Source organism: Diuraphis noxia, unplaced genomic scaffold (assembly GCF_037042655.1).
Source record: "Diuraphis noxia isolate RWA-SAM2 unplaced genomic scaffold, SU_Dnox_SAM2 contig0001, whole genome shotgun sequence".
Classification (NCBI taxonomy): Eukaryota; Metazoa; Arthropoda; class Insecta; order Hemiptera; family Aphididae; genus Diuraphis; species Diuraphis noxia.
The window spans coordinates 79436937-79581115 of record NW_028301711.1 but is presented as its reverse complement, the minus strand read 5'-3'; the positions used below and the strand labels follow the sequence as shown (position 1 = coordinate 79581115).

Genomic DNA, 144179 nt, shown 5'->3' with positions numbered 1-144179 from the left:
AACACATAATATTATACTAATAATATATACTTAATAGTGAAATGTTCAAGCCTACGATCAATAATTTTTGATTACAACAAAGAACCTGAATTTTCTAGAGGAAAATATCGCTATTAATGTATAAATAAGTATTCAATCTTGCTGTCAAAATGTAAACTTATATGACCATATGAGATAAGTTATGACTACATATTCGATAATCTTAAATTTATATTTAAACCACTCGAAATTAAGTTTTTAATTTATTTCAAATCCTTAAATATTAAAATTGATTATCTTATGAATTTTAAACTATAAAACAATTTTCTAAACTTTTGTTATTTTAGAAATGCTGTTACAATTTTTTTAATAAAGCCTTCTGACATTAGCTAGGTTACCTTTTATGTAACTTACTTTGTACTATATTTGTAGTTTTATACCCTACGAAAAACATAAATAATTTGTTTAAATCCGAATTAGTTAAATTTTTATCTTATCAAAGACTATAGATTTTTTTGACCACACGTGCAACGAAGACGATCACAAAATATGTACCTTCTACTACACCTATACATCTGCATCTGCAGGAAAATCTCAACAATATATTATTACTGATTTCTTGCGTTATAATATTTGTTGGTTGACACTATTTGGTGGTTGACATGTCCGATGATACCTAAACGGTAAATTCGTAAAAACACGAAAAAAAATCTAATGTAATTTCGGAAAGTAACCGAAGAGGGCGTTTATCGCATAACCACAGCCGCCGGCCGAACGTTTCAGGTTTGTGTATGATATTTGAGTGGGTGTGCACTACTCGCTTTTATTTATATATATATATATATATATATTTTTCGCCCGTATCGGAGAAATAACGTCAGGTTTTTTATGCCATTTAAACTGCTACAGTCCTTAAAGTCCATAAATAAAATTAATGACCGTCCTCCACTCTGCAGCTGCTGCAACAGCCGTATAGTTTGCCTCCAATAGCCGTACAAAGAAAATGGCCAATATTCCGTGAAAGCTTCGTGCGCGCGCGGCCATTGCCTTTTATATTCTGTTTTAACCTGCTGGTATAAATTTCAAGGATTTAACCCCGGATGTGGTAGTCGTGTTGTTGCCGGCGGGAGAGGCGCAGTGGGGTTTTCAGATACGGGTGCGTGTGAAATATAACGTTCGGAGCTTTTGTTGCTATTCTAACACAATGGCCCTTCTTCTCACCTACACGCACTACACACACACACATCCATCCTTATATATATATAAATTCATACGTATAAGATCGAAACGCACATTTGGAAAATAGAAAATGGTTTTTTTCTTTTTATCCTTTAGCACTTTTTTCTCGACATATATTATCCTTTATAGGATATCACTTATCATCAATAAAATGTATTCTTTTTAATCCGCCGCCGATAACGTATAAAAAAAATAAAATGTTTAATTTTCAGACACGACTGTGTTAAACGAACCGGATAATAAATACATTTGCAACGATAACGCTCTACTATACCTACATATTATATTACACGCACATAGGTATATCTATATATATATATATATATATTGCTAAAGGTACCTATTTATTAATATTATCGTATCGGCTCTAAATCGATAAATTCTAATGAATAATTTAAAGGGAAAAAACGAATTTTTGTTTTTTTTAATAATAAAAAGAAAAGGAAACACGCAGCAGCGTAGAAAAATCTTACAGCGTTATAATACAAACTTAACGTCGCTTTGTTTCGTTATTATTAACAATGTATAAATAATTATGAATAATTTATAGGCATAAATACTTACATAATTTTTATAATTCAATTTATTTTCTACGTTCTGCACATTAATGTCTTATTAAAAATTTTTTACGACGAAAGCATTATAATTTATAATATGTAGGTAAATGCGTTTGTGACATTTGTTTAAATTTGTAATTGCAGAGTATTGATGAATACAAACACATGACAACATGACAGTTAAAATAAAATCGACAATAATATGGAGTGCAATAAATTTGTAGTTTTGTGTGATTCTATATTTCTAACGAAATTCACTAAATAAATTATTATCCGTGCCTATATCACATTACATTATAGGTACAATGCAGGTTGCAACACAAACAATATTGACAACTATTTATAAATGCATTACTGTGTAATAACTTATAATTTTTGTTCTAATTAATTTAGTTAGTTAAATTTAAAATGATAAACCGTGTATCTGCTAATACTTAATTAAAAATTATTAAAGTTAAAACTCAAAGGCATTGCTATAACAATTTAAAAAAAGAGTGCTTAACTAATTGTTTTTAAGCTTCTAACTAAACTACTTCGTTAATATTTTACCAAACTTAATAATCAATAAATTAGTGAAAATATCCATTTTAATAACTTCGCTTTTTTCAGTTATACCTACCTTTAAAAATAATATGCTATAAATCTTTTAATACATTTGTTATTTATATACATGGTGTCCCGCGAGGATTCTAAGATTTTTGAAATCTCCTGAAATAATATATTTATCATATTTATTTTTTTTTATTAGACTCACATAAACAAGGGATACATACTCGTATATTTTTCTAATTGAATTAGATTTTTTGTTAAAAAGTTTTAAAAAATATTTTTAATATTTTTAATTTTTGAAAAAAATAAAGATACCTACCTTTTTTATAGAGTTTATTTTGCTGAAAATTTTGACCTTCCAACATTTTATTTTCATTATCTCATGTTTTGTAATGATTTTTGTAATTTATAGATAAAACGGCGAAAAATGGGATTTTGTCCGGAAGGCGAGTCCCCCTCTACGGCTAATGGGTAATCCTCACGGGACACTGTATAGCTAAATATAGGTAACATCTATTCTAATTTATGAACTTTTGTTATATTTAATAACGCCGTTACAATGATTTTAAATAAAAATAAACAATCATAAAAATGCCTTGATTTTATAATCTAATTGACTCTGCCGTGCAATCTTCTAAATAATCATAAATAATCTACAGTTGTAAGAAAACATATGCATAGGTACCACATATATACGATGCATTTTTAACAAAATATTTAGACATTATTTAAAACTATTGACAGTTAAACTATCACTATATATATATATATATATATATGTATTATATAAGTTTTAAAAGTTAATTAACTTGTTTTAACTGAGTTAGGTGTATAAAATTGTTTTCTATATCAACTTAAAACTTTCAGAGTTATGTATTTATTGTACGTTTGTTACAATATTATTCACTTATAACTTAAAGTTATTAACGTTGAATTTTAAAATGAAATAATTAAAATGCTTATTTTTTCATCAACTTATACTCAACTATTTGGGCACTATAACTAAATACATTTGCATTAATTATTCCTGTTATGCACCTCATAATATATAATAATTATATGCGTTGTAGCTAGGTGTTAGATAATGAAAATTCGTGTAGAATGCGCAAATTATAATATATATGTTACCTATATATAGGTTGCGAAAATATAGCATAATAATTTCTATACTCTTGGTTATATAGTTCTCTTTCGTATTTTATTTTCCGACAATATAAAAACTAACTTTTATCATAATACAATGTTATTTATACTAAACATCAAAAATAAATAAATTGTCGCCAGATTTTAAATTTAAAATCGCATTATTATTGATAATACAGAAAAGTGGATTTTATTCAATTATTTATTTTTTTTATGAAAATTATTTCCATAATGAAACGTCTGTTATATATAATTGAAAAAAAAACTTTCTCTGAATTCAATTTTACACGTGACATAACGCCGTCCATGTATATGAATAATAAATACCATGATTTCGAATTATTTGCATGAGGGGAGAATCGCATGTTTGTCGCAACATATATTATACGGCACACAACAATGGCAGATTCGATTTTATTTTTTATACTTTTATGAATGTCACTCATGATCAGAATAATGATGCTTTCGAGTTGATAACTACAATGTCATTTATATTTTATGGCAATATTGTAATTTACGTGGGTATAAAAGTGTACACATTATAATATAATGTCTATATAGCTGGTGATTTATATACAATATACATATATATATATATATATATATAACAGAAACTAGGCAAGGTATTAAGCAGCAAAGAAAAAACAAATAATAATCAAAATAAAACTACTGAATATAAAAAAAAAAATGCAATTATTAGGGATGAATGTCATTATTGTTGTTCAAAAAATAACCAGAAAAAATTAAAATCCGAATAAGAATAAAATAAACTAACTTGATTGCTTTTGTTGTTGCTACAGCGACGGTGCCACAGCGAAGGAAAAATACGACCCGGCGGGAGTAAATTTTCTTTTGTTTTCATTTTAAAAGGCCCACGGAAGGAATTAGTTATGAGGAGAAATAATGGGATTTTTTTATTAACGTCTTTGTCATTGTACTTTATCCGTGTTGTTATTTTTGTTGCTGTTCATGCCAGTGCTGCTTCTGCTATTGCGGTGGGTATTATTTTTAAATAAATGTTAAATTACAAGTGGAAATTTCCGAGATTCTATCGTCTCGAAGGCGTGGCGAGGCGGGAGCGATAGGGGGGAGGTGGAGTGAGTACCGTGGTGGAAGAATGGGTGAGGGTGGAAAGGAGCTAAAAACACAATAAGGCGAAAGAGAAATAATGAAATCCCTATAGACGCTTAACTTACTTTTTTAAATTTCCTTATTTAATATGGAAATTATAAACGAACAGAAAATGTATACGCCATTCCTCGCCGCGGTGGAACTGCAGCTACGACAGCACCGGGGAGGGTTATTTTTTCTTTCTTTTTATTGTTCTTATTATATATTATTCGACTCGCATTTTTCTTTCTTTAATTAAAACTAATTTATTAAAAAAAAATTTTAAAATGTAGTTTATCATTATATCATTATTTAATATTATAATATATAGATAGATATGTTTATTGTACGCCAGGGGTGGGTTCATAAACTCACCAAGGAAAGGGGTGGGGTTAATTGAGGCTTAAGAATTTACTAAGCTGTATTTTAAATATTTATACAATTTGTATTTCACATAGTATGTTTTTACTCGTATAATGTAAATCATCAATGTTACAATATATATAATATTCATAAATTAATAGTTTATTCTGTAACCGCGCTTACAGTAGCAATATAATATTATATATTTTGTTGGTTGTTCGATGTTTCGAAGCGAACAATAGATTCTTGATTAATTCCATAAAGTTTTTATAATAATTTTTTTATCAACATTCATTTTAACTGAAAAATTCCTGTAAACATTTTTTTTTTTTTTTTTTTTTTTTGATATTTCTTCACTGTAATTTCTATTAGTAATCTAATCGGATTTCCATCAAACACACTGCACCACACGGTGAACATTTACAGAACCTGGTCTTCATTTACATCCATCAATTTCAGTACAACAGCTGCACTACCACTCATGTCACACAGTTAAACATTTATCATCGGAGTATACTATTCGTTATCTCATCCATTTCAGTGCTGTTTTTGACTTACAATTTTTCAACTGTTGGATCAATACGCGGTCACCCTATACCATGTTTTATTTATCTTGGTGATATTTTCTGCAAGCCATTTCCGAAATATTTGAATTTTATCTTGCGCTCAGTAATAACGATGCATTTATCGTCATTGTGGCTTTAGTGACAATATATATTATTTTATAAAAGTTATAAAAATAACAATATGTTTCTTGGTACAAAAAATACAATATTAATAATGAATATTAAAAGAATATAATATATATGTATATTGTTATAAAAACTGAAGTAAGACTAATAAAACTTTACCTTTATCTGAAAGATAAGTAAAACGTATTTATAAATTAAGTTATATCACTTAGGTATATTACATCGGTATAATTATTTTTTCTGCATTACCTGTTACTTCTGTAACAGTAGTTTATAGTTTCTTAAAGATTAAAGGTTAAAGTTAAAACCTATTTCAAATACAAAATAGTAAAAATAAACATTGTTATATTTATCTGCTGTAGATGCTTATAGGCGTATCTTATAATGAAGGTATATGCACGCACTTGAACTCGCAATTCATTTTACGCGTAAAACTGAAAAGTTATGGATGGTATTTATTTAATTTTTTTTATTTAAATAAATAAGCCTCGGCGTCTATAGCCATTGGCATATAAGTAGTTCAAGGTTAATAATTTTTAAGGATACAGTATTTACAGACTATATAAACAAGAACATATTATAAACTATTTATAAGATTGGTTTTAATTAAAAAGATCATCATGTGACTTACGTGCGGTATCTGGATGGAGAGTTTCCGACATGATATTTGATACCCCAGCTTCTCGTTTGTTCGTTTCATAGAAACGGCTTTCGGATACAATGTGTTTGATTGATAGAAGTGTATCGGACAATATTTAATAAAGATTCTGTTTTTGTAATATTTAAGTAGAAGAATTTATGTTTTACTTAGTCATACTTTATATATAAAGGATATCGATATGACTGTAAAATTTTTAAATTTAAAAAAGCAATATGGATGTTTTTTTAAAAGCTTTTATCGTGAGTTCTCATAAATAATGAGAACTTTCTTTTATATAATTCTATCTATATATATATATATATATACTATACAGGAATCTAGAAATATATAATATAATGTTTAAGACATTAAGTAGGTACAGTGGATATCTTATCACCACTTGATGAATCCAATTTAAAATTGTTAGGTTAGGTACACAATATCATCGTTATTCGTTACTCTTACTCATTTACAGCCTGCAGTCCACGAAGTATAGTATAGTAAACGTAACCCCATGACTATGGTTTACTTATCAGTTATCAGCCAATAGCTACTCTAAATCAAATTGACAGTAATAGACGGTTCTATTAAGTATGAACTGAGTTATGTGAAAAGGTGACTGACACAACTTAAATGCTAACTAAATACAATGTGGCAGAGGTTAGTCCCCTTCCTCATCAACCGCGAACTGTGTTTAACAATTTAAAAATCCTTAATGATATATCTTGCTTTTCCATAGAACTTGGTTAATTTATTACCCTCTACACATAATACATTTCATTTTCACTCCAATGAAAATTTGCATCATGTTATCATTTTCTTAACTTATTTTATATGTATATATTCAACGGTAATATATTGTTTCATAGTTCAAGAACCTATGGTGATAAATGGTTTTAGTTATTTTATTTAGTAACATACGTATTGATGTATAAAAATCAACGAGGAAAATATTTATTCTAAACAGGATATAATCTACATTAATCTTTAAATATTCATTATGGATCACATTCCAAAAAATAATAATACCCACAAATAATACTATAGTTTATTCAAAAGAATTATTTGAATATTTTATTATATGCTGTTTAATATTTAGAGGGGTGACTTCAACTCAATTATAGTTTATTGTATACAATATTTTTGGATTATAGTCAGAATAGTATCGCAGTGAATTCGGTTGCACCCAGCGGTTCTTCAATAGCACCTTGCTTGGTGAGGAAAGCGATGGTACAGTCTCGTACCTCGTTATGATTAAATATTTTAATATAGATGTATTTCGCATTTTAATACTTCCTAATTTCAAACAATTATTTATAGCGTTTAAAATAGTCTATATTTATTGTGTTTTTTTTTTCAATTATTGGTGTAATCTTAAATAATTGTATGGACCCAACGTTCATATCCTAAGTTCTCTCGAATAAAGTAAAATATAGCCAATCTCAGTTGATCTATAAAAACATATATTTAAGTTACTGAGGTATTACATCAAGTAAACTGTACGACGTATTATTACTGTATTACTGTTACATCTAATGAAACGGTTAATCTATGATATGTTTCAATTCAATAATTTGTATCACGTTGTTGATTAGCACACATAGATCATTCTCAATGTAATTTTATAGCAATGTGATTTGTCAATGGCGAAAAAAATCTCTTTGAAGTCAGCCAGTAAAAGCCAGAAGAAGAAGAATGCGTTTTGTCAACTTTACCAGTTTTAGGTTCACCAGAGTTCCTATTATTATCTTACGATCGACATCATAAGCTTGAGTTTAATTATTACCTCCTATGCACTACGTCATGTAGTTACCTATAGCTGATAGTTATTATTACAATTTAACCTATTTTCTAATAAAATATAATTATTATTGTTTATAGCAACGACTATGGTTGCGGCAACAGGTGCATTCAATATAATATGATGCGATTATACAGCACAAAAACACAACAACGCTCTGGTTATTTTATTATAATACGATGATGGTCGTGACCGTGGTTGTATAGTTATGGAGAAAAAAATATTATTAACGACGAGAGTTCGCGGGGTGCGTGTGCAAAACAATAATATATTTAGGGCGGGCCAGTGCCACCGACGACGATGTTGTCTGTCGAGTGACTCGGGCTAAAAGGGCGGAAAGACGGCGGCGTTGCGGCGGTGTAGGTCGTGGGTGACGGGTGAGTGAGTATAAGAATCCGATGTTATTAATATACGGGTAACGAACAATTTGTACGCGTTAAAGGATTGGTTGGCTGGTTCTAACTACTTCGTCGTTTGCAGGGTACTATATAATCTGCTGAAACAAGGAAAACGGCGGAGGCGGTGGCTGGTCGCGCCGGCCGTCGATGCGCGTGCGCGCGCGTTTTCCGAGAGAACGTCCGTCCGTCCACCGCCAACAGAATTACATTATTAAAACGGCAACCGTTTGTCTGGCGAGGTGGCGGCGGCGGCGATCCGCGGTGATGGTATATAGGTGTACCGTGTGGCGGGGAGTGCAGAAGCTCGAAGGCGGTTGCGGCTGCAGTTCCGGGGTGGCCAGGCGTGAAAGGGTAGTCGGGGTGACTATGTTAGAGTGTGGGGGGGGGGGTATAAGCGCAGGGGAAAACGACCGACGAGGCGGTGGGTCGCAGGATGCGGCGGGCTATACATAGCGGTCTCGTTAACCGAACTAAGTCGTATATTCAATCAAGTAACGTCGTGCGCACAATGTTCAAAGACTACAAGCGATGGGTTGGGTGGCGGCGAGTGGGTAGGTAGAACACACACACACACACACACAAACACACTGCACTTACGTGACTAACGGTGGCAATATAATATATATATATATATATATGTGTGCGTGTGTGTGCGTGCGCGCGTGGTAGCGGTGCAGCGAGCAGTAAGTTTGTGGTCAGTTTTAATAGCGTTCATTATGTCTTGTATACGTGTGTGTGGGTGGTTGTGGTTGTGTGGGTGTGTGTGTGTGCTCGCGTTATAAATTTACTGGCGTAATTCCAAACGATCGTAGAACGGCGGCACGGGTTATTTTCCAGCGGAAAGGGACCGCGTGGACGGCGGAAGACGCGGCGGCGCCGGTCATCGGGTCGGCCGGTCGGCTGCTGCTGATGTTCCGTGGACCAAACCAAACGTGCATGTGTGTGTATATATTATGCTATATAACCGGTGGCCGTCGTGCGAGCGTGACAGGAAATGACGGAACGCCGCGCGAGACCAGTCTCTGTAGCGATGTGATGATAATAATGAGAATAATAATAATAATTTATCGTCGTTCATCCTTTTCTTCGTCGCGTACTTAACGCGGCAGCGCCCGAGCGTCTGCGCACGCGCGTAAACTCGGCCGTCGGTTTGTTTTTGGCGAAAAGTTCCTCTCCGAAAACGTGTGCTCTCATAAAATAATATGTACGTATAGATAGGTTTATGTATATACAACATATACCATATACGCGGTTCTCGGGTGGCGGTGTTTGGTGATGATGGTCATCCTTTTTAAACCCCTTGTGCTGGACTGCACGCACGCACACGAGTCGCCCTGTTCGCACACACGCGCAGAATATTCTACTCTGAAAATTAATCATCCCATTAATCCACAACCATCCCTGTTTCCATTAAGTTTAATGATGCTGTGCGCTACATCAGGCCGGCTTAAATGCGTGTAGTTTATGTGACGTGTATTTTATTTGTGTGTCGTGTGTCGTGTGTGTGTGTGTGTGTGTAGTCCGCGCCCGCACATAGTTGTCGTATATTATATTATTATTTATTAATACCTTCAATTATATTATTAATCTATTGAAATAGTAAAACTATTATTTTTAATAATTTCCACATACATTTTCGTAGGTAGGTACCTATAGTGTTACGATGTTTTCGAAATCAAAAATAATATTATTTTAAATATAATTAATATTATGGTGCATGTATAATAGTTGTTACCTAATCGTAAAATATTTTGTTTGGGATACAACAATTCTATAATATTATACGCATATTTATTAGTAAGCCTTTTAAGTGGAATCATTAACTTCAAAATACAACGATACTACCCAGTTTAGCAAATGTCACTGTTTTATATTATGTTGTTTACCACCACGGACTAATATAAACGTCGAGTTTATAATTTTATTAGGAACGCCGCGCCGCCGAACAGGACAGGTAGACACGTGTAATTGACAGAAATAATATAGCGCATGAGATTACGTTCTTTAAGGTCGGATTGATATTTTCATCAGATAAATGAAATCCCGAAACGTGAATTGGCTCATGTGGGTTTGGCAGTTAAATTTAACCTTTGTACATATAAAAAAAAAACATTTGTGGACGATTTACCTTTGATGTTCTCCCCCTTTTCCTTTTTTTTTTTTTTAGACAGCGGGTAGCTTTAACTCGGCTTCCGTTTCGGACAGGTAACTCGAGCATGTAATACAATCAGTTTAACAGTATTTGCGTTGCAAGTCTTATTACAAAAACACGAAACTATAATATAAAACTATACACGTTGGGTTCGCTGTGTATAGTAGAATTATGTTTTTAATTAATAAAACCGTGGTAAGTATACCTACCTCAAGTACTTATTAAAATACCTTAACAAGGCTAACAAAAGAAAAACAACTATTTAAATTTTAAACGTAGTTGTTATATAAAAATAATGATAATAATATAATTAGAAATATAGGACGTAAATATATACAATAATATGGAATTAGAGGATTATATTATTATTTATATTAAATCAAATCGTTTGGTTTTACGCGATTTCCGTGTCCGAGTGTCGTGGTTGGGAGACGAAGTGTTTTCCTTTTTCATTAGGCGCTGGTTCCCAATAATTGTTGAACTTTTAATCGCAATGAAAAATTGTATGATAAATTCATTGAAATTATTATATATTTGTTGCTATGCTATATTATTGTCTACTGCAATATTATGTATAGATACTCGTACAAAAAGTTCTCTGTGTAAACCGAGTAAAATTAATATTAATGATGTATTATATTCTTATTATGTTTTTATTAAAAGTTGTAAATAAAGGATACACTTTATTGGAGTAAAAGAAAATATATTTGTTTATTTCGTATTTCACGCTGTGAAAACTTCCCATTATATAGGTATAGGTAGGTGCTAAGGTACATATATACACAAAGCTATATAACTCTATATGCTATAAACGGTGTCCACCGTGTTTGCCATTGCACATATATACCAGACAGCCGCAAACAATTTATTTGATACATGATATATACTAAACAACTTCTCTACTCACCTCATAAACCTTTTTAATACTTATATCTTATATGTTAATATTTAAATACATACATAATAAAAATCAATAAATCAACTTTTTTTAATATTAACGTAAATTAGATGTGTTCATTAGGTATCTAAATATTGCCTGTCTCAGACTTGTAATAAACACAACGGTTTTATGAATACAAGTTTAATTAAACCAGAAAGTTTTATCATTGTGCAAAGTGACCAATACTATCACATTCACATTTTTCTATATATACAGTGATAAAAATAGTAAAAACTACCTATATCAATGCGTGAACTGCAAGCGACAAATATACCGAGCCGAGAAGCATCTTAATTTAATTTATAATAATCATAATACTAAAATAATTATAAACCACTATTATTTGCGTTTTACAGATAAATCATTATGACGACAATATAAAACGTCATACACATAGCCATATTATTATTACTCGGCCGGTCGAAAAACTCGTCGTAAAGTCTTCGCGGTTTACGCTTGTGCGGGTTCGTCGAGTTTGATTTTATCTGCAGAAGGAGTATTATATAGTATAGTGTGTGCGTATATACGTATGTGTATAATATAATATATATAGTGCATTGGAAGCAGAAGAAGTATATATGGGGAAAAAAAGAAATAGAAATACGCATTATTGCACGTACAAGGGTAGCTAAAACGGATTATTGTGTTGGGGGCGACAAAGGCCGATGGCCGGGAACTGCCGCCGCCGTCGCTGACCACATCTTTGTCCAGTGGGCTTTATCGATCGGGCAAGAAAAAGCTTCCTGCCCGCGCTGCGATACACATTTACAAGATGAACCTCTTGGCGTGGAGGACGCGGGTCGGCGGTAGCGGCGGCGGGTTTTGCGAGGAGTGCAGCGGGGGTGGTAGACCGGCGGGTGAAAAGGTCTCTCGCCGTGTTCCGCTCCGCATTACTATATATATATGTATACATTCCATCTCGCTTCTATATACTTCGTCCTCCTCTCGCCTACACCATACATATTATATATATGTGTATATGTGTATGTGTGTGTGTGTGTGTGTCCGTGTGTATTATACACATCGCCGCTGCCACCGTCCGCCACACAACCCGTGGGCTAGCTGCCGCGCGTACGTGCGCTGGACCTTGTCCATCAGCTGCAGGCCAAACAAAGGATTATTTCCATCGGTCCGCCACTGCCACCGCCGTTCTCACTTTATATTGTTGTACAATATATATATGTTGTGTCTTATTCTTTTTTCTTCTTTCTTTTTCCATTTCTATTTCTATTTTTTTTGCTCTTCCCCTGCAGTCTCTACTTATTCTTTTCTCTCTACAACAACATCTCGACCCGGAGGCCGAAAAGTGTTAAAGATGACTCTCCGTCTCCGTCTCTCTCTCTCTCTCTCTCTCTCTATCTCAATCACTCCATCACCCGGCGTACTCGGTTGCAGTATACCTATATGTATGTATACGTATGTGTTCAAGTGTGCAAGACTAGTAAATGAAAAAAAAATAATAATAATGGGAAAACTATGAGGGCGAAACGATAAAACACTCTTTCGCCAGTATATAATTTTCCTCGCGCGTTTATACATCATAATATTATACTCATCTGCAATAGATATATTAGGTATATGAAGTCGGTGTTGATCGTGGCCGGTTTGACTTGCGCAAATGACCGTATCTAATAATGTATTAATCATATAGAAATAGGTAATAATATTTTAGCCATCGCATCAATCGCATCTGTAATATTATATTTTTCCTAAACCAATATTTTATCGAGGCGAGCACTTGACGATATAGCCATATAGGTAGGTATACGATGTATGGGTAGACACATTGTTCGAGAATCTGTTCAGGACGGACTAAGTGTTTAAATTTGTGAAAAAAACTTTTTCTTAGATTCACCAAGAAGTTTCTTTTGTTTCGCGGAAAGTTTAATTTAAAGACGATTATGTTTCCATATATAGTAATATACCTGTAGATGACTCAATAGAAATAATAAGTGTGAAAAGTGTGTGTAGTGAATCACAATGACAAGATAATATTTAATGATAGCAATTAAAATCTTATAAATATGCGTGTCTGATATCTAAAATGACCAGAATTTAACATAACTACAATAATTTATTATACGCAGAAGCATAATACGTATAATACAATAAAAACTTCATATCGTCAAAAAATGAGCTAAATATTTAGAGAAAAAATAGCTTCTATTCTCGTATACCAGAAAAAATATGCAAATACAACAACTACCGGTGCATAAGTATAACGCGAGTATATACATGCGATATGTGCCCTCCCGCACACACGGAATATATATTCCGTATAGAAATGCATAATATATAAATTATATTATTGTATAAAACATCTCTTATATAATGTGTGTGTGTGCGTGCATGCGTACGTGTATAATAAAAAGAAGGAAAAAAGATGGGCGGCCGCGCACAGCTTTACACAATTTATCGTATATTGTAAAAGTTTCGTATTTCCGGGCTTCCCCCCTATCCGCTCGCATCGCCACCACTGTAGCAGAGGCGGAATTCATACCCACACACCCACACGGGTATATATAATATATAACACACACATGCACACAATACATATATTATATATATATATATATATATACTGAGGTCGTTTCACTCTCGGTTTTTGTTTGTATATATTTAAACGTTATCTCCGCTGTGTTGAATATGCGTCTTTACCGCGCAGCTTCATCTTTCGCACAGCACGCGCGCGCGCGCGCTGTACACCCTCCGCTCGGCCGTCACCGTTTTTCTTCTTTAACGCCTTATTGCACCCCTCCGTATACATAATAGGTGTGTGTGTGTGTGTGTGTGTGTGTGTGTGTGTGTACGTATACGACTTGCGATATACGTAAATATATTTTATACGCGCAAATATATATATATACGTTATATATAGCGTTTTCGCCACTGCCGGCGGAGGAAAAGAAGCTATTAAAGAATATACGATTTTCTCCCCGGCCGTCTGTTTACCGTTTTCTTTTCTTTTTTACAATAACAATATAATATATTATTCAACCGTGCGACGGTTTCGTAAGTCGCCCGCGAGTTCGTCGTATAATATATTATTATTACAAGGTGTGCGTATATATACCTATATCTGCGTGTGTGCTTATATATATATATAATATTTATCTGTATATATAAATTTCTATATAGGCACTGATGTGCAGGCGTTTTATATTATATGATATGTACCTATTTGTTGCATTGAGCGCCGCGATGAGTGCAGTGATGCTCGCCGGATACCGCGTAGCTGACTGGTTTAGAGATCAGTATAGATCTTATATACATGCGCTGCAGTAACAGCATCAGGTGCACACATAGTTAAAGTATAAAGCATAAAATCATGTGTCCTTTGAAAACGTCATCGATGGAAATGTGTAATTATATTATGTTCTATAGCGTCAGTCAAAAACTGCGGGATCCGCGGCGGTCGATTGAAGTCTGATACAAAATTAATAAACAAAAATTAAACCATATAGGTACTCATAACGTCATATTGTATAGACGCATATAGCATAGTGAGGAAACATTACAATGTTTGTATGTAAATTGCACGCTAATAAGATGCGTGAAAAATCGTAGGTACATAATTTAATTATTATCTGGTTAGACACTATTATGGATTGAGCCATTTATAGGCGATTGAGATGTAATAAGCCATCAAATAAGTTATTAAGTACAACCGTGTAACTTTTGGATAATTCCTTTTAAATAATTAATAATTACCTAATACTATAATATGCATATATTAGTATGACCCTTTTTTATTATTATTCAAATATACTAAATTTGCAGTTTACAACAAAAACAATAAGAAATAAATATGAAAAGATAATGAATAATATTTATTGTAAAAAAAAAATATGAACGTACCTACATCAGTAGATTATAAGGCATAGGTACATATGTATATTATATTGGAATATTACAATATAGCTACACCCATATTATAATGTAGTATGTACCTATACCTGCAGCAATAATACCAGCTGTACCTATATCTATATATTGTTTATATATTATACATATACTAAATGCAGAGTCACAAAGATTATAAAATGCACACAAAACGTATATATATATATATATAAGTTTATTTGTTTACTTATTGGCATATATATATATATATATATATATATATATACACACATTATACAGTCGTCAATCGATAGGGCGTTAAATAACATGATAAAACGTTCACGCGGTGTCGGTTCACGTGGTGTATTTTAATTTCCCTCGCGCCATTAATAATATATACAAGACTTAGTAAAAATACCAGCAACAGGAATTATACTCGACATTACGGACAAAAGGAAATCGGCGAGATCAATGCAAACAGACGATGATTCTAAAGGACGCGCTTTACCATACAAAAAAAAAAAAATGGAAATGCTTTTCATTTTCGTTACGCTATTGAGTGTCGTTTTTAACGTTGTTGAATATTTTATAAGTGACTTTTGTCGTCGATACTTCCCCGTTTTTACGGTTTTTTTTTGAAAATCAAACCCTTCTACTGGACGGAAATGCAGAAATATACTACGTTAATATTATTCTCACGCAAAAGTTCGACCGTTCTATTGAAATAAAAATAAACGACTTTCTTTTTTTCTCTTCTTATTCTTTCTTTTTATATAAACACGTCTTTCACTTGAGCCTTTGCTTATTGTGAGAATTGTCCCTAAAGGTTTAACATGTTTACACGACGTTGACCGCTTTATTTAAAGTAAGTTCTTATCATTTGTTTTAAAACATTAATGAAAAACTTCGCAAAATAAGTATGTTTAAACAGAAGGGCACACAGAAAAAGGAATACACTGCAGAGTATATGAATTTCATTAAATAATACTGACATTTCTTTTCTTGTACCTATCTATCTTATCTGTAAATAAAATAGTATTAAATTCTATTGTGTATAATTTATTGTTTCTCATTTGTTCAAATTTAGACTTTTCAGTTTATTTTTTATGGCTCCATCGGTATAACCTACATTAAATTATACTTTATTTAGTTTATTATTACATTTTATAATATATAAATATTATATATTATATAATTTGAATTGTAATCTATGCGTTTGACTTAATGATCGATATATTATTAAATGATAATATAGCTAGGTAATAATAAAAAGAACCTTATTCTGGTATAAATAAATATAGGTATCTTTAATAATATATTATATCAAATAAATAATAAATAAGTTATCTATTATTAATTTTTAAGTTAAACGTTTAAACGTTCTTGCAAAATTAAAATAGAGATAAATATTTAAAATGCTCGAGTTGTATATATATACACGTAGAATGTAAATAATATATACCTATATGTAAGTATAATAGGCTGCAGGTTATCTAGGTATATAAATCCTAAATGTAATAGGTATCATGTGAAAATAAGCATTACATTTTATGTGAGTATAATACATTTTAATATATTTTTGCGATGTAGAACTTGAAATAATTTTATACTCATATATCAATACATGATGGTACATATTATACAGTATATTCTTGTATATATTAATGTTTCGTAAAGTTGTAGAGATTGTAATAAATGATTCACGACAACGAACATAGGTTTAGTTTGAATTAAATGAAAATTATAAATTAATATTAATATAGGTCATACGATTCGCTGTTCTTCCGAACTTATAAAACTACGAGTCTATACCATACATTATGTACCTAGATATACATATTATATTGTATATATAGTATATACACGATACACACGTGTACCTACTGCAACTGCAGTAGAAATGCATACGACCGCGAGCAGAGCAAACATGAAACAAATCAAAACTTACTCGTCCACTTAAAACTTCATATAGATATGTGTGTGTGTACGTAATATATACATTATACATTAAACCTGCAACTAAACTAAAACTATTATACATGAAGTTGGACGATAAACTATACATATATAATATATATATTATATTATGTAGAGGAGTTTTCGCGTTTGATTTCAATTACGTATCAAAGTGATCGAACCGACATAATAGAAATAATAAACAGTATATTATTTACAATCTGTCTATCGTTTCCGGTTTAACGTTGCAATAGTGCTATACGCCATTAATGATACACACAAATGCGTGTTGCTGCGAAAATTGAAGAATAACACGACAAATAACGTATCATTTTCACAAGGCTTTGTTAAAATAGGTATACTAATAGGTAGGTATACATATATATTATAATAAGTTTGTTAAGCTTGAAACATAACATAAACATCGGATTTTAAACGATCGGTTAATTTGATTATTTATTATAATTTATAAGTAATAATAAGTATACACTTTTATGCGAATGCCGCATATACGAAACGGACAAACGGGAAGCAGGTGAATCAAACATTTTATCAGAAGCCCCACACCCAGCCAATACTAGTAATATGATAACATTTATAATTAAGTCCAAGCTTATATGTATATGTAACCTATTGTAAACCACGCCAATGGCCTTTGACGCCGAGGCTTAATAGAAATAAATAAAAAAAGTATACACTTTTGAAGTTTAGATGCGGGTAGAGTGAAGTTATTGCACTCAAAGGTAAATACTTAATTCGACAATCAAAACTTTAAAGCCGTAATATTTCAGAACAATATTTTTGAAAAAGAAAATATCTTTTAGGTACTATATTCTCTAAGTTTCTTGAATTGCGTATTGGCAGCATATAAAAAATATCTAGGCATAGATAAAAATCAAATTTCTAACGCGCTTATGATAAATTACAGTTATATATAGCGTTATATATGTATATTCTATTAAATATTTCAAAATCGTTTTCAGTATTAACATTTAAACATTTTGTGTACATACTATTTACACTGCATGCAGCTTATTTGGTATGTATACAATAGGTACTTATAGTAAGTATTCACTATTTAAACATAATATAAACTTATAGTATTCTCAGTATTGTGAGAAAATAATTATGGTATTATATCCGCCCTCCCTGTAAATGTCTAATAAAATCCCTAACTTGTATTCATGAATAAGTGCATTTTAGACGCAATGCAAAACCCTATATACGTAGGTATATATAGATTATAATGATTTGAAATTTAAACATATAATTGTGTGCGTATACTAAAAATCCCACGTATTTTTAAGTCACAGCTTAATCATTTAGGTATTAGGTATATAGTATATTTATACTGTATATTCACCAATAAACGCTGCAAACAATGTAATCCATTATTATTGCAAAATATAAAAACAACGATATAAGCATTTTGATTATAAAACTTATACATACATTTTAGTTTCAGTGGGAAGTGATGCATAATATATACACTCCCAACACTTTTTTTCATTGTCCTATTTCATCCCTCCATAGTTCCATACACTCGAGTCTCATTGACAATGCCACCCCAACAACCCCCACAATCAATTTCAATAACTCTTCTAATCATGATTATAGATTTGTACTTAAAATAATACCATCATGTATACTTTTTAGCTTATTGATGTCTATTTTTTTTGTATACTTCATAAAGTTAGATTATCTTACATTATGATGGTGTACAGAATATTAAAGAATCCAATATTTTTTCAATATGATTTAAGTGCAGTTCTCGATATATATAAATATTTTAAATTATAGTCTCTTCCAATTTTATAATCGAGGCATATAAATAATGATTAAAATCGTTTAAAAATGTAATGACTTAATCTATAAATGATAATAATAATAAAATATATAAACTAAAAAAGTTTATTATACATAGGTATATACATTTTATTATAATATAATAATAAACTATAATTATACGCATGTATATTGATTTTGTACTTTCTAATAAATGTAAGAAATAATAAATAATATAAATATAGAATTTATATAATGAATAATAAATTATAATTATATATAAATTTAGTATTTACTTATTGGAATGATGACAGGGGAAAATATTACAAATATATAAAATACATTCTGGTACAGTGGTAGATAAGTCATTTATTGATCATATTATGATAGATGTAAAGTTATATACACATCTACTCGCCTTACATCCGTATATATTGGTATAAGTACATCTATATTTGATTCTAATCGATTGATTCGACTCACCCGCCACGTTTGTGGCCTAACCTAACCTAACTTTATGGACACGTCTGCGGTATCTCAATATACTATCATTTAATAACATGATAATATTATATTTAATAAAATATATCCATATATAGGACATAATATTATATAGGAACCTCCTACCTATACGCGTGAGTGCCCCGCTGCGTCGCTGCTGCGTCGCCGCCGCCGAGCCGCCGCGCCGCCACCGATGAGTGTATAATATAATATAATATATGAACGGCGACGGCGGCGAAAATATTTATGACGAATATTGCAGTTATTATATTTTCGGGTCGGCCCCCTTCTCGCCGCCGTGGATTGGATCCAGTTTTTATATATTATGTAATAACGACACGCCCCCTCGGCGGTGCAACATCTCTTCACCACGCACGCCGCCCGTCCGTACCATAATAATAATAATAATAATAATAATAATAATAATATAATAACTTCACGTCATAAGTGCGCGCGCGCGAGTTATGTAATATCTGACGCGGGGGCGGCAAAAGGACCGGCGCGGTGGCATCGGCTTCGGCGGCGGCTGTTATATAATAACATATAACGCGCGCAATAACGAGAAGGGACGCCATTGGCCGAGAGCCGCGTTCGGCCGGTCGCGCGAGCGGAGTATGACGCCACCGCCGCAGCACAGTGCTTATATATATGTATATATACACATTATATACACATACATACATATACGCCGCCCGCACCCCCACCGCCGAGTGTTTTCATACACGCACGTCGCCACCGCCACCACCACCACCGCACCGGTCACCCCTTTTCTTCCGCCTTGTCATCAAAATCGATAATTTTTCCCATTTACCCTACCGCCCGCCGACCCACGCGTATCCGCCACCCCTGACCCGCCCCTCCGCAAACCATCCCTTCTCTCAGCCGCCGCCACCCGTCCCGGTTATTCCTAGGCAGCCCCGCCGACGACGAGTCTCTCCTGCTTATTCACTCTCTCTTCCGTGTACCTATAAATATATATGTATATATATGGCCTCTCTTTTCATCTTTTCTCTCTCCGCTCATATCTCTCTGTCTCTCCGCCTCTCTCTGTCTCACTCTCTTTCCCTTACAGGGCGTTATTATATGTGCGGTATATATATAATATATGTGTGTGTGTGTGCGTGTGATGGCAGTGCGCGAGGAGGAAAAAAGGACAACCCTATACTCGCGGGCTGCAGCAAAAGGGATTTTCTGACCAGCGGCGTCCGGCATCCGTGCGTGTAATAAGTCATCGATCCCTTCGCCGGGTGCGGATACGAAATAACGACCGACACGACTGCACAACGCGCCCCACTCACATATTATATTATTATATACCCACATGCACGCACGCACGCACTACCCCAAATACTTCACCCATATAATATATGTATTTATAATAATATAACAGTATTATATATTAAACTTTCACGGTGTATAATATGGACCACATCGCATTTTCCTGCAATCGTCCAGCATTTTCCAGAGAACTTGAACCGTATTAGCTGCTCAGATTATATATATATATATTATATATAATTAAAAAGCTGCGGGCCGCAATGTAATTGTTATGCGATATTGATGGTTACATTTACGCATCATATTAAGTGTTAGGCCATTTGCGATCCACCGCGGATATAATATCATGATGGTATATATATATAGGTACATCAGCATCAATTCGATATTAATTGTTCTCAACGCTACATAATGCATGGTGATTCACAAAGCATGATCATCCCCTTTTTTTCTTTCATAAAGAAGTTACTCAAAAACTGATTCTTTAAATATACTCAAAGACCGTGTTTTCAAATTTTTGAGATATTTTTTGTACCACCACACAGGAGTGTCATTGTAGCGCAACAAACTTTTGTTTTTCAAATTAGACCCCCCCCCCCCCAACTTTTACTGTATATTATAATTTAGCAGATAATTTTTCTAAGAATTTTTATGTATCAAAATGAAAATTCAAACGAATGGTTTCCTAGTTACTATACGTTTTGTGCTATGGATAATAATTTATAAACTATAAGAAGGAATAAAAATACAGTTGTTAAACACATAACATAAATATTATATAATTTAATATTAAACACTTAGGTTCACTACTTACAATCATTTTAAAATTAATTAAACAGCAATTAATATCCTTTTTGATTTGTTGAGTTATCTTCTTATATTGCTAAATCGATTGATTAAAATAGATAATAAAAAATAGGTATCCGCGCGTGGTCATTAGTCATCATTAATTACTAATTCATATATAAAAATAGTTTAAGAAGAAATACTATTTTCTATTGTCTATAGTACTTACCTAGACACCTAGTTTCGTCTTAGTCATTACAGTGACCAAAAATCAAAATTGTGGATAACTTCATAAAGCTAACTTCAATTACATATTGTGAATGTTATGAACAACTAATTTATGGTTTATTTATTGTTTAGTTTATTAAATAATAATCATTTTTGATAATATTATATATTATATATAAATAATAATATTATTATAATACATTTCAAATACTAATTAGTATTATCGATTAGATAAGAGCTATTTACAATATTTTAACCAAATTCAAAACCTGTTATTTTGTTTAAAACAGTAGCAAATCTCTAGTAAAAAGTAGAACAGGTGTTAGGTACACATATATATATATATACAATATACTTATATAAGTTATAACACAATATATAGGTAAAAGTATTATTGAATGATTCAATTATTGTAAGTTATTACAATATTATAGTTCACAAATAATAAAAATAAAAAATTGTGATTTTAATTATTGAGTGTGTTCATATTGAATGCTAAATAATATTATAAACTAAGGTAAATATTTTATTATCATGGTGGTGCCATTGCAATAAAAACTTATGCATCGTACATTACGAATTGCATATTACCGTATAATAATACCGTTAGCATCTTGTTATCTATTTTCAACTTCGAGTCAGGGGCGGGCTGGCCAGGGGGCTAGGGGGAAATATCCCCCTGGGTCGGTCTAAATTATGAAATTTGGGCCGGTCGTCGAACAATAAACTTGTAATATATTTAGTCAATAAACATTCATATTGTTTACAAAATCACAACTGATATAGTAATAATATAGTAAAATATTTAGGGCCGCTAAGCTGTATTTCCCCCTGGGCCGACAATCTCCCAGCCCGCCCCTGCTTCGAGTAGTAAACTTACTGTTTTAGTTTTACATATTTTACATATTTTATTATACTTAAAACTTAAGTAGTACTTGCTACTCATTGGTATTTTCAAATTTCAAAATTTGCTTATTAAATATTAATTCATTGATGTGATACTGTTATAGTGTCAAATATGTAGAATATTCACATTATTTTAATTATTAAATAGCACTCAACCTACAATTTTAGTTTTGTAATGATTATACATACATTCTTACTTAATAATAATAATAATATTAATTTTTGATATATGACTAGGTATTATTTCTAAACAAAATGGACGTACAGTTTTTTAAAAATTCAATAGTTATTTATTCTATTGAATAAAAATTGTGGCTTGGTGAGGCGTGGTCGTACGCTCAATCTGCGGAAACGCACTGAGTGTACATACCGGCCGCAGTTGCTAGCTCCCGGATGGGTGACCACCCTGGATTTTTAGCAACATATCCTTGCCACACATATACAAACACGTGTTACAACCCTACCAACTCAAAAACCTACAAACAAATATACAAAAATAACTCCTACCGTACCACCCCCACACCCAATGGCCTATGTTGACGCGGGTTCCCCTCAAAAAAAAAAAAAAAAAATCGTCAAACATGTATTTGGTAAGTCGGTATTTTCATTTATAAATGTACTTGAATACTTTTAATTGATTTAAATGGTTTTACAAAAGTTATAATTTTTGATAATTTTGTTTGGAAAATATTTAATTTCAAACAAAACATATGTGATGATTTCATAATATGTAAATTCAATTCCAAACATCAAGCATTTACCTTTTGATTTGAGGAAAGCGTATAATATACTTACAATAATAATTGACATGACTATAATTGTGATGGTTCTAGTCATGCTATAATGCCTTCCACAGTTCCACCTGCAGTATAAGTTACATCATTGAGTTCAAGACTAGAAAAATATTTTATAATGCAGTCATGTCAAAAGTCTCTTATGAAAATTAAATTATTAAACAAAAGTAGTTTATGAATACAATTTAATTTAGATATAAAACGCATTACTTGTGTTATAGTTGCTTAGTACAGGATTTTAAATTTGTGAATCTTTCAATCTTTATAGCGTAAAATAATATTTTACTGCATTGAACATTATAATGTTACCTTCTAATATGCAATGTATATTAAGTTAGTATTTTTATGAAATAAATATTTTTAATTTTATTGATAACTAGCGGGTCTCCGTGCACTTCGTTGCCCGTTAAAAACAACGATTCTATATGAATCAAAATTTTTGTTTGATTCGTCGTTTATATCTGGCTAGTCATGATCAAATTTCCCGTGACGAATTCCTGTGGACTTACCCAGCTATCTTAATTTTCATAAAAGATTATTTTTTTAGGTAGCTTGGTAAGACGCGGTCATACGCTCAATCAACGGAAACGCACTGAGTGTACGTTCCGGCCGCAGTTGCTAGATTCCGGATGGGTGACCACTCGGGGTTTTTAGCAACATATCCTTACCACACATACACAAACACGAGTTACAACCCTAAAAACCTACAAACAAAAATAACTGCCACCGCCCTGCCTGCCGCGCACTCCTCCATAAAGAAAAAAAAATAGATTTTTAACACAGTCGTTTAAAATATAGGACTAAAAGTATAGGTATTCAATCATAATATTTTATCGAATTATTATATACATTAAAACAAACACAATTTTTAAAATTGGTACCTAATAACAAAATGCTAATTTATTATTCATTCACACTAAATTGTATCACCAATAGCAACCATATAATTAACAAAAATGTATTTAATATTATTATTATATTTATTATTTCTATAAAAATTACACACGCCACATGGGTATTTTGTTATTCTCACGTGTGTTTTCTGGATACTGTTAAGATCGTTAATTTAAATTTTTTACCGATTTTTGGCAATGTCACCTTCATTACTAATGCACTAATTAAATGAAAATTAATTTTAGTATTGTTGATTTGTACCTAAGTACTAATAATATGTATAAGTTTTTTTGTAAATTTACATTGTTACTAAGCTATATTGGTTTATGAGACAGTTTATTTATTTGAATAGCATAAAATAAAGTATAATACAAATTCTCAACAATTAATTCACTTAATACTGTAAATAATGTTTTGTGAACTAGATAGCTCCAAAAACCAAATAAATGGACAATTTGTCTTCTTTATATTATATAACTATTTTAACCCTTGTAGGGGTTGAATTAAAAAATCCTTTCTTAGGGTTTTTTTACATCATAAAATTAACTTAATGACTAAATTTTATACTCATAGCTTCAGTGATTCCGGCTCGATTCATTTTTTTCATTTTTGCCCTTTTGACCTCTGTAGGGGTTGAATTTTGAATAATTCTTTCTTATTAGATGTCTACATCACAAAACAAAACTATTGTCCAAATGTCTTACTCATAACTTTAGCATTCTGGCTAGGCGATGATAAATCACCCAGGACAAGTCATTATATACTATACATATATACTATTGATAAGTTTTAATGGATACAATTTGTACCTATCTGATATATTGACATATTGTGCACTTAATATGAACTATTTTAATATAAAAATCTAAATGTTGGATCTCCTGTTTTAAAATTATTGGCTGAGCTACTTTTTGTATGCAAACATTAGAATTTAAAATAAATCAAACTTCAATTAAACGATAAATAACAATTACATAATCGTTTTATTGCAGACATTAAGTTAAATTATAAAATGAATTTTTATATAGATTTTTGCATTGTGAACTAGATATCAAAAAAGAAGTAACGATCATAAAACAAATTGTGTGATTACAATATAAAATACGGTAATATACTCCAATAATCTAACGTTCGCAAAATACCTATATAAAAAAAAATATGTAGGCACAAACGATCAAATTAAATATGGGTTTGCAATTTGAACAAAGATAGTCAGTGCCGGCAGTAAATAAAATGGAAGAACAGATTTTTCAATGTTTTATGAACAATAGAAATATAATTTGCATGTGATAAAACAATTGTAGGTATATCAAATTAGTAATTATAATAATAGAATAATGAACTGTTTCACACTAAACCAAAAAACTAAACAGAAAGTCTCGACACCTATCTTTGTCCGAACCCGACAGACAACAAAACAATAGCGCTTATACAATTTTTAAAAAGGGGGACGAGGTGGCCGAGTGGTCTACCGCGTCGGCTGTGGCTCAGCCGGACCGGGTTCGATCCTCGACCATCGGGCGTCATTTTTCTCCGGGCAAGTCACGGTGTCCGGAGAACAAGTGCCGCCATCCCCCACTCCGGGGCATGGCAGAAACCTACGGGTGCCCCAATAGAAATTCTGCCAAAACTCTCACCCATGTGTAAAACCAACCTACAGTTCCATAAGAACCTACAGTACTACCTCCTGCCCAATGGCCTTAGTTGCCGCGGGATAATTAAGAAAAAAAAAAATTTTAAAACTACGAATTTCAACGTCAACAATATACAGAGTGATTTATCAAGCATTCTCACTCCCTTTTTTTTTTTAATTATGAAGTTACTCAAAATCTGATTTTTGGAATCTTTAATTATACTTAAAGATCATATTTTCGAAATCTCGAGAATTTTTTACTACTTGTCTTGTGATGATACAAATTTTTGTTTTTTTAGGAGAACCCTTCCTTTTTTACTGTAAATTATTTAGTAGATATTTTTGTTAATTTTGATGTATCTAATAAAAATTCGATCGAATAGTTTCTTAGTTATTAAAATATTTTTAGTAAGTATAATAGTCCTTAAAAATTGTTTTACAAAAGTATAGATTAATATTAATGATTTTTATATTCTAATCCACCACATAGACCACTATAAACTCTTAAACCATGGACCTTTTAACCTTAGAACACTAAGTTAAATAACTCAAAAAAAAAATATTCATTAGAATTTTGATTTCAATATATAAAATTTTTTTTTTTTTTATTTAAAAATTATTTTTATTTGAAATTAAATAATTTCATCTCTTTGATCAGTCATCTACACTTGTATATGAAAGAAAAATCGTTATTTCAGATAAATTACCAATGATATAGTTAATAACACAATATTTTACCAATATAAATTGTTATTTTTGGTCAATTGCTATAGGTATGGTATATTAATATGATTGACTAATTATTAATTACTTGTAGCTCATAGGAAATTAAGTTGACACAATATATAGGAGATATTATTTAATTAATTACATATGATATGATCTATGTTATAGCCATAATGTAACAGTTAATATAACCATCAATTATCTTGATGCTTCAAATCTCATATAAATGTTTTTAGAAATATTAAGGTAATAGTTATTATATTTTCCATAGATACCTTATAACGTTATAACAATATTACGTCACTATTAATTTTAAAATAATATGCATTTATTAAAATGATCTATATCATTGTTAATTTTTTCTATATCTTCCTATGCTCGTATATCTACGTACCTAAAATAAATCTGTTTCACAAATTATGGTTGGAGAGAAGTTTGTAGAAATCCACATTATGGTAACAAATTGGTGCATATTACTATAGTGTAGTTTTTATTAGTCAAATATCATTTATAATAATATTATGTATATAAATGTGGGTGCCGCGACGGTGCATAATATTTGAGCTGTAAAAGTGAATTGTTTGAGAGGGTGGAGAAAGATATCATACAAATGTTAATATTTTCGTGAATATTATAATAATAATTATTATTTAATTAATGTTCATATATCTAAAATAAACAGTTTTATCTATTTCAGAAAAAGTATTTCATATCGTATTTTTTTCACTCCTGGTTGTGTTAGGAATTTAGGATCAAACAAATCATCTTTAGATCTTCTCTGCAATAATAATGTGCAATCTACACAATACACAGTAGCATTAATCGTTTTATTTTGGTGTTTGAAGTGTTAGTCTGAATTATTATGTGTCATTTTTATACTTTTGTATTGCTCTTTATTCATACCCGGTAAATATTATTTTATTTTTACCTGGAATAAACATTGTAATTAAAAAATTCAGAAATATTATCAATATGATAATGCACAGTATAATTTATATTTTACGGATCAAGATAAATTAATGCATTTTTCAAAGTGCTAGAAATTGCATGTTAAGGAGCCACATGTTCCCACTAGCCCTGTATTATAAGATTGTATTATTAATATATAGAATATATAAACCAACATTTGAAAAAAAATCATATACATATACCTAATATATAATATAGTCACAGTTCCCATCCAACATTGAACACAATAATATTAGTATACATATTCTTATGATTTATGATATACATATATATATATATTTATTTATGACCCATTGAGTGGTTATTTTTAGTAACTTTTTTTTAGCTATAGAAGAAAGTACCTACAGTTGGTTTGAAACGTGTTTATGTGTGACAAGGACTGCAGGTCACTAAGAACTCTGCAGGTGGTCACCCATCCAGGATCTAGTGACACCAGCTGATGCTTGACATCAGAACATGTTTTATGAGTGAAGCCTGACACCGCACCACGCCTATCCACAATGTAATTTTAATAACAAGCGATATTTTATTTAATCGTTTTCTATTCCCCTTTTCCAATCATTTTTGGCGAAAATATTAAATAATTGATGAATATTACACATTGCACTATAATAATACACAAAATTATAACCTATCGGTTATAAAAGTATGCTTAACAATCAATTAGTCAAGTCATAAAGCAATGACTTAAGATAGAAAAAAACTCAAAAAGTTTAAAATAATAATTTTAAATTAAATTAGTTTTTAAAATACCAATCTTTGTATTGATAATATATGAATATAGCCAATGAGAACTTATAAGAACTGAATAATAGACTAAATATGAAGTCTGATCGTATCAGTAAAAATTTGATCATACCTATCTATTTAAATTACTAATGAGTTAGACTTACAAATTAGTATTTATTGCATACATGCATATATGTATGATACATGTGGTTTCCCGTATCCCTGCGTTCATTATGCACGTTCGTTTTACACAATAAAATGGAAATTATATCGTTATACGTATTATCTAATTTTTATAAAATATAATACTCGTAATATTATTGTGCTTCATAGACAACGTTTCGACCATACCTTCTCAGAATTAAACTGCTTTGTATCGTGCACGCTCAGTTGAGCTCATACAAATAACTATACCAATAAGTATCAAGTACTTTCAATAAGTAATAATATGCCACCGTTTGGTTGAAATTTGAAAATACTTGCTGTGCCTTTATACATCAATCCATCATCGACTAAAATGCATCTATTTTGATCGGTGGCATACGCAGAATTTATCAATGTGAGGGGATGGGGGCTAAAATAAATAATTATTATTTTATTTATTTTATCCAGTCCTCCATTCATTTAGGAAAAGTATTTAAAAGGGGTTATACAACTTCAACTTCTTACCTTTTATTATAGAATAAAAATGCTCTGACAATCAACTTCGATTTGGTAGAAAATTAGATCTACCTAGTTAAAATTCTCAGTAGAAACTTTTTAAAATAATAGAAGAAAAATGAAAATTTTTTTATTTTATTATTTAAAAAAAATGTATGGTAACCTTCGTTAGACTGTCTAGCTTTTTTATATTCATTAAATTTTTTATTACGTAATTTGTAGATACATCTGGCACGTATACAAGGCGAGGCGAAGGAGGTTCACCCCCTCCCCCACAAAAAAAAAAATAGTTGTATAATTTATTATTGATTATTGTAACTGTAAATTGTATGACCCACCCTCCTCTGATTATTTTTGTACGTGCCTGAGGTAAATAATATATTATATTTCGTTATTTTCTGAATTTTTTACATTTAAACTTCAAAAATACATCATGTCAAATTAAGCTATTTAATATACCTAAATTATTTTATTTTTATTTAAAAATTATGAAAATGAAATTAAAAATTGTGGCGCAATGTTTATCCTCAATCACTATAAAACGTGTTCTGAGGGCAAGCATCTTCCGGTGTCACGAGGAGACTAGATCCCAGATGGATGACCATTGACCACTAACGTTTTAGTAACAAATCCTCACCACATATACACTTATTTTAATCAACCATATCTTCCCCCACAGTAATAAACTTACTATAAGTAATCCAGGCTAATATGCTTTCAGATGTTAAAGCCTTAACTCAATAAGAAAATTTAATTTGTACCTACCGATAAGCTATGTGTATATAACAGGTATGATATAATAAAAAATTAGTGTTCATTTTAAATTTGTCATTTATTGTTATATAATACTTAAAAGTTATACCCTAGTTAAAGTACATTTTTTCAAAGTTATTTGTTAGAGTTTTATGGAACTTTTCCTTGTTTTCTAAGTTATTAATATCATCCTATCTCTAAAGATGTGATATAACTTATATAGTTACCTATATTATGATCCAAGACATAGGTTATAACTTATAACTTATAAGTGTCGAGATATAATAATTTTAATGTTAATATCTCAATAAAAAAATAAATACATTATAAGTTGTAATTCGTTTATGTGCACTCAGTTGTTGGGCTGTAGGTAGATGCACATTATACATGTATAAATACCACCTGATACTTTAACTAATTTTCTTAGAAATAATTAGAGATAAATAAATAGTTTTAGTTATAAAACAATCATACATTTTTTTAAGTAGAACTAACCTGCACATTGGAATTGCAGGTTTGTTAAAATAATATAATCTGCCCTTTTAAGATGTCATTGGAGGGCTGGGTGTCGCATGATAAAACTTTGGGTACTATTAGGTAGGTACAATTCACGTAAAGACTGAATTATATCTACACGTGTTAAAACAAATACGTACGATAATCATACATTTAGCTAAACAGACACACGTCCGCATCGCACAGCAAAAATGAAATGTAAATTTAAATTATTTAGGTTTTCAATTTTAAATAATTGTTATCGCAAAAGTGGACAGGCCGTGCAGCTGATTCGGGTGAAACCCGCGTTGACATGTTCGCTGGGGCGGATACACGGTTCGTTAGAGAAGACACCGTGACATGTTATATTTGAAAGTAATGAGACGTATATTGCTTTCAAAAAACGATCCTTCAATGAGATTTTTACATTAAATGGTATTTGAACATAATAATGTGAGTTATCTATATCATATATATATATATTTTTTTTTTCTTAACTATATATATATAAAGAGCCTTGCATCGAATAAAAACATTAGATTGAATTATTTGGATTCCTAATCCACTTTCCGAACCGTCTAAAATGTCAGCCTTATACTTAACTGCATTATATTGTATTTCCCAAAACGTTTCCCTGACTTTGTAGGATTACAGATTTTACAAATGTTATAGTACAGTTGGTTATTATAAGCTTATGTCTAATCTATAAAGTATATTGGGTTTGACCGAATAATAGCATTTTTCCGTTATAATATATCAAGTTGTATATTTGAACTTCAATTCTTAGCTTGATACCACGAAGTTAATAATCGATAACCGCTTTAAATATAATATTGGATACAGAATTTTAGTACGTACCCAAAATACTATATTTAATGTATAATTCATCATTTCATCATACATATAAGAAGTGGGTCTAGAATGAAAAGGTTTTAAATAATCTAAATCAATTTCATGACATTATTGACCCGGAGAGTAATATATTGGGATAGGTTTCAGTTCAAATATTTTACTCCTTGAACAATAATGTTTTTATACTTGAAATTATAACGCACAAAGGAACTCCGAACTCGTATTTAAAATTAGAACCTTTTCATTCTTAAATGAAAGTATTTATTTAGAAGTTTTTCATTATTATTTATTATTTTAGTGATACAATATGTTAAAATAGCCATACGGTGCTTGTATCCGTAAAAAACCCACATACAAACATAAATAATGTTCTTAGTGTTCTTACCATAATCGTGTTTCATTATAGGTTAATTTAATCTCATTTTCATACTACCGAAGCTACAGGTGATCTGATTAGCGTAAATTTACTATGTTACGGATTTGTAACACAGAGACAACAAATGCGCTAGTGTTACGTCCTCTTAAACATTTGGTGAAAATGGCATGTATCTTAATTTATTATTGTTTGAGTCACACCAATTAACCAATATCGATTTTTTCAAAGACTTGTTTATAGTAAAATTATAGTGTTTTCTTATACATTTTACGTATATATTTTTATTTTTCCTGACTATTTAGAACATCACTATATAATTTTACTTCCGATCTCTTCTCTCCTAAAGTACCAACTGAATCCAATATTCTATCAAAAGCCACCCTCAAGGTTAATAATTGAACACATTTTACTGTTCTTAAACTAAGACACACCAAAATTAATTTTGGAAAAAATACACATCATTCTAAAATCAATACAATTTATTCATCGTTTAGCGTTTTCCACTCAGAATCTAATACAGATTTTTTTTTTTTAATGTACCAATTAAATAAATTATAAACAATACTGATATCATATTATTTAAAATTAACAGCATCTACGTGGTTATAGTATTATGTAAATAGTATGTTATACTTTAATGATTTCAGATCTAACAATTTTGAAAATCATATATCAATAATAATAAATATAAAATAGAGACGAAACTAGCGATCAAAACAATTTATTAATTACAAAAACTGTACTTTGGTATGACGATAAAGCGTCGTCTCCGTATTGGTGAGGAATAAATTTAAGAGAGCCAATATATTGACCAATACGGTCCGGTTATAAGTATCGATACAAACTTAAGAAGTATAATATATCGCTTAGGAAATACACAATCAAGTTAAGGTCGATCAGTTGTGTCAGACTTGCTCTTATAAGTGGCTGTCACTCTGCACAACTTTCTGATCTGTTCTCAGTGAAGCCTAAGGCCGGATTCACAGCTACGTCTTGTACTCTCGTTAAATAACATGCAAAATGCACATTGCGATAATTATTAAACAATATTTGAATATCGACGTTAAGTACCTGCTTTAGTGTAGGTAAGTACTTACATCAATATTATTATATGATTTCCGTTTGAATTTTGAAGATTCTAAATATTATTATTAAGTATTTACTGACTTACAGTTTCTCAAAACCGGAGCAATTGAATTGGATCCCCAATACAGGTAGTCAATATTTTACCCTTACTAAGTACCTTTGAATTGGCTCCCTACCGTTTTTTTTTCAAAAATTTATTGATTGCCAATATGTTAATAATTTAAAGTACGTATAATTCGTAATTCGTTACCTACTCAAAATTATATTTAAAAATTTAAAAAACAGAAAATATTTTATCGAAGTGCGTCATTATAAAATTTATGTATATTATATAAATTAAAAAATTAAAAAAAACAGACAGTATTTTAGCAAAGTGCGTCATTATAAAATGTATACATAAAAATCAATGAGTTAAACAAAAATATTATATTAGACTATTTTTCGGGGTCTATAATAATAATAATTTTTGTATCAGATTGAGTACTATATAATATATATAAAAAGTTGAATATATTTGGATTTTACATCGTAAAAGTAAACGCCTATAATATGAGAATCCCTGGTTAAAAAATAATATTTAACAATTTAAGGAGCCAATTTAAATATACATTTTTCAGGAGCAAATTCAAGGATCGAATTTATATTTACCCAAAATTGGGAGCCAATTCAATGGTAGCCCTCAAAACGTTTAAATCACAGAAATAAAAATTTGATTAAATTTACATATACATTTTTTTTTAAATATTTTTAGAAAGTACCTACAATTTTAATAAACTGCAGCACTCTGTTATATTATTAGGTTGAATACTCCTTTTACATATTAATAAGAATGAAATGTTTTTGAAATAAAATGAAATACCTAAATAAATTATACCTATAAGTATATTGTATACTAATAACGCTGAATTAAAATTTTACAGATTTATTTTATTTAATATTTTTCATGATAACATTTCAGACCGTTGTAAAATCATTAAATATTTTGGTCCATACTATTAATATTGTAATAATTATAGATTTCAATGTTTATTTTTGGATAATCATTGTTCAAAGAATATTAAGTAGTAAAACCATTACGCATCACCGTGGGAGGTATAACCAAACTTTTCCACCAAAATCAACCCTTATTAAATAAATTATAAAAATTATAAAAATAATGAGGTATTGTAATAAGCCAATAATTACAAAGACGTAATTTCAAAATTATTCTTGAAATTTAAAATTAATTACCAATAATCGCAATTATCATCAAATTGTCACTTGACAAATAAGTATTCTTAGATATTAAAATGATTATTATTTAAAATACTTTTTAAAAATGAATCGTCCTTTTAGGACGTGCTTATAAAATTGACTTATACAAAACCAGAAAAAATAATTTAGAGGATATTTCTAGAGTTCATTAATTTATATATAGGTAAGAAATAAAAAAAAAAAAAAAATTAAAAATGATTACTTGTGTCGCTAAAAATATCTAAGTTCTTAACCATCAAAATTTTTGTTTGTGTAAAAAAAGACCCAATTAATTTCAGTATCAATTCTGTAAAATAATAATAGCTCCGGTGGTATACGAAAATTTATTCCCACCCTATTGTACACAAGAATAATGCCACTAGTGCCTGTAATAATTTTTGTTGTGTCACAATGAGTAAGAGGTAAAAACCATCGGAATTTAGGATTATACACATTAATAATAATAGGTATTTTATAATATTTTATACACAAAAAATATTTATTTTTTCATTTTTGGCTTATTGATTATTTAGTTAGTATTTATTTAGGTATTTACTATAATGCCAAATAACAATACGTCAATATGTAATGTTTGTATTATAAGCACCCATGCCGGGCTACGTACCAATTCCAGTCTTTGGAAAGAACACATTCATCGCGTTCACGATCATACAATTTAACGAACGTCACTCATTTCTTATACATATAGAGTAAAACAGTGCTAAACGCGAACAAAATACATATTTTTAGAACTTAAATGTTTTACGGGCTTTTATAACAATGAAATCGAATAAAAATGTTTTTATCTATTGGATTGTAAATTTTTACAATAATTCTACATACCAATGAAAAAAATCGGATGATACAATTTTATCAGATTTTTCTTAATTTGTTATACACCATAAAATTATAGTGGTGTTTATTATTTTTTCTAAAAAAAAAAAATACATTTTTAACTAAAAAATTAAGCTAACGAGCCAAATGAAATCATTGTAATTTGGAAAAATTAAGAATGTAAACGTATCTACCTATAGTTAATTTTATATACATTGAATGTGATTACATAAACGTAAATGAGTTTTTAAGTTCTATTATTGAGTTCTTACACACTGATGTTATCGAATTGTGACAAACAAATTTTAAAAACGAATATTTCTTTGCTTTGTGAATATACTTATATGCCTATTAGTACCTATAGGTATAGCTTGTCTTCACTTCAATATAATATTGTACTTAAAATATATTATTATTAAAACAGGATAATATAAATAGAAATTTATAATAATATATTGTATAAGGTGATTATTATTTTAACAGCGAACTCTCTTAATTCCAAAAAATATTTAATCAATAGAAATTATTTTTGAATACTTAGGTATTTCTAACATTGTGTATGATTGTCTTTCTGTTCATTATGTTTGTTTCACACTTATGTTACTAACTGTGAAATTACTATTTACTTATGATTTTCGAATGGGAACCAAAATCCTTTTACATACCATTATAATATACGTACACAAAAGCGTACGCAGTGGCAGGATTTTAGGGTTATCACCCACTTCATATCTCTTTCTTTAAAAAAAATCTTATTTACCACCATTTCAATAAACAAAGTCAATCAATTTTTGGTAATCATTAAAAGATATAAAATTAATTGTTAATTTATTATTAATTATAATTTGTTATAACTAAATTTGTAAAAACTGTTTAGCAAAAAATTATGTAAATTTACTCATGCAAACCCCTAACCAAACTAAAATCCTGCGTGTGCTACTGAACGTGTACCTATAAAACGTCGACAAGCATCGATAAGTATATTGACTAGATATCGAACAAAAAGTTTTTTTTTATTTATTTACTTTTTAAGTTAAAATGAGCTCGTATGATAGTGATAAAATATACCTTTTTTGGAACTACTTAATCCAATCGTCAAATTAAAATATTTTTGATTAAATAAAACTGTTGTATTTGAAAAATGTTGGTCCTTACATATTATTAATAGATTACAAAAACATATAATATAGTTCTTAAAATTTTGAAACCAAAGAATATTATTCTTTCTAGCTACGAGTAATATCTATTTTGTATGTTAAAATTTATAAAAAACCAAATCTTGATGAAACGGGTTTGCTGACAAATAAAGAATTCATTCATTTTTTTTCTTTATTTGTTAAGGAAACAATTCCAATTCTTTAAAAAAGAACCCGTTCAAAAGAATCCATTCTTTTTGGAGCGAGTTCCCTCATAACACTGGTGTCAATACCCTTCAAAATAATGACGAGTTTCCCGCTTTAAATCATACAATGATATATCTGTACGTGTATGTGTGTAGTTAATTACCGACATAAAGAAAAGCATTTTGGGAAAATGATCGAAAATCTTCCAAAGAAGGTTGACACATGCATATATATATATATATATATAAACATACGAACGAGGGGTGAGACCTTCGCTAATATATCATGTTTAATGTTCCTTGTCAAGAACCGTCGTAGTTGCTCGCTTTCGTCCGTTCACTACTCCACCCCAGTGGCAAAACTATTTTCGAGGGTTTTATTGCTGGACGCATGTACGCCACCGCCCGCACGCACATGATGGACACTGGTCAGCTAATTTTGATATATATATATATGATATTATATTATACATATAAGTATAGTTACATATTAAATTGCACACAAGCGCGTAACAGTAATAACAATATATATACACACACGCCGCACGCCCGTACACGTATGTATAGAGAGTATTGTGCAGTGCTGTATACTGCACTGTATACCATTGTTCGACTCAAAGTCGTTCTTCCCCTATGATATTACCTTCGTGTTCAATTGCTATTTTGGACAGTCCACCCACCCAAATGGTCTAAAACGCCCGATATTTATACGATTGATATCCATTATACGAATTCTGACGTTACTGCAGTAAGTCGACTATCCCCTGTACGTATATATATATACATAATATATAATATACGCCTATATGGTCATAATATATACTAGGCCTGTAAATGTGTATAATATAAATTATTGTTGTACTGCACAGCAAATATCTCTCCTTGTTGTTGATCTATATTCGCATATTGGTGCTATGGATTAAAGTTTTAACTGCATGCCGATATATTATAATATTATGTGTTTAAATCATAATGCACAGTACACCTATTCATAATATATATATATATATATATATATATGTATATTATTTGTAGGTATAGTGTTCATAAAACCGTAACGGTGCACCACTCTTTATTAAAACGTGCAGAGTGTAGTATAGTATAGAAAACTTAAACATTAAAAGTTAACAAGTAGGTATAACAGCAAGACAATTATTATATAATATATAATATAAATAATATCGATCTATGTGGAAATTGTAAAATAATAAATAAAACTATTTGTTCTGGGTGCATAATAATATGTACGTATTGGTACAGCTAAGCCATATTATTGACTATAACTATATATTGTTTAAACTTTAAAACAAACAATATCAGTGTAAAAATAGAGGGTGACAACGATGGGCAAAAATGTATAGGCCCACGAATAAGGGGACCTATCAGGCCTATATTATATTATTGATAGTATTATAGTAATAATAATAAAGAATAGTACTGAAAACAGCAATTTCATTTCAATAGAATAACGTTCGCTTTAATCTAATATGTATAGGTAATTATATGAATACATAGAATATGAAGGAGCAAACTAAAGCAAAACATAGATTTAAATTATTATTTTTTATTCAATATTTTTATTAAATCCACTACTGTCTAGTAAAACTGGTATACCATGTTTATTTTTTAAGAATAATTACTATTTAGGTCATGAAATAATGCTTATTAGATTATATTTTTATTCTATATACTTATAATTTTAAATTAACTTAACATAACTATAATTATTATTGTTTATGATAAAAATACAACGGCCAACGGTGTGTATTGTGTTATATTTTATGTTGCAATTAATTATTACATTTAATGTTTTAGTGTTTTGGTATATTAAAATGCCGTGTAAGAATCCATGGCCAAAGTGGGAGCATTTTGTTTTGCAAGGTCATCTTCCGTTGCAGTTGGGTGGTCATACTGGACTGGTGCGAATGGTTTGACGCATAATTACATATGAGTCCTAACGTGAAGAATTTGGAACAATGTAGAACAATACTATGATGGGTATGATTGTGATCTCAGGTCATCGTATTACTTTCAGTTGGCTTATTATTTGAGCTTTTTAGATATTCTATTTCTATGTGAGCGAGGTGGCAGTTGTGTTCAAGTCTTCCTTTGGTGCAAGGAACAATCTTCCAAGTTGGAGTATGCTATAGGCATAATATTTTGTTATTGATATTTAATACATTATAATAATATATAATTGCAAACGATTAACGAGGCTAAAAACAGAGGTGAATTTTGTTTTTTTCATTTTTTTATTAATACCCAACGTTTTGAGCACTTTAAATTGAGGAGCACGCTACAAATTCGGACTAGGGAGATATCTACACATTCCAAAATGATACAGAATTTAGCGAGTCATACTTTTACAGCAGGGGGTGGTGAAATAAGTGGACATAATTATTGATTTGTTATTAGTTTAGGTATTTTATTAAACGTAAAATCAAATAATTTCATAGACACCATATGACTAAGGCTCGAAAGCTTATAAATAAGTTAAAATCAATGAAATATGGTCATGAGCATTATTTTATGTAAACAAATTTAAGTTTTATGAAAAAAAAAAAATTAAAATTAACCTATTTTTATTTAGGTACATAACAATATAATACATTACGTCGTATTTTATACATATTAATAACTAGGTAATAAGCATAAAAATATTTATAAATTAAGAAATAAGTAATTTTAATTTTAAAATTTTCGTTTTTATCTGTCATCGTATTGAATATATTGTTAGATTAATCTGCTATAATCCTTTGATTTTCCACATTAACTTTCTAGTTAGTACTTTTTAGAGATAAAAATTGTAAAATTCACAGTACTTTTTTAAATTGTCGGTAAGAACCATAAAATAATTAAGGAAAAACAGGAATTCACACGCAAGTTTTCAACTTGATGGATGTTTTTTTTTTGTGTGTAAGTCAAAATCGAACAATAATTGTTGTTATTTTAATTTTAAAATATTAATAGCCAGGTATAATTTTTTGACAAACATTTAAATTTCAAATTTTAACGAAATTCGTCAAAATCACAAAAATGTGCAAACAGTTTTGTATTTAAAAATGTGTTGACTATAAAGTTATTGTAGCTAAAACTAGATACATTTTATACAAAGTTTCTCACATTAGTCCACATACCAACTGTAACTAAACATAATTATATAAACATAATTTTTTTTATAGATATTATAAATGAAAACATGGACAAAATTAAAAATTTATAATGACGATTTCAGTGATTTTGTTATAATTTAAAAATATTATATTTTTTGTATCCAATTGTTAATCATTTTATTTAAACTTAACACATTCACATAATATTATATACTGTATTATACAGAAAAGCGGTAGGTATACCTAAATCAGTGGCGTGGCGTGGAATCATCAGTGGTGTAAGCAGTCACGAAAAACTGTACCCACCTATACTTATAATTTATTTTTACTACCCATAGAAAGCTAGCAATTTTTGTGTGGTTTTTATTTTACAAAAATGATAAAACTACATACTTTAGGATTTAATCGACCACCCCTACCCTAAAATGTATCATAACAATTAATGTTTTTTTTTTTCATTCATTAATTTAAAAAAAATACCTATAGCAGTTTACAACTGAAATTGTAAGCAACGCTTACACTGCTTATATGCAAGCCACGCCACTGACCTAAAGGTTGCTCACCTTTTAAAAAATAAATCGTCGCCTAGCTCTGTAGTGACCAACTTAACCTTAGTCTAATAAAATAAACTTTAATTTCATTAGGTAATTCATTAAATTTATGCAGCTTTATAATTATATCTAATGTATAAATATCTATTGTGTTTACATTACGTACATTTCATATTGTATTTGTAAACTAATTTGTAAAATATATTTCATAAAACTACCTATTTTGGGTATGCCTATAAGATAAATAAATAATATATAAAAATACGAATTACCTAGCTATTGGGTTGAAATCCACAATAATACCTATACTAAATATAAAATAAAGCTACATGTTTGATTCCATACTATAATATTCAAGTATATGCATTGACTACTATCTATATTCATTATTTGTTTAAAAATTTCCAAGACATTAAAATTTACGATACGGTTAGGCATTGCCCATTGCCTTTGAAAGTCATAATATATAATTGTAATACTTTTACTGAAGTATAAAATTTCATGATAATTCAATCATGAATAAATCGATGAATGTTTAATGACATTATTTACGTTTTATTGACTATTGGTCTTACATTTATTTATTTGTTTGTTTCTCAAAAACAATGGTAGAGCAGTGTGCCAAAAGTTTAAATTGTGCAAGTTGGCTATTGGCTTTTTAAATAATACATATTATATGTGTGTTTGCTTTTAAATTGTTTAATCGTATAATCTAGTATTGTTTTTAGAGATATGATTGTTTTACTCATTAACGTCACTCAAACAATTACGAGAAAATAACACTACTATACATGAAGCCGTAAACCCCGTATATTCAAAAATATTATAGATCGATGTATTGTCTGTGGAAATACATCGTTTGAAGAACTGAGTTACTTATAGGTAATTGACTACACATAATGTTTTTTAAATTTATTTTAAAATGTATAGCATGTTATTTACAGTTTAAATTGATTATTTATTTTTTCGGGGAACTTGGAAATTTAAAAATCACCATCAACATATTGTTAAAAATAACCAATTCTAAATCGTGTAGTTTGTAGTTAAGTGATTAGTAGTTCACTAGTTTAGTACCTACGTTTAAAGCACAGATTGTCATTTAACGTAGAACGAGCGCACTCTGTGTAATATTGTGTCTGAAACGGATACGCGTGTTTAAAACGTTCAGACCACTAGATCGCGGGTTCAGTACATGCAGATTCTGCTGTCGAAGACTGCCGTGGGATCGACCAAAACGAGATTTAATTAAAATAATAAAATTGTCATTATAATAATAACGATGATACACATCAATAATAATACGCTTTTTTTTGACTCCCTCTTCATGTGTACTGCCCCAAAAGATGATGACAGATACACACACACACACACACACACACACACACACACACACACACACACACACACACACACACACACACACACACACACACACACACACACACACACACACACACACACACACACACACACACACACACACACACACACACACACACACACACACACACACACACACACACACACACACACACACACACACACACACACACACACACACACACACACACACACACACACACACACACACACACACACACACACACACACACACACACACACACACACACACACACACACACACACACACACACACAAATTCATCATAGTAAATTCAATACATATTTCATTGTATATTCATACATTCATTGCTATGCTCAGAATCTAAAATGTAATTGTAAATCTTTCGTTAGGCACTCTAGTGTTTCAAAAAACAGGTAGTTTGCACTTTTAGATTACTCCGAACAGTTGTTGTACGTATGCTACCTAATTATATTATATTATAAACAAAAATAATGATTGCCAAACAATGTTATTCTAAAGCTTAGATGATCACATAAAAAATATTAGAAACTCTTGAGCAGCAGTCTCCATTCCACTGCCCTATAACAAATATAATGTGGCCCGCACTAAAATTTAATTTTTCATTCTAAAATCCGAAATCCAAAGTTCAAGAAAAACATTTGTGTCATTCATGAACTTTTCCTATAATACCCTTTCCCAACAAAAAAATCTTGTCTCATTTTATTTTATTTTATTTTTTTATTTTTATTTCATTTTTTTCTCACTAATTTAGAGAACAGTTGTTCATTTTTTATAATTACATTTTTATACTGTTAATATTATTATCAATAAAAATGTAAGCATGGAGAACTATTATTGAATAGTTTTTTCGATCAAGTTAGAGTTATATTTTAAACTTTTAAGAACCAATACTATCTTTATCTATAACGCTTCGGTTAAACAAATCAATATGATGAAATAATGGTAGGTATTGTAATTAATATTTACTATTAATTATCTACTAGTAGGTAAATGATAAAAATTGTAATTAACTATTATTATATCTTATGAACAGTATAAAGTGGGATTATAAATACTACATATAGTAAACCTTAAAGTATGAAAAGAAATACTAAGTACTTAAAACTACTTTAGAAACCACTCAATTATTAAGCATTGATTATTTATTATTATAAATATTAATAATCAGTATATAATTTCATATTATAGACATAATAGGTTTTTGTGTGATTTTTGGACGTACATTTTTGGATATCATAATTCCAAATTTATGTATAACAAAGATGAGTAATAATGAGTAATATTGAAAAATGTACTACCTTTATCCCGGAGGTAGGTATTAATTTTTTAAGTAAGGTAATTCTAAATTTCTATTCAACATTTTTCCATTGAAACATTATTAATTGAAAAATAAATTAACTAACAACATAATTCTTAAAATTAGAAAAAAATATATGCTAACTAATTATAGATCATCAGTTCATCACTTCAACTATATTAGTAACACTACTAATACTCGTAACCTTAGACATATAAACATAAATTTTAAATTTAATATTTAAAGGTTCCTATCTTTCAAATACTACTCCTGAAACGTCATTAATATTTCTTCAAAATAATAATAGAAAAGTTTTTTTTTATTTTTTTTATTTTTATACTAAATTCACAAATATTAATAATTATTCACGTGCTAGGTACGTTGAGTATAATTAAGACATTTTTCTGAACAATATAAAATAAATGATATCATACTAAAAGCGAAACATTTAGCAATTTAAAATCACAGTAAATCACCACCAGAGAATATGTTAAAGAGGATAAATTTGGGATGAAGCCAATGCAGTCGTTTAGGGACACGTTGTGCATATAGTTGCCAGCGATTTCGTTAAATTATTATTATTTGGAATAAGTTTAAAGCCCGTAGAAGGTTAGAGTAATATTTTCGCTAGGTACCTGCCTTATTCCTGCAAATCAGTGCGATCAATATTTAATCTATTATACTGCGCACAGAAAATATAGCTATTTCGTGTACGATGATATATTATTATCAACACTGTAATGTATAAAGGCTGAGTCCAGTGGTATACACACTAAAATCGTTAGTAGTTTTAACCTCAAATGTAGTTAATGTCCAATACATTTGAGCGTTGATTTTGATTTGGGACTCAATAAATGTTTATCTAACAACTGTTCAAAATAATCAAAATGACTAAAAATAGATTTTTATGACAAATATATCATAACGTGAGAATCAGGTGAGATTAACTTTCATAATGTTGCAAATTGAGTTCTTAAATTCATTTCAAATTGAATTTACGTTGTAGTTCAAATATCCGCAAGAAATTAGTTAAAAAATGAGATTTTGTAGTGGTTAAAATATACGAAACAATTGTAGATTATTAAAAGTAAAAATAATTCGCTCTTATGATGGATTCGAACTGGAATACTGAAGATCATACACTTTACTACCCTAACACTTTTACCTTACCTACTAAACCTTATACATATACAGATTACATTTATCTGTCAATAAAATATAGCAATTAGGTAAAAAAAATTGTCAGTTATAATAATTAGTCAAATTGATTCAGTCTTCCTTGTATAATATGTCATCGTCATAATATTATGGTTAAAACAATTTTAAAAAGTTTTATCATGTTTACTCTATAATTTACAACTTTCTCATATCACATTATCATAGTTCATTATTATTACATCAATAAGAAATATAAAATAAATAACATAGAGCTAGTGCGTTTATACGATATTATCTGAGCTTGGGTGAGAAAATTAATGTGATACTAAAAACATCATTAATTTCGTTAACGGTGACAAACAATAAAACTGATCTCATGACCTGCAGGAAATAGTTCAGATTTGTATGGGTATTTTTCAATAAAACGCACAATTCACAGCATATTATTATTATTATTTATTACTATCCAGAATGGATTAAAATTAAACATCTACAGATATTTTTTGACATAGTTATATACACAATGTTATTATTATATAATTATAAACAATGCAACTAGATATATATATCACTATATATTTATATTACACTTAACATTTTGTAAAGTATACAGATATTGTTTCATGGATACTAGAATTTGTGCTAACCCACAATATCTATCTCCGTTTTTTTTTTTTTACATTTTCAAAACAGCTTAGTTGAAGAAGCAAATATTTTTTTCTTCGAACCAATTTCAATGATTTAGTTACATGATATAAAACCAATTTGGTGATACATCAAAACATCCTATTTCCATTTAAATTTTTTTCTTATGAACCACTATTTTTATTCGGAATGACTAGAAAAATTGTTTAAGGGACGGAGCATTAACGAAGTGATAAAAAGCACTTACTCACCCTTACGAAGCACTAATGTACGTTCAAGGGACAGGGACCAGAATTTAAAATGGTATTATTGTCATCTGAAAAGATCACGTCACCAATAAATTTATTTAAATGTGGTTTAATTGTCATCTTGGTGGTCTTATTAGTTATTGTCACCTGTGGTCAAGGTTGGGATAATTAATTAAAATGAATAACTGTGACAAGTTAGGTTACCTAATTCAATTAAATTGCCTTCAGTTAAAAGTTATGAGTTAAAAAAAATAATTAATTCAATAAGTTAAAAAATATGAAGAAAATAAAATAAACTTAATTAATTAAAAAAAAAAGATAAGGCAAGTTTAATTTTTTTCAAGCTACAATATTTTTTAGGTCATAAAGTGTCTTAGTATTTTGGTTTACACGTACATTTACCAAAACGTTTAACATTGTTCAAACATCAGATTACAGTAGATATTCAATCAACCGTCCCTCTCTATTATCCACCATTTTCGAGCAAAAACTTTTCTTTTACTTTCGTAAAATTCATTACATTCGGTGGCATAAAATCTTGATGGGAAAGGTGGGCAATTTTTTTAAACTTGTCCAATAGTTTAAATTTGAAATCGAACAAATTTTTCGATTGAAATCGGGTACTCTGGTCCTCGTATGAATAGAGCTCAGATTTCAATGCATTTGCATCTTTTTTTCGAATGTCTTACATGATGCTTTTCAAGCTATAAATTAAAATTTTTAAGAACTAAGTAAAAAAAAAAATTGAAATAATAGATTTTGGGCAGCCACAGAGCATTTAATGATATCAATCAGTATTTTTCTGCTGTAAAGAGATTTCCGTCTAACAGGGTGTCCGTTATAAGGAGTATTTATTAAACAAAATATCTTATATCAGAATGTAATACTAAATTATTTTATTTTTATGTCACTACTATAATAATTTATAATTTATAGTATGTTAAAAATGCATTAAATAAAGTAATTAATAAAAAAATATAATAATAATAATAGTTTTGATAATAGTGGTCTTGATAATTGACTTATAGACGTGTTGTTAACTAATTACATCTAATTTAATTATAAGTACCAACAAATTTGATTTTAATTTCTTATAAATTATTATATCATTATAAAAACGCGTACCTACTAAAGGTACATAATTATTTTCATTTATTATTTATGTTTTTAATTAATTGTTGATTACCTTCAATTCTTTAAATTATAGATGTAAAGCGATTGCTTATAATTATTATCAATAACTTTTTCATTTTTTTTTTTTTTTTTTTTTTTAATGAACGGTTATCAAAATCCATTGCTGCAGAAATTGTAGTTTCAAAAAATTAAAATATATAATATTTACTGTCTACAAGAATGGAATGTCACAGAATGATGAATTTTACCGGAAAAGTAGAAATACACCTGATGTAATTTTAAAGTTCTAATTTCTATACATTTTACAGAAAAGGAACTCTCTGAAAGACGCAAGTGCACACTATGCCGTGTACTTGACACTTTACAATTTCCATTGTATTATAATAAACCTATTTTCACAGTTATTTTACAGTGATTTATGTATACATTTTTTTTTTCATACTGGCATCAGTCGTCACCCTTTTGGGACAGTTAAAATACTTCGATTTTCTACTTCAGAACCTTGAAGTGGTAGGAAAGTTTATCTAGGTAGTTTTTTGTTTGACTTAAGTAAAAATCGCCAATACTTTGGCCACTAGATTAGACGAAATAACCGTAATTTAACAAACAATAATGTATTCAACAAAATATGTATGTATACACGACGTAGGAACGAGCCTACACAGATGTGCTGTAAAAAAAAAAAAAAAAATTTCTTTTATAATCGACGAGCGATAACGTATTATAAGCGCACACTGATAACACAATAATTGAATAATTATAATAATATAATATTTGACAACCGTAACTCGTGAGTATTATTATAGTTTAACAGTCGTGTGCGTTATCTCGTCGTTGTAGTTATCGGTTCAATAATTCGTATTTCATTCCTACGTTAGGTAGGAATGTTATAGAATAATTCATAATATTTAATGATTAAAATTCCTCGTGGCTTTTAAACGTCGTTCTGATAACAGTTATCCAATAATCCAATAGCTCGTGGACATTGCGTCATGCCTCATGCACTAATGTCCGTCATCGGCGTTCGTTACAATAGGCGAAACCTTCACCGATTGTTCAAGGTACTTCCATCGTAACCGTTATCATCAAAAACCCGTTTAGGCCACTCTATCACTCGACACTCCGTGTGGCAGTGTCCGATTGTCGTTGATCGCGAACGCAGTGACTATAGCCAGCTGGTGAGGTAACTATAATAATATACATTATAATATAGTATTTATATTTTAATAATCACAAGTTCAAAAAGTAAGACATTGTCTTATAAAAATAATCTAATTGGTTCAGATTTAAATGAAATATCAGTTACAATACTTGAGAAAAAACATTTTGTTCCATTTCTAAATAAGATTTGATTTCAAAAACGTTAAAAAATATATCAATGCATTAACCGATTTCAATAAAATTAAAAAAAAACTTCTTAGAAAAACCCGAGAACTCGTTAACATAAGTCTACAACGATTAGGGTCTTCCACCCACACCCCTTTTGATTTTTGATTTATGTCAATAATATTAATTTAAATAAAAAATATTTTAAATTGCTATAAAAACAGTTTATGAGAAACAGAGTATTCTAAAAATTATATAGACCTATATTGAATAAATTAAAACAACATTTTTGAAATTTCAAATGTCTAAAGGTATCCAAGTATCTAGTTCACACGAGGACGAAATTTTTTGAACATTTTACCATGTACATATAGAAAATTCATAGATTATTTGTGGTTAAAAATGCATAAAACATTAATTTTTTTAGCTTAGATTATGTGACAATTTAACACAAAAGTAAATTATAGTTAAAAAAAAAATCTCATTTATAAGTACAAATTTTGTACAGACATTTGTAGATCAAATTTAACGAAATTGGATATCAAAAAAAATAACTTTTTGAAGTATTTTGTTGTAATTTAAAAAATATTTATCTTAGATACCCTAAACTTATCACCAGAGCTGTAGCTTTATTTTATTTTTGTTCTACACTATGCGCAATTTATGAAATACAGTTCAGATTAATTTTAAGCTATTGGTGTAACGATATTCCACGAATTGATTCACATTATTCTTTGATAGGTAGTCAATATTAACTTATATGTTAATATCTGATACGTACCTACTACCTAGTAATTAGTATAGTATTAGATTTATAAAAATTTACCTTATTAATAACTTTTAAACAATTGCTATTTACTGTTATTGTCGAATTATATATAACCAGTTTTGGGAAAAACTCTATTTAATATACCTTAACTATTTGTTAACTTTTTGTGTAGCCGTCGATGATAATATTTTTATACATAACCTAATTTGTATTCAACTTTAACTCATTTATTAAAATTATCTAATCAACCTCTAAACAGTAAACCTACTTCTCCGGTATTTTGTGTCTGTGTACACGATAAGTTTCGAAATAATGCTTCGATTTTCAACTTCAGTAGCTTTACCGGTTGGAAAGTGAACCTAGTTGGTGCATTGGGAGGTCAAATATTGAAATTAAAATTTTGAATTAAAATTCCAGAATTTTGAAATAAAAATTTGAAATGAAGTAGTTTTTAAAAGTACCGGGAAAAATAAAAAAAAAAATAAGGAAAAATGAGAATTTTTACGCAAAGCAATTTTTTAGGAAATCGATTATAGATATTGGTGCAATTCTAAAACAAATTATCGTAGAAACTTGAGATTTACACCATATGTTTGTTTTATCATTTCCTATACTTGATAAAATTTTAAAAAATGTTATGTTATTTATAGACATTTGAAATTTTTCGTTTTTTTATTTTTTTATTCTATAAATTTCGATAAAATGCAATCATTGGGCCATAAAATACAAGATTCTCCATAAGTTTATATAATAGCAGTTGGAAAATATTAAAAATGCATAGGCGGGGGGTTTTTTTCAAATTTTGACAACATTTATTTAATTGAAAATTCATAAATTATTTAGTTGTTAAAAATTTATAAAACGTTTAAATTTCATACCTAAGAATTAAAAATTTAAAACAAGGTTCTACATAAGTAATAGTTAATTTTGCTACAAAAAAAAATCTAAAAACTATACAAACACAGGTTTTTTCATAGTTATTTTAAGTTCAAAGTTGGATGAAATTACATATTAAATAATCAGGAATAATAATTTTAGTTAGGTACATTGTTGTAATTTAAAAATATTATTCGTAGGTACTTAAAATTTCTAGAGTATACCTACTTTATATTCTAATATTAATAGTTAATGTCGTTAACAGTGTGGAGTCCAGATAATAACAAAATTATCTAGATACAGATAAAGATAATTAATGGTTTTTTTTATTTAGATAAAGATAAGTTTATAACATTATTATCTAGATAATAAAATAGATAAATTCATTTTTTTGCACATCAATAATTAAGAATATACCTATATTATAACATTTATAACTTATAAGTGAATTTGATAATCCTATGAAATACTTTTTCATACCTTAAATAAAATATTAATGATATTTAGGCAGTAAACTTTATAAAAATATTTTAACATTAAAAGTAATTAATGTAATAAACTTTATTAAATGATAAATATTGATAATAATTGTTAAAAAAAACCTAGGTAAATGATTGTTTAATAAAATAATATATTAATATTAATTATTGGATCAGCAATATACTATTATTATAATTAATGATATTACTTCTAATAAAATATATAAGTAAACTCGTATTTATGATCGATAAGAATGCGTTGTCACTTATCTCGTTGACAATAAAACCTATATTTAGAGATTTCGTTGGAAAATTTTCATTTATTTCTAATATATTGTTTTTTTCTTCGAATTAGATTCATGAGTATTATTATAGAATGCTCTTCAGCATTATAGTTTTATTAATTTAATTAATTTAATATTTAATAACAATTTAAAATATTGTTTGTCTGATCAAATATTTATCGATAGATAAATTTATCTAGATACGTTTATATTTTATCTCAGATTAGCAATATAAAACTTAAACAATATTTATCTAGATAAGATAAATATACTAGAAATTATTATCTAGATAAATTTATCTAGATAGTCTCAACACTGGTCGTTAATGTTTTATAAATACTTTATAATAAATTGTTTATACCTACTATGAATGAGTTAGTCAGGTACATAATGAATCTGATTTGATTAATTTGGAATTTATTTTGTAGGTTAGGCTTTTGTATTTTACATTTTTTTTTTTTTTGAAATTCTTTGATTTCAAGCACAACAACAATCGGTCTTTGTTATCAATAGCGTTATCATACAGTTCACTAACAAGTCATTCGCTCGTAATGTGTTCGTAAAGCCGTGTATACACACTTGTAACATTTACTCTGTTACGTTGTAACGCCGTAACACCGTTCCACCAGTTATCGGTAAATTGAGTCGCATCAAAGGATGTTACGAGTTAATGTTACAAGTGTGTACGCGGCTTAAGAAAAACGTCCGTCAAAATGAATATTTCCGTTTAAATATAAATATAAAATAGTTTCGAGTAAAATCAAAAATCTATTAGTTAAAAAATTAAAAATATACTTTATTCCTGCCTTCGGGTCTCGTTCACAAAACATTGCGGTAGAAAACAGAAACAATAACAATATAGGTAATTAATATAGTATAACATATTATCCTAAACTGACAAACCGCTCCACTTAGAATCGTTCTTCGTATACAATGATATTATATCATTGAATTAAAATTTAATACCATCCATAACAGTAAACTACTTGTAAACTATACTGTACAGCAGAGGGACATCCATTTACCCGCTTTTTTAAATTTATTTGTAAATAAAGAACGTCCTTACCGCGGCAATGTGGCCCGTGGTAAGGATTCCCACTTGCCTCCTCACCATAATATATGTTAAGCTAGCTGTATATGGTATAAACACCATAAACAGGATTTTAACTTAAATTATTATTTTTAAATTAACTGTTAAGATCTTAGTTATCAACTGATAACAGATCAGTTTGTACAACAGATTCTTCCTAGTTAAATTATTAAGATAATATGAGAATTACGAACTATAGTTAAGTGAAAAAGCTTAAAAAGAACTTTTAACTGGTTAATAACTCTTTTGACGTAGGTATTTGTGTCTCGTATTGCTTATTAAAATGAGAGCCTTGGTTATCTGAAATGCGATAGCGATGGTTGTACGTATAGGTACAACCTAACTTAACCTGTATGAGGAATGAATTAAAAATACTAAAACAGAAATAACTTTTTATAAGAACTAATTTATTTCGAAATTTCATCAAATATGTCTACATTTTTCACTAATTTTTTTAAAATTTGGAAAAGCCCATTGAGTGAAATTCAATTGATACAACTAAAGTAATGAATCTTAAAACAGATATTTTTATTAATGTTACGTACGTCCGAACTGACGATTTTGAGTCTTAGAAGCGGCGTTCACTGTATATTATGAATATATTATTATTATATAATATCTTATATAACGATGTAACGCACGCAGTTAAGTATTTCTCTTATAACAACAACATTTTTTTCACACAGTTTTCTGTGATTCGTCGACATGCAGGATTTCACTTTTCTCAATGCGAAAATGTACCTCTTGGATGGAAGTTTCGTCAGTGGAATTTTGCCGTATGTGGAGTATGACAGCGTTATGAAACATCCGCTTTGGGGTTCGAATTTGCTTTTTAATGATGAAGAAGCTGTTGTGAAAGGCCACAGAGATTATATTAAAGGTATGTTATTATACAAAATTCACACGATTATAAACTGCAATCTACTTTTGTGTTACAGCCGGAGCGGAGTTTCTGACCACCAACACATACCAAGCGAGTATTGAAGGCTTTCAAAAACACTTGGATTTAAACTATGAACAAAGCTTCGAATTAATTAAAAAATCTGTCACGATTTGTCGACGAGCAATAATAGAAGAGAGTTCAGGTGAATATTAACATTTTGTGCTGATTGATGATGTGATGAATAAAATCGTGATATTGTCATAAATTTTGATGCGACCCGGACTATTTTAATCCAGGCTCCATTTTAGAACAATTTCTAAGGCCCCCTTAAAAATTCCAAATGGACTATTATGTTAGGTTTTATTATATAGTTAGATGACTTTCCAAATACAAATACTAATACATATGATTATTGGGATCACTCGACGTTATTCATTAAGGCTTACTGTTGCTAAAATATTTTTCTAAATTAAATTTCTATAATACAATTTTATTTTGTTACAATACTTTGCAATTTTATTGTATATAAACATTAAACATACTAAATGTTCTGTTATTTTAAGATAATAATTGTAATTTATTATTGTGACGTTGCTGGAGTACGGAGATCAATTCTAAAAATATCCAAATTGCTTCGTGGAAAGTCGTTATACAAGTATCGACGTGGCATAGCAAAGTAGGGCCGTGACCGAACTTACTACTTACTTAGTTATTACCCACGTTATGAATGTTTAATATTTTATTTATTACCTATTCTTTTTTTAGTGTTCATTGTTTAGTATTTACAGCTAATATTGGTTGTCAGAGTAATTTATTTAAATGCTTACAGCTATAATATATATAACGACGATATCATGATTTTGAACGATTTTGGATTGCCAAATTTGGAAAAATGTCAGTCACAATTTTTTGTTATCATAACGTATCATGATGATCTAAGAACCCTGGCATTAATTCTTCCCTGATCCTGAAAACTTTAGAACGGCTCTGTTAAATTGTACTTAGATAAGTTAATTTACAGAACGGATAGTTCGAATAATGGGATCTGTTGGTCCGTATGGCGCTTCACTGTGTGATGGTTCAGAGTACAATGGAAATTATATTGATAAGATTAATTCTAAAGATTTATACAACTGGCATAAGCCTCGAATCCAAGCACTGGTGGAGGCTGGTGTCGATGTATTACTTTTTGAAACGATTCCTTCGATGGTCGAGGCTGAAATTTTACTAAGCATACTGGCCGAGTATTCAAATCAAAAAGCATGTTTATCGTTCTCGTGTAAGGTAATTTTTTTTTTTTGATCTTCTTCCTTGTGTAATTGGTAACTTATTCAAAATCACAGCTATATTGTATCAAGTATTGACTTGATTCAGAAACCAGTATCACTTAAAAAAGTTTTTTTGTTACATTAAAATTATTTATAAATTATTTTACACTGATATTTGTAATATTTGTTTGTAGGATAGCAAACATTTAAGTCACGGAGAGACATTTGCAAGTGCTGTAGAAAAGTTCTGGTCAAATGATTCTCAAAAACAATTGATCGCTATCGGCATGAACTGTTTGGACCCAAAACTTATAACACCGCTTTTGACGTCCGTAAAAACTGAGAATGTCGTTTTTATTACTTATCCAAATGGAGGTGGAGTATGGGATGCGGTTAAAAAATGGTGTGTGTAATTACTAACTATCTTATTCTTCATTTATTTTATTTATTTATTTGATAAATTATGATAAATATTTATATAGCTGGGATAACACTCAAATGTACCAAGTTTCAATCGACGATTTGAACTTGTGGAGTAAAAAGGGTTTGAAAATAATTGGAGGTTGTTGTAACACCGATACAACTGAAATATTACGTATTAGAAATTTGATTGACAACTACTTATTTTCATTTCAATGAATATAGATTTAAATCATAGGTATACTCATAACGATTCATTACTACAATTATTTCTTAAAATATTTAAAGTGCTTTTAGAGGGGTTTCAAGTATGAGCTCAAGTGTTTTAATTTTAGGTGTATGCATGATGTTATAAGGTTACATATATATTTATTTATTAATGATCTATATCCATCTGTTAAACCAGTACATACTATTTTTCGCTAATAAAGCATTATTTAATTGTTTATTTTAAACTACAGAATAAATTCTCATTGGACAAAATATAAATATTTAAATACTCACAGTATTATTTATCCATTAATTAATTTACTTAACGAATTTAAGGGCGAGGCCTTTGTTTACATAGTGACAATACATTAATAACAATAATTTTAGATAATAAGATAAAATAGAAAATATTAAATAAATATTAAAAGTTTAAAATAAAAGTACAATATGCACAACGTAATAATTGTTACATTTCATGATTAGACATAAAAAAGGAGGGATCCTCATTGGAATGAGACCTTAACCATCTAATAGGCTCATTCCTTATGTAGTTGGTAGTTGAATGTGAAATTAAGAAGCGAACTGTTGTTAGGGATTTTAAAACAAAACAAAGAGACAATCCACTTTAAGTGACAAATTACTAGCAAACCTAAAAAGTTATCGCTGTACCCTTTTGGGCTGCATCGAGTCACTTGCATGCATCATGAGGAACATATACAGTTATGCCATACTCAAGTGTTGGACGCACTAGTGCATGAGCTGTAATAGATATTCTAGAATGGAAGCCCTTGGACAATCTCATTATGAACTCAACTATATATTATAGACAGATAATGAAATACATGTAATGTTATGTTTCACCATTATTTGCAGTAAGTACATTTATTTTGTAAAAAATGTATACTATAATTTATCACTAAGTATGTAATATAATAATACATATTTATTTGATCCCAAAAAAATTCAAATATACTATATAATATATTCTAATAGTTTATTTGATAATTAGTTTCTATTACATAATATAATTAATCTATATAATTAAACACATTTGAATCGTGTAAGTTCTGATTAACTCAATACATTATTATTAACGCTAAAAAATAATATAATATATATCTATAATATCTAATATTACAAGTGCGTTAGATACTTAAATATAATAGAATATATGGTTCCCTATTAAAATAATTTGAATTCCAGTATTAGAACATTCGTTTTACGATTCCATTTACACATGACTTATGGACATGTACAAAACGAAGTTCTAAAATATGGAGCTATTAATAGTGCTTAATTGTAGACATATCACGATCTTAATCCCTTTATAATTTTTTTTTTTTTTGCATTAAAATATTAAATGTAATAGTTTATGCGAATAATAATGTAATAGAATTTAATAATTTAATAATAGAATTATCATGTATATAACATTCCAGACAACGTTTTTTTTTTTTTTTTACATTTTAAACAAAAAAATAACGCTATTTATAATCTATTTATAATCTATTAATAATCAATTCATAAAATTAACAGGTACCTTTACGAAATTACAATATACAAATTGAAAAGTATTAGTTTCGCTTATCTACCTTAATATTACAATATCTACTAAAATCGAAACATATTGCCCATTAGTTCCCTTGTATATGAGTTACAGATCCCTAATAGCTATATAATAACCTGTATTCAAATTATGCTAATGATAACCCAAAGCTCATTACTTTATTCTTATCACAGAACTGAGAATAATAAGAAATAACTAAATTAAATACATAATAAAATTATTATGTATAATATTGGTCATAATAAAGGCCTGTACGGCTACCTATTTTAAAATTGACTATTCTTCCCTACATATTAAGATATAATAAATTATTAGCTAAGTAGGTACTAGATATATTTTACTTATGTGTGTTTAACATATCTTATTTGTAAATAGTGCTGTCTAAAATTGTGACGAGTAACCTTGTATGTTATTAATTAAAAGACAATTTTTATTTGTATTGTCATTTGAACATTTTTCTTCTTACTTATAGGCACGTCGTGTATTAGGTACTATTAGTATACCTATACATTTTTTCATCAAACCGTTAAAATAATTATAAATAGCGCACAAAATATGATTATAGAAACCCATACGTTTTTGATAACACGAGAACATTCAACCATGTTTTCGGCGGTCGACAGCTTTAAACATCTTAAGTGATTTATTAATAATGCACTAATGACCAACTCGGCGGTGGTTTGAAGAGCTGTACGGCGACCAGCCAGTGTCTTAGGCGAACGCGAATGGTATAAAAAAATAAGTATGACAATCTGAGTGCAATATAAATATATATATATATATAACTTTTTTTGTTGGTACCAATATCGTTATGGCAGGAATTTAACTCTATATTAATAAATACGTGACGGCTACGTTAAATTAGAAATCACAGGTTTAGTTTAGAAATAATACAATTTTTACGAATTTATGCTTATAAACTAGTAAATTATTTTCGTTTGGATCGGAGCTGTACAGTGACGTCCCATACAACGATATTATAATAATTTAACTCTAGAATTATGCATAATAAGGCCAGGGCTTGAAACCATTTTTATTAACAATATATTGGTTACCAATTTTCAACGAGATTGGTTTTTATGACAGATTTTAATTAGGTTTCAAGCTCTGTAAAAACACATTTGTCAAACTATCATAACCGTACTATCACATTATAAAATGTATCAGTTTACTTATCTATAAATAACAAGGATCTATAAATGATACATATTATATCACTTAACCATTGCAAACTGTGGTAGTTATATCTATCCAACTATGTATTATATTACTTTTGTTTCATATTATAAAATATGCAATGGCGTCATTTTTGTTTTTAGGTTGGTCGGGGTAGAGGGTATAGTTCCCGTATTTATTTAAAAGCAGACCAAATTACAGACCGGTTGTTAGTGAGATTGATCCAACTTACCATCGGAATTCATTTTATACGATTATTTTTCATATTTATTGTATTTTTTTTTTTTACATAGGTTATTTGAATAATACTTATAGATGGACATTTAAATATTTACTATTTTTGTTAATATATTCTAATATATTAATATAGTATACATCAATTTCATATAAATCACCCAATTATGTATAATTTTTATTTTCGTTTATAGTAATAGGCCTATATAGTACCTATATTAAATTATACATTTTTTTAATTTTAATCAATAGAAGGAACTATCCCATTATAGTATATAAGAAATATTTAAAAGGATAGAAAAGTGTCGATTAGGATAAAATTTGATTTTTTTTTTAAGGTTATAAATTTTTCCTTTACAATAATATGAAATAATGCAACTGATATTGTGCTGTTATATATAACCAAAATTCTATAATATTCTGTCTTAAGAGGGCGCAACACCTATGTTTGTTGTCTCAGTCTTACAAACTCGTAACATAGCAAATTTACGCTCAGCAGTTTACGTTTTATTCCGTTAACTTAAAAATTAGAGTGAATAGAACTATTATGAAACTTGATGGTAACAACATTATCTGTGTTTTGTCGGAATTATCGTAGGCATAGAATGTGAACTGCTGAGCGTAAATTTGTTATATTATGCGTTTAAAAGACTGAGACAACAAAAATGGGTGTTGCGCCCTCCTAACAGTAAGTTTCTGAAGACATAATTTGGCCATTGCGAATGTGATATGACGTATAATATAGTGTAATACCTTTGAGTAAATATTGTTACATATAAACTCTTAGATAATACGTAATAGTATATAACATATTATACCTCTATTACCGTTATACGAAGATCCGCAATGGTGGCTATCGCATGGCTAAAGAGTATTCTGTGATATATTTCACTTTCCAATTTTGCAGGCAGTGGTTGGTCAGTTGGTTAGAATATAATATGTAAAATTATAAACAAATACAAAATTAGATTTAATTCTTGCTATGTGAGCAATTTTTGTACTGTATATGATTATAATCATTTTTTATAAATATTAATTTTTAGACTTTGTCGCAATTAGATGGGCATATTATAATCATAGACTTATACTCAATTCATGCATTATGGTATAGATATTAAAAAGAGGTAGGGAAGGATAATTAAGTCATTAAGTTTTTTTTTTAACTGCAGAATATTATCAGAAGTTGAGGTGAGTTTTTGTGGCGGAGTTACATACAGTAACCACAATTTCCTCAAATCTCTACTGACTCAGGCCTCACTCCCTTTATGTTTAAATGAATCCTTTATTATCCTTACTAATAACTAATAAGTATAAGTCTACGATTATATTGTATTTACATATAGGCAACTTCGAAATAATAATAAAACCTTCGTTACAGCTGTAATCGTAGTTGTACCAAAACCAAAAAAGGTCATCAGTGGTAGCTCAGAGCAACGTATCCTCCTGCTCGTAAGTGGCGATCGTCTGCTGACTGCCAACGTCGTCGTTGCCACTCATTTCCCGGTCACTGCATTCGGCGGCGGTCGCCACTGAGCCGGGATTGTCAGCTGGCATTATAGTAGAACAGCTTGCTGTAAGACAGTTGTGGTGATGGTTTAAGTGAACTGGCGACGACGACCGTTCGTCGGAGCTGCCCATTGGCATCATCAGCAGGCTGCAGTTCTCCCGGTAGCCCGATGTGCTGGACGTCCGCGACGGCGCACTGTGGCTATCCTCCTCCCATATCATCTCAGGTTTGGACATCGAAACCCGGCCTTCGTCCAATGGTATTGTTCTCGTGCTTAGGCATTCGCATATGCAATTGTTGGGCATCATCTGTACTTTGTCCATGTCATCGTAAGTTTGTTGCTGTTGTGACTTGACACCTTGCGGGATCACCTGTTGATTCATTAAATGACTAAGACAAATACAAACGTATCTGAGTAAATCAACCCAGAAGAAGAGTCTCCCAGATCAATTTTATAATGATATAATCTATATTATATAATATTATATGAATATAATATGGCAGTGTTTGGTATGGGTAGCAATGGATATGGATGAGTCCTCTTGAACCTAGTTTTTTCCTATATTATTATCTCTGTTTTTATTGTTTGTATTATAAATTTATAAATAATGATACAATTGTAAAATAACACTAAAACTTGTTTATGGCTACTAAATAATAATCGAAACAAAAAATAGATAAATTTATACAAATATGTCGTTGAGGAGGAATCTTCTGTATTAACAAACGTAATAAAAAATAACTGAACTTATCCTCCTCTTAGATGTTCTTTATATTATGTACACACCATAGTAATATTATGTAGACCATAGGCAGATACTTAAATTTAAGTGTTTTGTAACTTTATGTAAACGTGAGAAAATCAATTTTTTGTGAAGCATTTTCTTTCACTTCTTCTAATTGTTCCACATGGGTATACACCGAGTGTATTGAAGGATGATAATATTTGAATGAAGCATTTATCAGTTTCGTTTTCATTTAGTTTTCAGTTGTAATGTTTTGAATATTGTCGCTAAACCTATCATATCTATAAAATACCGAAAAATACACCCTTGACAGATATGCACTCGATTAAACGTCATACTTATGGTTATGAATTATGAATAATGACTCATGATATACTGGAAATATAGATTGACATCAGCAGCGTACCTGATTGACTTTTCAAATGAATTCTGATGTATTAATATCATTTAATTATTTTTGGTTATACGAGTGTTACATACCTAGTAAAATATCTATAAAGATTTATGGTTGAAGGAATGGGTATTTCAGGAACAATGAATACATACAAAGTGTTAATAATGAGTTGTCTTCGTAAAGTGGATATTCACTTTATTATGAGATTTGAAATTCGACGAATAAAGATAAATACCAAAAGTATTGGTAAGAAGTATTAAATTAAAATTAAATAAAAAAGTAAAACTTTTTAATTACCTCCATACGACGGCTTTGACGAAAACGGAAAATTTTTCGACTCTGTGCTCTTGAACGTTGTAAACGTGGTTCGTTGAATTTTGTTGATAATATGTCGATTTGGTCTCCATCCGCATTTTTCAGATCTATATTTGAGTTGAATACATTTTATGAATGATCAATTAATATTTCATTTTAATTATTATAAGTAGGTGCTTTACAATTTTAGACGGTTATAGATAATAGAGGATGATGATGATTTACCGACATGCATTAATCTATTTTCTTTATTTAACAAGCAATATTTATTTTAATTGGTTTATCTAAAAATTTTTACACATGTGTATTTGCCTGTGTGATGTATATGAATATTATATGTATAATAGTGCCAACTACGTAATTATGATTCCGTCTAGGAAAACACGTGATTTACTAGTTAATAACAGCAGTTTTGACGAAAATTTGATATATCACTATTTATAATCAAATTACTTGAATATCTGGGTATTTTATTTGGTCAAGAAAATAGAAATTACAATTACAATTTTATAATAACATCATCACTCATCAGCTGATATCTATGCGATATATACTAATCAATTAACCTATAATAATAATGAAAAATACCTCTTTGCATATTTCCCAAATTCTTGATGGAACTTTCTTGGCTACTTAAGTTACTGCGTACACTTGATATTGATTCTCTATGCGTGTTTATGGTACATACACTATAAGATGGATTTGAGTTCCCTGGTAACAAATTTATAATAGATGGTCGGTGTTGAGTTTCACACGAATTTCGCAAGCCATTACTAGATCTTGTTCGTTGCTCATCTAGATATATAAATAGAAGAAGTAACTTAATTACTGAGTAAAATTGTATAATCATAATCATCATTTAAATTTTTTTATAATAAAATTGACTCATTTTGTATTCGTTACTCCATAATCCAGCATTAAGATATTAATTAATAATAATTTAGATATTAATTTAATAAGAACACAATACCTAATCGATCATCCAATTCTTGCTTGAGTTCAGTCATTTCATTCATTAGTTCAACAAGTAGAGAACTCCTGCATAATGGAGTGATAGCAGTATACTCTATAAGCTTTTCTTTAAGCAAGTTGTGTGATGTTGTTTCGTGTTCTGGCACGTTCATTAATCCCAACTGAAAATTAAGTTAATTAGTCAGCGAGATATGTAAAAATGTGCATAAAAGTATTTTACTCTTTGCATGATGAAAGGCTGGAGAAGAATGAAGAGCGGTGATCTGTTAATGATGATAAACTCAATAAAAGACCAAATGGATGCCCTAGCATCTTGCACATTCATGAGTTCCTTTACAGTATGCGCGATACGTTGATATTGTAAAGCTAACTCGGATTCGAAACATACGAGCATTATTTTAAGGGCTAAAAAACACAAATAAAAATTTATGAATAATATAGTTAAGTACAAACTGCAATTCAACTAGTATAGTTTTTACGATAATCACCTAAAAATAACACTTTGAAAAATGATTTAGAAACTGTTGGGGCTGGTTTTGAATCCCTGTTGAATGTATATGAGTTTGTTCGTAAATCAGACGTTTGTTTTACATTTGTAAGTTGCACAAATGTCAAACATGTAGTTTTTACAGGTGGACTCATTGAATTTAAGACGACTGACAACATAAATTTGATATCGCATGGTCTCATACAATGCATATCTTTAAAAAAATACATATATTAAACATTAATTTACAAATATTTTAAACAAACTCGTCATGTCAAATTTAAATGTAGGTAATAATTATCATTTAAAGTCAAATAAATGATAAACCTAAGATTTATTCAGTATAAATTTAAATGTGAGTACAATTAAAACTATAGTGAATTAAATATTTAAATCTTAGTATTTAAAATTTTTCATTTAATAAAATAAGCAGTATTTTTGGTTTCTGTTTTTGAAAATTTTACTGTTTATCATATTTTTCCAGAGAGACAGTGACAATGAATATTGGATAGTAATTAATAAGTTAAACATTAAAAACAAAAATTTAGAACCTTAAGACAAATTCATATGACAAAACAAACATTTCCATCAGTGATATGATGCAAACTATTGTTCGAAGCAAACATAATCGTTCATTAGATCCAGATCCACTAGGTATCATACTATAAAAAGTGTTGGTTTTTATACATAAAACTCTATCACCAGTCAAACTCAGCTCGGATAAACGTCCAGATATTTCAAAGTATGTTCAACTTTTACGATTCAGAAATTAAATTTTACACGTCAGACTTTTCTCTGTTTATTCTGCCTTTCTTTCATGAGTCATTTTCTATTAATATCATATAGAATATAATGTATGCAAACAATGTGGTAAAACGGAAAAGATAAATATAAATTATAATGACATAAAGAAGATGACGCAACGCATTGATAACATAATGATATAACTTTTAAGAAATGAGTAATTTTAATTGTAACTAATAAACTCAAATTTTTGTGGTTTGTGACAATATAATATACATACATATTAAATACTATATAATATAATATCTATGTATATTATATTTGTTACTTACAGTTATGGTTTTATATGATAAAATGAAATAAAACCTGAAAAAAAAAATCATTCTGTACAAACCACAAAAATTTGAGTTTATAAGTTACAATTAAAATTACTCATTTCTTAAAAGTTATATCAATATGTTATCAATGCGTTGCATCATCTTCTTTATGTCATTATAATTTATATTTATTTTTTCCATTTTACCACATTTTTTTGCATAGGTACCTACATTATATTCTATATGATATTAATAGAAAACGACTAATGAAAGAAAGCAGAACAAACAGAGAAAAGTCTGACGTGTAAAATTAGTTTCTGAATCGTAAAAGTCAAACATTGTAGTTCTTATCCCTGTGAATTTTATTAAAAAACCAGAATTTTGATATCTCCATTATTTTGTGAGATATTGCAATGGGTAAATCCTCGCGGGACACCCTGTATTTATTATTCATGTAATTAAATAAATAATAAATATATTTAAGAAAATTAGAGTATAATATAGATTGCACTTTGTTAAAAAAAAAAAACTATATTGTTACCTCCACATTTTTCAGATATTACCTATATATACTAAAAAAAAAAAAATAGACATAAGAATAAATAACCTGGCGCGGGTCATCAATAAAAAAATATAAAAATATTTTTTTCTAATTTATTTAAATACAAATTTGAAATATTAATTGTATCAAGTATGCATTTGCAAAAAAGGTTAGATCTAAATAATTTTCAGTATAGGCAATTTAAGAATCTATTTACCTTTTTTTCCTATACCAACTCTAAAGCAAAGTGGTAAAAATAAATTCATTAGAAAGCTCTCAGTCTTGACTTGAGATGACATAATATTAATCATTCCTCCGACTGACTGTTCCAGCGTATAATTATCCTAGTAACAGAATACAATGTATGATATTTTTTTTATTAATTGACAATTATAGGGTTTTGGTACAATATAGTATTATTTCTATTTAAGTTATTATTAATAAGTAAATAATCTTTATATATATATGAAAGAACAGGCCATTTTTATACTCCTATTTTGTTATGATGCTATTTAACTTTTTTTTCATAAAGTTGTTCCAAATACGTTCCTGAGTTTAACCACGGCATCCAATTTTTGGTTTTTTGGCTGAGGGGAAAGGGAGGGGGATCGCATTTCTATAAGTTGCTTCATTTTTCCACCAAAAAATATACTAAACCTATATTATATTATTATAAAGAGTTAGAGTTTGTGAAGCTATAGGGGATAATCTCTGGATCTACTAAATCGGTTTTGAAAATTCTTTTATGAATAGAAAGCCACATTATTTGTCAGCGTTACAGTGGTTAAAAAGGTTAAAATGGGTGAAAATGAAAAATGAATCTTGCTTGAATCTCTGAAGTTACGAGTATTAAATTTGGTCAGTAAGTTAAATTTATAATGCAAAATACTCCTAAGAAATGATTTATATATATATATACAAATTGAATATCTTTGTAAGATTATTACTTAGTGTATTTTAACCGTTATCTATCTGTATGTATAAAAATATACTGCCAGTATAACCACAGCTAACGAATTTAACATACAGTTTGAGACATATAAGAGGTAGGAATTTTAACAGGCTACGAAGTGCACGGGTTCAATTTATATAATATGTACACACTAGTAATTTTTAAATTGCTATTGTACATTTTTTTTTTTTTTTTACAACTAGCTACAAAAGGCTTACTATTTTAGGAATTTTTAAATTTTACTTTTTTTTAACATTTACTAATCAAACTTAACGTTATAGACTTCCCGTTAGTTTTTTTGTATAGAACTTAGATAAAATCATGGTATTACGTGTTATTCATGAATTTAGACAAACCTGATAGTGTTCTCAATACATTTTTCCTAAAGCCGCGTACACACTTGTAACATTTTCTGTTACGCTGTAACGCCGTAACACCGTTCCACCAGTTGTCGGTAAATTGAGTCGCATCAAAGGATGTTACGAGTTAATGTTACAAGTGTGTACGCAGCTTAACACATTACAACAATTTACATTTTATTTTTATTTTTGATTATTACACATTTACAGAAATATAATTAAAACTTAAAGTAATATAGCCAATATAGGTATAATATTAACGCAGGTATAGAAGAGAGATAAAATGATTCAAGAAAATACCGAGAGTTGCCGGTTAAGTACATAAGCAGATTATTAACATTTTTATTTTATACTTTCCTAAATATTTCTACTAACTTACCCCTATCGCCAAAATATGTAACGCCAATAGACGTATGACAATGGCACAAAAATGTGGAGGAGGTGTTTCCACTGGTATAATAGATTGTTGGAAATTATCAACTGCCACGGTAGCCGTACTCCCTGAATCACCAACTATGATACCCTATATATTACAAATATCAGTTATATTCAATATAATTAAATAATATCTTCCATTTGAATAATTAATAAAATAAATAGGTAATAGTATTTACTTGACAAGTGGAAATAAGAGCTTTGAAATGTGGAATATGTACGATAAATGGATGTTCAGACAGTATTTCATAAACCCCTTTTATTAATTCTCCTGCAGCATACCAATCAGTGTACCTCTAAACCATAATAAAAATTGTTTAGACAAGTTTCCCTTACTAATGAAACTTCTATCTCATAAAATAATAATTTTAGCATTTTAAACTATATTAATATAAGGCATTTAAAATAGTTTATCCCAACTTACTCTGATAGATGGCTTTTTGTAAATTTTATTGAATGTTTTATCAAGTCTCCTAAGAATTCCTAAGAGAGTTGGGCGTAAAGCTTCTGCTGCCCAATCAACTATTGGTAAAATATTTGTCATATACTTCAGTAGCCCTTTACACGACATCGTTTCTGGGTCATAAGGCGATACCTTTAATAAACTATGAGCAACTTCACCTAATCTCTATAAAAGTATTTAATAATAAGTAAACAAGATAAATTGCAATTAAGTTTTAAGAACTAACGATTTGCATCCGTGTATCTAGAATTTCAAAAGGTTTCCCTTCTTTGGGGTACTTGCGACTTAATTCGGTTAGTCTAGCATGGCATATAACCACAAAATCTGTTACAACTGATAACAAAACATCTCTAGTTCGGCGAAATTCATTTCGTAGAGCCTAAAAACAATAAGTTTTAATAATATAATAGGTGTGTATAATACATTTATCTTACGGCATATTTTTCTTCAACTTGTATCTCAAATTCCAAAAACTCTCTATCGGGGGGAGCTTTATGGATTTTACGTTCACTAAACATTTTTGAATTCGACTCCAGATCTTTCGTTTCACCACCAGTCGGAGAACATAGTCCTTTACTACAATTTCTCTGACTAGAATCTTTTGGCTCCTGACTAGTTTTTTGTGGCCCGTTATAATGTCTAGTTTTAAAATGTTAAACACTTTTGATTAATAATAGTTATTATTGTATAATAGCCTATAATGCATACTTTGATAACGCTTCACTATTATTAATTAACGTTTTTATTGAAATGATTAGTTGATTGATAACATCTCTTTCGATGTCTCGGTACATTGGTTGCTGAATGTGTTTTAAATAACATGGTAAAATGGCTTCTAAAATAAGCTACATAAAGAAAAAACATATAATATTATACAAATTTTATAATGATAAGTATAAAGTATCATATATTATTAATATGGACTATGGAATGATGGTAAAATGTATTGAAACTAAAACTCTATAAACGGCTATTTAAAAGTTGACAGTAACTTAATTATAATAAAAGAATGTAAAATTAAAAATGGTGCTTAAATTTTATCTTTTGATCATTTGTATTGATGATCTAATACCACTATTTGTAGTCACTACATTTATAATACAGTGGTCACCCTTTATAGTGATCAATGATCATATTCGTTCAAGAGTAATTTGATCACTATAACCGGAAATCCCGATAAGTGGCGAGTCAAAAAACAGGTAGAAAATAACATAAAAACATTTGAATGTTAAAATTGTATTTATGTAGTATTATTATTTTTATTTTTAATAATTTTAATTTTTTAATTTTTTATTCTATATATCCAGTACATTGAATGACGGACGAAAACAAACTGCGTACCTATATAGTGTAAAATATCGGTGCTTGTAAGAACAAAAACGGTTTCAAACATGACGTACGATATTATGAAGTACTATGTGAACTCACTATGTGGGTTACATTAGATAAGATTAGCTCGTTTAAGATAATTGTCATTCGTAATCGTTTTCCCTGTACACAAAAAGAGGTGATATTATTGTAAATTATATTTATATTTTATATTTCTGATCACAATAACCGAAAACCTGTACATTGTATGCAACGAATAATGCACTTGTAACCGCTATTTGTTCCGATTCTGGCATTTTTGATCACTATAAGCGGCTGATTCTTATAACTAGTGAACACTATAAGTGGCGACCACTGTAAATTGTAATTAATACCGGGTGAATCTTGAGTTAAGATGATATCAACATACTATTTAATTATTTATCTTTGACCTACGCGTAACTTGGTAAATTTAAGCTTAGCACAACCAACTCTGCGTCATAACTTTTAAATTTTAATATTAGAGTGAATTCACCTATTATCAAACTTAAATTTAAGAACAAGTGTTACTTAATTGGATTTTTATGATATTTTAATTAGAGTCGGTTCTGTTGAACGTAAATTTGCAGGGATGTTATGATTTGGTTGAAGAAATAGTACGATGATATTCATGTTACCTACACATGATTATCTATAGAATACTCACAAGCATCTGATATGAGCGTAAGGTTTCAGGTGAAAATGCTATAACCATTACGCATAAAGATATGCAATCTTGTATTGTGATAGTATCATCTTCATCTTGATAACAAAAATCAACCGCTTGTAATGGCTTTTCTTCTTTTATCAATTCACTAATATGAATGGGATCGGGCGATGCAGTTTCCAAGCTCAATATCAATTTGAAAAAGTAATTAGCTTCAACCTAAACAATTCACTTTTATGAGATAAACAGAAGGAAGAAAGCGTTAAATATTGAATAGGTACTTAATACTTATCCTATTACAATATATAGGTAGTTAAATTAAATTAAATTGTTGTTAGATATGATTTTTAGATGTAGCCATATATTGGGTAAACACCTCTATAATACGGTTCCGAAGAATCAAGTGTATACCCAAAACATGGATACATCCAAAAACCAAATGACTGGTCATACTATATCTTAGAGAATTCTAAAAATAATTTTTTTTTTTTAATTTTCATACAAAGTATTAAAAAACACTCATGTTGAATACAAAATAATTCTATCAGAATCTTAAATTTATGAACTTTAAACACATACACGACTTGAATCCTCTATATTTGTTGCATCGTCTAAGTCTAAAATACTAGACGCACTGCCAAACATTTGTAATATGAATGGCTTACGATTCATCAAGTAAAACTGCTTAATTGTATATTCAATTGATCGAGTAACAATCTTATTCGTGTGATGACTTGCATATAGTTGGAGTAGTGTGGGGATAATCAACAGATACCTGCAAATGTAAATCATAATGAAATACCAAAAATCAACACTCAAATTTGTATTATCTACCCGTTGCTCGAAAATATATTTTTGAAATTGCGGGCAGCATTTATATAAGTAGCCATTACATAACGTAATACACAAGAATCTTCGCTGTGTAATGTTACTGCTCCATTTAATACATTCAAAAACAAATGAATGTCACCTGAATAAGCAAAGTTGCCTGCCATTGCTTCAAACATCCGAGCGAGTAATCGAACCCAGATAAACTTATGTAATAAATCCAATCCTAATAACTCCTGTAAAAACGTAATAAACATAATATTGATTAAATACCGATTAGTATTTCATTACTAATTGTGTTGTATGGCAGTAATTATATATTTACCTTTCCCATGTTACCACCTTTGTATAGATCGAGATCTGCGTCTAATGCTTTTCTAGGAAATGAAGGTAGTTTAATTAATTCCTCATGTAAAAATACCACCCTTTGTACAACCTTAAAAAACAAATTTCAAAATGAACTATTAATGGAGATAATAATTTATAAATCATAATATAATAAAAATTAAAGTCGTGATCAGTTTTAACGTGTTTAGACTTATATAGATGAAAGATATGCAAGCTACCCACATTTGCACCCAATCTTAACAATTAAATTAATATATTTTTATACAACTCGAGTGATTATAAAAATGCTAACTTAGTTTTTAATTATTTCAATTGGTTCAATTCTTTCAATAACCTTGATGTTGAAGTAGCTGGCAGCTGCTAACCTTTTCCAAGACGCACTGTTAATAACCCTAACTAGTTTTATTCCCCAAAAAATAGTTAATAACAATAACAAATTTCCCTGCTGGTTTAATAAAGATCTTAAAACTTTAGCCTGGCAAAGTTAAAGCTCATTCCATTTACACGAGAAATAAAACCAAAACTAATTACGAAATCTTCTCTAAATTGAGAGCACAATATAAGTCTAAATCTTAATCCATATATTTGGAATTTGTTCACCGTTCTGAAAATGAAATAAAAATAAATCCAAAAAATTTTTGGAAATTGGTTTCTAATAATTCTAGCACTCGTGATATACCTAATTCTGTTTTCCTTAATAATAAAACTGCAAATAATGGTAAGCCGAGAGCCTCGATATTAAAGAGAGTGGCCAACTTGGTGAACGTTTTCTATTGGCTGGCTGTTATCATTAATTATGGACGCGATTAATCGTCCAAATATTTATACTTCATGCATTACTGCCATAAGTTAATTTGTTGAAATTGTTCAATATTAATTAATTTTAATAATTTATTGAATTTTTTTAATTTTTAGTAAAATACTAAAATTATTCTTAAATTGTCTGAAACATAACTTCTACGAAAAGTATATATTATATTATTGAAAATTAAGTACCTATCACTTTTTTATACTTTCAAGTACTACCTAATACTGTTTTTGTATTACTGTATTATATAGTATAATGATATTGCATTATACGGTAAAGCATTCTTATTTTTTAACTCTTTACAATTAATGAATAATAATAATATTATAATTTTTATTATTATAATCATGAAGCATTAAATCAAGATCGGTGGAGATGGTCTGCATAATCAAATTATAAACATATATCATACTTAGGTACATCAATTATGTCAATTTAATGTTTATCAAAAAACATTATTTTATCATAATTATTTATGCATCTTAAGTTAATAATATGTTCCCAATAATTTTAATTGGCTCATTGAGTTTATTTGATAACAATTTTAATTGGAAACAAGTATTTTATTGGAAAGTATTCAATATAATAAAGTAGTTTTTAAAATAAACTTCAATACTTTTTGATAAACAGTATTTAAATTTAAAAATATGTACTTATTCAATACTTGTAAAAGTATTTTGAAGACCAATACTCAAATACTTTACAACACTAGCTATAATAAGGTTATGAGCTAAAATATTAGTGTATAATGTCCCAAGGTTTGAATTTAAAAAAAGGCGGGAAATGTTTGGACGATTACTGCTGACCAATCTCTTTATACTTTTCTTCAGTTTATGATTAAGTTTCAGAAGGCTTATTACGTTCTTTACATAAATCGAATTCTCCCGGATGGTATTTCCGGATACTTTCTCTCCAGCTCATCAGGTTCTATTGCCTATCCTGTCTTCTTGTTATTCAACAAATCACTCAAGGAAGGTGTCTTCCCTTCCTTATGGAAAATTAGCTCTGTTACCCATGTTTTTATAAAGGCAATAAGTCAGATGTAAAAAATTATAGGCCAATCTCAGGCCTTGAACAACTTGGTAAATTGTTAGAGAAACTAGTTCATATGCATATAATCGATCCAATCAGTAACATTTTGGACAATAACCAACATGGTTTTAGTCCCGGTCGATCAACCTTTTCATGCAACTTAACTCTACAGCACTTCATACTAGAGTCTTTTAAAAATAACAGACAAGTTGATGTAATATATACGGACTTTGAAAAGGCCTTTGATCGTGTGGATCACAAATTTCTCTCTATTGCTTTAAATCAATTAAGTTTCAGTAACCCCCTATTATCCTGGCTTAATTCATACTTGACAAATAGGTCCCAATTTACCTCAGTCATTGGATTCTCATCTAGTTTATTACCTGCTCCATCAGTTACTCCTCAAGGTGGCCATTTATCTCCTGTCCTATTCATTTTATTCATAAACAGTACCTATATCATTGGTTTTAAGCAAATGTCACTTCTTATTTTTTGCAGATGATCTAAAATTTATTCTCGTATTTCATCAATATTAGTGACTGTTCAAATCTTCAAGAGGAATTAAATACCTTGTAAATTGGTGACAAGTTTGGGGAATGAGATTAAACATTAATAAATGCTACTCGATGTGCTTCTATAATTCTCAGGAACATATTAATTTTACTTATCATATAAGCAATATTGAACTTCATTCAACCTTATCTATCAAAGACCTAGGTATAACCTTAACCCACGATTTAAATTTTCAGAAACATATAGAATGTAAAGTAAAAAAATCACTTCAACGTCTGATTTTAAAAATCTGGATTCACTAAAGTTGCTTTATTGCGCTTTAGTAAGATCCATCCTAGAGTATGGATCTCCTATTTGGAGCCCCTATACTAATTCCGACATCGAGATTATTGAGGGCGTCCAGAAGCGATTTTTAAGGTTCGCAGCATATAAATTCAACATATCTATTAACTAGCATGATTATACATCAATAAGATCACTTCTTAATTTTACCACTCTAGCCTCCAGATGGGATTTAGCTGATATTTCTTTTTTATATAAACTAATCAATAACTATATTGATGCGCCTTACCTATTAGAACATACTTTATTCAATATCCCTGCACATAATAATCGAAACACTTTCATTTTCTACTTACCATCACACAGGAAAAATTATTTAAAATACTCCACTATTCTTAGAGCCATGACCCTGTGTAATAAAACTTGCACCTAACATTGATAGTTTTTTACTCCGTTAGCCTTAATTCTTAAAACTTACTTTACTAACAATATGTAATATTTTATTTGAGCAATCATTTTCGTTTTAGTTTATAATTATTATAAATTAATGTTGTTGTACGATTTCCGTATCAATTTATTAATTACTTATTTACTTACTTGTACTATTGGGCAATTTGCCCATTTTATTCATTGAATAAACATTATTATTATTATTATTATTATCTAGATATAAATCTAAATGTTATCTATTTATCTAACTTATACTAAAATTTCAATTTTCTTGTAATTTATCCAAATATTTTTGTTTATATTGTGAAAATTATTTTAATACAAGTTAATATTATCTTTTATATTCCTACCGTTCCTAGTATATGTGTTCTATTTTCGTTCGATCATCGTTGTCGCTCTACATCGATAGCGATGATCGAATGATTATAATTTTTATTATTATATTATATTATTATTATTATTATTATTTATTAAATATTCATTAGTCCAAAGTCTGTATACTCCGGTTTACGAGAGTCCGACCATAAACAGTGCATCTCCAACAGTGAACACCATTCCTACTATTCGCAACGTGTATACAGCGGTATGGTTCAGTTTTCAGTCGGACTCTCGTGGACCAGAGTATAGAGATGTTTTATCCTAACGCCAAATTTCCGAATACCTACAGATAATACATTGCATGCATATGTAAACTAAATAATTTGCAAATGAAGTGAATGACGAACATTTTTAATTACTTAATTTTATTTAAGGTTTTTTCTTATTTAAACGTGAATAATGACAATCTACATAATGTATACAATTTAATTAGTAAAATATAAAATATATCATTATTTATTTTTGATTTAAACGGCTTGTGAAAAATATAAAAGAATAATGGTCAGGCCATGTCGAATAAGGAAGTTTCTATAGAAATTATAAATTTATAAATAACTAATAAAGCAATCTTTTATTTTCTGGATTACGTAATATTAGCCAATTTTAATAGACCACCATTGCTGTATTGTTTGTTATTTTATGTTAAAAATTATAACTTACCATATCAACATTTTTTAAAATTGCCCAAGTGAGAAGTACTTTTCCTATTTCAATAAATTTGTGTATAAGTTCCTGACTTTGCAACTGATTAAATGCTTCAATAAGATCCATTTGGATTAATTCTAGTTGAGGATATTGTGATCTTTTAAAAAAATAATAATCTCTTACATAAGAAGTAGGATTGTGAATCTGACCTAAAAGTAATGAAAGTATATTTATTAATTTTCTACTACTATAACACATTTTTTTTTTCACAGCAATTTTATAATATATTTATGAATAAGGGTTCTAAACAATATTTATATATTTAAATAATACTCACGAGTTTTAATGTTAACAAGGAAAAATTCTCTGTGTCGATCTTCAGGTATACCAAAAAAATCTAAAGACTCTTTTAAAATTTGGAAAAATTGTGTATCTTCTTGAACAGGAAATTGTGATGGAATGCCTCCAGACATTTGTTCTGTGAAATTTATGTACATTTAAATTTTGTTTTTATAACCTTTTTAGAATACTGAACTAATGCTAAAAGTAAATAAGACGATTTGGTTGGATTAGTGTCCAGTTGAGATGAATTATTAACCTCACAACTATAATTATAATGTCATTACAACTCGGCTCAGCTAATCAGCTTTTTCAATCCCATCACAAAAAAGATAGCTGTTGTTCTATTTTAATGTTTTTATTATCTATTGACTATGAATGTAGGTACTATAATGATTCAATATCCGATAATTTCAATTAATATATTTACCTTGAGGACCGTGCACTACAACTTTTTTTGTAGAGGGAACATTAGCGGTGAGCAAAATTGATCCGTCACATTGTTCTTTTCGTAGTATTTGTTTTAAATCTTTAAACATTATACCATGTACACTGTGAACAACCTAAATTACAATTTAATTTTTTCAATTGAAAAGACCTAGTGAAGTCAACTTTATTATTAATTAGTTAATTATATTGTCTTACCATCCATAAAATGGATAAAGCCGAACCAATCATAGTTTGACCTTCTTCATGTGGTGATCTCACATAAAACATAACATACCCGATTATGTAGTTATACAAAATAAAAGCAGCTTGGTGGGGTAGTTTTGGTACAAATCGTATTAAATGACGTAATAACTTGAAAATTTTTTCTTGATTATCCCTGGTTAGTCTTTCCAACACAAAACGTAAAAATAAATAACAGTCTTCCACCATACAGTCCCATATGACCTATGCAATTTTATACGTTTTTAATTCTTTATGTATTTTATATGATGTACATTGTACAAGTATACAATATGCCATTATATATTATACATTTGTTTCTATTATACTTAATTAGTTTATACCTGATAAGCTGTTTCACACACTGAATTACCATCTGCTGTAACGGCAGGATCATTTAATAACGTTATGATATCAATGACAGCAGAACAAAGGGCAGATGGAAATAACACGGTTACTGATTGAACTAAATGATGAGCCACAACACGTAATTGATTTTCGTGTTCATCAACTTCTACACCTATAGGTACGTAATATGAAGTAAATAAAACTAATCAACAAAAAAACAAAAAAACAATGATCAACCTTCTTCATATTCAGGATCAGATAATCCATGATGCATGCTTGACTCGTGTGCTGCTTGGCTATTAATAGGAATGGCTGTGATGAGGAAACTTTCTCGTTCGTTTCTTCTTTGGTCTTCCTTAGCTTCTAAAGCCATTTTTATAAGTTCTGTTTGCTGCTTTTTTCGTGTTTTAGTAGCTGTTACTAATGATCTCTATACATGAGTTTAATAAACACTGTATACATAAGCTATCATAGTTGTATACTTGTATTATTGTTTTAGAGGATATTACTATATATTACTTACATGTGTATCCTGACCAATTGTCACTTCTTCTACTTTAGTTTCCACTTGGGGCATCCAAGGAGGATCGACAATAGGTAAACATTCTATTCCGATTTTTGGTGAAGTTAAAGTAAATTCAATTCCTGGTGGAGGTATTCTAAATGAATTATGCGCTCCTTCTTCCATTCGAGGCCATGGTTGAAATCGGTTTTTCCATAAAACATGAAATCTAAACATATTAACAAATGAAAATTATTAATATACTAATATAAATACTTTTGGTATTCTTTACTTTAAAATTGCATTTGCTCTAACAATACAATCTTTATTAGTTAAACTACTACTAATTAGTTCAATGCATTTCTGTGGAGCTTTAAACGCCGCTATAATGAATAAAGTCGAAGAGGACGCCACCAATTCTTGATTAGGGTCTAATAAAAATTCCCACGCAATTGGTAAGATATCTAGAACCTGTTCTTCTGTTAATACAACAGCTGCTTTTATCAATAAGGCCATTGAACAATGGAAAATGTCATGTACCTATTTAACAGTGTAATTAATGTTTTATATTTAAATACATCTTAATAATTTGTCTGTTACTTGATTTTTTATGTATTTTAAAATTAATGGAGGATCATTCTTATCTTCGTTGGTGTTTTTATTATCTTTTTTTTCATGAACTTTAGAATCAGATTTTAACAGCATTCTTTTATTGCTTGACATACTTTCTCCGAGATTATAAAGTAAATTAGAACTAAAAAAAAAAAAATGTGAGAAACCATATTTATTTATTTAAATATAAGGAAATAATACTTTTCTATTTTTCCAAGACTATCTTTTCGTTTGTTGGGAGAAGATTGACAACTTGATAACTGTAAGTTTCTTTTAGCATCGACTTTTGTTATCGTACTAAATTCTTCTAAATCACTACTGCCTTCTATTGAAGCCATTAAACCAAATTCTTCACCGTATAACTAATAATAGATGGAAGTATTAATTATAACAAATTAATAATTTATTAACTATTAATTATTTATGAAATAATAAAGTCAGCGATTAGCTGACTTAAATTGTATATATCGAATATTTATATTCATTCATAAATTAGATTTATAAATTACAATTATTACATTACAGACTTCAGACACTATATTCTGCATACAGTATAAATGTATAGAGTATATTATACTTATTTGTTTTAAAAATGTAAATATATTATTAATGTTACCTTTCTGATAGCTTTAATGAGTCTTGAACAAGAACGCATCTGTCTTTTATAACATAATGGGTTGCAAAATGACTGATGCGTGCAACTATGGTCAAATGACTTATTTATTTGAATTACTGTCTGAAATTATAATTGATTAATGGAATATCAGTACCGTGGGTGCTAAATATTTTAAAATTTGTATAAGTATGGTCTAACAAAATTACTTTTAACCATGGCATAAAATATGTCGTATCATCAGTTTCATTACTCTCGCATGGGCTGGTTGGTGCATGATCATCACTCATCATGGCTCCCGATTCATCTTCACCACTGATTTCACCAGGTATTACTGGAGCACAACCATCTGACGTATCACTTCGATCTTAAGGATAATAATAGTTATTTTAGACAGGTTTTACATTATAATGTACAATGTACATAGTAATAACTAATACGTACAATCTCCGTCTGAAGACATTATTTCTTTTATTCCTTCTTTAGTATTTCTACGTAACTTCAAGCTATATCGCTTAATCGACCCCGCCATGCTTTTTCTTTGTGACAATGGATGAACATTGGATTGACTCGACCCTTTATTTCTTTTATCATCTGTATTTGCAGAACTTGTTTCGTCCCACTAACAAATAAAAAATTGTCAATTTTGAATTACACAATATTTAAAAGTTTACAAAATTATGGTTAGTTTTTTATTTAATTACCTGATTAAAATGAACATTTGAATTAGAATTTTCATTTGACTGTCCAGATTCACAATCGTTTCGCTTCAGACATGTTTTCCCTTTGTCGACAGGAGCTGACCAGACGAAAAAAATGTTTCATTTATCAAAATAATTATATGGAAATTATGTATGTGTAATATTTAATTTTACAGTGTAATCTTGGTAATCCAACCCCTACGGAACCAGTAACTAAATAACAAGAATGGCTTTGTTTTTAAAAGCATAATGTATTCACAGTGTAAACGAAATAAACTATTCAAATATTATTCAGGTTCATTCATAATATACAGTATACACAGTAGGAAATAAAAAAACTTTACTTGAATATTGACTATCTTCTACAGAAAACTTCAACAAACAGTAGTGGCAGGATTACAGACATTACACTATTCAAATAATATTATAATATTCTACCAGAGACTATACATCTAATATTTACGATTTTTCAATAATTGGAATACGATATAATAAAATATACTTTTTACAACATGTGCATTTATATAATATATATATATATATATATTACAAATTAATCTTAATATTTTGGGTTTCTGTGATAAGTAATAGAAATATAGATTTATTACGATAGTAGCTATTTTATATAAAATATAGAATATACATTTTGGTATACTAGAAAACGTTTTGATGGGTAAAAATCGTGCATTTGGGATTAATAAATTATCCTTCTTTTGGTATTGATTATTTTGATTAGATATTCATTATCTATATACACTATACACGCGTGAACAGTAAATTGAATCTTTCTTTAAAGATTACCAAAAGAGTTGAGAGATTATCTTTAGAGAAGGTATATATTTAATTAACAAAAAGTTTTCTATTTTAATAAATAGTGTCCTTCATCAAACAAAATATTTAAATACAGAAAATAATCAGTTTTCTTTGCAGTAGGTAGAATAACAGAATAATTTTTCGTATTAGTACATAATTTTACTAATGTAATAACTAATAATATATAGATACCTAGTATTGATGTGTATTGAGTAATTAAAATTGTACTTGGTACTTATGTTTAATATGTTTGATGTTTTGATAAAACAACCTAAAATTTTAACCTTTTTCAGTTTAGGAAATTTCATATGTAAATAAAGTGCAAAAACTAATGTTAGAATTTAAATAATTATTATAATATAACATAATATATACATATTACAGACTAAATGGTGACTCATATAACAAATATATTTACAGATGCGACACAATTATGAGTACACAGTACATTTCACATTATACATTACACAGTCTAAGTGGGATTGTATCAAAGTCCACTAAAAATTTGATGAACCAATGTTTCTTGATTTAAATATTATATAAATTAACTACTAAATTAATCACTTTTTTGTGTAACCCGGTAATAATTTACATCTTTTTTATATACATTCATGTGTTCATACAAAAAAATTAAGTAAGTATGTTATAGGATATTATGATTTTAAAATAAAAATCAGTATAAAAGTAAGTTTTTAGTTATTTATGTATCCATACTGACAGTAGTATTGTTCATAAATATAGGTACCTATTCATATTACTTTAGGGAATGCTTTACATAACATATACAGTTTTTACTTTTTATCGATCGTCTAATCTATTAAAATTATAAATTAAATGTACGATGGAGGTATACGTTATTTAAATTAGGTAAATATTTGTTTAAATACCTACTTATATTTTGTAATTAGGTTAGTTCCTATATTATATCAATTAATAAAATATACGAGTGCTGCTCCTTGAAGAAAAGTAATTGTTATGATAGTATAGATTGAAATGTAAAATATCTTTAGTGAAATGTAAAACTTATAAATAGTTTAGTAAATAAGCATGACTGCTCTAACTGCTATCGATAAATTTTTATCAGAAATGCAAAGCAAAATCAGTCTGTCACAAGGCGCAAGGCAAACAAATCAAATAAATGTCAACACAAATTAATTTGATAAAAGCATCAGTAACAATTATTTTCGGACTATATTCCATGCAAACTATTTATTTTTTTATATATATATAGTGCAATATTATTGGTCAGTAACACTGTTTGAAGCTCATACCGCGCTTTTCTTTTATTAGTTTAGCGTGTCTGCGAAGTTTGGTCAACACATTTGTAGCAACAATGACGCTACTTTTTCGACCAACTTCCTCTTCTGGTTTTAAATGACTCTGTAAAAGCTCATTTCCACTTTTCTCCATCTCTGCGATACAACAGTAATGACATCCATTCATTAAACAAGCATTCAATTTTGCCAAAGATACATTATTTGTTCACACTCAAGTTTTTTTCTTAACAAATGTATAACTACGAAAGCTAATTTCAAACATGTAACTTGGATTATTGAATTCAATAATCGGTATTTGGGTATATTAGTATTATTATAATGCCATTCAATAGTAATTGTCATACTTTATGAGATTATTACTGGAATAAAAAGTACATTTTATTTCTTAACACGTAGAACCTGTAATGAATAAAACTATTAATACATTTAAAGTAAATAAGTGAAATATACCTTGATCCTTTTCACCCGAAATCGATTGCAAACTTTGAGCAGAAGCTTGTGAATGACCCATCGACGATAAAGCCATTGACCAACGTCGTCCTTCTCTACTATGAGATTGTCTTTCCCTTTCCCATGCATTTGATGTGACCGGTAATGTTGTGTAAGGATTCGATTGACGAGTTTTTGGTAAACTTCTATAAGTCTCCCGTAGATAGGAGGTTATTTCCAAAAATAACATACATGCAATTAACCGTAAGACCATCGGACAACTGAATACCCGAGAAATTCCAGATGCTAATACATAAATAATAGATTTTTAAAGTATGTTTTAAAAAAAATTAATATTAAAATTATCTTACTTTCATCTAAAAAGTCTTCTTCTTCGTCTATAGTTTGTAACTCCCGTTGATTAGCTTCGTCAGCAATACACGATAAGATGTGTGGTAATTGCTTTTTATCATTAGAAATCATTTCATCCAAACGTGCGGCAATAATCTATATGACAAAATAAATAACATAATAACGCACTTATAAATATGCAAATTATTTAAAAATTAAAACTTCATATAATTTTTAATTTTAGGTTAACACTTAAGGACCTAAGATTTCAAAAGTATTATAAGATTCCTTTTAAGATTTGTGTACAGGAAATTATATAAAAAAATTTTAGGTAAAGCCATACATTTTTAGTCTGTGATTAAAGTTCAAATTTTAATAACATTGAATATTTTAATGTATGATAATATTTTAACTAACATTTTTTTATTATTTTGTTGTTATACAAGAAATATTAATCGTGAAAATTGAAAATTCACTGTTACTTAAACTTCTATTATTTATAACTTCATTATACATATTGAATTATTCAAAATATTATGACTAATTTTAATCCATTTATACAATTAAATATAGGTATATTATTAGAATTTTTCTTTAATTGTTGATAAAATATGTAAAATATTTCAGCTAATAAGCTTAAAAATTATACCCAGTTATTACTGAACAAATATAATATGATCTGCATAATTTTTCAAGTGAAATCATATATTCTTGCTCCTGTAATGGTTAATCTGGCACTAATTTAATCTACTCTAATTTATGGTATTATATTTATGTTTTTATTTATCTAAAGATATTTAATTCATTCACGTAGGGTAATATGCATAAATAAAATTTTTTAAATATGTATAAAATATACAATATGTAATAAATGTATTGTTTATTTCAAAATACGAATATAATTTATTATTATTTTGACACTTGTCATCTTTTTAGAATAACTACTTTGTATATAACTATATGATAATCCCAAATATGTATCTCTAAACATATTTTTATTTTATCCTCTGTATTTTCAGTTGAAATTTAATTATAATATTATTTATTAATTCTTAATAAATCGCTGGCATATTGGTGAAAAAGGAATAAATCCTCTATACATCACTATTAGTAAAAATACTATGTATTAATATATATTTACTTCTCCCCATTGACGAAAAAGTTTTCCAGCGTTATGTTGGATAACAATGGACTTCTTGGGTCCAGAAATCACTGATTGTTTCAAATTTAAACCAGAAGGTCTCACCATTCGCATCCAAGTAGACCATTGACCTTTATTACAGCCATGGACAAAATGACAACATTCCAAAAGAAAAACTGCCCTTGCCAAAATTGGCGTGTTTGGCTATAGAAATTTTGTGCATAGAATTTCAAATCTAGTTAAGTTTATGTATATATATATATATATATATATAAATATACCAAATCAAATGCTGCAGATATGAAATTTGCATCTGGTACAGATCCTGGACCACACATTTCCAGCATTATTGAAAATCGCTGAATTCCAGCCCTTAGCTGTTTGATTTGCACTAATTTTCTTTCCTTTAAAACAACGAATTCTGACTGATGAGGATGATCTCCGTCGTCTAAAGAGTCTCGGCGACTTAAATCTAAAAAAAATCATGAATATATGTAGTAAGATAGAGAATACTTAAAAATAGCAAATTTACAGCTTCCTTGAGAATCTTCAGTACTCTTATCCTTTTTTCTTCCTTTTCGAAAAACATACTTATTTAAATGGTGGCCCATTCGTTTTTTAGTTTTCTTAAACGTTTGAGACATCCTACAATGTTTATATAATTTTACATATTTTAATTTATTTATTAATTTATTTTATTTTCTATCTATATTAAATGAATTTACCCATTTCTATTCTTTTTAGAACCCCTGCAATAAGATTGATGTAAATTTGCTGCTTGTCGTACAAGTGACCCTACATCCGAAGAGGAGTCATAAGATGAACTCAAGCCTTGGGGTCTTCCACGGCACTCATGTACGCTTGACTTTGAACTAATCCAATTAACTAGTAACAAAAATTATAGCAAAGAAATATTATTAGAAATATTTCATCAAATTGTAAATCTAAATTTATTAAAAATATTTAAATTTCTTAAATCTATATTTATAATAATAAGTATAATCTAATTATATATTACCATTAAAAGTATTAATATAAAAATAATTGTTCAACAAACCTATTTCTTTGATTTGTAAACGATTTGTATATGATTTTTTAGAACATTGCATACTTCCTTCACTGGGTTTTGAAACTAGCATTGGATTTTTTCTTCTCTTCAAACTAACTGATGACATTTGATTCCTAATATCATCACAAATTTGATTTTCAAAAGCATTCTAAACAAACAAAAAAAGTACATTTAGAGATTTCCTGACATTTGAAAATGATAGATTAAAAAACAATGAGTCTTAACTGAATAACTAGCTATTGTATTTCTTTTTTTAAATAAAAGCTTTCTATTTGTTCTGTCCAGTACAAAAGGTTCTGTAATAGATTTTGAATGCTCGTCATGATCATGAATAGGTATATGCCTTGAACAATACGCATTTGATTAAACATTTATTTAAACTCTTCATTAAAGAAATTTCATTTTCCAAGATTACCTAATTACACGTGTAGTCTGAATATTGCATTGTTTTGCATTGTTCTGATTAGCTGTATCTAATAATCCACTCAACATTACGCGTCTAAATATAGATGAATGAGTGTCTTTGACGTAACTGATAAGAAATCTTAAAGTATTATAAATATCCTATTAAAATGTTAGGTTATTATTAGTATTAAATATATTTATACTTAATATTACTTAAAATTAATTTATGACTAATTTAAATATTATTATCGTACTACTGTAAAGCGTATCATATTTTATGCTTACAGCATTTTCAGGATGTTTTAGTTCTTTATAAGACACAACAACCCTAGTAATCAGACTTCTAAATAAAACACTTATAACGTGATATTCGTTTCCTTTACTACATATCGATGGTCCATATCCTGACGGAGATCCACTCATCTGTGATATCGTATCAAGCGACTTTCTTTTGTTGTCTATAAAAAATATAAAAATATGTAAAGCAAATTAAATAAATACTGATAAAATTGATTTTGATGTATTTATACTTACACATGGGTGAGAACATTTGCATTGGTTCAGTACAGAATCCAATGTATGAATGAATAAAATTAATTATGAAAGTAAGCGAGTTGTTTTTAATAAAATGTCTTAAATAGTTTGAAAATTGTCGTTTGTCATATTGCTTTAGACGATTTAGTAAACATTGACATTGAGTTCGTACAAAATTTGCAGGCGGTCCTCTATGTCCTTCACCGCAACTATGGGGACATCCTAAATTTTGAATTATCCTGTAAATTTATTTGAATTAAGAAATGTAACTATTATTAATTTTATTCAACATTCAAAAAAATTACAGAAACACTTACTTTATAATGGAGCTCATGACAAGTGCATGTGCTGACATTGGTTTAGTGTACGACAAATGCGCCAAATACTCCGGACTAATATTATGTAAACTAGTATTGGGAACTTTAGAAACATCTCCATGCCACGATTGATTCAATATCCCTAAGTCTAATAGTACTTCTAGTAAATTAATAACAACTTCGCATACCCTGAATGTTTTACATGTGTTTACTTGATATACTGAAAAATGGATAGCCTGAAAAAAAAAATCAAAAATGTTGTAAATATTTAGAAACATAAATAATATATATATATATTATATATACGTATACGATCATACTCTTAGTACAACTTCAAAATCAACATCTCCATCTTTTGTAATGTAATTTAACGATCCTGGAACTTCTGCTACTTCTTCGCTAATATATGTTATATTTGAATCAGTTTGAGATCTTGTTAAATTTGACTGACGAAATTCTTTAGATAGTTTTTGTCCTTGTGGAAATACATTGTCAAATTGAAATTCATCAAACAATTTTGCCTAAAATATTATAATCAGCTTTTATAAAAAATATTATGCAAACAAAGTACCAACAAATATAATATGAATTCAAAACAAACTTACCTTGTAGAAATTTATATCTGGGGAAGTTATACCAGAGTGTTCCGTAATTGTGATAATTGGATTTAGGAAACTTTTTACATGCTTTATATCATTTACCCTGAAAGAAAAATGTATGTATTTGTATTAGATATAAACATTATAGTATCATACATATTATAGAATTGTGATAGGTACCTAAGACTTGGAAGACTTTTTCCTCTGTTGAGAAATCCGGTTTTGTTGTTTTGAAATAAAAATTCTAGTTTTTTAATTAAAGGGTTTGGTAGTTCTTCATTTGCAAAGCCATGACACTGTAGAAAAAGTATAAATATGTTTTATTGAATATTTTAATTAAAAAATACTGTTTAAAATATATTGGTAATTACTGGCTCAAGCATCATCACGTCATTTATGTAATCTATTTTTTGTAAATTTTTTTCTGATTTTGACAAAAGTTTACGTCCAACTGCAAATGCTTTTAAGTCAACGATTTTTTTCTTTTTCTTAATTCGTTCGCTGGCATGTCTTGAATGAAGGTTAGTTACATCTCGATCTTCAAAAAATGTTCTTTTTCTATCTTTGATAATTTCTGTTAAAATTATAACCCAAAAGCATTGCATATTAATGTTATACGTTGGATGTGTAGATAAATTCATCAATATTTATTTTAAAACAAGATATTTTTAAATATGCATACCAGGTGAATTATCGCCTGCATCAAATATGTTCGAATAATTTGGTTTTACGATTCTACCTCGAAAATCTGGTTCGTGATGAAATGATACCTCAATTTTTGGTATTGGCAATGAATTACTTCGTCTTCGAGGTTCTTGTTTAATTTTTATATTTTCATTAATGCTCTGCAATCTATTATACCAGAAATCGCATGCGCACGTTTAAGTAGAATATTAGATTTTGAAGCTATCAATTAAATAACTTAATCTGTCTTTCGTATAATATTGCGTGTAAAAGGTAAGTACCCAAATGGAATGCCTATAATGTTAATTTACTAAGTACCAAAATTTACTTTAAACTCTTTAGAATAAGGTTTTTAAACAACAATAAATTTCGAATATGGTAAAAATAGTTATCTCTTATTCTAAATATTTGTATATAAATAATAAAAGATAGGTACCTTTATTACATTTAAATTTTAAGTTTTCAACACTTATTATAATAAACAACCAAATTGCTGGTATTATTATTTATAGTACCAAACTAATAATGAATCATAGAAATATAATATATTATGTATATTTTCTATTCAATTAGTACGTTTTTATTCCGATAGGTACTATTTACGATAATATTATACTTTTTAAACATGAAAAGAAAATGTTAATAATAAAGAAAAATTCATTTTTAAAGTTTTATAATTATGAATGTAAATATCGCTCGGAATTATCTGGTTTTTACCTCGCAATTGCATAAAACAAGAATAAAATAAATAAATAAGATTTATTAAACACTGTATGAGAACATAAAGCATCAATGCACGCCTTTGTTAGTATAGAATTGTCTATAAAATTGATTAATAATAACGTACTATGTCAATGTGGATATAGCTTAAAATGAATATTGATTTTCAAACACAAAAACATAAATCATGATATATGATATTAAAATCAATAGATGACACCCATACTTTGCTCGAAATCATAACCCATGAGAGGCCACTCTACTTTGGACACTTTCAATCTATAAGACTTAATTAAAGTTAAACAAGATTAAGTTAGATAACGTGGTTCAATTTTATATGATCTGATATTTTATTCAAAATAATACTTTTTGTGTCAATTTAAAACTGATTTCAGAATTGTCACACTATACGACTTTAGTGTATTCTAGTTTTGCGAATAGTATGAACGGTCAAAGAACTATAGGAAATCGTCCAGTGTATCATATTAAAATTGAATTTATGTATCTCTAATACATATTCAATACTAGCTAGGATACATACCTATAACTAAAATTATAATTTTCACTCACACTTATGACTAACACAACAAGATCAATACATCCTTATTTATTTTATTTGAAGATTAAATTATCAATGCCAAACTCATTAATACACCGTGGCGGTAAAGAACCCTAAAATAAAAAATCTTAATTCTTTTTATCATACATATGCATAATAAATAACTAAAATCAGTTTGGTACCTACATAAAAACAATCTTTATATAGGTAGGTTCCGATAAATGCTATTATTCATAATACAGTTAATTTAGATTAATTTAATAAATTAAGCGGATATATATTCGATATATATTTTAGGATTATTTTTAAATTTTAATTAAATTTAAATTACTGAATATTGATATTAGAATCATTTATAATTACTACAGTACAAACCTATGGTATAAGAATTGAAGAGACCAGAAAACACCTTCTTCACACCATTGAGGAACAAATAAACATCTTAATACTGCAACATCTAAAAACGTGGCAGCATTCAAGTCAACAGAAATAGAATCTTCTGTTAAGAAACTTGAACTTTTAAAATTGCTTGAACCTCCAATTTTTTTTTTTGAATTTCTACAATTTAAAATATAATGATCAAATATAAGTATGCATAATTTTAATTTATAATGGAAAATCCAACTAAAATGTCTATATATAGGCACAATTTATTGTGTCGTAGGTATTTTATACATTTCACCTACCCTGTGTGTTCTTAATGTAAAATCAAATCAAAATATTTCATAGCATCTAATTCTTTAATTTTAATATTCAAAAAACGAGTTTGTGCAAAAACAATCTGTTGCCTAATTACTGGGTGTTTTTATTTGATAATATATCTAATATCTATATCTATATTTTTGATTAAAATTTGTATTTGAATTTAAGAAAGAATATATTTATAAATAATTACAATATTATTAACAGATATTATTTTATTAAATATCAATAATGACCGTACGTAAATTTAGATTTTTATGATTGTTGAATTAAAGTAATATTTTAATTAGCATCTCTATCACTATTTTCGATGAAAAATATTAAAATTGTTATTTAAATATTTGCTAAATATGTTTACTGATTTATAAAGTAAAATTATAGAGTAAATATTATTTATATATTTATATAACATATATACCTAACACTTGTGTATCTATGATTGAGACTATGGGAGAGAGAGAAGAGCAAAATAGAGAAAAATAACATTTACCCTATTCTTATCTTTTTTTGTAATTGCTTCATTTCTGGTAGAGTTATTGCTGCCAAATCTTCATAAGTATAAATAGAATCCGATTTTCCAACTGGCAATTGAAATATACTTGGTTTACCCTAGTAAAATAGAATTATTAACCGATTAAATAATACTTTTCTATTCCACTTTCATACTTGGTAATTGTTCTGTATATTGTCTGCATTATTGATATTATATTCTTCATATGGAGGTATGTGAAAAATTACCTAAAATGTAAGTTTATAAAATAACAGTAATAGTAATAGTAAACAGTAATAGTAAACACATAGTGTATTAATTTTAACTTACAACTTGTTCGTCTTCCGTGCTTGAACTTTCTTCAGGTATAGTTTCTGGGAAACATTTTTCTTTTGGAGATGTTATCCACATCTACATATAAGTAATAAAGGTAATAATTATATTATTAATTTTATTAATATTTACCATGTTTATGCATTCAAAATTTAAAATAATAACCTTCACTATAATCAGTTGATATTTTAATTAAATATTTATTGATTAGGTACTGATAATATATGGATAAATTGTATTAAAACACCCCAATATAAAAAAATGAATGAATAAGACACACATAGTAAAATTATACAGAAATAATTAAATAAATTAAGTTACCTCATCATCAAGTGATTTGCTTTGGCAGTATTCGTTATGATTTATATTATGAGGTGAGCTAACAGATGCTGATATTGTACGACTATTATATTCTTGATTCCTTAATTTCTCTAGAATTAATTAACATGTAAGTTTTATGACATTAAAATTATTAATGTTATATTTTTATCGAATGATAAAATATATATGAAAATACCTTGTGACAGTCGTTTAAGGTTATACCATAGGGATTTAGGTTTTGGTTTACAGTGTGCCGAAAAACATGGAATATTAGGTGTGCGATTGTCCCAAAACGCTTGCCACATTTTCAATCCACTGTCTAATCCATTAGTTATTAAATCTGATTCTTTTAGTTGATTTATTAGTGGTGCAATCAAATAGATGAATAACTAGAAAAAATTTTTAATTGTATAAATCATATAATTTAAAAGTAGATAATACATTTTCGAACTAAAATAGTTTATACTGAGAAGCTCTAAAATAAAAAAACAAAAGTGTATTAAAATTAAAAATGTATAAATAATATTTACCGTCATAGTAGGGATATTAAAAAGGTAATAATGAGGTAAAGTTTGGAACGTTCCTTTTTCGTAATCAGAATCCGCACATTCATCAGGTGCATCCTGAATTATCCAATGTAGAATGAGTAATAATTTTGACTCTATTGGCCCAATGTATTGTATGTTTGTTCCTTTTCTAAACAAATATATAATTATAGATCAACTTTTTAGTGAATTGTCGATATATACTTTTTAGAAGATACCTAACTAATATTAATCAAATATTTTACCTAAACCAGTTTCTGAATGAAGCATACAACATCATTATCGAATTGCTCCCTTATATGACTTACGTGGGTGATGGGGAGAAAAGAACTCAGAAAAAAGAAAAAAGTTTAGATTTTTTCTCAAAAAGGCAACGAATCATAGTAGTAGTATCTACATTGTGGTCAAGTATAGTTTATGCCGCATCCAGAAACTGGCCAAGTGTTAAACTATACAAATAAAAGTGGATTGTTACTCTTTAATATAAGAGTGCAATGAGGTTATGAATTAAAAAATAGCAGACTTGGTCACAATGCAGATTTCACTACTTTTATAGTTCGAGTTTTTGGAACTTGGCCTTTTTTCACCGTTAGGTTTTTGTTGGGGATTCATATTACACGGAAAATCTCAAATCACAAAATAAATCTCTCAAAATTCAAAATTTAATAAATGAAACCTAACTATTCGATGTTGTAATGCAATGGTGTGATCTAAAATTCAAATTTTAAATCACATCTTTAATAATTTCAATCCATGAAACAATTATAACGGTACAAAATCTGTGTTTTTATCTTCATATCCGTTGATATAAATCACAAATTATTATTATTTATAGTGATTAGTGATAACCAAAATGACACGATTGTACCTATATTGTTCGGTTATCAATATGGACAATAATTATATAAGAAACCCTATTTCGCATAATTTTAAACTAAAATAAATAAGTCAATTTTGGTCTGAAACATTTTTTAACTGCCTATACATTTTCGTTTAATATATTGATTCAGAAATATGAAAAATAAAAAATATTTAATTTTATATAGCACAGCTAGATTACATAACATAAATAGTGTAGCAGTGAAATGGTTTTAATATTTAAATGGTTCATTAGGTTCGCCCTTCAGTGAAAAACTAATGCGAGCTTTTCGATCAATTTGTCTGCAAAAAATAACCTGAAGTCGCGACACGTGGTGTTTGACTAAAAATTAAGTATACAATAGGAGTATAAAACAACAAGATAGCTGACTATAAAATAATGTCAAAGTAGGAAGCCATATGCCAACATGAGGATATTTATAAAATGTCATGATTGATAATATACATATATATGTGTGTAACAAATATGTATATCTTATAGGTACGTAAATATGATTGATTAGTATAGATCAATCTCTCTTTTATCTATTGAATTATTTTGTTAACATATCCACATGACATTACGACAACATGTCAGCATGACTTCAACGTTCCTATGGAAGCATAATATGAAATCCACCATCAAGTTGTATTAGAGGTATGTCTGTGCTCACAAATAACAATAATGCATTACTCTAGTATTTACTAATCCCAGCCGTCACTAAACTAGCCTTCAAAAATACAAAAGATTAAATGCAAAACTCCGTTCTAATGAACATCCATTAATATCCCGTAAGTTGTTATACGCAATCCTAGGAAATTTCTTCGAGAGGACGTAAAATAAAATGGTCATAAGACGAAATGATTTTATAATAAAAAAATCTTATAGTTAAAATAATATAGGTAGTTACAACCAACATTATTTAAAAATTTTAAACATATTTTTTTTACATATATTGCTATTGGTTTTCTTGCTCACGTCCGTCAAAGTTCTAAATTTAAATAAATCCATCTCTTATCCCATTTGATCAATGTAATTTAGTAATTATACTGATTATTATAATATAATTTATATTATTATTTTAACAATTAAATAATAAATAAGGTTTTCTACAAAAAAAAATAAATAAATAAAAAAAATATTTGGCTTAAGTAACTTAAATGTAATGTACAATGTCAATAACTCTTATGATAACCTATACAACAATATGTGGGAACTTTTATTTTTATCAATAGAACTTTTATAAGATTTCACTTGTTGGATAGGCATACAATTACAATGTCGGCCATTTAAATTTAAATGAAATCATGTATAAAAATTCATAAAGCATCGTCGAAATTAATTAGACAATTTTATTTTAAAATTGGAACGAATGAGATTTGTTCAGTTTTTGAAATGTCCTCATTACAATTAACAGCTTAGAAAAACTAAAAATAATATATATATATATCATGATATTTATATAAAATAACATTTTATTAAGCTACAAAGCATAGAATTACATTCAAGTATTAATATTTTATAAATATCATAAATGAAAATAATTTAATTGGTTTTTTAATAAATCATGATAATCTATAATATAGGAAAAAATAAAACGCAAATTTTAAATTAAGTACCTGTTTTGAAGAATAGCTGCTGTAGAATGAAGTATATGTGGGAATGAAGCTTGAATAATATTCCATCTGGGTAATAATTTAATTTCGTCTTTTAGCTTTTGTGGCAAGTCAATTTGGGAGTCTAGTACTAATAACCGTTCAAAAGTCTAAGAGTCAAAATAATTAAAACAAATTAGACAATTAAAAAATTAAAAAATTAATTATAATATGTATAAAATATAATTGGTGAGAAAACCTCATGATTATCTAAGTATTTAAATTTTAAACTTCTTAATACATAAAACGACTACAGTTTTTTTCAAAATAAATCTGCCAAAAATTAATTGGTAGGTAATTTATTTCAGTTCATCAAATTTTAAGCTATTATAAAAAATTATATTAATTCCTAAACAGTTAATTCAATTATTTTTAAAAAAATTTGAAAACCTGAAAATGTATAAACGAATATGAATTTGAAATTGTATCTAAAATATTATCAAGTTTTATCAAAACATAAGTAAAAATGTTTATTAGATAATGTGATACCTACAATTTATATTACATCTACCACGGCTGTCATGATATTCAATTATCTATACCAAAATTAAAACTGTTTTCGATTCGTATTTTACGTACACCTTTTAAAAATAATGAAAATGTGTGTACACTATATTTTATTTAAATCATAATAGGTGTTTGATCTAATTAGTGCTCGAAATGGATTGACGCGTACGGAAACGACGTTCTGGTTGGTTAAAATGTTAAAATTTCATATGTAAATATACAATGTTAATACGTATTGTGAATACCATAGACATATAATAGATTGTATTATATGTCTATGGTGAATACACAATTCGAATTTTAATTACAAAAAAATATCAAAAGTCGGTTGACGGCAATTTGATAACAAAAACGTTGATTAAATAAAAACATCCAATATCGTAAAAATGTTTAACTCAAATGCTTAATTATTATAAAGTTTAAATACTAAGTTGAGAAACTCAAGTTACTTTCCGGTAAACATTTTTTTTGTTTAAGATAGAAAACTTATGGGGATCTTTCACTAATTTTTTAAATATTAAAGCTATGAAATAAAATTTTTATTAATTTGTAACTGAAAAATAACTTTATAATTTTAACTCTAGACAATCAAAACAAATCATTGTGGATTTAGGCTCAACTTTATATTAAAACCAAAAATAACGATTTTAGTTAATTTGTTATAATTTAAAAATATTACACGTGGTTAATTGAAATTTTTAGAATACATTGTTATGTTGTAAACAGTCTACACACAATGACATTTTTAATGCAATTTCTTTGGGACGATAATTAAATTAACCTATTTTAGCATTATTGCCTATATATATTTGTAAAAGTTAATTAATTCAATCACAATAATGTCGAAAAATTTACTTAATAATATTATTGGCTGAAAGACTTTCTTCGCTCAGAATCGTTTTTCGCATACAATGATTATTGAATTTAAATTTAACGCAACCATTACAATGACCCTTGAACTATTATTAATGTAAGCATAGCGTTACCGTTACCCTATTATCTGCTTTTTAAAATTAAAATTTGGTTTTCCCGACGTTTTTTACAACATACACAATTTTCGAATTCGACTTCTTTAAAGCACCAATGAGATTCATTTTTCAAAATATTACTAAAGTAGAAAATTGGAGCATTTTTACTTTCTCAAAAATGTAATGGCTAGCAAAAAAATTCCAATTTGATATTTTGATATTTTGATATTTGATATTTTGGAGGGAGGCTCAAGTCTGCGGCACTTCAGTATTTACGCTACAATTAACTGCAAGTCGCAAACGTAAAATAAAATTGTAAAAATTACAAAGCATCTAGGAAATTATTATTAAATTCTATTTTTTAGCTTAACATATTTTTATAAGTATTTATATTTCATAAGCATAAATTTTAAAAAAAATTGATCTAAATTACTACTCCCATAATCGCGTGAGGCATTGCATAAGCGTTCCAATTAGTAAAATCTTCCATTTCGAGCACTGGAACTATAATTATATTTAAAGTAAAGTGAAAATGTTGATCACTTTTAGACCTTTCAAAATACGTAACTATGACAACAAATATACCAGAAATTATTTTCCCAAAAAGTTGTAAAATTTAAATTTCCGTACCCGAGTTTTATGTATTGAAGACATTTATATTATTTTTAATTGCTAATTTTTTAATGTGTAGTAATAACATGAGTAAAATTATAATTTAAAAATATTCTTACCTTGCATGCTTCTTTCATTTCCTGAAATATATATTAAATATTAAGTTATATAATAAGCCGTACAGAATATAATATATTACATATTTCATTATCCCATTTAAGAATTTATAATTAATATATAATTAAATATAGTTGATAAATATTTTTATAAATAGAAAGATTTCTATTAATATTTTAAAATGTTTATAAATATTATACCTACTGAAAATATAAGTTTAAACCAACACCAATAAGAATAAATATAATGAATTTACCATTTCGTTACACTATAATACGTAGCTAGATGTGCTAACAGGGACACGAAACGATATTCCTAACCAGCCAAACAAATATATAATTTCTTTTACTTTCATATATCTATATGATATAGTGTACCTATATGATTATTGGTTCCTAATTGTATTTTTTGTTCGCTTAATTATAATTGAATGAAATACAATGGCATACTGTTGTCTATCAATATAATTATTATACAGAAGATTTAAAAAAAATATAAGATATATTAATATAATTAATAAAATATAGAACAAAAATTTTTAAAAGGGTACCTCATTTATTATTGAACATTTAATAATCATTAAAGTTGTACTACAATATACGGTGGTATGTTATACTAAAAGACAGAGATAGAATTAAAATATAACTGGTAACTCGAATTGTTTAACTTGATTACAATGTACATTTTTTTTTCACCCTATATAATACAGTGTGCTCTATATTCATTTTTATGTTAAATTATTCTATAATATTATATAAGTAAGTACACAGTTTTACACTGACTTAAGTACTGACTTTTGGCCAAAATATATTTTTAATTTAAAACTTAATCTATACGCTATAGGCTACAATATGAGACCAATACACAAATTATAGTTGATAGATGATGTTAGACAAATAACCGAAGTCACGTCGTACCGTCGTTTATGACCAACAATGCACTACATAAGGATTTACAAATCCCAAAAGTAAATGAAATAGTATAGCAACTAAACATATAGCAACAAAATTCCATTCTAAACTTTATCCGAACTAAGAACCCCTAAGCTCCTGTATGTAATCAATCATTCCATATTATTTATCGAGAACACTGAAAAAAGGACGCTATTACCTAAAAAATGGCTTTCCAAATTGAGTCCGTCACGCTACAGAAAAGGAAGTGCTGTTGTTGAGTGGTTTCCCTACTTATTCCCATGTCACCATTTATACATATTATGTTACTCAACATATTTATTCATTTTATTTTGCATTAAGTATTGTATGAATTGTAAGAATAAACAATTAATAATTCAACTATAAAAAAAAATCATAAACGTTTACTTTCTATGTACACAGATATAATTTATCAAATTACATTAAAACATGATTAATTTAGATAAATAATGTTTAAAAAAAAATCTTTTGCCTCATAAATGTATTGAATAATCAATGAATATTCAATACCAAAACGTGTGACTACATAAAAATAAAAATTTTTAAAAAGTTTATCGTTTTAAAATCAAAATTGTATTCAAATTCATGCGTCTTAAATAAAAAACAAATGATTAATGATAGGCAAAATTGTTTTCATAAGTATTTAAATTTTTTATAAAATTCACCGAAATTTCAAAATTAGTTTATAGTCAAAAAAATACAAAATTTTCAATTTTTAAAGCTATGAATTAAATATATATAAATATTCTCATAAATAGTTAATAATATTTTAACCAACAATTCTAAAAAAAATAAAATTATAGTTTTTTTATAGACATTTTAAGTTCCATTTTAACGAATATTTTATTACGTAGCTTTTATTTATACAAATATTAATTATTTTATATAATTTATAAATATCATAATTGGGTCTTCTATAATAGGTAGGTAGGTATATTATTATATTTTTTACTTCTTAGCTGCATTATACAACTTATAATGCATGGAGTTACCACAAGATACGTAAATAAAACAATTTTTCCATTAAAAGAGCTAAAAAACATAAATCTAATAGACATTTTGAAAAAATAAGTAACAAATTATATAACAAAATACCATTATATCTAATAAACCTTCTGATTAATTAATTTAAAAAAAGCATGATTACACAATGATTATTTTAGTCTCCCGACTAATTAATTTTATGATAATGTTAATGTATTTATTTTATTGTAATTGTTGTAACCTAATTTTTGCTAAAACATTTTAGATCATTATAATATACAGGGTGTAACAGATAGAACTGACTTTCAAAATAACTTTTGTTCTAATTAATATTTTTTTAATTTTTTTTTTTTTTTTGTTTATTATTAAGAGACCCTTGCGCTACATGTACAATATAAAAAAAAATTTCATTTTTTTAATAGTACAAATAAAAAAATTTAAATTTGATTAAATTTTTGTTGGAAAAATTCAAAATAGCAAATTTGTAAATTTAATTAAAAGAAATATTTTGATCGTAAAAATATTTATCTAAATCAATTAGTTTATTTTTTAGAATTTTTTAAAATATCAATATTTTTTTGCATACATTACTTTGGTGCGTTATAACTTTTTTCAAATATTATTTCTGAAATGAGTATATTTCTTAAATTATTTATTAATTATATAATTTTCACAATTTTTGTTGTACGTTTAATTAGCATATTTTTTTTTTTTTTTAGTCAGTTCTATTTGATACACCCTGTATATGTTCGTGTATTTAAAATGTCAACTTTATCTATACACATATTTATTATTTTTATGCAATTCTGTTTTTGAACTTTTGGGTTCAATAAATAAATAAATATAAATATATATACGCTTAAAAGTGGACAATTAATAACTAAATATCCAGAAATGTATGCATTTTTATTTTTTCTCTTGCTTTAGTAAGATATGATATGTTCCTTGTATAACTATTAAAAATTGTTTCATGAAATATACGATCTAATGGTACAACTATTTTTTAGTGCCATACAAGTAACAGTAATTTAAGATTTTATTTGAAACGATAAATATATTATGTCAGTGATTTAACGATGGTTTTTATAGATTTAGTAATTCCTTGAAACCCTTAATAATATTTTTTTTATAAGTTTATCAATAATAAAATGAGGAAAAATATATTGTGTTAATATGGAATATGATTTTTTATGAATTACTTTTTAAAATAAAATATATTTTTTATCCATTAAAGTTATTATGTTTCATAGCATCCGCCCCTTCTTGGAAATTTCTGGCTTCGCACTGTATTGGTTTTATAACGATGCGTTTTTTTTATTTATATTTTGTTTTTGTGAGTGACATCAGCTTTAGAAGCAGTAAAAAGTTCCAATCTTTGGTTTTAATTATGGTATTTTTTATTAATTTGTTATTCTAAAAATTAAAAGTAAATATACTAAAAATAATCAAATAAAAAAATTACGGAAACGTGGGGGAAAAACGGCGATACTAAGTTTTTCATATAATATAATTCATATAATTAAATTGTTTATTTATCGTGATATTCTTTTAATAATTCATTTCATGTTATAATACGTAATTTTTTATTATTTTTAGTAAATTTTAATAAATTTTGTTTTTTTGAGTTCCCTGAAAACTAAAAAAGCAAAAAGTATATTTTACCCCATATGTAAAGGAAAATGGGGTACAGATAAAAAAGAAAATAAATTCATGTACTATTAAATCAAGAATATAAAATAAAAATACCTTGATTTATTAATAATGTATTTCTTTTAAATTGATTAAACATTCTAGCTATGTAAAAATATCATGAAAAATTACTTTAAATTAAAAAAGTATATATTAATAACATGTTGAAACCGTTTTGACCCAAAATTGTATTTTATTTTTTTGACGCGTATATCAGTACAAGTTGTAAATACATATTATAAAAATGTGAAATTACTCAAAACTTTTTGCACTATAGTTACTTAAAAAAAAAAAACAAAATAACTTTAAAACAAATTTTATAAAACCAATTAACAAACAGAATAATATGTACTGTTGTAAAGTCATGCATGATCATACGATATCACGGAATCGTGTATGATCATGTGACCAGATCAGTTACAGAAGTCGGGTAATTTTTAATAGGTAAGTTTTATTTTTTTTACTAATTTTGTAAAATGTTTGTTTTTATGTCAAAAATCTTTAAAATTCAATTCAAGTTACCTCATAAAGTTGTTTGTATGGAAATTAAAAATATTTATCAAACGAAGAATATGCAATGTCGCATCGTTACATATTGAGCACCGTCGACCGATGTTCAAATTTTGACAAAATTGAAAATTGGATATTTTTACTTTTTAATTTTTAAAGAGTGGGCAAGTTGGTAGCACTCTGTTCTGTAAATGTTAAGTTGGAAACTGTCATGTATGTGTTAAAATTGAATTTAAATTTATTCAACTACCAACCATTTTAAATATTTTATGATATACGCCTACCTAATAAGAGTCTTCATAACTGTTCCTTACTTGTTTAAAATAAAAAGTTTAGAGTGTGTATATTATATAGTCACATTACTTTCATATAAATATTGGATAATTAAATTTAGATGTAGGTACCTAATTGGATATTTATTTATTATAATAAACGCCAAAGGGCTTTTGGAACAATATAAACAAAGTAATAAAAAAGCGGGTAAGTGGATGTCATTGTGCTGTACATTAGGTGGTGGGGTGGACCTTTGACTAGGGTAGGTTAGATTTGAATGCAATGATAGATATCATTGTATACGAAAAACGATTCTGAACGGAGATGATTTGTCAGTCTAGGATATATAATAGATTATTAAACATTTTCTAATCTTTGATTTAAAAAAAAAATTTTGTATAAATTTCTAGCGATTTGTATAATTTGCGAATTTTCGTGATTTTTACGTATGTTGTCAAAATTTAAATTTAAATGCTTGTAAAAAAAAATGTGACCATGCATTTCTTTTATTTTTCAACTGCTATTGTAAAAATATTATAGGAACCTTGTATTAAATTTTCAAATCTTAGATAAAAAAGGAAAATTTTTTATGAATTTCTAGGATAAAATAATTTACGAATTTTTGTGATTTTTACGTATGTTGTCAAAATTCAAAATTTGAATGCTTATAAAAAAAAATGGTGACTATGTATTTCTTTAATTTTTCAACTGCTATTGTAAACATATGTTAGGAGTTTTGTATTAATTTTTCAAATCTTAGAATTAAAAATAAAAACTTTTATGAATTTCTAACTAAGATAATTTGAACATTGCCGTAATTTTTATGTATTTTGTCAAAATTCAGACTTTGAATGCTTTTAAAAAAAAATTAATTCATATATATTTATTTTATTTTTCAACTGCTTTTGTAAAAATATGATAGGAGCGCCTTGTATTAAATTTTCAAATCTTAGATTTAAAAAGAAAAACTTTTATGAATTTCTATCTAAGATAATTTGAACATTGCCGTAATTTTTACGTATTATTAAGTCAATATTTGAACTTCAAATGCTAATAAAAACAAATTGTGTCTATGTATTTTTATAATTTTTTAATTACTATAAGAATAACTTATGAGGAACTTTGTATTCAATTTTCAAGTATTTTGATAGGGCCAAAAAAATTTTATCGACACTTCAAAAAAAATTTTTCAGAAAAATTGAAAATTTCAATTGTCTATAAATGTCTCAAAAAAAGTCAAAATATTTTTAAAATTAAATCATGTAAAGAAAACGCCAATCTAAATAACTGATAAAATTTTCACGTATCTACGACTTATACTTTTTGAATAATAACAAATATTTCAAATCGTTTCAGGATAAATCGTTATCGTTACGCTATTTGGTAAAAATTTAAAATTCAAACGCACTTAAAATTTTTCCTATAATGACGCTTCGAGATTTCTCTATAGCTACTTGAAGGAAAACTTATGGAAAACTTAGACTTGTATTCTTAATCCTTAGTTATAAACACAAAAAAATTTCATGATTTTTCAACTTCAAAATTACTTGCAAATTTTTGCGTTTTCGACAGATTTCGTAAAATTTTGAACTATAAACGCTTATAAAAAAAAATTGTGACTTACGATTTTTAATATTTTTTAGCTACAATAAGAACAACTCATAAGGAACCTTGTATTAAATTTTCGAGTTTTTTTGGTCGTCCAACATTTTTTTACCAACACTTCAAAAAAAAATTCTCAAAAAAATCGAAAATTTCAGTGGTCTATAAATAACTCAAAAAAGTCATAAAATTTTTAAAATTAAACTGTATATATATAACACTAACATAAACATTTGGTGAAAATGTCAAGTATTTACAGTGATTAGTTTTTGAATTACAACCATATAAAAAATCAATTTGGTCGAAACTGATTTTGCGTAAAAATTCCCGTTTTTCTGTCATTTTTTTTTTGTTTTTCTTGATTTTTTTTTTAAAACTGTTGGAAAATGTTTACTTTTGACCTCTATAATGCACCAAGGATATTCACTTTTACATCGGAAACCACCCCCAAAGTTTGAAATCGAAGCATTATTTCGACTAGTTATGCTGTACACAGACACAAAAAAAAACACACTTCATTGTAAAATCAATACATTCATCACTTCGTTCAGAATCTAAAATTTAAAATCTTATGATAAACAAAAGAAAGATATAACAGAATAAATTTTAATAACATATAAAAATAATTTTACTATTAGCTTATAGAAAATGGCACTATGGAAAATAATGATTTTAGTTATTTCAATACGATCCAAAAAAATATTAATCATACAGACTTGAAATTGTTCGACATCACATTCAAGCATCTTTATTTTCTATAATGGATACGCACAATTAATTTTTTTAAATATTTGGACTATAATTATGATTAATTTTATACTCTCAGTATCATTTTTGAGTACAATGATATTATTTCATTGGATTCAAATTTAATATCAAATACCATTCATTACAGTGACCTACTTGTAACCTACTGTTCAACAGAGCGACATCCATTTATCCGCTTTATTACTGTTATTTAGATATTTATTACATTTTAAAAAACTTGTGTTTCTAAAGGAATCTAATGTTTTTTTTTTTTATTATTTATATAGGAAATTAGGAAGTAATAATATACTAAGTATAATTATTATTTTAGAGTATATTATATAATAATACATATTATATAATTATACTTTCTATTTCTCTTTTAAATATTTAATAATTCATGTACCTATAAAAAAGAAAAAGTTTACGTATGAAATATAATTAATTTTAGTACCTTAATATAATATACATATTTATTAATTTATTCAACTTGAAAAATTGTTATCATATAAAACGATATAGGTACCATAATTATTTATTTAAATTTTACTGTAAAATATATTTTTCTTTTGTACTTAAAGTCATCGAAACAATTTTAATAAGTAATAGCTAAATAATATTAGGTGTTACTAGATTATAATAAGAAACGGCAAACAGCAGTTTTAAACATCATATAAGTATAATATATTGATCAATAATTTTAAAATTATTGATTCAATTAACTATTATTATATGCAATAACATTTTTTACTAAGAAAACAATATATTAATTATATTAAATTATCAACAATTCAAACTAAATTGGTAGGTAATTGATAAATGGCGAGTTTTAGGTTTAGGCGGCATAGCAGTTATATCATAATATTCTATATAAATATATTTTTTATTATTTAAGCTTTAACAAATATTTGATGAAAGCTATTATTTAAAAAAAAAGAAATATAAACTAGTAGTTGTACGACAATATTGAATATAGATTAATAAAAATAACTTACGTGATGTCCAGCTGTGTGTTGACAAAACTTTATGGTATGACAGCACAAAAAAAACATACATTTATAAGGTGATTTAAATAAGTATATTAATATCAATCACATTAACATAATATTATATGTTTATTATAAATAATATGAAAAATTGGTACAACATATTTGATACCTATGCTAATACTAACTAATATTCAGAATTAAATATCATGTATGGCATTATAATGCATATATAGCCAATGCACTTCAAAATTTAAAACAAATCAAACAATTTAAATATTTATAAAATTTACAGAGAATAATATGTATAGGTAATTATAGGTACTCCCTAATAACTTACATCGTATTTACGTTTATATTAATTAGTCTTATGTATAATGCCGTAAAGAAATATTTCAGACTAAATGATTTGAATTAAAGGTTTACTTAGGCATATCCTAAGCATATTTTTAAGAGTATTAATAGTATTTAACTTCATAAAGGTATACGTGTTCAATGAAATAAAGTATATTGAGTTTGTTAGCAATTTCGGCCTGACACATCAAAAGTTCATAGATCAATTTTTTAGGGAGCCCCATTATTAACGGCCTAGAGCCCAGTAAAGAAAAATTGCACCTAAAAATTACATACAGTTAAATCTTTTGATAAATGCCTACTTTAAAGAATTCTGCTTCTTAAGTAGGTACACGTAGAGTAAATAAAAATTTACGAGACCCTAAAATACAAACGGAGCGGACCTGATCACTAACCTTTAATAATGCATAATATATGCATTATGTGTCTAATATACATTTAATTTTTACATTAAACCTCTAAAATCAATTTAAAAATTATTGTAACAGCGTTGTTGAAAAACATAACACAATTTGTTATACCAAAATTCCAAAAAATAAATATTTTTTAGAAAGTTTTATGTATAAATAATATAAGTATAATATATACTAAATCTTCTTACCAAACACGAATTTTCATGTAGTTTACCAACTTTAGGTCGAATGAACGCACTAAAAATACATGCAATATTAGAGTAAACATAATGATGTATAATAAATAATATTATAATTAATCAATTGTAACATTTTTGAAATAACTATGAGTTTATGGCGGTAAATTTATTGAAGTGCCTGCCTAGTTATTTAATATAATGATGTAGGTATTTATATATATTGTGTTTTAGTATTACTCGTAATTTTTCATGTTGACATCACGATTAATCACGGTTGACATAAAATAATGTCATAGATTATAATAAACGATGATATACATTATAAAAATACGATACTAGTGTGCAAAATAATCATAACTATCAAGATAAAATAATTATTTATGGTATTTTATTATTTGGAATTTTTTTAATACTATTTGGATACTTTTTAAAAGTATTTTAGTAGAATTTATTAACTAAAATACCTACATTTTCATTTGTATTATTGAAAAATAAAATTTTACAAAATAGATTTTTCTATTAATTATTGATGCTGTCGGAGTTAATTTTAAATATAAACGGTAATTAATTTTTAGAAAACCATAAAATTATTAACTATAAAATTATAAAATATTTTTTACATTTATTATATTATTTTTATCACATTGAACTTAGGAGGATTCTTTACAACTATTTTTCAAGTTGTTTGGTTGGTTAAAACAATTTAAAAAAAAAATTGAAAATCTAAAAACTAACTCAAATTAATTTACATTTAGTAACTGCAATTCAAATAATAAATTATGAAAGAGAAAGATCTGAGAATGCTAATAGATAAGAAATCAAATTTTCACGAATAAAAAGAACTTAAATTGTGCATTGAAATCATGGATAATGTTATTTTTATATTTTCAATATTTACTAAAAAAAAGTTATTTAAGTTTGAGAACATAAAAATAACTGGTTTTATAATATTTTTATACTAATGATACTAAAATAAAATTTAATAATCATACTCAGTCATAGTCTTTTTTAAGTATGGTAATTTGGTTAGTGCCCTAAAATATATAAATATTTATTTAGTAATGATATACCCCAAGATTATATACCTGATTGGTTCTAACCCCAACGGTTACGGACGTAAAGCATCCCAATATAATTATTTTTGTGCGGAAAATATTTAAATAACATTTAGTATTATTCGAAAGAAATTAATTATCTTTATGTACTTAATACTTATAAAAAAATAATATAAATTAATGTAATAAGTGAAAATCAATCAAGGTACTTAACTGGAAAATACAATCAGATTAAATAATTTATAATAAGTTTGTATATACGCTCGATGATAATAATACTAAATATATTGTAGTACTATGAAATGCCGAGACTTAACCCGATAGTCCCTAGCTTTTGTTGTCATTTCTTGTTTGCACTAATAAGATTATAGAAACATCACACTAATGGTAAATGAAATCAAAGATCCGGAAAAACACTACATATGCTTAATTATTACTATAGATACTACGATGAGTTTCCGGGTTCGACTAACATTGACCTATCTACACACAGACTGTGGTCTGTTGGTTTGAAACGTGACTGTCATTAATTAAACTCACATTCAATTATAGCGTATATAATACACAAAATATAAATACATAATCATATAAATATCAAAAACGTCAATCGTTATTTAATATTACTACAATGCCATAGCAATAGTAGCATTAACATCCCCCAGTACTGTAATAAAGCAATAAGTCACGAAAAGCGTAAGTGAATGAATTATCTTGATATTTTTATAGGCGTCTTTCAAAGAAGCAAAGAGTGAAATCACATCTCCCCCAATAATACTTTGTAATTTTTTTAAATTATCATTTTTTTATTCTTTACATTTCTGTTGTTCAACTGTTTTTTATACATTAATATTAATACAATTGTTCATAAAATATTTATACATACATACCTTTACCATAATAATAAGAATCATGATTTATTTTTAATGTATTTATATTATAATATTTCGTACAGTTGTATATGGTTAAAATTGTTCATTTAAGACCTCTTAAAACATACCTACACTGCAGGTACAAATATATCTATATTTCATAATAAGAAATTGAAAATTATATGCAGATACTGAGTATTAGAGTATAAGTAGGTGCCTATAGACCTTTGGTTTCCGATTACTCCTCTTATAAATTGGTCAAGAGGCGCTCCTGTCGTGATACAGCAGGTAATAAAATATATAGGCACTCACCTGGTCAAACCCCAGAAGAAATTTTGGAGGTTTATGGGAACGGTCAGTTCGTTGGCCGTGGTGAAATCATTCCAATTCAACGGATTGTTGTCCATGATTGCGTATAAAAATAATGTAATAATATTAACGAAGACAGCAACAACTATGAAATGATTGTGGATAATATGATTATGATGACGACGATGATGATGATGATGATGATGATGATTGTGAAAACGTGATCTATGAGTGTACGCGATCGAGATCGGTCTTCGACTCCGTCGTCGTCGTCGTCGTCGTCTCCGTCTCCGTCTTCGTCTTCGTACTCGAGGTCCTAGCCGTCTCCGTCGTCGGCTTCGCTGTGATGTGCTGCTGATAGTCTCGGCGGCGGTGGTGTGCCGTTCGCGCATCGCCCGCCTGCCAATTCAATGTGCCACGGGTACGTGGACCGACGGGATGGCAAGATGACGACAACGCATCGTTGGACCGCGCGTCGCAAAGACGGGCGGTGGTCACACGTGCTGGTATCGTGCCGCTATGGATCAAAATAAGACGATAAAAATAAGGTAACCCGAGTGTTTACACACGGTATTACGGTTGTGGTGCCTCTGTACGTGTGCGGATCGCATACAAAAATGCCGTGTTCAATATTAAATTATACTATTTTATCATCGTAACGTATAGAAAATATCTCAACCGGAGCGCGGTGGGGCGATCGATAACCGTACGGCGACGACGACTGGAACCACGGCCGTTGCGTTGCGTTTTGCGCGGACGGTGGCGTCGCGACGAGGAGTCGCCGACAACGGCGACGTCGACGACGCCAGCGCCGGCGCGCTCGCACCCTTCCGTTCCCACCCTGATCTATGCAATGCACTGCCGTTAACAACTACCCTCACCAACACCGGTGCCACCGCGAGGGATTAAAAAATATATCATTTTGTTACAGTCCCCCCCTCTTCCTTCTACCCTGAAAACTCCTATGTGATGTATATAAAACGGACTTAAATAGCAGGTGATTTCGACGACACTTCCGGTCGGCGTGTGGTTAATCATTTTTTCACGCCGACTATACAGCGAGGTATCACGAAATGTAATCTGATATACCTACCTAGCGTATACTTTTACTCGGAGTTTCTTGCCGATCGTAATATTACGAAGTACAAAAAAAGCGTCAAAAATCGCGTCTAAATAAGGAATTTCCAATGTCAAACTTAATATGAGGGTTTCACACTTTTGTTTTCTGCAGCAAAATATACCTATTTATTTATGTAATCCTTCAAATCAGAATTTTTATATAAACAAATTTAAATCTTCTTGTTAACCATTGAGATTGTGAAACACAAGATTTTTTTCTTTTTAAGAATGATAAATTAAAAATGTAGCTCAAAAGATCCAAAGTGAACTTAGCAACCAAATAAAATCTGTTTTAAAAACTACTGTCCATGTTGAACTTATAAGTTGAAACGCGTATAGGTATAATTTCCTTTAACAACTTGTAACGTTGAAACTCTTTAAATCGCTTAGTTATACAGCTCGATTGTATAGGTAGACAGGAATATATTTTATAGGGTGAGAGGGGTACCATTACCCTGAGTAGCGCATCATTTATGGAATTTAGAGACGGGGGAATTTTTTTCTTAACCATATCATCAAGTGTTTATTTATCAATTAAAAAATTAAAATATTTTAAGATTTTAATATTTTATATAATATATCTTCACTACGTTAATTTATTTTATATGATAACATAATCAAAAGTTGACCGCGTAAAATCAATAGAATAGATATTAGATACCTAGTAATTGTTATCAATAGTATAAATTGTATAAAAATTGTTTCAAAGCCAAATGGTAATAGTTTACTTCGTCGTTATTGTTTCGGTGCGGATCTTATTATTTTGGTTTATAAATAAAATGTGAATTATAAAATCACTAATAAGTATCGTAAAATGGGGCGACTCCGGACAGATTTCAATGTTTTTTCAAAAATTAACCTCAATATATTGTTGCTAAAATTATGAAAAAAATATACAAAGTTATTTAGGTATGTTGAAATCATAGATCATAAAAGTCATTAAAGTTCACACTTTTTTTTAAAGTTGAAAACTGTCCGGAGTCGCCCGCAAAATGGGGTGACTTCGGACACCTTATGAATTCATTAAAAACCAATGTTAAAATCACAAAGGTTGACTTCGGACAGTTTAGATATTTTTAAAAAAAATGTAACGAATTAAACGAACAAAAAACCATAACTTTATTAAAAATACAACGTATTTTATTCAATATTTTATATAACTTAACATCAAATAATTTTTTACTTTTATAAAAATGTTAACTTAAAATTAAAAAAAATTTCTTTTTAAACTATACTAATGATTATCACACAAAACTTTTATAAAATGTTATATTAGGTATGTAAATTATAAATTGTAAGCTTATTTAATTCTTCAATGAAAATTAGTTGTATCAATTTTATCAAAAATAAAACGTCCTCGTTTCATTATTTTACTGAGCACTAATTTTCGTACTACTTGCATCTTTGTGATATTACTCTTATCTTTGACTTGTGGGAAAACGAAATATGGCTCTTCTGTTTTATATGTGAAAAATTATACAAGACTTCAGTGAGAAAAAATCCAGGCGTAAATTGTTGTTATGTTATGTTATATGTATAAAATGTATGGTCAGATACTTTTTAAAAATAATATTCACGTTTTTTTTTTTTGGGGGGGGGCATATATAGGGGTGGCAATAAAACTTTAATTGGGACATCTAAATTCTTGAGACGTCTTTGTAGGGTATGTTGGGAAGCACCTACTGAGTTTTATACCTACATTTGAGTATTATTATAGTAGGTAATAATTTTACTCACTCAACTGATTTATGCATAACTTGCTTGATGATCTTATTAAAACTGTATATTAAATTAATTATTATTTATTATGATGATAGCATACGTTCATGTTACCCCACGATAAACGATTTAATTGTCTAAAAAGCCAGGGAGCAAATCCCTCACCCGACGTTTATGATCTATTCCTCTCCCTGAACAAAATCATAACTGCGCGAGGACGTGATACCCGCATATTATGTTGTCTCCGTCTTAATAAATGTGCGTAACATAACAAATTTTACGCTTAGCAGATAACGTTTAGCTTCGTTAATTCAAAAATTTAAGTGATTCGAAATCTTTTAAAATTTAAAGGTAAGAATATTATTTAGGCTACCTCAAGAGCTTTTTACTATATTTTAATTTTGAAGTGAGTTATAAGTATTTTTAAATTGTAATTTTTTTGTACATCTAAAATACTTAAAACTTGCTTCAAAATTAAAATATAGTAAAAACTCATGAGGTAATCTAAATAATATTCTTACCTTTAAATTTTATAAGAGGACAATTCACTTTAATTTTTGAATTAAGAGGACGCGATACCCGCGTGTGTTGTGTCCGTCTTACAAGTGCGTAACACAGCAAATATTACGCTTAGAACAACATTAGTAGCTCTGTTAGTTTAAAATTTAGAATGAATTAACCTCTAATAAAATTTAAAGGTAAGATTATTATCTAGAGCTTCTCATAGGTTTTTTATTATATTTTAATTTTAGAGCGATTTATGAGTATTTTAAGATATACAAACAATTTGGAATTTTAAAATACTCATAACTCACTTTAAAATTAAAATATAATAAAAAGCCTATGAGAAACCCTAGATAATAATTTTATTACATGTTAATTCACTCTAAATTTTAAACTAACCTACCTACACGTATTCTGCCGAGTGAACAAATTGCTATATTATGTTACGCACTTGTAAGACGGAGACAACACATGCGTGTATCACGTCCTCTTAATATTATATAGTGGGATAAATAATATGATTCTGATAATATTATTGTAATATTATCAAGAGTCAATACGATGCCAACAACCGTATCATTAGGTACTATTATTGCTTATGACGTAACGTTAATGCTCAATCTAATGTTACGTGCGTATCATTAGCCGCCGGCGGCACGATGACCCTCCCTCCACGGTCCACAAACCGCGGTCGCGTCATACTGCAGCTGCTGCAAACAGCACTACAACAGTCACTCCGTCCGCGTCGCACTGCTCGCACACAACATAATATTATATTATTATTCACAGCTCGCTTGCTCATCGTCTACACTTCTACAACAGTTCTACACCATCAGTCGGTCGACGTGCGGTCGACGCGGAAAACCGGAAAGGTAAATATTGTTCGACTTCCACTCCTCTCCCCCCCCCCCAATAACGTGATCGTTCACCCGCACATTTTACCCGTTGCCCCGGTCCCAATTGGTTCTCCACTCCATCGCCCCCCTACCCCACCAACGGGCGTTTCAACACAACGCTACGGCCTAACGACCCGCAGTCAACCGCAAGATCCCTCTTCGATGATGCTGTATTGCAAACAAACTGGGCATTAAGTTATTTAAGTGTTTGTTTTCATAATTAATTCGCCTTCGACTCGCGGTAGCCGATAAACTTTTCAACTAAGAGTTTTTACCAAACGCGCGCAACGTCAATTTTTAAATTTATACACTAATAGGCATTCGGGTAGGTACACGAATAATTACCGGTGCTCGACCGTTCACTTATTGAAATAATTTTGTTCTTAAGTAAATGCTATTGTTTTAAATGCAATTGAATATTATATTTTAGGTACTTGATATCTATCGAACTTAATTTATGGTAAATGCATTAGTTTTATTGTGCACTTTGCAGTCTAATTGAGACAATGTACGGCGTATGCCAATTACCTAGATGATTTCATATTCACGAATAACTAATGAGTATCATGAACTAATTCGTCTTATTTATAAATTATTCCAACTTTCTTCTATATAGGTAATAGGTATGTAATACTAATCGTATTATAATCAAAATGTGCATATACTTATCCGATATTTAATTAATTATTAATTTTAACGTTGAATAGACTTTATTCGACTTAAAAATAAATACTAGACACCATACATAACCTTCAACTGTCAAGTGGGTACTAAGTGTAGTAGAGATGTTTAACTGCGTCAAATTTTCTGAAAGTCAATTTGTAAACTGCGACAGTTAAAATTCTATCATTATACAATCTGCTACAAAACTGAAAAGATTTATTTAACAAACTGCAGCAATTTATTTTATGTACCTTCTATATACTAGAAATATATATTACCTATCGATACGATAACATAAATTATATGGGTACCTAAATCATATATACCTGTGTTATTATAAAAATATAATTTTGTATTTGACGTAGCAAAAAATTATTTCATACTATCAAAATATATATATCTACGTACGTATAGTTGTGGCTTGTGGCAAAAATCTTCTAGTCTGTAAACAATATTATTTTTAGAATAATTAAGTAACAAAAACTCATTAAATGTTTAACCTTATTTTTAAAATTTTTAAAGAAATTTACTATTTTTTAAACTTTATTATTATATAAAGAGTCTTATAAAAGGGTCCATAAAAATAATTTATATTTTCATGATTTTTAGGTTGCTTTTGGTTAATTGTCCACTTGTATAGTGAAAATATCTTTTATAACGTTGGACCCCCTATTATATAAAATATAAATAAATTCTTTGTCTCTTTGAAATATTATGAAATTTCAACATATTTTGCATAAGATTTTCATGCTTTAGTACCTATTAATAACTTCTTATGAGGAATCATATATTACCTAAATATTCATGTCTTAGCTATAAAAATAGAATATTTTAAAAATATTCAACGGTTAAATATTTTCGAATTTTCACAAAATTCTAATTTTTGACGCTTATAAAAATATGTTGAGACTGTATTTTCAATATTGTTTAATTACTACATGAACATTTTATAAGGTGTCATGTATTAAATTCTCAAAACATAGGTTTAAATATTACAATTTTAAGAATTTCTTATAAGATACAGCGTGTAAAAGTTAGAAATATTCATTGAAGTTTGAAGTATGTTTCATAACGTTAAAAATATACTGTAATTACTCATTTTATACATTTAAATATCGTTTGTTTTAAAATTTTTAATCATAAGTAAAGAGGTAATAATGATAATATTTAATATTTTTGCGGTAAAGTAGCATTCGCAATATTGTTATTTTAACACAAGATTAATCTAAATAAAAAATTAAATTAAATTTTAACCCTGAAAATGTCCTACTTACGTCAGTACAATAATGATAACTGTTTCAATAGTTACTTATTCTGTATACAGCAAATAAGTATATGACGTATTTCATAAGCGTACCTATAATCGTATTTTAGTTTAAAATATTAATTATCAGGATCTGTGCTGCTGATACAATTTAAGCCCCCATTTTCAAAAAAAAATCCTTATTCATACCTCTGACCTACTTAGACTATGACAGTTACTCGTATTCGATTTCATTTTCGTTATAATCAAAATATAAATTGCACTCGGCACTCCTTAACAAATTGTAATCTTCTTCTGAAGATATATATTCGTTATATGGTACTTTAATACTTTTAAAGCTTTGATAATTGTTTATCCGTATTGGTATAAAGTTTAAACCATGATATAAGTGACTTTGCAAGAGTCTTTTAAGTTTAAGATACGTTCGTGATACACGTTCAAATTTATGTTGTATACTTTTGGTTCAAAAATACGAATATAGGTACACATCACAGCTATATAATATTTATAAATATATGATCCTCACACGTTCAGGATAACATTAAAATCAATATTACATATAAGTTCACTGCATAGATTACAGTCATATACTCGCATGATATAATATATATACAGACTTACGATGTAAACGTACAATGATTGACAAGTGATTTTAAAAATACCTATAACATTTAGTATGAACATTTAATAAAACAATATTTCCAGAATTATAAAAATTCTTTAAAACCAATATCTATATACATTCATGTATTACTTTTTAAATTGATGACCTAAAAATAATTTAAGAAATAATTTAAAGATATTTTTTTATAATTTAGTCTTGATGGGTATTTTATTTTATCTATTTTTCTCCTGATATTTATAAGTACATAATATTATAGTTGGTACATACGTATAAATTTTTAATTGTGTAGAGAAAATAATTGATGATTTTCGTGTACAATTTATGTTAGGTATTATTAATATAAATAATAACGTAAACGCATTATATAGACATTTATTGTTAACAGTATAAATCGTAATGACGTACTTACATTATGTTCTACTTGCTAATAAAGTAATAAGTAATAACCGATGGACAGTCCCCACCGATCGTAATATGATACTTATGATTATTGTTAGTATAGACAGTAAACGTGTAATATAATATAATATAAATGCTGAATATGCAATAATTTATATACAGAGTATACCAAGCATGCTCATCTCCATATTTCTTTCAATAATGAATTTATTAAAATTTTGTTTTTCGGAATTTTTAAAAATTCTTAAAGATGAGTTTTTCAAACTCTTGAATTTTTTTCCAATACTTAAATGTCCAGTGGTAATACAAACTTCTGTTTTTTTTTCAAATGTGTACCTCCTTTTTTACTGTAAATTGTTTAGTGGATGATATTTTTGAAAATGTTGATGAACCTAATTCAAAATTAAAATGAATAGCTTCTTGGTCTCGTACGAATTTTGATTCTAATAAATCAAATTTTTCTTAAAAATTACACTCTGAAAGTCTGAACAATATTTACAGTTACAAAAAGGGCCATTTGAAAAACAGATATTTATATCTCCACAAGACATTCTCTAAGGGGTATAAAAAAATCTCAAGAATTTAAAAATATGATTTTTAAGTATATTTTAAAATTTTAAAAATCAGATTTTATATAGATGATTTATTGAAGAAATAAGGGGGACCATGCTTGGTGAATCACTCTGATTGTAGGTAAAAAATTACGGTTTAACGCACTAAATTCACAGCACTATCGTAATGATCATATATCTTAACAAAACCCATAAGTCATGTGTGGATTACATTTTTTAAACCACAGTTTATTCACTTTAATCTCAATTTTTTTTTATGACGAAATACAGGAATGGCAATAATGAATTTTACAGTTATCATAAAATTAAGTAAAAAGTCCATTTTACTTTAATCTTTTACCTTATTTAATTTTCGTTAATTTAACTACTATAACTTCACTATAAAATTATTTTTGAAATAGATAACGTGATATCAACAAATTAAATTTTAGTTTTAAGAAGTTATGTTAATTTATTTTTTCTGAATTTTTTTCATTGAATTTAGTTGATTTTATTTCCTTTTAAACATATATTTTAGGGAATGTCAGGTATTAATTATTTACCTAAAATTAATAATTATTTTCAATCGGTCATCACAAAACCAATGTTAGACAGTAGGTCCTTTTTGACTAGTTATATTATTTTCGAAGATTGACATTACCAAAAAGTAGATTAACTTTCAACTTTTAAATTTTTCTTGTTAACACATATAACTAATTATTTTTAAATTTTTAGAGAAATACTCAACCTGTGCCCTCTTGGACACGATAAGAATATGATGTGATAAGTGAGAATTTATAACATGAAACCACATGAGGAAATAAGCCATCCAGTGAAAACACTAATAATTTATTTTCGTTATTATTCGTTAAGTAAATCATGACACCAATTTTTGTTCAAACGCGCCGTGTGGGATTGCCCACTATTAATTCAGTTAAAAAAAAAATCATTAACCTATTTATAAACTGAAACATATTTTTTAAATTAAACCTTAATTCGGGACTATAATATTATACCGGTTACTTATACTACGTTTATAATATGATGGCGTTAAAACGGTTTAAAATTAAATGGGTTTTTAATTCTTAAACTACATAGTGCGAGCGTTTTAACTTTTAAAACGGGTTACCTACATTTTTAAACCGTTTTAACGCCATCATATAAACGTAGTAATAGATTAAAGTAATGAATTAATATTTTTTAATATTAGTATAATAATATGTTTTATCCGCGGTTAAATGTTGTTAAAACCCTTGAAAGTTCATGCAACACACAATGAATACGTTTTGTTCTTAAAGCCCAAACCCTCGTGAAATCAATATTTGTGAAGTAGGGAATAATAAATGATTCTGGTAAAATCGTGATTGGACTATTGCAGTGGTCTATGGACCTATTTTAAAATAAAATTAATTCTATGAAAAAAAAGTATTATTTATTAAATTGATTGATTTATGAGAGTATGTATTTGTTAAATACAAGTAGTTGAGATTGTTTGGAAGGTATATTAGACAGAAAAACTTTTTAAATAAGTTTTTTTTAAATTTAAGCGAGTGTTCAACTTTTCTTTCATAGAGTCTTTATACGTGGTACCATATTACATTTCACTAGCTTTTACTATTACACACTCTTAAATGGATTTTCTTTCTACTATTTACTTATCCTGAACCCTTCCGCATCACGAATCCCGAATTCGTGATAACGATTTCGCGAGACAATGTTTTCGTACAAGGAGAGTAAAAACAGGCGATCCATAATAATACTACGTATATTATAGGACGTGGTCAAGTACCGTATTACCGGGCGCAGAAAACTGCGACTGCGGCAACTCGCATATATAGCCATTGTAAGCTATTGATCGTATATTTGATATTAATATTACACTGTTAAACACGTCGTCTTGTCCGACAACGGTCACACGCGCAAGAGAAAAGCTTCATATAGTACCTAAGTATACACGCACTGACCACGGACGTGATTCCAAAACGGCAAAACCACCGACTATAATTGTTTATTACACATCCTGGTGTTCGGCACAGTATATTATGATGTTATACAAGGTGATTATTAATTTATCCCCGAACAGTAAAATTCTTGCTAAATTAAATTATTAGTGTATTTTAAAATAATTTTCAGTATAATTTACATTCGACAAATATTGTTTGTATAAAAATTCATTTATTTATCATTGTTCTTTTCCCGAACTAATTGCTAGGTATTAAAAAACCAATAGTGAATAAGTGTAGATGCACAAAAATTTTGCGGAAACCCCTGTACCTGTAAGTAAACAACTCAAAAACTAAATATTTTTCATTCAAAACTGATGTATCTATATTTGATGAGTGGTAACATTAATATGTACGTAAAAAAAAATGATTTTAAAAATATATATTATGTCAATTTACCAGGGAAATTACTATTTTTTGAAAAAAGAATCACTCTGTAGAATATATTAAAGGTAGATATAATATATTATACGACTATAATGATGGGTGTGTTTCTCTTTTCCGCAATACCATATAACTGCGGTCGATTCACTTATTTCTACCAGTATGACACTGAATGGTTCATTTTACCAACCTGCAGTGAACATTTATAAAAATAGAATAGAAATTTACCTAACTATACCTATTATAGTATATACCTTTTATACTTTCTGTAATAATTTACATAAAAGAACCAATATTAAACTATTGAATGTATCTATAAATTAAAATGTTGGCTTTTCTTTTATGTGTTTATAATCATTTAGTAATTCAATCACCTTTTGTTTGCCATGTTCTTGATACCAAATAATATAATGTAAAGATTAACAACTAATTTTTGCATTTCCTCGTGATTTTACTAAATTTGATATAATATTGTATTCAGGTACTTAGGTACTAAAAACGATTTAAATATAATGCAAGGACGCTGTATATAATTTTCCATTAGGCCACCAAAAAATTTAATCAATATTTCATTTTGAAACCTACCTATTAACTATATTAAAACAACACAGTTCAAATCAATATTTCTCAAAATTTTGAAATTTCATAAAGAAATAAACTGATAACAATTACTTTCATAAAATTAAATCTACTATATAATTTAAAATGCTTCTGAATGTTAGAGATTTTAAATGTTTACAAATTATTTATGTACCTTTGTATGAATACAATCACTTTTTAAAAACATTTTATGATTGAAAATATTAAAATTGTTTTTATATTACCTATTCTAATTTCTGTGTTTTCAATTGACTCCCACTCATAATAATTTTTTATTTAAGTCATTCTGTATTGCAAATTTTTAGTTGTTACTTATAACTAGGATAGGATGTTGATGACTTTTGATATTTTTTCTTTTGATCCTAAAGATTGCTACCTTAGCTAAAACTACTCTCATGCGTCCTTGATTTAGAATATAATTATTTTATTTTATATTTTTTTTGTAATTTTAGTTATGAATGCTTTTTTTTCTTACTATAGAACATTTTATATTTTTTGGATTATTAATATTTTTTGTTTCGTAAATTCAACTTAAAACTTAAATGTTTACTATGATATTGTCTTAATTTTACAATTAATATTTTAAATCACTCCAATACTCATTACGATATACATAGGTACCTCTATAAACTAATATTTATAAATTAAGTTTTTTGTTATTTAGGTCATAAACATCGTATTTTTACTTTTGTGGTGGTATAATATTTTCTTTTTAAATAAAGACTAAAGTAAATAATTATAATTATATTTAATATATATATATATATATATATATATATCTGTACATATATTTATTTATTTAAAACATGTTTTATAATACTCTTCAAGGTATAACAGTATAAATGATACAAGTTTACGAAATTTGTTTTAATAATTCCATAAAATAATGTTAAAAAAAATTATATTTAATGGTAGTATTAATTTATATTTTTATAGACGTTCATTACAGGAAAAGTGAACTGTAATGTATCATACTGATGAAAATGGAACATTTTTTTATCAGCAGCTCGGTAAGAGGTGATGTGCCGACATCACGTCATTTGATTTTATCTAACAATAAAAATATTAAGTATATGACAATGCAAGTGATTTCGTAAGATTTGCTTTCCAAAACTTATAAACCAGATATAAGGTTTTGTTGTAATTTTTAAGTTTGTGTTATTTTAGGACAAAGTACTTAACAGTTAGATAATTCGTTTGTTGAGGTTTAGGACGTAGGTATATTATTTATTTTTAAGCATTTATAAAAAATAAAATAATACTTGATACATACAATAAATTTATTTATTTTTGACTAGGATTAGAGCACTACTAGAAATAATTCTATTGCAGTAGTTCAATTTCTAAATCAATATAATACATAAATATCCGGAATTTATTGGGTGGACTTGCGGAGTCATTATAGGTAACAGTTTTAATTGCAATTCTATTCAAAAACTTACTAAAGAATAAATCAAAAATCGAATCTCTATAATAAGCACAAGCTATACAAAATCTATATCAGCAATCAATGATTATATTATAAATAAGATATATTTAGAGCCAAATGAAACTTCCAAGTACTCTAGCTCCTGAGAAAGCAGGACCATCATCATTATATTGTATATCGTATTTATACCGTAATTATTACGCAAAAAATAATCATTATAATACATAATAAGTATTATATTTTATTTTTATTTCTTAAAAATTAAAATTAAAATACTACAATTAAACATTTTCTAAAATAAAAATTTATTTCGAAACATAATTTAGAAGTTATAATTTTTATTTATTTATTTTTATTTTTATTTTATTTAATATCGGTAAAGATTACTAGGCCTCACTGAGTTTAAACTCATGTGGAGGCCTAGGAGTTATCTTATATACAACACATTTACATTTATCATTTTCTCCTTAAATATCTACTCAAATATACAATAAAAAATCAATAACAGAAAAACAATAATATAAGTTTGAACAGCAAATATAAATAAAACAATGTTAATGTAAAAACAAAATTAATCCTGATTCTTCATTATAGTAGCATCGTATTCATGGTGAAGCCAAATGAAGCCATAATGTCTATATATTTTTACTATTTAAGATTTTTCTTACTTTTATAATACCTACCTATACAATTTTGATTTACACCTACTACACCTATTAAAGTATCAATGAATAATTATATTTATATAGATATAATAATATTGTAAAGTATTAATTGATGTAAATTTATAATATTATATTATGATGATAGCGAGCAAAATTCGATATAAATATTATAATAGCTAGGTAGTTAATCTTCCCTAGTTTTTTTTATACTCGAGTGTAAAAATTTGTTTGATTGTATTGTATTTACAAAGATGTGTGTGTGTTTTTTTTCTGTTCGTCGCCAAAATTTGAGGAAGTATAAAATGCTCAAAATGCTGTAAATTTTCAAGCATTTCTCTGTAATCCAGCATCTTCTCTGGTAGAATAGTGAAAAGGTTGATCCATATATGGGAGATAAAAATTGATAATTTCAAGAAATTTTTGAAAGCGTCGCAGAAAAACCAAAAGATATAAATTTTATTTTATTGGTGTGAAAAAAATTAAAAACAGTAGACACTTGAAATTTTTAGTAAATATTTATAATAGCAGTTTCCATATATTATAATATATTTATATGATAATATTTTTGAACAATAATTTAAATTCCTGAGAATTTTTTTAAAGTTGTTATTGATAGAAACTATTTTGCTTGGTAAAAAAAACCTGAAAATTTAATGAGACGTACCACATAAGTTGCTAGTTGCTAATAACAATACAAAAATCTTAGATACCTACATTCTTTTCAAGCATTACAGGCCTTTAGGCTCTTTGCTGTCAATACCAAATTCTTCCATTTTTCTCTATTATATGCACGGTTTTTTCTCCTTTGGTGGGTCGTTATTCACCAAGAGTTGACTATTCGTTGCATTAATTCAGTCACCTGACATTTGCCATAATTTTTAAAGATACCGTAATATTTTTTTCAAGGTCAACGTGAACATCCTGGTGATGGTATCTTTGTCGAAGCAAGTTATCTTTTCATGGACGTCTCCAAGAGGTACCAAGACAGGGTACATTCTCCCTCCCTAGAGTTAAAAAATTTGTTTTCCAGAGCATTATCTTTAATGTGCAATTTGGTAATAGATAACTTATTAAAATGTATAAAACAATTTTCATTTATTTTTAAAATTAATTTTGACCCTCCCTAGAAAAATGTCTGGAGACGCCCATGTATCTTTTAAAGAAAGGGAGGTAGATGATTATCACTGATCACGTTTAAGCCATTGATGCTGTGCATTATTGTTTACTTCACCACTACTTATTTATTTTCATTTTTAGTATAAATAGTTGAGAAATTTTTAAAATTATGTTCAGTGTTCACTTGACTTCATTTTTCGAAATTAATATTGAGTTACACTAATGGTAAGGAACCTTACTTCCTCCCCCCTCCCGCCCACTACAAATGAGGAAACTTAGATTTTTAGAAATTGCCCATTTCATTTGAACTACAACATAGCAGCAGTGCTATCTTATTTTTGAAATACAAATTTCAACAATTTGCACGTGTTTTTTATATTAAAATTTATATAGTAAGTCTTAAATAGCTATTAAACAAAATATTAAGGTAAAGTATCTGACGAAACATAAAAATTGATGGTCAAATTTGTTTGAAAAAAATTGAAAATCAAGGACGTAGATTAAACTACAAAGTTGCAGCTCGAGTTGAACGGTTGGTGTCTACAGATATAGAGAGTGTAGGGGCATTGACGGGACAGGTCGCAAGTGTTACGTCTATCGTGCATCACGCGTACTTGCACGTGCCTGGGATATAAGTTGGGAATCGTGTGTTATCGAGCACGTGTTTCAGACAGCTGAATTTGGGTTACCTATGTACGTATTCACCACACGTCCCCTCACTATCAACATTAGCCCAATGACTTTCAATTCAAAACGCTCCAAGTACTCTACAGCTGCAGGTTTATTGAGTACCTAGAAGAAATAAACGCCTCGGGCTCCGACGCAAGAAATGATTGATATTGACGAATAACATACAATAATTAATATTAATTATTATATAATATATTTGCATACGATCTTATTTATGACAAGTCATTAAAGGCAATAGGTATCGAGTGTACCTCGTCAAAGTACCCTACTATAGGTCGCTATTAGCAATAAATAATCTCCGCCAATTGAGAAGTCGTGGGAATCATAGAGAAATTACGAACTAATGCAATTTTACGTGTCATAAGACTAAGTAAGAACAAATAATGTAAAACGGGCCTTCGATGGAGCACATATAATTGAAGAAAGTATTCACATGGAATCGTACTTTTCAGGAAATTAATATTATTCAGACTAGGTTTCCCGTAGGGAAAGATATTTCAATAGAATGGTATAATACTTTAATAATAAGAAAATATTCACGAGGTAAAGTATTATTTTTCTTAGAATTTTATAAAATATTATAAAATAATATTTCTTTTTAATACTTTACCTCGTGAATATTTTCCTGTAAATAACACTGCCCCTGCTCCATCCAATACTGTAGTGCTTTATTTTTTCGATTAATACGATTTTATATTAATATGGATCCACATTACGATGATATATACTTAAAAATGTTGTCCCGATTTATATGTCCTGAGTGATATTTTCCTTATTTATACCGTTACTGAAAAATATGGTTCCACGTTATTATTTTACTGTTTTATATTTCCCTTAATTAATTCTGTTTAGAAAAATATCATGCCGAGAATATAACAATCCTTGAAAATATCATTCCTTTAGGTTTTAATACCTATATAATTTTCTTTACATACAATTTTATGAAAATAACAATCCTAGATATTTTTCCATTGCATATTTTGCCGATTTATTTTAAAAAAAATTTTGCAATAATTATCTTTGTTAGACCTCTTAACATTTAGTGAATAATATAAAGTGTATGAAATTGAAATATATAAGGTTATCACAATAAATATTTATATATATTTAATAAAAATAAAATTATTTTAATATTAAATAAATAAACTATATAAAAAAAATAACTAATATAACAACTAAATAATTATGTAATTATACATATTATAATATGAATTTAAAAATATAATAAATTACATTAATTAATTTTATCCACTTCACAAAAAAATCAAAAAATTGTTCTTAAAACATTATGAACGATTTCAATAAACAGATGAGACATATCGACTATATTAACTATAGAAAAACGCAAGTCCGAATTTACAAAAAGTTCATATTATGTCTAATTTTTCTTTTCTTTAACCAGGTATTCATTTGTTGCCAAAATAACCTATAGTTATAAGAAAATATAATATTATAATCAATTAATTTTTAATTTTTTTGTTATGCATAAATTATTTATATTAACTATTTTATTATTTTATTTATTATTTAATGGAGGAAAGTAGTCAGTAGAGGAAAACGGTGTCTCGTTTTTGGAGGAAAATGATTATAGCCTTATTTCTACCTTGTGTAAATGTGTTTATATATTTATTTATTATTATGATACCTATATATTATATATATATATATATTATATATATATATATATTATATACTAGCTGATTTCCGTGCACTTCGTTGCCCGTTAAAAATACCGATTCTATATGAATCAAAATTTTTGTTTGATTCGTCGTTTATACCCAGCTAGTCATGAAAAAAACTTCCCGTGACAATTTCCCGTGGATTAACCCTATCTTAATCTCCATTAAAGATTTTTAACACAGTCATTTAAAATACAGGATTAAAAGTATACTCAATCATAATATTTTATCGCATTTTTATCTTTGTAAAGGTGAACAACTTTTAAGATTGGTACCTAATAACAAATTGCTGATGTCTTATTTTTCAATAATAAATTTTAGTACAAAACTACTGTCTAAGCTACTCATAATAGCTTTAGCGGCTCTGGCTAGGCCATGATGAATTATCCAGGATAAGTTATTTCATATAATATAGATGTACATTTCTTGCTATTTTTTGGCTTGCCAGTTACTATTATCAAATAAATAAATAAATGTAAAATAATATGGGTATACTGGGTATAGTGTTATGCTAACAATGTACAATCATGTTACCTATATGATTATATGATTATTTATCTTTAAGTAGTAGTCATATTTAGTTCGTCAATTTATATATTATAAATTAAATAAATATGATCTCCTCAATCAGGTGCATTTGTACAATTTTTAATTATTGTTAATTTGGTTTCAGGATTACTTTTAAATATTTTCAATTCACAATAAGAATTCAATCTGTTGACTATATGATATATGTAGTATGACTATAAAATTGAAAGTGTTCGTTTTGTTTACGATTGGTGCAGTACAAGTCTCTAATTCGGCAATTATGACCCAAAAACCCAAGCTGTGAGTATACATCAGTAAATAATAAATACAATTTTATTGAAAAACTACTTCACAGTGGTTGCAAGTGGTGGTTAAAACGTGCGCTATATTATTATGACATGCGCACTAATATGCGAAAATAATTAAACCATATTGATTAAACTCAATAATTATTAACAAAAAATTACAATAGTGTTATGTAATCAAAGAACCATACCCTGAATACTAGAATATTATAACGCAATAGTTTGAATTTACATCTTTACAAAAAGGAATAAAAACGTGATTTTTTACGCCAATATTTTTACCTTTATATTATTTCTTCGGGTGGTGCTGCTAAGTGCCTGCCCCTAAATGCTAATTTCTGTTATTTCATATTATATTAATTATCAAATTTGCCCATTGTACATAATGTTGTATAGATTGTAAATTACTTAAATATATAAAAAAAAATTTAAAAAAAATATTATTTCTACAGCTGTAATCGTAATGTCAAGTATATATATTATATATTATACTATATTTTCCATGATTCTAAAATTCTGATAAGTGCAAAATAAAATTACACTGCACCCTATTTTTTTTATCATTAAATATTTAGGGACGATCGGTCATAAATTAAATCAAAAGAGGCATTATTTGTTAGTAATTATAGCAATTAGTTTAAATTATTACAAATATACAGAAATTGTATATATACGTTCTGTACCTATACGTTTTAATATAGCAGGGGGTCTGAGTGCCTTAACTAATTTTTAGGATACTCAAGCGTACCCCTACTTCTTTTTTAAAGGAGCACGCATGGGACGGGTTGGCTAATTAACTACACTATAACTACACAACACTTCTTTTCACTAATAATTTATTATTCTGAACTATGGAATCTTTTAAATGAAGTCATGAAGATCTACAATATTATATAAATAGTAATTATTATTATATTATATACTACATATAAAAGTTTTTCATTGTTTTGTATATTTTTTGTAATAATAGTACCTTAAAATGAAACCTAATAAATTATGATATCATTATAAATGTTATAATTCACTGATACATGTTTCTTCATTTTTTATTATGCTTCTTAAAGGACTCCCCTCCCTTGAAGTTATGGGCGAATGTAAGTTCCTACACGAGACCTAGCAGGTAAACAAGATGCATAATATGTTAGTTCCTACACGATAAAATAAGGTACATATTATGTAAGTTCCTACACAGTAATAACCAGGTACAAGTGTAAGTTCCTACACAGTAAAAAGCAGGTACATGTGTAAGTTCCTACACAGTAAAAAATAGGTACATGTGTAAGTTCCTACACCAAGTATATTATAAGTTATCAATATGATATTAGTTATAATGATATATCATATTATAATACTGTCATACATTTTAACCCTTTATTCTATATAATATATGTATAATTCTTTATAATATTTAATAATTTACCTTATAAATATTATCAATTTAATAATTTAAAAAATAATAATTGTAATAATATAATAATAATTCGTCATTTATTGAAAAAAATATAAATATAAATTATCCATTCTATATAATATTTAATAATTTAAAAAATAATAATTGTAATAATATAATAATAATTCGTCATTTATTGAAAAAAATAAAAATAAAAATAATCCATTCTATATAATATTTAATAATTTTAAAAATAATAATTGTAATTGTAAAGAGTTAATACGTATGACAGTATTATAATATGATATAACTGTTATTAGATTGATAACTTATAATATTCCTAGTGTAGGAACTTACACGTTTACCTTTTTTTACCGTGTAGGAACTTACACATGTACCTGTTTTTCGTCGTGTAGGAACTAACATACGTACCTTTTTTTTCGTGTAGGAACTTACACATCACATATGTATAGGAATTAACGTATGTACGAGTAATTGTCTACCTGTTACTCTCGTGTAGGAACTTACGATTCCCCGAAGTTATGGGAGTTTGATTAAAATGCTAGGGACGTCACTTTTTTAAAAGTAGCTAGAGTAACTCTACTACACTTTATTCTCAAGTAGACCACTGTACCTATATTAAATAACATTTTAATAACTCTAAACAATTTTAAACGACATTTTTCCAGGTTCGATTATTATATATATCATTTAGATCATTATGATATTAATATATTTTACTTTAAATAAGTAATAATAATTTTAGATTTTGAGCAGAGGGATGAATATATTCAATATTGATTTTAGAAATTTACTTTAGATCTTTTATATGCGTACAGTGTACACCATTATAAAATAATAGTAGTCGAAATAATGCTTCGGTTTTCGATTTTCAATTTTAGTATCTTTACCTTTACCGGTAGAAAAGTAAATCTAGTTGGTACATTTGGAAGGTCAAAATTCATAGTTAATTTTTAAAAATACCGAGAAAAACAAAAATAAAAATAATAAGATACAAAAAAGAATTTTTACCTAAAATCGGGTTTTTGAGAAAATCGATTTTAGTTTTTGTTTAAAAAGATTTACAGTAGTTACATGAAATTTTCACTGAATGTTTATGTTAAAATTTTGTATATACCATAATATAAAAATATTTTGTCTCGTTTTGTGGTGTTTATAGAAACTTTAACATTTTTTTTTTCTATAAAATTCATTAAAATTGTAATTGTTACGTCAAAAAGCTTAAAAATTCAATAAAACACTCTTTTTTTTATAAGCATATAGTATATATGTATTTATGTTCAATTTCGATAAAATTTGTATGATTAAAAATTTATAAAATGTTCAATTTTTATATCTAGGGATTGAAAATATAAAACGAGGTTCCACATAAGTAGTTAATTCTTTAACCAAAATAAACATAAAGAATATATTATAATGTTTGTTTTATAGTTGTTTCAACTTAAAATTTGGACAAAATTACATAATCAAGAATAACGATTTTAGTAATTTTGTTTTATTTAAAAAATATTATTGGTAAGTATTCGAAACTATTTTAGTAGGTAATAACTAATAAGTATAGCCAGTATAGGTACTATTATATTTTATAGAACTACATAAGTACTTGAGTTTTGATAGACAATGACTCGTGACTCGTCTAAACTAACATCTAATGAATTTTACTTATAAAATTAGATTCTAATACACTGAAATTCCATGAAAAATATTCTGCTTATTCAAAAAAGGAAACAACTTCAACAAATTATATAATAATCAACATATATATTTTTTTTAATTTAATTTTGTAATTATAAGTAAAAAAAATGTTTATCACACTCTGTTTATCGAGAGAAACACGGAGTCTGAACTCTGCGTATCCTTCTGTTTTACTCTGTTATAGGCTTATACCAAATCCAATTAACCTATGGCAGGGTATCAGGTGGGGATGCGCAGAAGAACCAATTTTGGTTAGGTTGCTGACCGCTGTGCGTTCTCTCGCTGAACATTGAACAGAGTATAGCTTTTGACAAAATAAGTATAACAACATAATAGTGCATAATATACATAATATATTTTTGAGGTGTTTAAAATGTATAAATGTTTATGAATACTCTATAAATTACTTACTCGATTAGTCATTATAGTCATTTCAGCTATTAAATATTGTACAAAAATTAATCATTTAATAACTATAAGTACTCAATATTTTCATTTAACTGTTTTTTTTTTTTTTTTAAATATTTAGATCAAGTTTGTTGTTATTTGATTTTCAAAACGCGACCGATTTAAATAACTGGACAGAACAATCTGACACTGTGAGATCAGCAGGAAGGTCAAAAGCAACATTTGATTTATATAAAACTCAAACGAAACAGTCTGCAATCTTATTCACATTGCTGAATCCATTACCAAACGGTGCATGTTTCAGTGGCGTTCGTACATCGACACAATTAAACCTTGATGGATATGAATATATATCATTTGTGTGCAAAACCTCAGGAAATGCTACTATATATAAAATTATTTTAAGGCACAATAATTTAAATGATGAGCCAAATCCAACTTTCGAGCAAAAGTTTAAGGTACCTAAAATAAATTATATAAATAAATAAATTTATTGTACAACTATTTTTAATATTATCTTCTTTGCAATGATTTTAAAAGGTTAACACCGATTCGGAAACCATAGTAAAACTTCCGATTTCACAATTTAACCCATATTATAGAGGTAAAATAATAACGGATGGACCAACAATAAATGTGAAAAATATTACTAATTTTGGTATTCAAGTGGCTGGAGGCGTTTATGAAAATTTTAAACAATCAGGCTTATCATCATTTGTGGTGGATCAAATTTGGGCAGAGTCCTAAGGAGATGCAAACTGAATCATTTTTTCAAAAAGAATCATTTTATGTCATAAATCATAATTATACTATACACATTTCTGTGTTATTATTACTTATTAGACATTATCTAAATCATTGTCTATAAGTGCGATTAAGTACAGCATATTGTATATCTAGGTATGCTACTTATACTTAAGTTTAAGCCAACTACCTAATTAAAATAATTAAATCTATGTTAATCATTTCCAACTAAATTTCTTACAATCAAATAGTGTGATGTAACTAATAACCTGTTCGTAATATATAATATTGTATTGTTATTTATTTTCTCTCTTCATACATGTTGGTTTAAACAATTGATGAGTTACATGGAGTTCTTGGTATGATATTGGTTATTAGCAGTAACTCTTCGATAAATATGAAAAATATAAATAAATTACTGTACTAATAGACTAGTTAAATATTTTTTTTATTAATTGAAGCTTCTCCCCTTATTAACTACCCAGCATTAAAAATTGGGTAGTACTAAATAATAATTTTGCATCATGTTCATGTACTACGTTTTTATTAAAACCGTTGAAAAAACTTTCAGAAATATTTAAATAGACTTGTTAGTCATAGTTGGAATTTGTTGTAGCCTAAGGTATATTTGTTTATTTTGTGATTCTTTTCTTATCTATTAAACAAACTAAAAAGTGGAATATTTGTTTAATGTCATATTAATATGATGATTATAAAGTAAAGAACAAGAAAAGTATTGTAATTTATAAATACAAGTAAATATTATCAATTATTTGATTGGTGGCAATAGAATTTGATCTTAACAACTAAATAGGTAAAATAAAGTATAATGTATAATGTAAGTATAATATACCCAAAAAATAAAAACGAAATAAATAAATAATTTTTGTATAACTCATCATATTTTTTATACTTTTCTATAAAGTATTTAAATGTGGACTAAATATAGTATAAATTATGTGTAAAAAAAATAATACTAGTCGCTACTTATTAGTTATTACCTATTATTATTATGATTGTGTAGTGGTAGTTTCTATTAGAAAAAAAACAATTGCAAATATTCAACACTGACAATACTACATGTATATTTTATACAAATAACAAACCTTATTAATATCATCGTTCAACTTTAAATGTATAACGAAAATTAGAGACCTAAACCTAATAAAATGATAACTAATCATAAAAAAAAATTCATAATTTCATGGGTACCTAATATTATAAAGAAGAAATATTAGATTGTTTGTAATGAATATTGTATGAAACTACTGAACCGATTTAAATGAAATTTGGTACATATTGATAGTTTAGACACTGAGAAAAAACATACTAAAAAGGGCTGTAAGGGGCTGTAATGGGCTGAAATAGGGGATGGTATGTATTATAACGCCGTACCCGCACGATGTTTCCATGGGTGCGCCGATACTAATAATATATATATATATATATATATATATAGCTGACTCGTCCACGCGTTGCTATGGCTCAGTAATTATTATACATTGAATCAATTTTTTACTAATTCTTTGGTACAATGAAATTAATATTTTCTAAAAAAATTTAAAATAGATTCATTCATATGAGATTGAAAATAAAACGTTTCACCAAAATGCAAAAGTAATAGGTAAAGTATCGAAATGTTGAAATTGAACCAACATATTATATACTTTCTGAATTTACATTTTATTCGTCTTATATTAATTTCTTGTTTATAATCAGTGACTTACTTACAAAATATACTACATACATTAAAAACATATAAAAATAAACTATTTTAAATGAGGTAGATAACATTGACGTCGAACTATATTTTTTTAAATTTTAAATTATTAAAACTAAAAATTATTAAAAATTAAAATTATCTAAGTACTACTTTGTGTACAACATTCCTGTTAACCTGTCTTTCGCTAACATGAAGAGATTTGATGATTTTCCTACCCGTGAGCAAGCAAAATATAGCTGTCCATGTGAGAAACATGTGTTTTCCAAATCCAAACCACAAATAGACATTGTTTGGCATTTATGGTCATCGCTCATCGCACAAAATCTGTTGTTTATGGAAGTGAATTTCGTCCACATCAACGTTTCTTGCTGCCAAAATAGCACAATTACAGAGCCAATTGTGATCTAAATAATAATTCAATATATCCGGAAAGACACTCTCAATTAGTTCATTTCTCGTTTCAACAACAGTGCAGAAAATATCTGGTAATTTTATGTATTGTGTATTTTGATGCAACTCTACTTCACCATTTTCCAATATCCAGCAATTGTTTAGAAAATACTTGTGCCGATGGATCATTTTGCAATTGTACTCGCATATTCATAGTCAGTCGAAGTGTCTTAACACTTGTCCATTAAAAACGATTGTTTTAAACATGCGTTGATCTCATCGGCAAAAGTAGAGTGAGGAATAACTAGTAAAGTCTGCCGGAAATCAACGGACAGTAGTAAAACAGTACCAGCGAAAAGTTTATTGTTGCCTTTCAAATCTTGCATAGGTAGTTGTTCTGTGAAATGCTTCAAGTGAATGTTTATGAGTCATAGTACACTCATCCCAAATTATTATTGCACTCTTTTGCAACACTGTAGCCATTCCGCTTTTTTTTAATGTTATACATTGCGTTTGGTTTGTTATGAATGTCTAATGGCAACTTCAATGCTGAATGTGCTGTTCGTCCACCATCTAACAAAGTTGCAGCAATGCCTGACGATGCAATTTCCAAAGCAATTTTCTGTTGGGAACGTGTCTTTGCAAGAATTAATTATATTAAGAATGTGTTAGCTGTTCCACCTGGTGCGTCTAAGAAAAAATATCCACTTTGGTCAGCATCAACGGTCAGCATTATCCGATTATAAATATTTTTTTGTTCGTCTGTCAGTAATAGCTCATTATTCATAATAATTGTAGCTAAATCATCGTCATTGTACTGTTTTTCTCGTTGTAAATCAGTGTTAACTAAGTTGGCAGCCGGGCGATCAGGTGATGGTATTCTATAATGACTAAGTGGCAAATTTGTAATTAAAATACATAAATATTCGATCAACGCTAATGCTTCATTATAAATCTCTGGTGTTAAATCTAAATTTGGACACTGCTTTGTTTGTCTAATTCGATGCAGTATATATTCAGTCATATAATTCTTATATTTTTCCCACAGAGTCGATGATTGTGTTGGAAAACATGTTGTCAAAATGATTGCAAATAGTTGACGAATATTATTCGGTGTGGATGTCAACGCTGCATCAGCAAGTGCCAAGTCCCAATGATTATCTGCTTCCAGTAATTGCAACTCACAACATGCATCTTGATATGTATTGAACACTTGATCGTTCACTGTTTCTCAAATATACGAAAGATGTTGGTCCGGGAATATTCACCAGCAATAAACACAAAAAAAAAGCATTCACGTTGTTTAGGATGCACAGATTTATTTCATTTCAGGCGCAAATCAGTTATCGTTGTGGTCAAACATTATTGCAATAAAATTAAATTAATGCAAATTATTGCAATTAAATGATAAAAGCCTAAGTCATTTTGGATTACCTTCCCTAGTTCGTACATAAAACATTGCAACATATATACATCACTATAATACAAATGATTTGACCTCTTTTGTCAATGAAAACCTGACAAAATTAGTGCCAGATCAAAAACATGCTCTTGAGACTATAGTCGATAACGTGAATACTAACAAGGGAAAAATTTTCTTTTTGGATGCCCCAGATGGCACTGGAAAGACGCTCCTTGCAAATTTGATACTTGTGAAGATAAGACAATTAGAGAAGATAGCAATAGCAGTTACTTCGTTAGGAATTGCTGCAACACTCCTAAAGGATGAAAAAACTGCTCATTCTACTTTTAAACTTCCATTATCTGTAAATCTTGAGCAACAATCTAAATGTTCTAATCCGCAAAAAATAGACCTCTTGGTAAATTATTACAAGACGTCTCATTGATTATGTGGGAAGAATGTACCATAAGCTATAGAGCACATATGGAGGCCGTGGACAGAATCTTAAAAGATCTTAGAAATTCCTCTGCTCTCATGGGTGGGATTACTTTTGTATTTGCTGGATATTTCCGACAGATACTTCCCGTCATTAAACAGAGGTACGCGAGCAGATATCATCAAAGCTTGCTTGAAATCGTCCCCTTTATGGACATCAATAAAATTGAAAACTTAAAATTACGAACAAATATGAGAGAACATATTCATGGAATCACAGATAGTGATTTTCCATAAAAATTGCTAAAAATTGGGGAAGGAATTTTTCCCACTCCAAATTTAAGCAAAAATTGTGGCATTCTTTTGGATGAGTCACTAGTTCAAATATTCCATAATTTAAATAATTTAATAAATTCAGTTTACCCTTCGAAGAATTTGCACGAAAAGGAATTTCATTGGCTGTGTTCCAGGGCAATAGTGTCACCTAGGAATGATACTGTTAACGAAACAAACAATCTGATTTTACAAAAAGTTTCTGGCCAAATAAAAAACTACAAATTGATGGACACTGTCACGAACATCAAAGACGCAGTGCACGGGAATTTTTAAATTATCTGAATCCTTCTGGACTGTCACCACACAAATTGACATTAAAAATCGGAATTCCAATCATGCATTTGAGAAATTTAAGCCCTCCGAATATGTGCAATGGAACTAGACTGCTTATTAAAGAATTAATGAACAATTAATTGTAGTGACCATTATTACCAGCCCAGCAGTTGGTCAGCTAGCTCATATTCCGAGGATACTGATGATCCCACTGATCTGCCAATTCCGTTAAATGGCTTCAACTTCCAGTGAAAATATCTTTCGTGTTGACTATTAACAAGTCTCAAAGTCAAACTTTCGAATTAGTAGGGATCGACCAATAAAAGGAATGTTTTACTCATGGCCAACTGTATGTTGGCCAATCACGAGTTGGAGCTGCTGATAAGCAATTTATTTTGCAAATTAAAACAAAATCAAACATCGTTTACAGAGAACCTATAACCCAATAAATTTAATGTTTACTTATTTTCAATATAATTTAATCATTTTCAATATGATTTAATGATACATGATGATTCAAATTCTACGCAAACGAAGTTACGAGCAGATGCTATAATTAATATGGCAAAACAACGTTTGCCGGGCTATATAGTATACACTATACAGAGATGTTTTAAACAATTGAAATGAATATACATAATATCATGAAAGCCGATTAAATTTTTAACGTGTTGAACATATTATCACATAACTTTTACTTGGTAAGTAAATACTTACATTTATGTAAGTAATACTTACATTTATATATGTAAAAGCTTATTGGTATTATTTATTATGAAATACATTTTCAGAACTCTACTTTTTGCACATACGTACATTCTACGCGCACGCATTCATGCTTAAATAATTGCCTACGTCTGACTCCTTCGAAGTTTAAAAACACTCGTATTTAGTACACTAAATAATAAAATATCCCAATTTCATGTAACGAAAATTTTCTATTCATAAAAAAAAAAATACTCTTTAAGACATTTTGATTTCCATATTTAACCTAACCTACATGGCGAATGACATCAATAATTATCTTAATAACTTTTGTTATTGTGTATCCTATATTTCTATATCACCCCACGTATTTTATATAATATAATAAAATTATAATTAATGATTATATTATAATATACCTAACTCGAAAAGAATACTCTTTGTAGAAGCCTTAAACATTAACTATTACTATAACTTTAATTAAAATTATCTATACTCATTACAATTTTTAATAATATGTTTAGACTAATTCTAGAGAAAATCGATATTAGATATTGGTGTAACTCTAAAACAAATTACAGTAGAAACATGAAATTTTCACAGAATGTTTATACTGGAATTTTCTATTACTATTACACTTGATAAAATTTTCAAAATGTATCAATAATTTTTAAGTTATTTATAGATATTAGAAATTTTCCGTTTACTTAGTTTTTTATTCTATAAACGTCGATAAAATTTTATTCATTGGGTCAAAAACTTTAAAATTTAATCCCCATAAGCCATAAGTTGATATAATAGTAGTTAGAAGATATTAAAAATGTATAGGCAGGTTTTTTTTATAACCATTTAAAGTTCAAACTTTGACAAAATGTATTTAATTGAAAATTTACAAATTCTTTAGTTGTTAAAAATTTATAAAATGTTTAAATTTCATAGCTAAGAATTAAAAATTTAAACAAAGTTCTACATAAGTAGTTAATTTTGCTACAAAAAATATCTAAAAACTATACAAACATAGTTTTTTTATAGTTATTTTAAGTTCAAGGTTGAATGAAAATTTCATATTAAATAATTAAGAATAACAGTTTTAGTTATATTGTTGTAATTTAAAAATATTATTCGTAGGTACTTAAAATTTCTAGAGTATACCTAGTACCTACTTTATATTCTAGCTAATATTAATACTTTATAATAAATTGTATATACCTTCTACGAATGACTGAGTGAGTCAGGTATGATTGTATGAATCTGATTTGATTAATTTGGAATTTATTTTATAGATACCTACATTTTTTTTTTTTTTTTAATTACAATACCTACAATTAATATAATATAAATACCCTAGAGGCCTAGACTGACAAACCATATCCACTCAGAATCGTTTTTCGTATACAATTATAATATCATATCATTGAATTCAAATTGAATACCATTCATTATAGTAACCAGGGCCGGATTAAGATTTTTTGCGCCCCGGGGCAAACCTACCTAAAATTAAGAACTACTTTTTAATAATACATAAACATAACATTGTTTTACTATAAATTATAATTTGGCTATTATTATATAATATTAGAAATATATTAAAATTATATGAAAACAATCTTTTTAACTTTTTAAATGTATTTAACCTTTAAAATCTTGCGTTTGGGGGCAGATGCCCCCTCTGCCACCCCCCTTTAATCCGGCCCTGATAGTAACCCACTTGTAACTTACTATAGGTACAGCAAAGCGACGTCCACTTACCCGTTTCTTTTTTGTTTTTATATGATCGATCTCACTTAGCTGAAAAAATATTGATCAAACCGTATTTATTTACTAGATATAATACCTGTATAGTGTATACAGTTACGAATAAAATAAAACGTGTATTGCATTACATTATTATAGCTATAATTTAATATTAATTAATTTCCAAGATATAAAATATAAATATCAGTACATATTTACAAAGTTAGGTAGGTATTAGCTTGTATATTTATATTTGGACATTAAGGTTATTATTTTTTATAACATCAAGCTACACGCTTGTTGAATTTTATAAGGATCGCTTAATTCTACTTTTAAAGAAACTTCTGAAATTATACATCTCTCTGCGAGTATAAGTACTTAAGTAGTGTAAAGAAGATAAAACCGTTTGTTTTAAATTAAAGTATAATATATTTATTTTTATTAAACATACACATAACATTTGAGGACAGAGAACAACTTAATACTTATTACTTCAGCTCTAACCAATGGCCAATATGTTAGTTTAAATTAATCTTATTGTGTGTGTGTAACAACTAACAATATTATAATTTTCCAGTTATAGTTGAGTCTTGAGTCTTGACACACCATAATATTATAAAATTTAAACATTATAATGTTGGGTGCTCAATCAATAAACAATAGAGATTAATTTGAATTGTAAATGCGCGAGAATAAAATAAAAAATTAAAGTTTAAAATAATTTAAATATGATATAATTATATACATATAATTTTTAGTCATATTCATAATTCATATTCTCATATACGTTATGTAGGTACTAATGTAGTATATTATTCTCATATGTATAGAATATAGATATATACTTCACGCCACTTGAGTTTAAAATTGTATGTACCTACTCGACTCACCAGTCGACAGGTGCTCCAGGACTCGGTGACAAAAAAAAAAAATCTAAAAATATTCTCGCGGATTCCTTTGTGTTTGGTGTGTCTTTCATTGTCACCCTCCTACCGCGAAGGTACCGCCAGAAATATTCGTTGTATACTTGTTTTATAATTCGCATTGCTGCAGCTGAAAACGTGGCTGGTTGCTTACTGAATATTTTTATCATAATATTCGTATAATAATAGTACCTTCTTCCTATTTCTCTATATCATTATTTTTAATAAGTATTATTTCATTTGGCTAATGAATTCATAGGCGCAATTAGGTGGGGGCTAGGGGGCTTAGCCCCCCCAAATACGTAAGCCATGACTTACGTATTTTTTATTTGTCATAGAAATTAGAAATTTTTTTTTTTAATTAATAAAACAATGACACAAAAGCGATTTTCAAATTTATCAATAATTAATATTGAAAGGGATCTAACAAATAGTTTAGAGACAAAAACAATTATTGATAAATTTAGAGCAGCTAATAGAAAATTAGTATTTTATTGAATAATATCTTAATTAAAAATTAACATGTATTGTGTATTTATTTATTTGTCAGTAGCCATCCGGTTTATAAGCTTTTGGGGGTGCGGGGGCGATGCCCCTGTGGGTTAGTGTGACTTATACAATTTTAGCCCCCCCCCCCAAAAAAAAAAAATTGTCCCTAGTTGCGCCTATACTAATTATTTAAATTATTTCTATATGTGTTTATTTTTAAAATATAATACCTAATATGAGCCTTAACTAGTTGGTTAATTTTAAAATCAAATTAACTAATTTAATTGACAGTTGTCAGTTGAAATTACATACCTACATTTTCTCAGTTGATTTAAAAATAATTCATTAAGAAAAAAATGTTATTGACATTTTTCGTTTTTGTAATCTAATACGTAAATATAAATTTAAAATTAAAATAACCTAATACCTACTATAATAATACATAAACATTTCAGTTATTTTTCTTGATAAAATAATTTTTTATACCTGTAGGTATACACGTAGGTATATTTTTGTAAATCAAAAAGACAAAATATATTATGACCTCAAATTAATATTTTTTAAATTTTTAATAAATTAAGATATGTATAATTTAAATATCTAATTATCATGCTAAGATAGGTATTTATACGTTATACACTGTACATTACAATAAAAGTTCAATCAAATTATTTATTTAAAATAAATTTTATAAATTAGAAAGAACGAAGTGATCTACATACTATTTTTTTTTTTAATAGATTAACTTTTTTTTATGTGTTCTAATTTAATATTTATTTCCATATTAACTTTGAATTAAGTTAATAGTTTTTCCACTTATCGACTTAAATGTATGATTTGTTACCTAACTATTAATAATTTCTAACTATTTAAGTTTGTGATCTCTTAAGTTAACTTAATTTGAGTTAATTATTTTCATTAACTTGTCCTTGACCATCCTAGTCTATAGATTATATGACGAGATGTACGAGACTCGAGAAGAAGCCCTCGGTATCATTAAATTTAAGAGATACGTTTTACATGTGGCCATCCCGTTTTAGCCAAACACATGATATTATAACATTTTAAATTAAAATTTACTTCTAAAATTATTGTGATATTGTGCACCTAATTGTAAATTCTTTTTTACTTATGGGTAGGTATTTCATAGTTTATAGTTGAATAAAATTTAAAGTAATACAATCATGCACCAAAACTACAGATGATCAGATCTATTTATTTTTGTAAAAGTGGGACAGGTATCACCATATAAACTAAAAAGCTCGGTATAAGTGCAGCTTTGTGTCTCTTCGAAATTAAAATAAAGTATAATACAATATGCTAATAAAAGAAAGTCATCGTATTTATTTTTATTATTTATTTTATGTGATAAACTGCTAAAATTATGATTACACCGAGTCACCGAAACCCCAATAGCTTAAACGTTTAAATATTCAAATCTGTACATATTTCACCGTCTGGGCCAGACATGAATATTATAGTAGTACAACAACTAAAAAATCGGTACTGTGCCGCCTAAATCAGAATGTCTGGCGGTCACATTAACCAAGTAGTCTTCGAATAATATAAGTATATATGAATAGGTATGCATTGTGTTTCGTCGACGGTAGACTGTGCGTGGCCAACTCTCTCTCATACACATATTTTATTAAATATATTATAATATTATGTGCAGGACGCAGGTGACGATCATAATACAGCAGGTCACAGGGCAACAGGTGCAACATCTTTTATTGTTGGTACGTGGGTGGGTGGGTTCACACAGTGATTCATTCAGCAACACCATTATATTTACATAGCCGCCACCACTCCTACCAACAAAGTATAGGTACCTATACATATTATTATCTTACCTATACCACTGCTACACAAACTGAATATGATTTTGAAAAGGAATTTTTCGACTCATCGTCAAACACAAGCGAAAATGTTTATAAAAACCTATATCGCCAGCTGCAATATGTACCTATAATTTATATATTTGTATATATAATATTATGTACCTAGTTATTTATTAGTGCTCATGGTGTTATATAATTTAGTAGTACCTAAGCAGTCGTGGGTAGGTACATGCATTTGGTGCAGAAATTTCTAAGCATGATGATATCTAAAATCATAAATTATAACGAGTCTTAAAGTAATTATACACTCTCTAATGGAAATAATTCCTTTCCCAAAAAGCATTCAACTGCTGGCCAACAGATTCATAAATGGTAAATGGATACGCATAATATACCGACTACCGAGATATTATAATAATAATAATAATAATAATAATATTATTGTATTACCGTATTATATTATTATAATAATACGACTTTATGGTTCGGCACGATGTCGGACGTGTTGCATCGGTCGGCACTCGGCAGCCGTCGCGCCGCCGGTGTAGAGTTTCTTCTGTACGGTGCGAACGGGCCCGCCCACAAATGGTAACGGTGTATAGAAGGTCCTTGACAAAACCTACAGGCCACAGTATTATTTAAATTTAAACAACAAAAAAAAACCATCATTATCAACGTCGTTTATGAATTAGTGATAACGGTTCTTCATTCTCTCATCGGTCATTACCGAGACTGATGTTCCTACTGTTTTTAGTGGGTTGTTGCCGCTGTAGGTTGCTGGTGCCTCGTGCGTTTTTTTTTTCTGCCGACGCGTATGACGATTAGAAATTCGAATGATGTAGGCGTACTTGGGAAACGTCTTCCACGCGCATTGAATATTATCTTGGGAATTCGTTTTTCGTTAGTCCGTGTTTGTGCACTTGCGATGTGAACAAAAAATTATGGATCCCTCGAATAGGTAGCCGACATGAAGTGTAAGAATTATTCATCATCATGCTGTGCTACTATAGCTGTTGAATGCGAAGAATGGTTAGACAATGGACACTTAATACTTACTGTTTTTGCAGCATCTGTTCATCTGAGACTTCAATCGTTTTGTATGGTATAACTGTTTGATACGATCATGTTGGTTGCATACTTGTTGTTGGTATCGACTCTTTTTTTCGAAGTCTTGATTTGCAATGCACGAGATGATTATTGCAAAAAATGTGGATGTCTCGGTATGTTTGTGGACTGTAGCAAAAGAATGATTACCACAATTCCAGAAGGATTGCCTCTATGGATTGAAAGTTTGTAAGTAAACTAAATATCCATCCAATACTTAGTCTTTTGTACTTAAATCTGTAAAAAATGCTCTTGTTTCTTTTTCAATATCTTATTTTTATTATGACAACAGTCCAATATCATATTGCCTAAGTAGGTACTTAATATTATTTCCTTATGAATCAAATGCACTAAATTAAATTAAAAACAGTTTTTTCTTTAATAGGTTGTGGTATTAAGCCAAATTTAAAAAGAAAATTGATAGTAATATCCCCTAAATATGGTAACAAACATTGGTGTCGCAATTTAAAAACAACCAATTTTACAATCAATAGGATCTACCAGGAGGATTAATAACAATATTAAATATTCCTATATCACTGTAGCCTATTGCTTTTCAAAATAAACTAAACTAAATCCAACCTAATCTGCCCAAGCATTGTAGTTTTACCTACTTAAAATTAATACACTATCTATATTCGATCAAATTAAATGAACCATTTATTATAAATATTAGTCTGCATTTATCATCGATAATTCTTCCAGATAAAGTACCTACCTAAATTTGGCAAACTTAATCATTAAAAAACTTTACCTCAGATCTTGATACCTACATTAACATTCCAATGGTTAAATTTAATATTTTTATTTTTAGGGATTTGAGTTTAAATAAGATTCATGGAAGTTTGACAATCAACACCAATAATTACTCACAACTAACAGCATTGTAAGTAATCAATATTAAATATATTTAAATTATGTGATGTATTATTTTATTTGGCAACAATAATATTAGTACAGTAGAACACCTATTATCAGGATTATTTTATGTCGAGGATGGTTCAGATACGCAAATATCCAGACTATTGACCATATATTTATCAATACCAATGTTTCGGCAGTAGGTGATGATCAGCGTTCGATAATAATTGTATAGAATAAGTTTTATTTTATATAATATGTATATATTTTGTTTGTTTTGGATAATTGGGGTTCTACTGTAATTAAATTTTATATTATTATTGTTAATTATGAACACAGGTTTAAAATTCTAAATTCTATATAATGGCTATGTAATGCATTATTTTTAAAATTGAGTTTGAAGAGTTATTGAACCACTAGATACTCGTATTGATTGAAATAATTTCATGTATCAATATAATTTAACAAAATTAGTTCTAACTAGTATTACATATTATTATGATTATAAAGTATTTACCTACCGAGTATATTAATAATACAGTGGCAAATTTTCAAAAATTTTCTGGGGGGGGGGGGTCCTAAAAATAATATGTATTTCAAATCTATTATTTTTATTTTTATAAAAACAAATGTGTTATATTATATTGTGTTTATGCAAATATGGTTGTAAAATATTTTATTATATTATTATTATTTCAGTAGATTCTTGATAACCAACCTAGGTACTTATATTTGAAATATAAGTATACGGTATACATTATTTAATTATATATGTATATATCAGTGCCTGGGGGGTCCAGACCCCATGACACCCCCCCCCCCCCGTAAATCCGCCACTGTAATAATACTTCATTAATTTAACCTTTGACTATGATAAATTTGTTCTAAAATTATACCTATCACTGCACGTTATTCGGGCATTATATAGTGACTCAAATTGAACTTGAACAACCTTTTAAGAGAACATGATACCCGCATGTGTTGTCTCTATCTTACAAGTGCGTGACATACCAATTTTTACGCTCAGCAGAATACTGTTAGTTTAAAATTTAAAGTGAATTGACCTTTCATAAAAATTAAAGGTAACATTATTATCGAGGGCCTCATGGCTTTTTATTTTATTTTTATTTTAGAGCGAGTTATGAGTATTTTAATGTATACAAACAATTTACAATTTTAAAATACTCATTACTCACTTTTAAATTAAAATATAATAAAAAGCCTATAAGAAGCCATCAATAATAATGTTAACTTTAATTTTTATAAGAGGTCAATTCACTCTAAATTTTAAACTCACGGAGCTAAACGTGATCTGCTGAGTGCAAAATTTTCCATGTTACGTACTTGTAAGATGGAGACAACACATGCAGGTTAGGTTTGGAGGTAATCCTCTTAAAATGTAGACTGATCAAGAACACCACGTGGCTATTACTTGACATACTTAAGTAGGGCTGAGATTTGTATGTAAATACATATTTTTAGTAAAACATCATAAATTAATTATTGCAAATGATAAATTCGTTTCACGTAATTTGCAATAAAATAAAACATATTTTATTTTACATATTTTTACATACTTTGTAAAATTCTCGCTTTTTTTTACATATTTCGTAAATTTTGACAATTTCGGTGATTTAGTAATATTTTACATTAATTATATCTCAATAATGGTACTCGGAAAATTGAAAGTGTATAATAATAATGTACATAGGAAATAAGTAGGTTAAAATAAATATTTATAACTTGATTTTAGTTTATCTTATCTGTTTCTGTTCTATAACCATACCTTAATGATCTTAGATTATACTTTATGTTCAACAATTATGTGACAAAATATATTTACGAATTTACAAAAGTATATATCAGACTACCAGTCTTTGTGTTCACGTGGTTATGAAAACATCTTCACCTACGTACATTTAATTTTGAAAATTTAAAAACAATATATAGTTTGTCATTGTTTCACTTTAAATTGATTAAACATCAATTGTATTTCAATTTAACAACATATTTTTTATTTTTACCACAAATTATTATATTTTTTATATTAAATTAATTAGACATAAAAAACAATAAATTGTATTATTCAAAAATTATTTAGAACCGTATTTTAATTTTAAATTTTAACATATTTTTAAAAATTTTCTTAGTAGGACTAGTAGGTACATATTTTTAATTTTATACTACATATTTTGGCAATTTTAATTACATATAAATCCCAGCCCTATACATAAGTTAAATGATTTTAAGTTCAGTTATATTAACTTTCTGTCTTTCTGTATTATTTTTATTATTATTAACTTCACTTAAAAATTTTAAATAAAATTATTTATTTTTTATGTTAATGATAAATGAATTATAACTTCTTTTAAATTCAAGTTTAGTTTATAAAGTTAATTTATAAATAATAAATTTAAAAAAATTATTGTACATAAAAGGAAATTTAAAATATTTTATAATCACATTTCTTGTTGCCAATAGCCAAAATTGTTCAGTAAACAAAACTTCATGACGTATACAAAAATAAGTCCAATTCCTGAATAGTGTAAATTACCTAATAATACATAGTGTTTAGAATATTTGCAATTTGGTGATGTCTGAACTCTATATTTTGTTTCAATTTTTATATTTATATACAACCAATTGTCATTTGTCAACAATGAGTCTTGTTCAGTTTCTGTATATTGTAAGCATTGTACATTTGTACCTATGTAAATTTGATATTTTTAACAGTTATTAAAACGTGTTGAGGAGCCTTGAATTAAATTTTTTATACTCTATTTCAAATAAGATCAGTCTTCAGCGGCGATCAGTTTTTGTCGGGTGGTGGTCAGGCAACACACGCTTGTAACCTCACCTAGTCAATTATCAGTACGACTCAGAAGTTGATGCAAATTGCAATTATTTTTTTTGGAACCTTTTAGACAATGCTCTCCTGGCCGCGTATTTACAGACCGTAACTGAATTCGGCCAAACGGATATGCACATCACCCAATGCGCATGCGCGTGACACACCTGTGTCAATTAGATAAGTTATCACATTCTTATCTCACCTGTTTGTTTACAATTCAAATAAACTATTATTTAGTTCACCAATTTACTGTAATTATTTTAATTATTCATCAGTTTATAATGTTTATAATGTTTTTATCAAGAATATAGTTCTTCTATATAAATTATCCATCAAATATACAACATATACAATATAATCACTTAATATTTTAATGCACAAAATGAAAATTAAATTAAGTGTTTTTATGTTTAAAATAAATTGCAAAAATGTAATACTTTTGTAAAAAGCTAATAATAACCTGTGCAGTTGATGCTAAATAATCAAAAAAAAATAATTGCACAAGTATCTTCTAACTTGTATATTTTAACCTTTTATGTCAATCAATAAACATTGTTTCTTCAACTGTTTGTATATTATTATTATTTATATATCACAATAACATAATATTGTTGATATTGGTTTATTTCTATGGTTATATCTAACTTAGTTAGGTACTTAATATATTATCCTAGATTTCAAGTAAAATCCCAATAAACCACAGATAAGATATTTCTTTTTGTAGATTATTATTGAAGAATAATTATCTGCTCTATTTATCTCAAACATTTTTTTTTCTGTTCTTCAGTATAGTTCACTTAGGTCAGTGAACTGTTTATAGTGAAGTTTTAGTTTTCAATTATTGAAGTTTTCTTGTGTTCGTTGTGAGTTTTGTCAAGATGTCTAAAACTATTAATTTTAATTTTGATATCTTTTCTAAAGTAATTAGTACCACTGGAAATAATTACTTGATCCGTACAAAATTTACTGTAGAAGAAAATAGTTCATTTAGTGACCTATGTAACAATTGGGTTCAAAATTTTTCTACAGTAACCAAAACAAATTGGATTGTGTTTAAGACTTAACCTAATAAACAGCGATACGCATATAGGAAAGATTATGTGTGACAACATGCGTCAAAACACAAAAGTCTTTCTGTTCAACAAACGCCTGACAAAAACAGAATTAGAAATTACAGAATTAATTTTACATTTTATATACATTTTTATATTTTATTGACTGTACCTACCTTTTTTTTATGGTATGAAGAATGAAATATGAATTAGTTTTTAAATATAAAAATTACTTAGATCATAATATATCATCGTACATTAACTAAGGAAAATTATAAGAATGTGATAACGTATCTAATTGACACAGGTGTGTCACGCGCATGAACATTGGGTGATGTGCATACCCGTTTGGCTGAATTCAGTTACGGTCTGTAAATACGCCTCCTGGCCACAAATCTGTTTCATTAGCATGTGAATCTGAATACCTAATTTTTATTTTGGATTTTTTGGTGTTTATTGCTTTTTAAGTCATTTTCCCACATTTTTAGTCATTTTTATTGATATCACACTAGTTCAGTTCTTATCGTTTCTTGTCCACCATTATGCTGATAAATTAAAACTTAGAAATTACCACAGACTAAGATTTTATTAGACTAGTCGTAGATTCATTTTTAAGTACATTTTTGTCATTTTTATGTCATATTTTGAGTAACTCGAAGCTTGATAAATTTATATAGAATTTTATAATAAAATATTTTAAAAATGTATTTTTATTAATTTAAAACTAATACCTATTTGTAATTTTTTAGGTAATTTTTTAAGAACATTTTTTTCCCATTTTAATGTTATTTGCATATTTTGTAGGTCATTTTTTATTGCTTTTTAAGTGCATCAACTTTTGAGCCCTAATAACGATATACGATTTAATACTGAACCAAGAAACTCAGATAATAATGTTGTATAGTGTATACTGTATACATATCGATTTTATTAGATTTTAATATCATCGTACGGGCTTGTATATTGATTATTTATGGGTATTGACAATACGATAATAAATTTATTACATAAAAATCATGTTGTATTTCCGTCTTAGTAAGAATTTTCATCAAATTTCATTACAAAAATGTGTCCGTTTCCGGCTTGGCAAAGTTTCCGTCTTAGCGGGATAAAATTGGATGTTATTTGAAACGGGACCAAAAAAATTTTCCGTAATACCTGGGTTTCCGTCTTACCGAAGGTCCGTCTTAGCGAAGTTTTACTGTATATATATGACCTTACTGTCGCTGGCTCAAAGTGTGAAAAATTGTGCCCAAGACCAATTGCTGCTCTTGGTTTGCATATGTAAATTAGTAATTTTCCCTCTCAGAGTATAGATCAGGGATCACCAACTGGCGGACCATGAGCACTTATTTACGGACCCTTATCTATTGAGTAATTTTTATAGTTTAAATAAATAAAAATTATTAATGTGTCATATAAAATTTATATTTCGATAGCAGAATTATCTAAGTAGTGGAAAATAATCTGTATTTCTATATTTATAAATGGGGAAGCCAATGTTTAAATGTTAATTATAAATCCGATAATAAACATTAAATTAAGAATGTACCGCCAAACAGCTATCTGTGTAGAAAGTGTGGTATTGTGCTGTTAAATGCTGTACGTGTCATGACAGACAAGTTTCGAGTATATACATTCGATAGAATTAAAATGTATATATTAATGTGTGTAAAAGCCATAAAACTGTTAGGGACTGTGGCCAGTTTGGTAAGTTTCTAAACCAACCTCCATTGAAATTAGTTGGTGACCCCTGGTATAGAGCTTAAGTTAGAATATTTTCATTGAACATGTCTTTCATATTTAGTATTAACTCAAAGATTTATAATAGTCCTTATCATTATCAATTTAGGTACTTTTAAATATTATCATAAATATATGTAGAAAAGTAGAAAATATTGTTGTGATGCACTAAAATAATGTTTTTTTCACTTTTGACTTAGATTGTGCGTATGTAACTAGTAGTGCTTATTGAAAAATTGTGTGCATAGTTAGTTATTAATTTTATGTTATAATTTATTTGTATAAGGCTTAAGAATTAATATCTAACTAAAATGTGTTACACCAAATTATATTTTATATTCAATAAATTATTAAAAATCTAATGATTGACTTTTTGTATTTTTAGGACACTTAGTAAGAATTCAATTTCATCTTTTCCTATCTTCGTAAACAAATCAATTATCAATAATTTAAATTTGTAAGTACAATTTTGTTCAAACTTAATCAAGTGTTATATTTTAATACTGATATTAAGTTATTTTTAAAATATTTAATTTCAGAGCACATAACAAAATAAAAAAATTGGAGGGTTTAGAAAATTTACCCAACTTAAAAAATTTGGACATGAGCAAAAATAAATTAGTATTTTTGGATGATAATTCTTTTATACAATCTACACATTTGAAAACTCTGTTAGTATAACATTCAACATTTCAACTCATTCTTCAATAATTATAAACTATAATATAAATTTTAATAAATCTACTGTATTTTTATTATAAATGTATGTATATATTTAGAAATCTCAACAATAATTTGATCACCAACTTAAGCGCAAATTGCTTTGACACATTGACAAATTTGGGAGAGTTGAAAATATCCCATAATAAGCTGGACAATTTACCTGTTGGATTATTCAAAAAACTTAAAAATCTTGAATTACTGTAAGTATTGATTTCGCATTAATGTATGCATCTTTCTTTATGCCTTTTTCTTCAATTTCTATTGTCTATTAATAACATTTTAATTTAATTTAAACAATTATTGGTTATTTTTAGCGATTTAAGTAGAAATCATATAACTGTCATTCATGGTTTATTATTTATGGACTTGGTAAATTTGAAAACAATAATACTTCGACATAATTTTATTGAAGATTTGCAAGATGGTTCATTTTTCGGCTTGATCAATTTACAATCATTGTAAGTATTGTTTATAATAAAATATGTAAATGCATTATCAATCCAATTTAAAATGTTAACTACCAATATTGGCAACGCGATTAAATTGTTTTAGTAACTTTTATTTTTTAAATGCAGACATCTAGAAAATAATAATATAAGCAAAATATCCAAAGGTTGGTTATATGGATTACAATCACTTATCTACTTAAATATAAGTTATAACAGAATAGATCAAATAAAAAGTGGATGGGAATATTGTGCTGAACTTGAAGAATTGTGAGTAATATGTGAAACATTACAATTTTGTTAAATAATCGTTTTTTTAATGCTCTGAAAACATTTTTTTAAATTGATATTTATAATAATATTGTATAATGTATATTCATGAATATTTTTGTTAATTCACTTGTGTATAATTTTGTTTATTTAGGGATTTGTCTTATAATAAACTACAGTACATTGAAAAGAGTAATTTAGAAAATTTAAGGAAATTACGTAAGCTACATTTAAATAATAATAGATTATCATTCATTGAAGAAGGATCATTTAATAATACACCAATGATCCGATCACTGTAAGTTACATTTATACTGTATATAATTAGTCAAATTTACTATATTATTATCTATAGTATCTGTATTGTATAACTTTTTTAATGGTGTCAGCTGTATGAAGTATGGTTGAAAGTTAAATATATTGATTTGTATAATTAATTTATTTACTACACCATTAAACTTTTTATTTACTACTTTTGTTTTTTCATAAATATATAAATTGTAACATATTATATTTTATTTTCATTGTTTTAATTATTTATAGAAACATATTTGCCTTATAAAACTACATTTCTGTTTTTAGTCAAATGGATCACAACTATTTGTCGTGGCTAATTGAAGATGCAAAAGAAACTTTTATTGGTCTAAGAAATTTGAAAAAATTAAGTTTAGCTAATAACAAAATATTGTTCATTAAAAAAGAAGCCTTCACTGGCTTAGACAATTTAGATGAATTAAATTTACTTCAAAATAATGTCCTAGAAATTCAGGATGAAGCATTCAAATTTATGCCTAACCTTGTACATCTTTATTTAAATAGTTCTTCACTAGTATGTGATTGCTCAATGGCCTGGCTCAAACAACCAAATGTATTTGAGAATTTACCATTTGATTACATAAATGCGTTTTGTGGCTTCCCAGAT

The 144179-nt window shown here is 28.0% G+C and overlaps 4 protein-coding genes across 6 annotated transcripts in view; 3 read left to right on the top strand and 1 right to left on the bottom strand.

The window, feature by feature from the left end:
- Positions 1 to 46699: 46699 nt before the first annotated feature.
- Positions 46700 to 53597, top strand: LOC107162344 (betaine-homocysteine S-methyltransferase-like). Of its 2 annotated transcripts, none has more exons than XM_015509199.2 (6): positions 46700 to 46932; positions 51265 to 51458; positions 51517 to 51663; positions 52483 to 52745; positions 52924 to 53132; positions 53212 to 53597. In XM_015509199.2, exons 2-6 carry the CDS (start codon positions 51284 to 51286, stop codon positions 53366 to 53368), a joined length of 951 nt encoding a protein of 316 aa, XP_015364685.2. In that variant the 5' UTR covers positions 46700 to 46932; positions 51265 to 51283; the 3' UTR covers positions 53369 to 53597. The 2 variants fall into 2 exon arrangements, with proteins under 2 accessions (XP_015364685.2, XP_015364684.2); XM_015509198.2 differs by having other exon boundaries at positions 46769 to 46937.
- A 625-nt stretch (positions 53598 to 54222) lies between these two features.
- On the bottom strand, positions 54223 to 103294 carry unc80 (unc80, NALCN channel complex subunit). Of its 2 annotated transcripts, XM_015509202.2 has the most exons (62): positions 103137 to 103294; positions 102563 to 103076; positions 100336 to 100384; positions 99390 to 99416; positions 91660 to 91680; positions 89418 to 89563; positions 86925 to 87090; positions 86591 to 86783; positions 86395 to 86504; positions 86071 to 86151; positions 85917 to 85988; positions 85741 to 85859; positions 84924 to 85106; positions 83268 to 83437; positions 82957 to 83159; positions 82766 to 82881; positions 82592 to 82688; positions 82307 to 82507; positions 81987 to 82222; positions 81670 to 81908; positions 81421 to 81593; positions 81146 to 81294; positions 80956 to 81073; positions 80719 to 80878; positions 80387 to 80546; positions 80194 to 80306; positions 79943 to 80133; positions 79662 to 79865; positions 78541 to 78676; positions 78191 to 78475; positions 77735 to 77875; positions 75654 to 75748; positions 75394 to 75571; positions 75159 to 75316; positions 74953 to 75072; positions 74538 to 74698; positions 74325 to 74478; positions 74017 to 74264; positions 73746 to 73953; positions 73460 to 73652; positions 73219 to 73394; positions 72851 to 73099; positions 72636 to 72768; positions 72204 to 72344; positions 71882 to 72075; positions 67736 to 67846; positions 67417 to 67646; positions 67162 to 67357; positions 66583 to 66801; positions 65277 to 65413; positions 65003 to 65207; positions 64795 to 64947; positions 64530 to 64733; positions 64285 to 64401; positions 64050 to 64193; positions 62577 to 62703; positions 60759 to 60971; positions 60491 to 60675; positions 60269 to 60431; positions 59887 to 60093; positions 59281 to 59405; positions 54223 to 58214 (listed from the first exon to the last, which is right to left on the bottom strand). In XM_015509202.2, the coding sequence occupies exons 2-62, from the start codon at positions 102949 to 102951 to the stop codon at positions 57762 to 57764; spliced, it is 10245 nt and encodes a 3414-aa protein (XP_015364688.2). In that variant the 5' UTR covers positions 102952 to 103076; positions 103137 to 103294; the 3' UTR covers positions 54223 to 57761. The 2 variants fall into 2 exon arrangements, with proteins under 2 accessions (XP_015364688.2, XP_089074193.1); XM_089218067.1 differs by lacking the exon at positions 77735 to 77875 and having other exon boundaries at positions 102563 to 103294.
- Positions 103295 to 106616: 3322 nt separating this feature from the next.
- LOC107162345 (uncharacterized) lies at positions 106617 to 124255 on the top strand. The gene is made up of 4 exons (XM_015509200.2): positions 106617 to 106773; positions 119539 to 119693; positions 123334 to 123670; positions 123753 to 124255. The coding sequence occupies exons 2-4, from the start codon at positions 119605 to 119607 to the stop codon at positions 123957 to 123959; spliced, it is 633 nt and encodes a 210-aa protein (XP_015364686.2). The 5' UTR covers positions 106617 to 106773; positions 119539 to 119604; the 3' UTR covers positions 123960 to 124255.
- Positions 124256 to 134891: 10636 nt separating this feature from the next.
- The window catches only part of LOC107162350 (uncharacterized), a 12605-nt gene continuing 3317 nt past the window's right edge, over positions 134892 to 144179 (top strand). Inside the window, exons 1-10 of the mRNA XM_015509209.2 lie at positions 134892 to 135181; positions 135275 to 135500; positions 136126 to 136197; positions 142204 to 142275; positions 142358 to 142489; positions 142598 to 142741; positions 142856 to 142999; positions 143117 to 143257; positions 143412 to 143555; positions 143840 to 144179. The exon at positions 143840 to 144179 is cut by the window's right edge and continues 52 nt beyond it. Coding sequence (XP_015364695.2) covers positions 135331 to 135500; positions 136126 to 136197; positions 142204 to 142275; positions 142358 to 142489; positions 142598 to 142741; positions 142856 to 142999; positions 143117 to 143257; positions 143412 to 143555; positions 143840 to 144179 — 1359 coding nt within the window. The 5' untranslated portion in view covers positions 134892 to 135181; positions 135275 to 135330. The remainder of the gene's footprint in view (positions 135182 to 135274; positions 135501 to 136125; positions 136198 to 142203; positions 142276 to 142357; positions 142490 to 142597; positions 142742 to 142855; positions 143000 to 143116; positions 143258 to 143411; positions 143556 to 143839) is intronic.

Excerpts from the sequence above, each read along its gene's own strand:
- LOC107162344 (XM_015509199.2), top strand. The coding sequence starts at position 51,284 with ATGCAGGATTTCACTTTTCTCAATGCGAAAATGTACCTCTTGGATGGA. Across the intron at positions 51,459-51,516 it reads CCACAGAGATTATATTAAAG|CCGGAGCGGAGTTTCTGACC; the intron begins GTATGTTATTAT and ends TTTGTGTTACAG. Across the intron at positions 52,746-52,923 it reads GTTTATCGTTCTCGTGTAAG|GATAGCAAACATTTAAGTCA; the intron begins GTAATTTTTTTT and ends ATTTGTTTGTAG.
- unc80 (XM_015509202.2), bottom strand. The coding sequence starts at position 102,951 with ATGCGCGAACGGCACACCACCGCCGCCGAGACTATCAGCAGCACATCA. Across the intron at positions 73,100-73,218 it reads TGTGTGAAACAGCTTATCAG|GTCATATGGGACTGTATGGT; the intron begins GTATAAACTAAT and ends AAAATTGCATAG. Across the intron at positions 59,406-59,886 it reads TTTGGGAAATATGCAAAGAG|ATCTGAAAAATGCGGATGGA; the intron begins GTATTTTTCATT and ends ACTCAAATATAG.
- LOC107162345 (XM_015509200.2), top strand. The coding sequence starts at position 119,605 with ATGACTATAAAATTGAAAGTGTTCGTTTTGTTTACGATTGGTGCAGTA. Across the intron at positions 119,694-123,333 it reads ATGACCCAAAAACCCAAGCT|ATCAAGTTTGTTGTTATTTG; the intron begins GTGAGTATACAT and ends TTAAATATTTAG. Across the intron at positions 123,671-123,752 it reads CTTTCGAGCAAAAGTTTAAG|GTTAACACCGATTCGGAAAC; the intron begins GTACCTAAAATA and ends TGATTTTAAAAG.